Source organism: Lycium barbarum, chromosome 4, assembly GCF_019175385.1.
Source record: "Lycium barbarum isolate Lr01 chromosome 4, ASM1917538v2, whole genome shotgun sequence".
In the NCBI taxonomy this organism is placed as follows: Eukaryota; Viridiplantae; Streptophyta; class Magnoliopsida; order Solanales; family Solanaceae; genus Lycium; species Lycium barbarum.
In genome coordinates, this window is record NC_083340.1 from 864201 (window position 1) to 1008379 (window position 144179).

The 144179-nt window shown below is 34.8% G+C and overlaps 8 protein-coding genes and 1 non-coding gene across 18 annotated transcripts; 6 read left to right on the forward strand and 3 right to left on the reverse strand.

Moving 5' to 3' along the window:
- The first annotated feature begins 10537 nt into the window (after nucleotides 1-10537).
- LOC132634737 (short-chain dehydrogenase TIC 32 A, chloroplastic-like) lies at nucleotides 10538-15594 on the forward strand. Its single transcript, XM_060350767.1, has 8 exons — nucleotides 10538-11187; nucleotides 11773-12004; nucleotides 12125-12204; nucleotides 12773-12929; nucleotides 13972-14053; nucleotides 14220-14307; nucleotides 15006-15052; nucleotides 15167-15594. The coding sequence occupies exons 1-8, from the start codon at nucleotides 11064-11066 to the stop codon at nucleotides 15341-15343; spliced, it is 987 nt and encodes a 328-aa protein (XP_060206750.1). The 5' UTR covers nucleotides 10538-11063; the 3' UTR covers nucleotides 15344-15594.
- A 3053-nt stretch (nucleotides 15595-18647) lies between these two features.
- LOC132634736 (probable trehalase) lies at nucleotides 18648-23888 on the reverse strand. Of its 2 annotated transcripts, none has more exons than XM_060350766.1 (12): nucleotides 23328-23888; nucleotides 22703-22979; nucleotides 22024-22143; nucleotides 21488-21537; nucleotides 21170-21270; nucleotides 20964-21073; nucleotides 20793-20865; nucleotides 20540-20707; nucleotides 20359-20446; nucleotides 19836-19935; nucleotides 19513-19726; nucleotides 18648-19134 (listed from the first exon to the last, which is right to left on the reverse strand). In XM_060350766.1, exons 1-12 carry the CDS (start codon nucleotides 23623-23625, stop codon nucleotides 19051-19053), a joined length of 1683 nt encoding a protein of 560 aa, XP_060206749.1. In that variant the 5' UTR covers nucleotides 23626-23888; the 3' UTR covers nucleotides 18648-19050. The 2 variants fall into 2 exon arrangements, with proteins under 2 accessions (XP_060206749.1, XP_060206748.1); XM_060350765.1 differs by having other exon boundaries at nucleotides 21422-21537.
- A 13921-nt stretch (nucleotides 23889-37809) lies between these two features.
- On the forward strand, nucleotides 37810-42603 carry LOC132634738 (probable trehalase). Of its 3 annotated transcripts, none has more exons than XM_060350768.1 (11): nucleotides 37813-38375; nucleotides 38952-39071; nucleotides 40174-40289; nucleotides 40477-40577; nucleotides 40668-40777; nucleotides 40853-40925; nucleotides 40995-41174; nucleotides 41267-41354; nucleotides 41443-41542; nucleotides 41639-41852; nucleotides 42291-42603. In XM_060350768.1, the coding sequence occupies exons 1-11, from the start codon at nucleotides 37846-37848 to the stop codon at nucleotides 42375-42377; spliced, it is 1719 nt and encodes a 572-aa protein (XP_060206751.1). In that variant the 5' UTR covers nucleotides 37813-37845; the 3' UTR covers nucleotides 42378-42603. The 3 variants fall into 3 exon arrangements, with proteins under 3 accessions (XP_060206753.1, XP_060206751.1, XP_060206752.1); XM_060350769.1 differs by having other exon boundaries at nucleotides 37814-38375; nucleotides 41007-41174; XM_060350770.1 differs by lacking the exon at nucleotides 42291-42603 and having other exon boundaries at nucleotides 37810-38375; nucleotides 41448-41542; nucleotides 41639-41778.
- Nucleotides 42604-44938: 2335 nt separating this feature from the next.
- Nucleotides 44939-45009, forward strand: TRNAG-CCC (transfer RNA glycine (anticodon CCC)). The gene has a single exon. It is a non-coding gene; the product is annotated as a tRNA-Gly (tRNA).
- Nucleotides 45010-45610: 601 nt separating this feature from the next.
- Nucleotides 45611-55323, reverse strand: LOC132634739 (ABC transporter F family member 3). Of its 2 annotated transcripts, none has more exons than XM_060350772.1 (18): nucleotides 54974-55323; nucleotides 52163-52381; nucleotides 51591-51783; nucleotides 50781-50989; nucleotides 50499-50654; nucleotides 49473-49601; nucleotides 49262-49363; nucleotides 49008-49154; nucleotides 48818-48880; nucleotides 48630-48676; nucleotides 48406-48465; nucleotides 48222-48304; nucleotides 47820-47914; nucleotides 47397-47483; nucleotides 47081-47168; nucleotides 46851-46936; nucleotides 46181-46243; nucleotides 45611-46079 (listed from the first exon to the last, which is right to left on the reverse strand). In XM_060350772.1, the coding sequence occupies exons 1-18, from the start codon at nucleotides 55178-55180 to the stop codon at nucleotides 45951-45953; spliced, it is 2163 nt and encodes a 720-aa protein (XP_060206755.1). In that variant the 5' UTR covers nucleotides 55181-55323; the 3' UTR covers nucleotides 45611-45950. The 2 variants fall into 2 exon arrangements, with proteins under 2 accessions (XP_060206755.1, XP_060206756.1); XM_060350773.1 differs by lacking the exon at nucleotides 54974-55323 and adding an exon at nucleotides 53717-53777.
- A 12443-nt stretch (nucleotides 55324-67766) lies between these two features.
- On the forward strand, nucleotides 67767-74809 carry LOC132634741 (phosphatidylinositol N-acetylglucosaminyltransferase subunit A). Of its 5 annotated transcripts, none has more exons than XM_060350778.1 (11): nucleotides 67768-68183; nucleotides 68491-68521; nucleotides 68595-68728; nucleotides 69438-70010; nucleotides 70118-70272; nucleotides 71885-71975; nucleotides 72086-72202; nucleotides 73068-73171; nucleotides 73712-73802; nucleotides 73903-74071; nucleotides 74230-74809. In XM_060350778.1, the coding sequence occupies exons 3-10, from the start codon at nucleotides 68609-68611 to the stop codon at nucleotides 73996-73998; spliced, it is 1347 nt and encodes a 448-aa protein (XP_060206761.1). In that variant the 5' UTR covers nucleotides 67768-68183; nucleotides 68491-68521; nucleotides 68595-68608; the 3' UTR covers nucleotides 73999-74071; nucleotides 74230-74809. The 5 variants fall into 5 exon arrangements, with proteins under 5 accessions (XP_060206762.1, XP_060206761.1, XP_060206760.1 ...); XM_060350775.1 differs by having other exon boundaries at nucleotides 67769-68187; XM_060350777.1 differs by lacking the exon at nucleotides 68491-68521.
- A 480-nt stretch (nucleotides 74810-75289) lies between these two features.
- Nucleotides 75290-86899, forward strand: LOC132634740 (glutamine-dependent NAD(+) synthetase). Its single transcript, XM_060350774.1, has 13 exons — nucleotides 75290-75762; nucleotides 77241-77546; nucleotides 77692-77915; nucleotides 78086-78189; nucleotides 78674-78808; nucleotides 79093-79261; nucleotides 80160-80295; nucleotides 83936-84074; nucleotides 84236-84412; nucleotides 84686-84853; nucleotides 85459-85554; nucleotides 85663-85791; nucleotides 86475-86899. Exons 1-13 carry the CDS (start codon nucleotides 75296-75298, stop codon nucleotides 86691-86693), a joined length of 2469 nt encoding a protein of 822 aa, XP_060206757.1. The 5' UTR covers nucleotides 75290-75295; the 3' UTR covers nucleotides 86694-86899.
- A 1110-nt stretch (nucleotides 86900-88009) lies between these two features.
- On the reverse strand, nucleotides 88010-93096 carry LOC132634742 (luminal-binding protein). Its single transcript, XM_060350781.1, has 8 exons — nucleotides 92940-93096; nucleotides 90810-91077; nucleotides 90520-90734; nucleotides 90184-90426; nucleotides 89335-89814; nucleotides 89075-89229; nucleotides 88883-88965; nucleotides 88010-88796 (listed from the first exon to the last, which is right to left on the reverse strand). Exons 1-8 carry the CDS (start codon nucleotides 92983-92985, stop codon nucleotides 88298-88300), a joined length of 1989 nt encoding a protein of 662 aa, XP_060206764.1. The 5' UTR covers nucleotides 92986-93096; the 3' UTR covers nucleotides 88010-88297.
- An 11983-nt stretch (nucleotides 93097-105079) lies between these two features.
- LOC132634743 (beta-amylase 1, chloroplastic-like) lies at nucleotides 105080-111344 on the forward strand. 2 transcript variants are annotated; one of them, XM_060350783.1, is made up of 6 exons: nucleotides 105080-105469; nucleotides 106505-106736; nucleotides 109853-110063; nucleotides 110140-110256; nucleotides 110348-110902; nucleotides 110971-111159. In XM_060350783.1, the coding sequence occupies exons 1-6, from the start codon at nucleotides 105187-105189 to the stop codon at nucleotides 110989-110991; spliced, it is 1419 nt and encodes a 472-aa protein (XP_060206766.1). In that variant the 5' UTR covers nucleotides 105080-105186; the 3' UTR covers nucleotides 110992-111159. The 2 variants fall into 2 exon arrangements, with proteins under 2 accessions (XP_060206766.1, XP_060206765.1); XM_060350782.1 differs by having other exon boundaries at nucleotides 105081-105469; nucleotides 110348-111344.
- The last annotated feature ends 32835 nt before the right edge of the window (nucleotides 111345-144179 follow it).

Consider the following 144179-nt stretch of genomic DNA (forward strand, 5'->3'; position numbering starts at 1 on the left):
TGGGACGTTTTTCTCAAGCATAGTAATAAAATCATGAAAACTTCCCTACTACTTAATTTACTGGTGAAATAGTTAAAAAGGAAGAAAAAAAAAGTAGAAACAGATTAGACTATTCAGGAAAGAGTCATCATATAACTTTCTGGTAGTCAATTTGGACAATAATGTGACAAAATAATTAAAAGGAATACTATTTAATTTATAAAATGAATTCAAATTTATATCTTCAAAAATTCAAACAAAAAAAAAAAAAATCAAATTTGCTTTAAAACTTGGCCCTCATATGGAACTCAAGATAAAGTGAATAACTTCTTTTTAGGTTCTTATCTATTTATTTGCTTTTTCCCATATTTTTTTTGGCTGACTTTCTTCGAAAGAAGAAAATACTAATCTTTCTTTTCAGTGACGGAGTCAGAAATTTGATGAAGGATGTGCAAATTTTCTTCTAACTTGTGTTAAGAGTGTGCAAAATTAAATATATATGCATAATAACTAACATTTAACCTATGTATACTGAATAATTTTAAAGCAAATTATATTCATGTTTCTTTTACATGGGAAATTGGTCATAGGATTATATTCATGCCAACCAAACAGGCTAACACTAAGTCTTGTCATAGAGAAAATAATTTCGTGACAGCTCAATCCACTAACCAATTTTTCTTATAACCAAACAGCTATTCCATGATATATACCCACGAGAATATGCGTGGGGGTGGGGGTGTAAATCATGGTTTAGTTAAATCAAATCATTGTTTTTTTATAGTTGATACTTTGGTTTGACACAAACATCCGGTCATTAATGATGTCTTTTTTGTTTTCCATCTGATATCAATTACCCGCTTTGAGACTCCGACTAATTCGAATTTCAGCAGTATGAGGCCCTTAAAGGAAGAAGCGCTTCCTATAAAAAACAAAAAAATTCCTTGACTCAAACGCGAGACCTTTAACAATAGGGTGGAGGAACTATGTTCTTCCCACTACAACTTCTGGTCATAATAATGCTATCAATATAATGGCAGATCTAACCATAAGTTCGCTAATTAGACAGAAAGTATTTTAGAGGCGAACCTAATAGATATATGTGTGCCTCAAAAACAAGTAAGGACAGAGCTTAAGTGTGTGTGTATATATATCAGAACCAATTCTTTCAACTTAGAATTGATCATAACATTAAGGATATGTGTCGCCGATAAATTGAGCATTCGACTTACCAAGCGTTTCGATATTTCAAATGAACAATTTCAAAAACTAGTGATTCTAACAACGTATTGCAGAGTTGATCGTTTGGACAAATGACAGCACTTTCCTAAGAGCGAGCACTGATTAAAGCCAGTTTGGTTAAGAAATAAGAATAGTTTAGTGTTCCAAAGACAGTGGAGTTAGTTGCCTCCTTACTCCTTTTTTTAAAACATCAGTCGCATGAACTGACAGAAGTTTAATAATTAAGCTAATTAATCTTTGTGCTAATTCATAGTAGTTATAACATTAATTGTACAGCTTAGTGGATAGCAATACGTCAGCGATTATCTCAGCAGATACATGCATAATTTTATGTTAGTGGTGGGACATTGAATAATTCACTTGATGAATATAATATAACCATTCACTTTAACCAACAAGAAAAAAGCCTAATTTCTTGGAGATCAGCATTAAAAGATAAAACACTTGTTTGTTTATTGTTTGTTTAGGCGCTAAATGATATAAACAATAAAGAACTTAATATTGTAGTATTATCTACCCAATTAGCAGTAAGCACCTAAAGAATTGGAGAGTTGGGTTTGGTGATCTCTGAGCATTAGGCTGATTTTTGAGATTTAGCTATTTAGTGACTTTATGACTAGATAAACCAAATTGCTTTTCTTTCTTTTTCATTCTCATTTCTTTAATTAATATTTCCTTCTTCTTTGTTGTTTTTTGTGCTTGCTTAACTGTTGATTTATATTGATTTGGGCAATTAGCAGGAATGCCCCTTATTAGGGTTGGTCTTTAACTTTTGCCCTTCCCCTAAAATATCCTAAGGTTCTAGGTTCGAACTTCAGCTCAAGCATAAAAAAAAATTTAAAAAAAATCGCAAGGTAAGACTTTTGTAAAAGTCTGCCTTATGTTGCATAGGTTGCCTTAAGGCATAACTAAAGTTCTGCCGGATTCAGCAGAGGTTGCCTTACAAGGCAGGCTTTTAGTTATGCCTTAAGGCAACCTCTGTCGCATAAGGCAGACTTTCCCAAAGCTTTGACTTGAGATTTTTATTTTTATTTTTTTTACTGAGCGGGAGTTTTGAACCCTAAACCTCAGGGTATTTTCGGCCACTTTTTGAAGTGAAGGGAAAAAAATTAAAGACCACCAATTTGAGGGGCAAAAATTAAGGATCACCCCAAAATAAGGGCAATCCGCGCAAAAAAAAAATAATATTTATATTGCCAAATTGGATTAAGGGATTTTTAGCACTTCTGGTCCTAGGTTATTGGCATATTTTGCTTTTGATCTTTGTGATATATGACTATCATTTTTAACTATTAAAAAAAACGTGTAATTTTGGTCCCTTCATATAAAAATATGTTATATTTTGTTTTATAGAAGTATATTACGGTCAAATATGAAGTAATAGTGCAAATTTAACATAACACGTGAATAGTTAAGTAGTGGAACGATTAATACTTCAGGTAAGTTTGTACAAATTTACAATAAAGGGATCAAAAGTGCATAATTCCACTAATTGTAGGTCTAATATGCTTAGATATATACCATAGGGACTACAATAAGAATTTACCACAATAGAGGGACCAAAATGCTGTTAATCCTAGATTAATTTTTGAAAAATCAATATTATCATTGGAAATATATCGTAGTTGGTTTAGGATTTTTGGGCTTTTTGTTCCTTTTGTTTTTATCTTGTTGAGGTTAGATTACAAGAAATAGCAGTTAATTAAAACTAGCATTTTCCTAGAAAGTTGACAAATGATAATTAAGTATAATAGAGGCTTAATTCATAAGAAAATCATGAAACATTGTCGTTTAACAATTATTTGCATAACTAAAAGGGCATAATTTATCATCATGGAAAGGTGGTTGTGGATGGAATAGAAGATTAGTCAAATCATAGGATGATTAATATATTTGAAAAAAGATAGAAAGATTCCAAAAACTAAAAACCTTAATTTAAAAAAAATTAAAAAATAAAAACCTAATTTCAAGGAAGGGTCCAAAGTAAGATCTGGGGTTCCCACAGGAAAAGAGTGGCAATGATTGAAGTATGGTTGTATTCAATTGATCCATTTTGTGTTGCTTTCATTTTAAAATCCAACTTTTTTTAGTTTCAGATTTGGAGATTTATAAAAGTTAGTGGAAAAACCCATTACCGTTGTGCATTAGCATATGGTTTAATAATTTATAGATTTATTAATCCTAAATTTCTGTCCTCAATGCATGCCGCGGTCAACTATATGAGGCTCTTTGAAATTTAATTTGCATATTGAAGTTGAGGTTGAATCATACATCTTGTTTTTAATAAATGGAAACTTAGAGAAATAAAGTTGAAGCAGTGCATGTTAAGCAGAGAATCCAAAAGAAAAAGGGAAAAGGAACAAAAAAGAACTATGGTTAACTAAAGAAAAAAATAAGACAAGAAAGAACTATAGGTAGAAGAGGATTCAGTAAGAACCTACCAACTTCAAATTTGGATCCGCTTTTAATTATAACCGCTTAAATCTCATAGCAATGTTTAAGATGACTACACTTATAAAAATGTTTATTTCTAACTTAAGTTTTTGCTCAAGTAAACTGTATCATATAAATTGAAACAAATGGAAAGCGAATCTCGAATGTAGGTTACGGGTCATGGAAACTTTAATATTTTTTGTCCAAACCTTATATACAGAGGCGAATCTAAGATTTAAAGGTGGTGGGTGTCACAATTTTCTTCAATGTACATCTTGTTAGGAATGTGTATTTGGGTCGGGTCCATCTCTTTTTTGTTTATTCGGGTCAACTTAATAGGTTTTTTTTTTATTTGCAAATATGAAAATTACATCTCAAAAATCAAGAAACGAACATAATTAGCATCTTAAATAAGGAATCACACTCATTAACAACATAAGTAAAATCAACATTTTCACCAAAGGACTTGCATCTCTTATGTATATTAAAAAATGAATTTTCACAAGTAAAATAACATCTTCAATAAGGGAATTACACCAATCAAAATAAGGAAAATAATAGAAAAACTCTTCGATAGGTAAATACACCCCATAAGTAAATGTAAAATTAGATAAACTACAAGTTCTCAAAAATAAATCATAAATTTCATATTTTCTCTAAGCAGTGCTTAAGAAATTTCCATTACAATTTAAGTAGTAACGTGATTTAAATTGAATTTAACAATTATAGAATAGCATAATTTTTTATAATACACTCCCTCCGTCCATTTTTATTTGTCCATTATACTAAAAATATATATCCACTTTTACTTGTAAGTTATATAGTTTGAAAAACCAAGACATAATTTACCATTTTATAATTATTTTACCCTTATTATCAAGTACTCCAATTCATTTCTCATTTTATTTATTACTTATTAAGAGTGTTTCAAGTCAAATATAGACAAGTAAACAAGGACGAAGGGAGTAATAAACAAAAAAAATTATTAAAAAAATAATAATTTTGATCTCAATCCAACATTCCCATTGAGACCCAAGTTTTTCGATTTAAATACTTACAGATTTGAGATTAAGAGAAATGCTTAATATAAGGAATTTTGAAGTTTCTATTTGTGTGTTCTCGCTAGAGATCACAGATAAAATAATAGAAAAGAGGAAAGGCCATATGAATAATAAAAAGATAAATAGAAAATTGGGAGAGCCGAAAAGGGAATTACCAGTACAAAGGAAGTAAAAAGCACAAAGAAAAACGGGAGTCGGAAAATGTTCAAGATAGATTCAAACTTGTGTCTACCAGCTGTGACACCTTTGTCCAATTTACGATTGGGGTTGGCAGGATCAAATATTTAACCTAATTTAAATAAATTACAACATAAGTATATAAAAAATTTATTAATCTAGGGGGTGCCATGCCACCCCAACCCTAAAGGATGAATCCGCTCGTGCTTATATATACCATAATATATCTATTAAATATCTCCAAACTTTTGACTTTAAATTCTATTATTATAATATTAATTAGAATACATTATAGAGACTCATAAATTTTAAATCATGCATTCATCTCAGAATGGAGTATTTATTATTGGGAAATGACTCAATAATACTATTTAAGACAATATATTATAGAATATAAGGATACTTTTTCTTATTTACAAAAAATAACAACTTAATTACAAAACATATCAGATCTGAAATAAAATAAAAGCTCACCCTACCTTCCTCTTTTCTCTATTCTCTCGAAACAGAGCATCCGCCCCACCCTTGCCATCCCCTTCTCTCCGTTCTACTCAACCATTGCTTCAGATCTGCTATGTTGATGGATTCATGGCTATTTTGGGGATGTTTCATGATGGTTACAGGATGGAGATGTGGTGCGGAAACTGAGAAAATGGGGCATTCTAATGTGATAAATGGTGGCAGCTGACGATGGCGGGGCGAAATTCTTTTGCCGTAGAACTTCCGCCGGCCCCCAATCCATGATTCTAACTGTGTTTCAAGATTTATTTATGAAACCCTGCTAAGTAAATTTGGATGCAAATCGTCACTGCAAATGACCTGAGAATTGCAAATAATCACTGCTAGCCACAAGTTTCGCCTCTGAAATCTCCATTAACAACTTTGCAAGAAAACAAAAAGTGCAAGCACATTATGAATCTTCAAAAATAGATACCAGTAAAAGTAAACTCCTACAATGACATTTGGTATTAAATTTGCATTAATCTTTTATGAAAGCTGTTGCACTGCTATTGTAGCTGCATTAAATTTCATCCGAGATTCCAAGCGAGATTCAAATTGTATGAAAGTTGTATACAATGTTATTCTAGTTATATTAAACTTACAAATACCAAATATGAACTTTATCCAAATTTTATACAATTACATTATTTCATACCTTGAAGAGGAGCCTTGGCGTAACTAGTAAAGTTGCTACCATGTGACCAGGAGGTCACGAGTTCGAGCCGTGGAAACAACCTCTTGCAGAAATGCAAGGTAAGACTGCGTACAATAGACCCTTGTGGTCCGGCCCTTCCCCGGACCTCGCGCATAGCGGGAGCTTAGTGCACCGGGATGCCCTTTTTTTTTTTTTTTATACAATTTTCATAAACAAAAAATATGAGACTTTTAAGCCTTGAGCGAGATATACATATTTCATACAGTTTTCATACACAAAATATTGAGTCAAATTTGTAAGCCTTGAGCGAGATATACATATTTTATATACAAAATATTGAGCGAAATTTTTAAGTTTTGAGCGAAAATTTTCATATATATTTTATAAAAAATCTATTAATATATCCTGTAAACTAAAAAATAATATCATATTTTATGAATATACCCTATGTATATATACGTCATTCCCCTTTTATTACTGTGGGAACATTCTAAAAGAAAGCGTGCATAATTACTCAACCCATTGGATTCCTCAATATTTTCTTCTTCCTGTCCCAATTAAGCAGTACATTGCATGGCTTTCAATGCAAGTCAAAGGGGAATGAGGCATTAAAATAGACTCATCAAGCCCAATGCTTATTTCAAACACTATTAATGTAGAAACTAATTAAGCATTGTTTAGCTCCTATATGTAAACACAGGAAACCAGAAGCATGCATCATTTTCAAAGTCTAGGAATTAAGCCCCAATTATTTTTTTCTTTCAAAATAAATAATTACATAATTATATTTATTGTTTATACACATCTATGAATTGGTCCACATAATTTGTTAGCCGGGGGCAATGGTCCTAGCTGAACTAATAATGCTCTTTGAAAGGCAAATTTTTCAAGAATCTCATTTTAATTACATTATATAGAGCATTTCCTCCGGAAACAGCCTCCCTACCTAAGGTAGAGGTAAGGTCTGCATACACTCTACCCTCCTCAGACCCCACGCTGTGAGATTCACTGGGTATGTTGTATATAGAGCATTTCCCTATGTTGGAATCGAAGTTGCCAGTCAAAACTTTCCCCATGTGCTCTTATTAGAAAATTCATGCGATTTCATTGTATCTATGAACTTGGTTCTCGAAAAGCATTCAAACTAGCTCCCAATTGAAAAACCAATTGAAAATTAACCACTCTTTTTTTTTAATTAATGCTCTTTTTACTTTTTTGGGGGGTGGTGGCCGGTGGGGTGCGGGGTTAACTCAGTGTGAAGTGTGTCTTTCATTGTTTTGACTGAATTCTGATTGTTGTACCCTTTCTTGAAGGCAATAAGCTCACATTTAGCGTATGAGCAGTAGTTCTTGCAACAACTCAATAACCGAGTGTACAAAATAAAATTTACTATAAACTTCGGAACAAGTTAGAAAAGAAAATGAATATTGGTCCTAAATCTCAGAAGCTAACTCATTAGACGGGGATTGTCCAATACTCCTGTCGTTTCAGAATACTTGTCATTTTTTGCTTCACGAGAGTCAAATTACATAAATTTTGATCAACATTTTAAGCTGTATATTTTTTCCACCATATTGATATGAAAATATTGTAATTTATAGTACTTTTCAACAAAACGTGACAAGTATTTTAGCAATGAGGGATTAACTTACAAAGACACCATTTACCATCCTAGACTGATGTGGAACTTCCAACATCCCCGCATGCTCATACTTGACACTGGAGTGTGGACATAAAAGTTAGCTCACACAACTAGAATTGTCTAAGATGATATAAAGAGATAATTACACTATCCCACATCGATATGGGACATTCAACACAAGTGTCACTTAATTTTAAGAGAGTCTTCTTTTGTTTGACCATCCAATATTTGAAACCTATTTATTTAATTAATTTGAATTTGCGTTACCTGGTCATAAAGATAAAAAACACTTCCTACGTGAAGTGTTTTCTACATTTCAGAATTCAAAATCCGAAACTTCTAATTGAATATTGAGGAATCTCATATATCCTACACTTGTTAGTGTTAAAAGTAAAGATAAGTTAACAAGACGTGTTGTATTATGAGATTAACAATCAAACAAAATTGTGGTCATACGTGATAAATGGCAGTAGCAAAGATCCTTACGGAATGAAAAACCTGGATATGTGCAAACAACAAAAAGGGCATTGTATTTAATTGCTGACTTAAAAAATTGTATTTTTAAACTATAAAAGTTTATTATTTAGACGTTACGGTCCCCGCAGGAAGGCACGGGGACTGAAGAAGTGCTACAAAAAGCTGATTTTTCGTGGCTTCTTTTCCTTTTAAAAAACATTAAAAATAAAAAAATAAAACTTCTAAAAGGCCCTACCAATCTTTTTATTTTTTCAGCTAAAGTTGCAAACTCACAAAGGACAATGCCAAACTTGAACTTAAATAATCATTTAATTCTCTTTCTCCCTCCTTAATCTTCTTTTTAGGTGTTTTAAGTTTAATAATTAATCAAGCTTTATCATAACTAAAAGCTCATTATACATTTGGATCGTAGCGTTTTCTTGCTAGATTACAACCATAATGTATTCATCATATTGGGATCGTTATATTCATGATTGGAAGGTGATGACTATTCTAGTTAACATAAAGTAATAAGTACTTCACCTCCTTAATTTATGAAAATACTCAAGTTGCTAATAAGAATTAATGTATTTTCTTCAATCTCTTTTATACGAAACTGAATGTAAATGATATTTCTTCAATTATAACTTATTCAAATATTATTAATTGTTTAATATCAGAATATATTCCGATTCCTCTTATACTGACGAATAACTAGTGAAAAAAAAGGGATGATGCTTTGATGCAAATGAAATGTGGAATGATAGATCAATTAGATCATTATTTAGGAGTTGAACAATTTTTTCTTCGATCATTTAGGGCATTTTTCAAATATCTTTAGCTACAAAATTTATCATTTACAACATCATTTATAAAATTATAAACATATGAATTTTATCAGAGACTTCACGAAATAAATAGCCTAGCTCACGCCATTATAAAATAGTTTCATCAAAAAACGACTTTTGGAATTTCATCATTTATTTTGTGACATAGGAAACAATTTTTATGTAATTTTCTAAAGTATATAAACTTTGTTAAGTCTGAGAAACCAATAATTGAGTCCACAACAAAAATTTGAATGTTGTGATCATTATTCTTTTCTGAGAATGAAGATAAAACTGATACTGTAATGAAAAATCAATAAATAAAATAAAGTTGAAAGGGAGAATGATTGACCAGTAATTTTACTATCCTCACAGAAGAAAAGTGAGGGATTCGAGGCCGTAGATTGACTCATCTCAACCCTCACGTGCGATTCCTCTTTGACGATAAGATTAGATTATTATTAATTAATTATGCAATTATATTACTCCATCGATTAATTAATACTCTGTAGTATAGTAGTAGGAGTAATTTATTTCTCGTAGAAGTCTCTACAGTTCATCTTGACACCTGTGCCACCTCCTTAATTAACTTTCCCCTTCTCCTTTAATAATCGCCGACTGTTGGCACTGGCCAATCAAAGTTTATTTCTTTTATTTTCATAGAAAAATTTAATAACGGAATCCTTTATGATTGTTCTTTGCTTTAATGATAGTACTACAAACATTAATCAAAAGGGATTTGACTAAAAGTGCAGATAGATGCTAGCTCTAAGATTTTTTTTTAATATGGTTGTAAATTCGGATCCTAGAAAATCAAATATATTACTGTCTTTAATAAATTTTCCTCCAATATATTTCTATTGCCTGACATATTATTAAGGTAGTTCAATTAAAAGAAGTATTTTTTTGATTAATAACAAATTTGCTATGTCAAATATAGATAATATCTATTTGCATTTTATATTTATATTAAATCGTAATTTGTTGGATCCCCCTTTTTACAAGTTCCATTATTCAACTTGTTAATATCAAACATAATTTTATGTGCAAACACATATTATGTATTTTATTGATTCAATGTAAACAATTGGGTGTGAATAACTTATTAAAGCAAGTGATTGAATTTGAACCTAAAACTAGGACAAGGGTGAATGTATTATTTGGACAACAGTGTGATCAAGAGTATCATTTAATCTTAATGTTTATAGTAAATACTTAATTACTTACGCCAAATATGTATACTAAACTAATAATATTAATGTTAAAAGTTAAAAATTAGAGTGAAAAAACATACAATTTAATCACGATTAAGTGGTAAATGTATATATGAAAGACGCAACTGTATAGACATGCACAAATGTCATGCAATTTGGTACTATTAAAGTACTTCCTAATTATAGGTTTAATTTTTTAAATTTGCTTCTAAATTACGGTAATATTTTGACCACTAACTATATGTGGTTCAACTCGTAAACTGTAAAATCATGTTGGGGGTAAAGTTAGTTAAGATTCTTAAGAATATATAATTAAGAGTACAATTAAAAAATTAATGGCAATCAGTGACAAAGATGTAATCCTCTCTCAGCGTCTTAAAATGATTCCCTTAATCCCTACCATCCCCTCATTATAAAATTCCCACTTCCTTCTCCTCCTTTTTCCACACTAATCCATTACACTATACACACATTTCTTGCTGCCATAGCCACAAACAATCTCCATAACTTTTCTCTCTTTCTCTCTCTTAGTGTCTCTACATTCTGTCCTTTTTTTTTTCTTCTTGTCAGTCTCTAAATCAGAGTAGAAAATCGCAGGCCTATAGTTCTAATAGTGTTGCCTTTTTGCGTTTCTGAATCACTGCAAAGTGCATATACTGCTGCTTATCAACAACAGTCAACAAACTACTGTTTTTTCTTTTTGGTTTTCCCAATTTACGGCCTATGGACCACTAGTACTGCAGAAAGTTGTTTCTATGAAAACAATTTGTGGAAGGAAGGAAATCAAGTATAGTGTACTCCTACTATAGTTACTAGTAACCAACCAATCACTGTATTTATTATCTGGAGAGTGAAAAATTATCAACATAAAGAAAAATGCTTGAGACGGTTAAGTACCTGCTTGGTTCTGCCGGCCCTAGCGGTTACGGTTCCAAATCCACCGCCGAGAAAGTCACCGAACAATCAACTGATCTTCGCTCCATCACCGCTATTATCACCGGTAAGGATATTTATTAGTTGTACTATTCAAATTCAAGCATTTGTAGGAAAAAATAAAATGATTAATGAAATTTCTTACCTCCTCCTCATCATCATCATCATCATCATCATCATCGTTATTATCATCACCGAACAATCTCCCCAACCTTTGCTCCGTCACCGCTATAAACACCGGTGAGCTATAAGGTTATATTAGTACTATATTCGAAATTCAAGCCTTTATTTTTATTTTTGATAATCATGCGTACTTCGATTAATTTCAAGTGTCACCTCTAGCCAGTAACAAGTATCACGTAATTTCGTCCACTAAAATTAAAAGCCCGTTTGGATAAGCTTATTTTAAGTACTTTTAAATTAAAATATTTTTTTAGTAATTTTGTTATGCTTGAATAAGATAAAAAAAATATTTTTAAACCAAAATGAAAAAATAAACTCAACTTATGCCTTTTATACTCATGAGCCATAAGTTATAAGCGTATGCAAATAGGACAGACGATGTTTTTGTCTCTGTTTGGATTTGAACTTGAAATCTCATGATATCATCGTGGTCGTTATCATTATCTCTGAGCATGCGTGATTTATGCAGGTGCTACGTCAGGTATTGGAGCGGAGACAGCGAGAGTTCTAGCCAAACGCGGTGCTAAGTTGATTTTACCAGCTCGTAGCATAAAAGCAGCTGAAGAAACCAAAGTTCGAATTCTTTCTGAATCACCAGAAGCAGAGATTATCGTTATGGCTCTCGATCTTAGTTCTCTCAGTTCCGTACGAAAGTTCGTTACCGAATTTGAATATCTTAATTTTCCTCTCAATCTTCTCATGTAAGCTTCATTCGCCATAGCTCTTTAATTCCAATCAGTTATAGGGGTATATGTTTTTTTTTTTTTTTTTTTTTTTATTTATGAATTTTTGAGGTTCACGTTTTATCTGTTTGATTGCAGAAATAACGCCGGGAAATTCGCTCACCAGCACGCCATTTCTGAGGACGGAATTGAGATGACTTTTGCTACTAATTACCTAGGTAAATTTTCAGATAAACTACTAGAATGTTACTCCTTCCTTATCAAACTATCTGTGTTTTTTTTTTTTAATTTTGCGCACCCTTGAGCAATATTAATCAGTGAGGGTATTTGATACTTAACTTTATTTTTATTTATGTCTAAACTATAACCTAGCGCTATTAAACGTTTTCTTTTTTTTATATGGCATGTTAAATAATGATAAAATTATCAAGGATAAAATAAAGAAAAAATAAGTAATTGTGCGTTGAACTTCTAACACGACAATTCGAGACAATAATAGTAACCACGACAGATAATTTGAGACGTCCCAATTTATGTTGCACAGTTCAAATTTTGAAAGTCAATCATTCTTTGACCGAAATTTCTTTTTATGGCGTAATATTTTAAGTTGTTAATTATTGTGATTTGTAGTATTTTTTACGTAGTTTCTAGATATATAAATTGGAACATAAGGAGTATATGTTTCATTTACATGCATGTGCAGATTATTAATTTTTTGGATGCAAATTATATTATTATCTGTTTTTGTTTTTTCTAATTTTATAATTTGTGTGGGCAAAACTACAGGCCATTTCCTTTTAACGAAGCTTTTACTGAAGAAGATGATTGAAACGGCTGAAAAAACCGGTGTTCAAGGAAGAATAGTGAATGTATCGTCAAGCATCCATGGCTGGTTTTCCGGCGATGCAATTCAGTACCTCAGACTCATTACTAAAGACAAAAGGTGAATTTATTTCTCATCTCTTTTGGAAGTTTTTTGAAAAATGGGGAAGTACAGTAGTTACACTTTCGTAGGACTTCGTACTGAATAAATGCATTAATTGTCGAAGATAATACTAGGATTTCTAGTATATATTCCTACGTTCGCTGTTTTCTTGAAAATGATACTCCTCTCTTTCAAAAAGATTATTCTCCTTTCCTTTTTAATCTATCCCAAAAAGATTATCACCTTTCTATATTTAGAAATAATTTAACTTTATGAGATGATTTACAGTCACATAAATATCTAAGGCTTGTTTTGGACCACACATTTCAAAAGTCTTTCTTTATTTGTTAAATTTTGTGCCAAGTTAAAAGAGGATAATCTTTTTGGGACGAAGAAATTATATACATTGAACTGGGAATTCATCAAAATTGCAAGTTTTAGCCTCGTTTGGTATGGTATATCAGAATAATAATGAATAAGGTGTATTAGCAAGTAATGTTGAGATTTTTTTTTTTAATAATTATTTGGTTTGTCGTATGAAATGAATAGCAAGTATTAGAATAGAAATAGTACTCATATTATTAGTTATACTCCATATAGGCTTAATTGCTATGTATAAGAATAATACTAGGGTGTATAACTAATAGGTTGAAAACACTACTCCTATCAATCAAGGGATTAATAATATTAAAATTAGTATGTTTATTATTTTTCTCTAATACATCCTATCAAAAGATTCTCGACTGCAGTATCCTGTGTATTCAGGTTTTTAATGATAATATCAGCAAGCTCACGTAAAAGAAATTGTTTGAAATTTAGGTGTTATTTTTTATATTGAATCGTTCAAGCTTAAAACAATTTGATAAAAAATAACAATGATTTATATTAAGTCAACTTCAACTTTATAAGATGATAGGAAAAAGCTACAGTTACAGTAACTGCAAAAGATTAGATAATACATAATTCGGCCACAAATGTCAGTAACCTTTGGGAAAAATAAATTTATTAGTTTGACTTTATTAGTGTATGATAGAAAGTAATTTGTCTTGATCTTGGACAGTCAATACGATGCGACACGTGCATATGCTCTCTCGAAGCTGGCTAATGTTTTGCATACCAAGGAGCTGGCTCAGATATTAAAAGTAAGTCCAAGATTTCTCTCTCCTTTTTTTATTTTTTATTTTTGAAATAATTTTATTTATTGCTTTTAGGAAAAAGCGAAATTTGTTGCCTTGCTTCTGAATATTTGATTGTGTTGAGATACTAGAAATTAATATTAGGTGTCTTTTTGTCTATTAAATGTTGCAGAAAATGGGGGCAAATGTGACAGTCAATTGTGTTCATCCTGGGATTGTGAGAACTAGACTCACAAGAGAACGCGAAGGCCTTGTCACTGGTATTTTTTTTTTTTCACCAACTTTGAAGTTGATTTGATTTTTTATTTATTTAATTAGATTAGATCCAAGATTGTTTATACTTTATAGTAGTAAAATTGGTTCGGTAGTCTAGTGAAATTTTTTCAAAGCTTCCTTTTGAATATCATAGACACAAGTACCATTTGGTTTAAAACATTTAAATTCTTGAGAAATCAAAATTGAATATCTTACAAAATCAAAAACAATTAATTCAAGTTTTACCAAAAAAAGAAGCCAGGAGGTATCCAAAAATTATTTCTTAAGAATCCAAATAATATATGCTCTTTTTTTTCTTTTAGCGTTGTTGTCTAATGTCTACTTTTCAAAAATTAAAACTAGCACCAAATCAAATGTGACCTATTTATTCAGACCTCGAGGTAGGGATAAGGTCTGCATACACTCTATTTTCTCCGGACTCCACATGTGGAATACACTGAATATGTTGTTGTATTTAGATATTTAAGATAGGTACATAGGAATATAAACAAGATTTTTGAATCTTGAAGTCTTAAATTAAAAATGTACGTGATACACTAGAATACATTTCGAATCATCTTAAACAAACCATGCATATAGAATGTCAAAATTAGAGAGACTAAGCACATGGACGGATGGTCTCTCGTACTCGTTTACATAAAACTAATATCCCATAACTCATGATATGTTTTTGCTAATGCAGATCTGGTATTCTTTTTGACCTCAAAGCTCTTGAAGACTATTCCCCAGGTTAGTATTTTGCTGTAGTGTGACTAATAATTCAAAGAGACATTGATTTTTAGATTATAAAAAATAATAATAACGTCGAATTTTACTTATATGCCTCGTTCATCAAAATTTCAGGCAGCTGCTACAACTTGCTATGTTGCAACTCATCCAAGACTTGAAGATGTGAGTGGAAAATATTTTGCAGACTGTAATGAAGTTTCTTCTTCAAAGTTGGGTTCCAATTTAACAGAAGCAGCACGCATATGGTCAGCCTCAGAGATTATGGTCGCTAAATATTCAAATGCAAATTAAGAAGTAGCCAGTAACGATAATATAGTGTAGGACTTATGGCATTATGAGAGATATATAAGTGAGTTCATGTATAAAGAAAACGTTTTTGCAGTAATATAGTACGTAGAATATATATATATACACACAAAAATCTGGGAGTATGTTCGTATACATAGTAAGCTAGATATGTGATATGTACATTGGTTTATTTTGTTCGTACGTCTATGTAAGTTTGTGGAGATTTATGCGAGACTTACCAATATTGAAAATAATTTCTTATTGGCAGCTCATTTTACATATAAATTGATGAATAAATTTGTTATACTAAAATGTGTAGATTTGTGGAAGTCCATTTGCATTGTAAAATAGTTGGGCAAACTATAAACAAGCACAATTTGCAAAATTGACAAAAGATATGGATTTTCTTAATTGTTTTCTGAGTAGGAAAGGAAATTCAAGAAACATGGAATCAATAACATGGGTTTGTTAGTATCCATGTGATTGATTATTATTAATTTTATTTTTTTGGGGGTATCTTTGAGGGTTTAACGAGGGACCAACTAACATGTATCAGGTGTAAGGCAAGCGTGTGTAGAAGCTGAAAAATATAAAATAATCAAATTAAATGACAGCAATTTCAGTAAAAACAATTAATTAAAGTGATCTTATTTGTGTGTCTGTGTTGTCAATTACAATCCGTGGATTTTGATGTAAAGTTGAATAGTTCCAATCAAGGTGTCTAAAAGGCAAAATTTAAGCCACATTCAACTAATAAGAGACAAATCATTTTCAATCAACGTCTCTAAAAGGCAAAATTTAAGCTGCAGTCATCTAGAAGCAATCATTATGTGTTTTGCCGAGGGTATTTAATTATATCATGTGTTTACGTTAAATCAAATAATTTAACTATAAAAGTTAAAGTAAATATATATATATATATATATATATATATATATATATATATATATATATATATTACTTAATAATAATAGTTATAGGATAGATTTGTATATAAAAGAAACATGCCTTGTCTTCATTCGTTTAACGTAAACACGAATGTAAGTTTTACCTGAAACCGAATGATCCATGTATCCTAGAAGAATCATACTGAACCACACAGGCACTTGTATAGAGGAAGATCAAAAGAAATTTAGGTTTACATAAGCTAGGGGTAAGTGGTAACTCACACCACACAAAGTCACAAAGCAAAAGATGAAAAGAGTACTGTTTAATATTTGCATGGTACATAAAACGTACTCAATCGAATAATAATATATGGATTAGTTAGAATAAGTTCAACTTTGATGATGCATTAAATTAATTGGAAATAAATAAAAAGAGTTTGTTGAGTATATAAAAAATTAACAAATCTTTTCCATATATACTCAATTCGTTTCAATTTATGTGACACTTTCCTTTTAGTTTGTTTAAAGAAAACGACTCACTTCCAAATTCAAGACAATTATCTTTAAGCTTCACATTTTACCCATAATGAAAAGCTTCTATAACAATATAAATTTTATGACATGTTGAAGACTTCAAGTTTTAAAAATTTATAGCCACACAAATACTACGTTATATTTTAGACCACAAATTTTAAAAGTCTTCATTTTTCTTCCACTTTGTACCTATTCAAATTATGTCACATAAATTGGACCGCAAAGAGTTGATGAGTTAGCCTCTTTTCAAGTATGGACGTTTGCAAATGGTGGACCTAATTTTACCTCCCTTTAACCTAACAAGTTGATAAAACCAGCTTCTCCTCCACTTAAATTGCCCTTACCTGTATATATTTTTGCATTATGATGTTTTGATTCCACCATCTATTGTCTCAAGTTTGTATGGTGGATCATATTGCACCTACCAATTAATTTATTTGAATTGGGGAAAAAGGTAAATTTTGTTTGATATGATGTTTTCTTCTGAGTGTTGGAAAATGTATGGACTTTATTAATCTTATGTTAAAGTTTCCAGAAAATGTTTTTCCATATTTTCAGAAAATGTTTTCCAATTTTCTCATGTTCGTTTGGTCAAAAATTTTGAAAAATATTTTCCTCAAAATTAGAAAAAATGACTTCCCTAATAAAAGTAGGAAAAACAAGTTCACAAATTTATTCCACCAACCACCAAACCCCAACCACTCCCAACCGCCCACCCACGCCACCCCACCCCAGCCCAAAATTTATTTTTTTTTGGAAATTTTTTTTTGACATTATTTTTGATTTTTTGCACCCCACCCAAATCCCCCACCCCACAAAAAAATTATTTTTTTTGAAAACAAAAATTTTGAATTTTTGTTTGCACCCCCACCCCACCCCAAGCCCTACCAGTCCCCCACTCCCGCACCCCTACCCCCACCCCCACCCCCCTACCCGCGCAAAAAAATTAATATTTTTTTTAAAAAAAGTTGACATTTTTTTTGTGCACCCCAACCCCCACGCCACCCCGCATCCTACCCCCACCCTCCCCCCCCCCCCCCCAAAAAAAATTTTTGAACAAAAGTTGACATTTATTTTGGTTTTTTGCACCCCACCCCACCCCGCACCCCTACTCCCCCCCTCCCCCAAAAAAAAATTTTTGAAAAAAAAAGTTGACATTTTTTCTGGTTTTTTGCACCTCCACCCCACCCCCGCACCCTACCCCCCGCGCAAAACAAAAATTGAAAAAAAAGTTGACATTTGTTTTGGTTTTTTGCACCCCACCCCGCACCCTACCCCCCTCTCCCAAATATTTTTTTTGAAAAAAAAGTTGACATTTGTTTTGGTTTTTTGCATCCCCCCCCCCCCCCCCCCCTCCAAAAAAAAGTTGACAATTATAAAAATTGAATGTTTGCGTGGTTAAAAATTAAAACTTTTGAAGGGGGTGATAGGGTATTGGGGGGTGGGGAGTGGGGGTGGGTGGTGAATTTTTTTTTTTGGGGGTAGGGGGTGTCTGGGGGTGGGGGTGCAAAAAATAAAAAAAATAAAAAATTCAGGGGGGAGGCATAGGGGTGGGTGGGAGTGGGGTGTGGGGGTGGGGGTGCAAAAAACAAAACAAAAAAATCAAAAGAATTTTTTTTTTGGAGGGTGGGGGGGGGGGGGGGGGCGGTGTGGGGGCATAGGTGGGTGGGTGAGAGTGGTGAGGCTTGGATGAGTATTTTCCGGAAAACATTTTTTATTAATTAAACGAACATGAGAAAATAAGTAAAAAATTCACTTATTTTCCACTACCCAAACGAACATGAGAAAATAAGTGGAAATTCACTTATTTTCTAGGAAAGCATTTTCCTCCATACCAAACACACCCATAGAGAGAGAAAGAACAAAATTGAAAAGAGAAAAAGGGCTATCAGAATAACTTATGGTTATTTATTGAATCATATAAATCATCTTATTTTCACTTGATAATGAAGTTGCTTGCAAGCATAAAATCAATGGTGATAATCTCTCTTATTTTCCTTCACCATCTGGATCACTGGATATGGTACAAAAAACTAATGAAATGCTATGAACATAAAATTATTTGTGAACCAATGCAGTTGAGTCCTATAGGAAAAGGGAAAAGAAACAAAACACAAGAAGGTCCTCCAAAAATGCATTGCCGAGTGTGTGTTGGATCCTTCAAAGGTAATGCATTATTGCCGAGTGTGTTGAATCCTTCAAAGGTAATGCATTTTTGGAGGACCTTACAAGAGTACGGCGACATGTTTGAAGAGTCCGAGCAACATAGTTTCTTTGGTTGGTCACTCACTAGCAGTCAATCTTCAAGTCTTCAGGCCAACCAAATTCCTCCAAAAGTGCAAGTACAACACCATTCGCCCATCCAAAACCCGTCTGCTTTCAGAAAAAGGTATTAATCAAAACTCAAAAAGATAGGAAAAAAGAAAGGAATTTAGTGTGCTCAACATGTCTACATTAAAATTTTCTGGATCTGCTTTCCATTGTATGATTCGAAGAACATTTAAAACCTTGTATCATATCGATAACATGACATATGAGTGAAACAAAAGCTCTCGATTATGCAAATATTTATGTATAACACTTGGAATTAGTAACTTTTACTACTGATATTTTCTCCTTGAACTAACATTGTATATACGAAAATTGGTATAGTTCGTTTATGAAATGAGATCTTGTTTTTCCAATGAGGTTTATCAAACTATGTAATAACAAATAAATTGCAAGAAAATCAGCAGAATATCCTGCACATACTTGGGGTTTATATTCTCCACCACCTCCGTATGCTCCACATTTTGTGACATCATATTTTTCATGCATTGCACCGGTTTTCCTGTAAGTCACATAGTTCGTTCGTAACCAGCGCACAGCAATGTCTTTAGCTAAGGCTCTTGCCTCTTCTAGTCCGGATCTTGCGAGACCTTCGATAATTATGTGTTCAAGGGGAGGCCAACCATTCGGAAAATCCCTGTCGTAAACAAATGTGAGAGATCAAAGATTAAAATGCATGGCAGTGTCATGATTCATGAATCTCCTCTTTATTTCAATAAGAGTTAAAACAAGCTTCAATAATTTACCATTGCTGTCCTGTATTAGACAAGGTCATTGCAATCCCTGCAGGTTGAAGCAAGCCCGAGCTCTGGAGACTTCGAACTACTTTCTGAGTTGTGATATTATCTTCAAGCAGAAACAACATCATTATATGCTCAAGTATTGATATCTATATCCATAAGTATCACTTAAAAAGTTCTACTAAGTTTGGGAGCAAAACAAAAACGACACATTGGCTTATCTCTTGAAAAACTAATATGACAAGACGACATCATCGATAGTCGAAACAAGTCCCGGGTCAAAAGCTTAGCAGTTCCAAGAAGGCAAATAACTCTATTAGTCCGACCCAAGGAACAATGCTCAGCTTCGGATGTGTTTAAGTTCAGTTTTTTCTTCTCTCTGAATGTTATAGGTATTAACTTCGTAAAGGTTTTCATTCAGATGGGTGGATCTCAGTTTGACATGCAAAGTCCTACAATTTCACAGCTTAAATCCACCGAGAACGGAAGAGAACAGAGGAAACAAACATTAGAAATAGAGGATACTGACCTGAAATTAGATTTTCAGTCCACAAAGGAACAAAGTTAGAGGCAAATGACTTCTTGTTCTGGTGCAAATCTTCCCATATATAAATATCCTAAAATCACCAAACAGGCGAAACAAAACTTAGACTGCTATTAGTTTTTGAAGGTGAAAAGACATTCGCAAGAATTCATGCAAGATATACCACCTCGGATGTGTTGCTGTCAGTAAGCCAGTAATCAAGCCATTGCCCCATCTCTGCATTCCAAAAGATACAGTTCATGGCCTTTTGTCTATTTTGAGAAGCTTCTGTAAATAGTGCAACCGTGCTACTCTCTCCAACAAGATTTGCAAGAAAGGCTATGTCAAGTTCCATCTATTATACAAATTTAATAGGCCAGGTTATATGCAAGGTGTCTCACTTATAAGGACTAATTACCTTCAGAGATTATACAAATTACCTTCAGAAGGAATGCATTCAAATCAACTGGTAAAATTGATGTTGTACTAGTTGTTGTGAGATCAGATTCGTTCCTGCAATAGAAGATAAAACCATCACGCTTTGTATTATCAAACTATAATGAGAAATAAATAAACAGTAACGCTGCTTTGTAACTTATAACATGTGTTACCTCATCCATCTTGAACTGAAATCCCATCCACTTTCAGCAGCTGATGCCAGCTCGCGGTATAATTCTCTTTTTTCACATATATTTGGGAGTTTGGAAGCTGTTTCACTGTCCTATATCAAATGAAAAAACAAAAAGAATTTATTTTTTTACACTTGTAAGAAGTTCATGACATGCACATTTCTGGAATATGAGTTGCGGAGCCTTACAATAGTTGACGATTCTGGCCGGGGTTTATTCCACATAGCATAGTAACGACTCAAACTGTGGTTTGATCCCTGAGCATCTTGAATAGTTACTTTATGTATTCCTAGAACCAAAAAAAAAGTGGACAATGACAGATAAGTAAAGTCTTCCATTGAAAAGCGCTACAAGAACTATAACAAAGCTTAAATATACTAAATTAACAAGAAAAGGCAACAGACTATTCAATAGGAATTGGAAGGAAAACCAAGATATACCAGAATTCCAAAAGTGATACTCCTTGAGTAAAGCAGGAAGAGATGTTCTAGCAAAATCTAAATCACCTGTTCGATTGTATATGTCGACAATCATCCCGGCCAGGACAGGAGGCTGACTGAACAAGTGGAACGCAAGATACATTCAGAATTTTTGCACAGCATGAAAAGAGAAAATAGATAAACTGGATTTCTCATATAACCATAATTTATAAACAGTCAGTCAGACCTACTAATTTTTTCTAGCCAATAACCAACACCCCACCCCCTCCCCTCGTAAAACAATAGCAAAGTATAGTATTGAGAGGATAAATCACAGTAAAATAAGACCAAAATACAAGAGGACATCCTGATTTTTCCAAAGAAAAAAATAGCTAAGCTTTTATGTGCAACCTTTTATGTGCATGATTCAAACAAGGACAAATCTAGAAGTTAAGCTTACTTGCATGTTCAATTGGTAGTATTAAGTATTAACAGAAAATAGCATCACCGAAGTTGGTTTGAAATGGCCTAGAAGTTGAAACTTTTGCATAAAAACAATATATAAAAGTTAAAGCATCTTAAGAGTTGTAAATTTTATGAATCAATATGTAAAGAATGCTTGCCTTCTATTACTGTAGTATGCTCTTGCACCATTAAGAACATAACCAAATTCATCAATCAGAGAAATCAGATTATTTACAATCCCTTTTGCAGTTTCACACATCTTGCTTGCTAACAAGCCCCTGCATCACAAATATGTTTAACGTATAAGATTTTCTCATAGCAAAATAGAACTATTAAAAGGACAAAGAGTGCACAAACTCAAGAAGTATCACTGTATGCCAACATTGCAACATCATGACTTCTTAGAAAACACCTACCGATAAGACTAGATTGTTGTTCAGCTAGTTAATTAAAGTACAGAGCAAAGAAAAGATTTCTTATTGTCAAAAAGGTAGGCCTCAAGGATATACTTATATTTACAGAATGCAAAGTTATGTTCAGAAACCTCAATACTTAAAAATCTAACAAAAGATTGGAACTTTTCAAAGGACATAATAGTATATAATGTTCATTATACTAATTCCTTTGTGTCGGCTTCATCAATGTTCAAATTTAGCAATATGATCTCTTTACAAAGCAAAACAATTGGATCTTGTGAAAAATGTAGTTTCACTTTTTTCTTCACTTCAATTTACCAATTATTCATGAAAAAACAAGCATAAGCATCAATGAAGAAATAACATATACCAAAATATGATTAACAGCATTAAACACAAGGAAGCAAGAAAATAGACTAACCTTATTACCCAATAAGAATCCCAGTAATAAACCTCATTAAACCGCGATCCCGGTATAATAACTGGATTTTTCAATGGAAGCAAAGTATACAACTCTGGTTTTTCCAATACATTATCAGACACTTTCCTACTTAAATTCTTCCAAAGTGAATGCACCTCCAATGCCCAAGCCCTCACTTCAGTATTCTTCACCTTTCGTAAAAAACCATCAGGCTCAGCCACATAATCCACAGGCTCAACATAAATCAAATCCTCATCAGCACCACCCAAATAATTACCTATAAAACCATCCAAATCATTTACTAATAATGAACCATTCACAGTTCTTGGAAGCTTATTAAAAACTTCAACTGTTTGGATAAAATAGGATAGTTAGATAATAAGCAAAAACAAAAATGAGGGGGAAAAAAAAAAGTAACGACACGATTACACCACCAAATCGATCGTTACATAAAATGAGACTTTTCGTCGGTACATAACAATAGATTTAATGGTACGATACAATAAAATTTAAGTAACAAGCATTGTATTTAAACTAACAACACAATAGGTAACAACAACAACAACAACAAAATCCACAGGCTCAACATAAACCAAATACTCATCTGGATTACCCAAATATTTACCTATAAACCCATCCAAATCATTTGCTGATATTGAACCATTCAAGATTCTTGGAAGCTTATTAAAAGCTTCAACTGTTACTGAAAGATTCTTTCTCAGTGACATATCAACAAAAAGTTTGGGGTCAAACCCTTTATGGCCATAAACTTGAAGAGCAGCTTCTTGAACTTTTTCAAGAAAAATCACTAAAGGGGTTGTTGGAATTACATGACCCTTTTTACAATTTTCAGCTTTAATCATATTCATGGCTGTGAATAACACAAACAAAGTAAAAATCATAAAAATTGTAGCTTTATCCATGTTGAGGGGTTCAATATTGATGCCATAGCTAATTTATATAGATTAATTGAAGGAAAAAAATTGGTTCTTTAATGAGAACAAAAATACTAGGCCGGCAATGGGAATTTTACAGGTAAAATTGTAGTGTGTAAAAAATCTTAACTTTCGATTGGTACTATGTAAAACTCAGAACTGAAATAAAGATTTCTTGATTTTGTTCAATCTGTACACTTTGGTTTTTTTTTTTTTTTTTTTTTTTTTTTTTTAGCTTTTGTTTTGTATCAGTATTAGTGTTCTTATTCCAAATAGGATTTAACTTTGAAATAAAAAGTTTAACCTAAAGAATAATCTAATTAACGGTTACTAATTACATTATATTAAAATTCTAACTATTTATTTATTCTAACTATTTAGAAGAGCCGGTTGCGCTCCTTTTTCGCCGTCCAACCGGCTCCTTTTTCGTCGTCCCTTCCAAGTTAAAAAAAAAAATTATGGGCTCCATATATATTAAAAAATAACAACTAATATTAAAAAAAAAAATTGGGCTCCATATTAAACATCAACCAGTATTAAAATAAAAAATAAAAAAGTGGAACCCACCAGATCCAAACTCACGGGAAAAAAAAAATGGACCTCATATTAACAAAATCAAGCAATATTAAAAAAAAAAAAAAACAGAGAGAAGAAAAAAAGTGGAACCCACCAGATCCAAACTCACGGGAAAAAAAAATGGACTCCATATTAACAAAATCAAGCAATATTAAAAAAAAAACAGAGAGAAGAAAAAGAGTGGAACCCACCAGATCCAAACTCACGGGAAAAAAAAAGTGAACCCCATATTAACAAAATCAAACAATATTAAAAAAAAAAGTGAATCCCATATTAAAAAAAACAAACAATGTTAAAAAAAAAAGTGCTTAGAAAATCAAACAATTAAATCAATAATGATGGATTCATTGTCATATGCGTATCAACCCATTAGTGGGAGCAAATGAAATTATTGTACAGCAACATACTTAAAATACTTATATATTAAAATAAGATAGAATTTAATTACTTTTTGATTTTTTCCTTACTCTAATAAATGTGAAAAGAAATTAATGTCATAAAAGAAAAAATACTATTAAATGGAGATCAAATAATTAATAAGGTAAATTAGTGAAATTCTAATTCTAATTGACGTTTCCTTAAAAAAATCGTGTAAAAAACAACATGACAGGTAAAATGAGTTAAATAAAAAATATTTATTAAAAATTGAAAAATAGAAGTTCTGCATGGACCCATATTAAACATCAACCAGTATTAAAAAAAAAAAAAAAAAAAAAAGTAGAACCCACCACATCCAAACTCACGGGGAAAAAAAAGTGGACCCCATATTAACAAAATCAAGCAAGAGTTTAAAAAAAAAAAAGGTGAATCCCATATTAAAAAAACAAACAATGTTAAAAAAAAGTGCTTAGAAAATCAAACAATTAAATCAATAATAATGGATTCATTGCCACATGCGTATCAACCCATTAGTGGGAGCAAATGAAATTATTGTACAACAACATACGTAAAATACTTATATATTAAAATAACATAGAATTTAGTTACTTTTTCATTTTTCCCTTACTTTAATAAATGTGAAAAGAGATTAATGTCGTAAAAGAAAAAATAATATTAAATGGAGATCAAATAATTAATAACGTAAATTAATGAAATTGTAATTATAATGAACGTTTCCTTAAAAAACCGTGTAAAAAATAACATGACGAGTAAAATGAGTTAAACAAAAAATATTTACTAAAAATTAAAAAATAGAAGTTCTTCATTTAAATAGAAAATCAAATTTCTACTTTGTTTCATTTTAAACATGTAAAATTAATACAATAATTTGAATTAGAATTATCCAAATCAAAATTTGATAAAAAAAAATTATATGTATTACTTTACTATGACTACTATATAGAAGAGCCAGTTTATAGAGGCAAGATCGTCGTCCGTGTTCGGTCCTACATTTTTATTTAAGGGCAAAAAAATCTTTTGTGGTCCCACCCACTTTTTTATTTAAGGGTAAAAAAATAACGTTTTATATTTTATATTACCAACTCTTCTAAAAGGTAGATAGAAATACTTTATTATATTTCTATTTTTCTACTATATAGAAGTATCGGTTTACCCATGCTTCGTCGTCAGTCACTCTTAAAAAAAAAAAAAAAAACTGGACCCCACCCTCTCCAAACTCATGAAAAAAATAGTGGATCCCATATTAAAAATAAAAAAAAGGCAACGTCAAAAAAAAAAAAAAAACATGCACCTCATATATTAAAAAATCAAACAATATTTATGTAATTCCTAAAGTATCCTCATCAAGTCAATAATAGTGGATTCATTGCCACATGCATATTAACCCATTAGTGTGAGCAAATGAAATTATTGTAAGCAAAAAACATGGACCCCATATTATTACTTTTCTTCAAAATATTTAATTGCTGTATTTGCTATTCCGCCATGTCATTTATTTGTTATGTTTACTAAAATAAATATACTTAAAATTTATATATTTAAAAAATAAGATGCAATTTAATTACTTTTTTATTTTCATTCTTACTCTAATAAATGTGAAAAGAGATTAATATCAAATGAAGATCAAATAATGAATAAGGTAAATTAGTCAAATTATAATTCTAATTCACGTTTCCTTAAAAAACCATGCAAAAGACAACATGACAAGTAAAATGAGCTAAACCGAGAATATTTACCAAAGATTAAAAAATAGCATTTCTTCGTTTAAATAGAAAATCAATTTCTACTCTGTTTCGTTTTAAACATGTAAAATTAATTTAATAATTTGAATTAGAATTATGCAAGTCAAAATTTGATAAAAAAATAATAAGTATTTTACACCTTTAAATTAATCGAATTAAAATTGAAAGTATCAACTGATGCTTAAATATTGCTATTATTTTATCTCAAAGAGAGGAAAATAGTTTTCTTTTAAACGATTCTTTTTTTTTTCTTTTTTTTGGTAATCAAACTTTCCATTAATCACCAAGTGCAGAATTACAAGACCATAGCTAGCTACATCACAGCTCAGCTATCTGATGAAGTACAAGTACACAACTATCGAAATTCCGACTATGTTTCATGCACCACTAGGCTATTCAAAAGGAAAATCTATGAAAATAGTGTTGCATTACTGGTGTAGCTCGTACATAGCATGAGTACGCAATTTCTTTTTGCAATGTTCTCATAGGCAGTTGATTTTCCTTCAAAACGCCTGGCATTTCTTTCAATCCAGGTAGAATAGACACACTCAGCCAATATGATTTTTAAGGACTTGGCATGCAGTGATTTCCCTTTAGCATTAGCGATAGTCCAGTTGATATAGCGGTCTCATGTTGGAGCATTCATCTGTGGCCTTTGCAACCATACTAGCAACTTTCCCCATAAGTTCCTGGTATACGGGCATTGCACAAACAAATATTCCTGATTTTCATCATGTGTCAAACATAGCACACATTTTGGGTCAGCTTGTATTCCCCACTTGAGCAGTCTATCTGCAGTCAACAATCTTCCATGGAAGTGCAACCACATAATGAATTTAGCTTTTGGTCTTGCATTGTTGTTGAATAGCATGGATTTCCAGTGCACTCTTGGTAGGTTAGGCAGCAACTGTAGGTAGATAGTTCTTATCATGCTATGTTTAGTACTTTGAGTATGTTGAACCTGTTGAAGAGTATGTTGAGCCTGTATTATTTGTCTCACCATCCATGACGCCTGTTGAGGTATATCAAAGTCCCCCAAGTGTCTCCCTTTTATGTAGTATGTATGTATCCATCTAATCCAAAGCTTGTCTTGTTTGTGAGCTAAATCCCAACAAGTCTTTGCTAATGCAGCCACATTCCATAACTTGAGATTGATCAGGTTTAGTCCACCAATAGACATGGGCAAACATACTTTATCCCAAGCAACAAAGTGCCTTTTTAGTGATGACATTTGTTCCTGACCATATGTAGCTTCGGCAATAGACATCAATTACTTTCAGCACATGGGCAGGAATAGGGAGGAGTTGAGCCCAATACGCTTGTATGCCAAAGATCACTGATTGTACTAGTTGAGTTCTACCAGCGTAGGATAGTTTCTTAGCAGTCCAAGAGGCAATTCTACTAGTAATTTTTGTGATCAAGGGTTGCCATTGCAAGATGGAAAGTTTTTTGGTAGAAAGAGGGATGCCTAGGTATTTGAAAGGTAACTCCCCCAGCCCATATCCCAACTGTGACACAGTTTTATCTCTGTCAGTATGTTTGACACCCCCAAAATAGATGGAACTTTTATTTAAATTGGGCTGCAATCCAGAGGCTTCAGAAAAGATAAGGAAACATTTATGGAGAGCTGAGACAGAATCTAGATCACCCCTACTGAACAAGAGTAGGTCATCTGCAAAACTCAAATGAGTAATGCCTAGTTTAGCACATCTAGGGTGGTATTTAAACTTTTTGACTTGTTTTAGTTCACTTAGGCATCTACTAAGGTATTCCATGGAAATGACAAATAGGAAGGGGGAAATTGGGTCACCTTGTCTCAAGCCTTTTGCAGCATTAAAAGGTTCAGAGGTGGATCTGGGAAACCAAGTTCAATCATAACTTGCTCTAAATAAGGCCACTCCACTGAGTCATACGCCTTTTGAAGGTCAATTTTGATCATGGCTCTGGCAGAGGTGTTTTTCCTAGAGTAGGCTTTGACTAATTCATGAGCAAGGATAATATTATCCGCAATTTTCCTCCCCGGTATAAATCCTGCTTGGGCTTCACAAATAAGACTAGGCACTACCACTTGTAATCTAACAGCAAGAACTTTAGCAATCAGTTTGTAAAGAATAGTACAACAAGCTATTGGTCTAAAGTCCTTTACAGTAGTGGGGTTTGGGATTTTAGGTAGGAGAGTTAGAGTTGTGCAATTAATGCCTTTGAACATTCTACTCGTATGAAAAAACTCCTTTACTGCATCTACCACATCAGCTTTCACAACTGCCCAGGAATGTTTAAAAAAGAGAGAGTTGTAACCGTCAATACCCGGTGCCTTTTCATCACCAATGGAAGCCAAACCAATATAGATTTCCTCATCAGTGACTGGTGAACACAGGAGCAGTTTTTGCTGGTGGCTCAGGATAGGTTCATTCCTCATTATGAGTTTATTAACAGCTGACAAACTGTCCGCAGCACTGCCCATTAGGCTCTTATAGAATTGGAGGATTTCAGCAGATATGGCATTGCTATCAGTCAACCTGACCCCAGCTAGTGACTTAATCTATTTGATTTGCTTCCTATGTGTTCTTTCTTTGGCAACAGCAGCAAAGTATTTTGTATTTGAGTCCCCAAGTTTGATCTAACTAGCTTTGGATTTTTGCTTGAAAGCACTCTCTTCAATCAGCGACCATCTTTCCAATTTTAGTTGGACTTCTTTCTCCTTATTCAATAGAGCTTCAGTGCATTGCCAGTTGATTGACTTTTGTACATCTTGCAGTTCCATTCGAGCCTGTTCAATATGCTTAGTGAGTCCCTTAAAATGATCAGTATTCAGCTTCTTTAGAACAGGTTCGAGGGCCTTCAGTTTTTCCCAGATATCCTCCATTTTTCCACTTCTGAATTTTCGGTCCCATACATGTTTAACCAGTTGTAAGAATTGGTCATGAGTGGTCCATATGTTGAAAAACCTGAAAGGTGTCTGAGTGGGGTATTGATCTGCCTGTAATCGTAGGAGCATGGGTGCGTGATCTGAGATGTATGGAAGATCATATTCAATGGTCACCTGCCCCCACTGCATCATCCAGTCCCCATTTCCAAATATTCTATCAATTCTACTATAAATCCTGTCGGTTCCATGTTGTTTGTTGGTCAATGTGTAATATTCACCCCTCCAGTTGAGTTGTTGGTCCATGTGTAATATTCACCCCTCCAGTTGAGTTCATTAAGCTGTAGGTTTGTGATACAGTCTGAAAAATCTTGTATTTCATTTTAGGTAATAGTGTTACCTCCTTCCCTATCCCAGATGTGCAACACTGCATTAAAATCACCCCCTATGATCCATGGTTCATTGACACCAGTGGCACACTCCGCTAGACTTTCCCATAAAAGTTTTCTCTGATCAGCTGTGTTATACCCATAGATTATGGTCATCAGGCAGTTGACTTGGTTGGTTGTCCCGCTAACCCTACAATGTATAAACTGAGCACTCTGTTTGGTAATAGTGATATTGTACCATGCAGGGTCCCAGATCACCCAGATCCTGCCATTGCTTGCTTCATTATAATTGTTTAGCATGTCCCAATTATGTGCCACATTACTAAGGATATGATTAGTTTTGTGCTCTTTTACTCGTGTTTCAATTACACCAGCTAATGTGATCCTTTTATTCCTTAGGTTCTGCTTTAGTTCCTTCTGTTTGTACCTTTTATTCACACCCCTAACATTCCAAATTAGCCAATTCATTGCGAATAAGTTCCACCCCTATCAAGGGGTAAGTTCCGGGCACCAGTACTCACTGCATAACCCTGTTTGTCACTCTTTCTTGGGGAAGATACTAATGCTGGAAAATTCTGAGGAGTGAGCTTTGGTGCTATCGCTGTGATATGAAGTGAATTGTTTTGAACTGCCACTCATCTGCCGTTGATTATAACACTGGTAGTAGTCTGTTGTTGGGCCAAGGGAGGTGGTTTGTTACTTGGGCCAGCTAGCTCATTGATCGGAAGATCACTAGTTTTATGTGGCAACGTTTGGACTGAAGCCACAGCTGGTTCGATGACACCTTTGAATTTCCATTCCTGAGGGATTCTCCTGTTCACTCTTCTTCTGTTTGGAATATCTATAGGGGGGACTTGAGGTTTTGGTTGGGGATGGCATTTGTGTCCTACAACCAAACACTTGTCACAATACTCTGGTTTCCAGTCATATGTAACCTCTTGCTGGAATTTTTTGCCCTTGGGATCAATCACCGGAATTTCAATAGGAATTTGTTTAGTAACATTAACTTCCACAAGCATCCTAGCGTACGAAACTCTGGTTTGAGTGGTAGTGCATTCATCTGCAAACAAAGGCTTCCATATAGCACTTGCTATTCTGCTTAATGATTTTGTTCCCCAACAAGACATAGGCAATCTAAGGAATTTGACCCATAGTGGGATTTCTGTGGGAAACTGTTGTGAGAAATCAAAGTTAGGGGTCCATGGGTGTAAAATTATAGGTTTGTTGTTGATGGTGAAGGGACCCGAATAGAAAATTTCATTTCTATCATCAATGGTTTGAAATCTGATAAGGTAGTAGCCCTCTTCATGGTAGTGAAGATCGGGTGTAACAACATTTGCCCAATTCAACTTTATATACCTTTTCAACGCATTGTATCCCGGAATTTCTCCTATGACATAAGCAATAAGTGCTCTACTCCATTTATCCATCTCCGCCTCGACCTTTTGTTGCTCTAATTGCACCATCATCTGACCATTTACTATCATTGGGGGTATGTATTCCAGTGCCATACCATTCACCGCAAGTCTGTTTTTCTAGAATAAGTTCGTCCATGGTTGTGGTGCCTTTATGCAGGGTTGTGGGGGCTCAGTCGCTTGTTCTGGAGCAATCTCAGCAACCCTAACTTTTGGATCTGTGCTCCCCTTCGTATTTTGTTGCACTAGTGGTGTTATTTCACAGAACACCGGAGACCCACTTGCCTGACCACCATCGGATAAGCTAGGGGGTGTCAATAGCAGCCGTTTGGAGACACCATTAATCAAGGTAGTGCTCTCCCCTCCACCAGTGGTAGGTGTAGTGTTGAGCCCCACCGTTGTAGCTGGAGATAGATGCTCCGGTGGAATCGCCGTGGTGGTAGGACCATCCGCCTCAAAACCCTCCGATCTTTTTATTTTCTGTCTATTATTGCTACTTTCGTTGATCCAGTCTTTCTGAGGGCGACCGCGCCCACGTTTTTTTCCGATATGTTTGCCACCCTTCCCCATGTTTGCCACCAGCGGCGCAGGTTTACTTACCTTGTGCCGACAGCATGAGAGAGAGTTTTTCAATAATATACGGGTAATTATTTTTAGTACTAACGATTCTTCTCTTTTAAAAAGTATTAAGAAATTTTTGTAGCAAACATGAATATAATAAAGTTTTAGATACGAAGCACAAACTACAATGTTATATTAATCGTATTTTGAACGCAGTGTGTGTATATATATATATATATTATCACTATCTAAACACAACTACATATACATAGATATACTATAATCCGAAGTGTTGGGCTCATGCGCAGCACGAGCATAGGCCATCTAGTATTAAAAAAAAAGTCTACCATGGTTGTCGTCTTGTCTATTGATTAATGGAAGATGACAAAAAAAAAAAGAGAAACACGATGTAAGTCTTTTTATAATGGTTTGTATTTCAAAAAGTGTACTTTGGTTTTAGTTGTTTTTTTTACGGAAAAGGGCCAAATATACGCCTGTACTGTCGAAAAAGGGCGAAATATACCCTTCGTTATATTTTGGGTCTAAATATACCTTGTCATTATACTTTGAGTTCACAGTTAAAATTGATGACCCCAATCCTACATGGCATTAATATTTTAATAAAATAAATATTATGTGGCATGCCACCTCACTTACAAACCCAATTTTACCCCTCCCCTCACTATCTTCTTCCACCACACCTCCCCTCTACTGCTACTGTCCTTTTGCCCATCACCATTAATTAAATATGGGAAACTTACATAAATGACTACATTTTGAGGGTTAAAAATTTGGCATAGCTACACTTTAGCTAATTACATTTCGTAGCTACAGTAGATTGTATTCAAAATTTGGCTGAATCAAATTTTGTTGTATTCAAGTTCAGATTTCGCTGTATTCAAGTTAGGTTTCGATGTATTCAAGGCAGATGTATTCAACTAAGTGGTATTCAAGTCAAATATATCAACTTAACTGTATGCATTTGTAGGTACTTTTTCACTGTATTCATGAATGACTATCTGTGTTCATAAACGGGTTCGCTGTATTCATGAACACAATGAGCAAAAACTGAATACCTAAAAATATAGATACATCAAAATTAACAAATACACCCTTAAAAAAATGAATACAATCTAAAAATTTAACAAAAAAAGCTCAAAAAAGTGAATACAATCACCATATTGAATACAACAACATCAACCACTAGTTCCGGTCAAATCTGCCGACGATTTCCGGCTAAGTCTGCCGGAAATTTCACAATAACAACAACAAAATTACTCTATTGAGGATTCAGCAAGAGGCAAAATAATGTAGGAATCTGACAAAGCAGCGCGAATTGCTTTGCCATATTGGAACAGACTTCAGGGGTAATTTATCTAAGTGCGCCCTTCGTCATTTTCATTGAAGTTCAGATCTGTCATTTATAATCCATAAGATCTGTCATTTATAATCCATACTTGGTGCAAATGTTAGAAACTCAAAAGTGCAAAAACGTAGTAATAACTAGATCGGATATGGTGAGGAGACGCCGGAAAACGACGGATTTAGAATGACGGAAGACGACCGGATTTGTTGGAGGATAGAGAGAGATGAACGGATCTGGATATCGGAGTTGATGGCGGAGTTGTTGGGTTTGACCAGAGAATAACGACAGCAGCAATGGAGCTCTGGCGATGATTCTGTGGTGGTCGGCGGCAGCGGAGAGAAGAAGCATCTCAAAGCTACCCTAAAATTTTCAATCAAGATATAAAATAATAAAAATAGAGTATTGTACTTTAAATATATATGTAACTATTAGTTGTATTTAACATATTACTCTTAACTATAGAATGTAATTAATCTAAACTATAGCTACTAGATATAAATATATACTAGAGTTAGTTATGAAATGTAGTTATCCCATTAAATATACCAAGGACTGAAGAAGACCTTCCATTCTTAAGTCATTGAAAATTCAAATGAACAACATTAATGCCAAAGTCTTGGCTTTGAATCAATTGGATTTTGACTTGTTGTCCCTCTATCAATTTATAATGCATTTGGCATCTCTTTCATTGCGATTGTTAATTATTTTTTCGGCATGATGAATGATGTGTAGAGTGGAAAAGATTCAATCTTTTTCAGTTCTTGAATAGCCAAAAGCTCAATTTTACACTTCCTGTTAACATACAGGTGTTAAAAACTTAAAAACTCTCTGACCCATAAGAACCCCACATAAAGGGTACTCAAGATCACAAAAAACTCACCTTTGTGTTAATAAATTAGAACCCACGGCATAATTTTATCTCAATATGTTCTTAAATGGCAGTATTATTAAACTAATTGGCTTGGTTATATGAATACTCGATATCCATTATGTTTCATTTGGACCCCAAAGTTGACCCAACTGCAACCTTAAATTTCCATATGTTTTTGTTGCCATCAAAATCAAGCAAAATAGAAACAACCCAAAAAGGTAAAAATTACTAGAAATGTGAAAAACCCACCATCTATAGGGCAAACGATTCAATCTTTTTCAGTTCTTGAATAGCCAAAAGCACAAAACTACACTTCCTGTGAATACAGATGTGTGAAAACTTAAAACCCCACATCCAAATTTTCACTTTAACTGCCAATAATTACAAAAAAGTGGTACTCAAGATCTCAAAAAACTCACCTTTGAGCTGCTAAAATTTAACCCACAACATATGTTTTATCTCAATCTATTCATAGAGAGCCAATTTTTTTCGATTGATTTTATTAAGGACAAAGCTTGACACGATTATAAAAAAAGATCTTAATATTAGTATACTAATGACTTCCTTTTATTATACTATTTTTAACGGTAATATGGACTTTTGATTTGATTAATCTGATTGTCATTCTTTAGTATTTAATTAATAGTGGTGGCATAAGGACGACAGTAGTAGACGGGAGGTGTGGTGGAAGAAAGACAGGAAGGGGAGGGATAAAATTGGGGTTTGTAAGTGAAGTGCCACATAATATTTATTTTATTAAAATATTAATGTCATGTAGGATTGGGTCAAGTGTCAACGTTAACTGTGGAGGGGTATATCTGAACTTAAAGTATAACGACAGGGGTATATTTGGACCCAAAGTATAACGAAAAATATATTTAATCCTTTTTTGATAGTCCAGGGGTATATTTGACCCTTTTCCCTTTTTTTTTTTTTTAAGCTTTTGTTTTGTATCAGTATTAGTATTCTTATTCCTAGGATTTAATTTTGATGCACTGAAATAAAATAATTAACCTAAAGGTTACTAATTAAACTAGATTAAAATATTAAAAGGAACAATTCTATAATGGTGTCGATTGATTAGTGGAAAATAACAGAAGAAAGGAGAAGCACGATGTAAGTGTTTTATAATGGTTGTCGATTGATTAGTGGAAGATGATAAAAGAAAGGAGAAGCACAATGTAAGTGTTTAACAAGGGCTATCGATTGATTAGTGAAAAATTCTACCATGGTTGTCGATTGATTAGTGGAAGATGATAAAAGAAAGGAAAAGCACGAGAAAGCAAAGCTGAATTAATAAGGAAGGGATCCTTTTGTGGTGGTTGCTAAAGAAGGATTTATTGTAAATGAATTACTTACATTAAAGGGTATTTTTAATTTTATTTTTAAATAATTTAATCTCTACATTTTTAATACATATTTTTCTTTCACATGTTTCCGGGGGTCTTTCGAAAACAACCGCCCTACCTTTCAAGGTAAAGGTTAGGTCTGCGTACACTCTATCCTCCCCAAACCCCACATGATGGGATTATACTGAGCTTGTTGTTGTAGTATTTTTCTTTCATATTTTGTCACGCATACAATAATATATTTATTCCTGCTTAATTTAATAGCTCTAATCACACAACACTAGTCATGTCATGATTTTATTTAATAGCACCAACCAACACTATATTATTTTAGGCGAAATTTTATGTTTGTGATTAATTGCTCGAAAGTCGCAACAAAAGACAATCAATATATAGATGTAAGCTTGCACTTTCTTCCTCCCAAAGTGCTTATTGGAACTAATAATGTAATACCTTATATGGGATTATCCTGGGTATTCTGTTGTTGTTGTATACTATACATGTAGCTATCTTGGGATAGTTCACAAACAGCAGTATTTGTAGCCTCTATTTAAAGAATAGTCGACATTATAAACATAAAAAAAAAAAAAAAAGTTTAACTACCTCAAAATCAACTTTAGACTCGAATGTTTGCATCTTTTAATTGTTCATTTAGTTAGAGCAATCACTTTCTTAGAGAATCACAGTATACCTATATAGTATGGTGACAGACTCAAATACCAACAAGTAGATGCTATTACCTTGGCATCGAGTATTATTTTTGACATAAGACATAATTATATAAAAATTAGCGGAAAACCAATTTTCTTAGCATTACATCGAGCTTTTGATGCCAGAGTTTGTCTTCTTTTTGTTGGGACTAGTTTACCCAAGGTTTTGATTAATGATCATAGCGATATTTAAATAATTTTGTAGTTTAATGCTATAGATTGTGATTTTTTTCCTTGGTTTCGATGAATGATCATCGAGATACTAAAAAAGTTCTGTAGTTTAATGTTATTGATTGTGATGTTTTTAGGAATCTTGATAAATTTAAAGTATGATTGCTATTAGGTACACCCGAACCAATGCTATGAGATTAGAGTCGCCTCCAAACATGTAGTAAACCTTGTGAATCATATTTGCACAATGATAAACATTTCTCCGCACAATTTATTAGTGCTTACGTCAATTCAATAAATACATGTCACATATTTTTATATACACTTTTAGCACTCTCTCACCTTAATTTATGACTTAATTATAATAAATTAGTAGATTTTGATTTTAATGCTTGGTGCGAGTTATATAAAGGGTAAAAACTTACTCGTATCTGTTGTATACGTTAAACCAATAAATGAATGACATTTGTTAAACTTACACAACTATCACTTAGTTACTAATGAATGTACGCTTTCACTTTATTAAATTACTTAATTACGATAAATTACATTAGTTTGGTGTAAGTGGCGGACCGCAGACAAAAAATATTTATGCATATACCCATTGTGCACATGCCACATGCACATGCACATGCCCAACGATTAAAGCTGAATTGACTTCCATGAATAGCAGCACAGATAGTTGGCTATGGTATTAGTTAGGGGTGTACGACTGTACGTGGAATTGGATTGGTTCGAATTTTTTAAATATCAAATCAAATTAATTACGTCTGATTTTTAAATTTATACATCAAATCAAACCAATAAAATTTGAGGTTTTTAATCTTGGGTTTTTTCTTGAAAAGTCTCCATGCAAAACATATAACTTTTACTTCATATATTTTTTTAGTCGTAATAAGACATACAAAACATATAACTTTTACTTTATATATTTTTTTAGTCCTAGTAAGACATAACTATATGATTAAGGTGTTTCTTAATAAAAATAACACAAAATGTGAGATGAGTGATGATATTATATTAAAATATTCAACAAAAATGATAATAAAATCGGTTAAAATAAATATTGTTAATTAATAAGTCATAAAGAAAATGATCATAATCTAAAAATACTAAGTCATACTAAAATAAGTACGGCTAATAAGTATTAATTACATGACAAAGAAAAAAATTAAGTTATGTATTTTTACTCTCTATACCAATTATGCAAAAATAAAGAATATATATCCAATATTTTTGTCATTTCTAGTGTTAGAATTGAATTTCTTTTATTAGCATTAGTGTTGAGTTGGTTTTGATTTGGACTTTATTTGGGTTACTAACATCCATGGGATATAAAACTTATTGACATTTAAAATTCTAAGTTCAAGCTTGAAATAATATGATAAAAGATAAAAAAACTAAAAAAATATTTTAATTTTTTTTTTTTTTTAGTTTTATTTTTCAAAAGGGGAAATGGGGGAGGGGGTTACAACGTGGGGATTCAAACTCTCACCAACAAGATGAAAGTTCATGTAGTCAACCAACTAAGCTACTAGATCTCTATTAAAAAATATTTATAAATTACATTACAAATAAATATTTTTATGTATAAATTATTTTAAAAACTGAATACATATAATATCGGTTAGTTTGCTTCGATTTGTTTTTTTTTTTAGCTAAAATCAAATCAAACCAATTATAATCTTGATTTTTAATACCAAAGTAGGTCAAATCAAACTACTAATGGATTTTTTTTTAATTTAACCCGATTTATCGGTTTGGTGCGGTTTATCCATTTACTTTGTAGACCCATGAATATGATTGAAGCTGAAACTTGCACATACACTGAAAAAGGTCCTGTAATTGCCACAACCCCTTTAGTGAGTTTTCTTGAAAGAGTTCAAGAATCTGCTCTTCAAGCTTATGGCCAAAAAGGGTTTGATGCTAAACATTTTGTTGATATGTCACTTAGAAAGAATCTTTCAGTGACAGTTGAAGCTTTTGATAAGCTTCCAAGAACTGTGAATGGTTCAATACTAGCAAATGATTTGGATGGTTTTATAGTTAACTATTTAAGGAAAGTTGATGAGGATTTGGTTTATGTTGAGCCTGTGGATTATGTAGCTGAGCCTGAAGGTTTTTTGCCAAAGGTGAAGAATCCTGAAGTGAGGAAATGGGCATTGGAGGTGCATTCACTTTGGAAGAATTTAAGTAGAAAAGTGTCTGATAATGTATTGGAAAAGCCAGAGTTGTATACTTTGCTTCCATTGAAAAATCCAGTCATTATAGCGGGATCGCGTTTTAGAGAGGTTTATTACTGGGATTCTTACTGGATAATAAGGTTAGTCTTTTTTCTTGTTTCCTTGTGTTAAATGCTGTTAATAATTGTTGTTTTTGCTTGTTTCTTCATGATGTGAATTGGCATAAGTTGAAGTAAAAAGAAGACAGCGAGTGGAAATTAATTTTTTTTCCAGTTTATAAGATAATCTACATTGTGAAACTAATAGAAGTTCAGCTCATATTTTTCACAATATCCATTTACTTTACTTTATAAAGAAGTGATGAATTAACTGAATGAACATTATCTAATTGTTCTGAACACAACTCTGCATAATTATCCCCGAGTTTCGAAGGTTGTGGTTGGTCCTAAGGGTTAGCTCTGGATGGATTTTCGGTCATAAAAAAAAAAAACGAAAAAAGTATATTCTTAAGGACTACATTTAGACAGAAATATGCAATCCTTTGTTGTTCTATAATTAAGTTAACTAGCTGGAATCTAATTTCATTGACAACTGTTCTATATGAAGTGATGATGTTGCTCGCATATTGTGATACTTCTTGGAGTTCCTGCCCTTATCGTCCTTTTTATAGTTCTCTTTTGAGAAAATCTTATACGTTAGACAATTTTTTTATGCAGGGGCTTGTTAGTAAGCAAGATGTATGAAACTGCAAAAGGGATTGTTACTAATCTGATTTCTTTGATAGATCAATATGGTTATGTTCTTAATGGCGCACGAGCATACTACACTAACAGAAGGCAAGCATCTTTTCACCTCCTGATATTTAAAACTTACCGTGTTTAAGATGCTTTAACTTGTATATATTGTCTATATGTGTTTAACTTAGTTTTTGAGACATCTCAAACCAACTTACAATGATTTTTTTCTTGTAATACTACCAATAGAGATGCTAGTCAACTTAATTTCACACTCATAAAATGTGATGGAGGGAGTAATTGTATTATCATTCACTACTTAGCTCATTTTCTCTGGAAAATAAGGATGTCCACTTGTACTTTGGTTTTATTTTATTGCGCTTTGTTTCCTCCCTAGTATTTATCTTTTTCTTTTGGTGGTTGAGGTCGGGGTGCGATGACATTGTTAGGTAAATGCAACTGTATTGGATTAATAGAGTATAAGTTATCTATATACAACAAAAACAACTGCGCCTCAATCCTCAATCCCAAACAAGTTGGGGTCCACTATATGAATCCTCACTTCTTCATTTAAGCTCAAGTCATATCACTATCAATACGAATAAAATAAATGTGAAAAATAAGTAATATCTTAGAAGTCTGCATTAATTCCAAGGATTGTAGGTCTTCCGGGACAAATTCCTTTCATGTGATTGTTAGGTCTACCCCATCCCCGTTTAACACCTTCACTCACCATAGTTTCACACGTACGGATCGATGCGGCTCTAATCTTGTATAATAGCACATTCATCTTAGCATTCACATCTTTGCAACACTCATCTTATGGATATATTAGACTTTAGCAACCTAACCTTCATTACCATATAACATTGCCAGTTTTATAGCTAGAATGTAAGTTATAGGTGAAAAAGTTCAGTTTTGTTACTCACTCTTATCATGCTGTGCAGTAGCGGATCTAGAAATTTCATTGAGGGGGTTTGAAATCACTGAACCAACTCTTACTCTTGTGTTCAGGATGTTCAAAATCTATATATGTACATAAAAAATACAAAAATACCTTATATATACATTGTAATTTTTTGCCGAGGTGAACACCCTCACTTGTGTGTAGATCCGCCCGAACACCCTCATTTGTGTGTAGATCCGCCCCTGATGCTGTGCACATGCTTACTGTATCTTGTGTACTTGTGTTTCACATGTCCAGTCAGCCTCCTGTCCTGGCAGGGATGATCGTTGACATATACAATCAAACGGGTGATTTAGACTTGGTTAGAGGATCTCTTCCTGCTTTGCTCAAGGAGTATCACTTTTGGAGTTCAGGTATACCATCTTATTTTTTGGTTTCCTATTGAATAGGTGGTTGTTTTTCTTGCAATGTGTTGGCTATGTTAAGTATGTTTTTGGGTTTTGTTGTACAGGTCTTCCGACTTAAAATGCTTTTTATGGTAAGTCTACACAGAAGACTTCACTCACCTTTAATTCTCTATTTTTTTTAATTTTGTTCAAGGAATACATAGAGTGACTATTCAAGATGCTCAGGGATCAAACCACAGCTTGAGTCGGTACTATGCTATGTGGAATACACCCCGGCCAGAAGCGTCAACTATTGTAAGGCTCCGCTACTCATATTCCTGACTTGGGTTTATCTTGACCTTTGTACAAGTGCAAATGCAGTTTTTTTTTCTTCATTTGATATAGGATAAGAAAACAGCTACCAAACTCCCAAATATCTGTGAAAAAAGAGAATTTTATCGCGACCTGGCGTCAGCTGCTGAAAGTGGATGGGATTTCAGTTCAAGATGGATGAGGTGGCACATTATTCATTTATTTCTCATTATAGTTTGATAATGCAGAGAATGAACTGTTTTTATCTTGTATTGCAGGAACGAATCTGATCTCACAACAACTAGTACAACATCAATTTTACCAGTTGACCTGAATGTATTCCTTCTGAAGGTAATTTTGTAGAATCTCAGAATATTAGGCCTTATAAGTGTGATGTTTCATATAACATGGGCTTTAAAGTTTGTGTCACAGATGGAAATTGACATAGTATTTCTAGCAAATATTATTGGAGAAAGTAGTGTGGTTGCACAATTTACAGAAGCTTCTCAAAATAGACAAAAGGCCATTAACTGTATCTTTTGGCACGCGGAGATGGGGCAATGGCTTGATTACTGGCTTGGCAGCAGTAACACATCCGAGGTGGTACATCATGCATGAATTCTTGCGCATGTCTTCTCGCCTTGAAAAACTAAAGTATTCTCAAGTTTTGTTTTGCGTGTTTGTGATTTTAGGATATTTATAAATGGGAAGATTTACACCAGAACAAGAAGTCATTTGCCTCTAACTTTGTCCCTTTGTGGACTGAATTATTTCGTTCAGGTCTGTATATTTCAAAGTGATATTTATGGATATAGATATCACTACTCGAGCATATAATGATATTATTTCTGCTTTGATATAATTTAAGATAAGATCACAACTCAAAAAGTAGTTCAAAGTCTCCGGAGCTCGGGCCTTCTTCAACCTGCAGGGATTGCAATGACCTTGTCTAATACCGGACAACAATGGTACATTATACATAGCTTGTTTTAACTCTTATTGAAATAATACATTAAACTACAGTGCCTTTTAATTTCTGTTATCTCATTATGATTTTACAACAGGGATTTTCCAAATGGTTGGCCACCCCTTCAACACATAATCATTGAAGGTCTCGCAAGGTCGGGGCTAGAAGAGGCAAGAGCCTTAGCTAAAGACATTGCTGTCCGGTGGATAAGAACGAATTATGTAGCTTACAAGAAAACGGGTGCAATGTACGAAAAATATGATGTGACAAAATGTGGAGCAGCCGGAGGTGGTGGCTTTTATGTAGCTCAAGTAAGTACAGGATCGGATTTTTTGGCATTTTTTTATTTTCCTGCAATTTGTTTGATAATGAATACAACAACAGCTACTGCATCTCAATTTCAAACAATTTTGGATCGGCGTTATGAATCACCATGAATTATGTCATTTACATTAACAAATCTACTAAATATTTATAAATATTTGACTGTGAACCAAGTTATTATTGTATATTAACTTGAGATTGTTGTGGGAACCTATACGCTTCAAATTCTGGATACATAATATTTGTATGGTCAAGAGCTTTTTCTTCACTCGTATGTTATATTATAGCTATGATACAAGGTTTTAGGTGTACTTTGAATCATACTATAAAAAGCAGTGTCCTATGGACATCTAAAATGTTTTGAAATAAATATATTGAAGGACACTAAATACAAAATTTAAACCAATCTTTGTGTTTAAATGCAGACTGGTTTTGGATGGGCAAATGGTGTTGTTCTGGCACTTCTGGAGGAATTTGGATGGCCTGAAGACTTGAAGATTGATTGCTACTGAGCAATAGAAGAGTAACCAAAACAAATCTGATTAGCTTCAAAATAAAAAAAATAAAAACTTGTTTGCTTTTTGTCATTTTTACTATAGAAACCAGTAGGGGTAAGGCCTGCGTACACTCTTCCTCCCCCCAACACCCCACTTCGTGGGATTTCACTGGGTATGATGTTGTTGTTATTATTGTAAACCAACAATATCAATGGTTCACAAATCATTTAGGTTTTTGTCTCATACGTGATTGGACGACGAGGGAGATGAAAGAGTTTTAAGTTCTATGCACATGTAAAAGATATTTATACTATTAAGTCATTTGTTAAGTAACTATATTTAAACCTGATCTGGTAAAGATGGTAACTAATTTGCTGTCACAGGTTAAAATTTACTGATATTGTAGAAAAATCTTTACGCCATCAATATATCCTTAAAGAAATGTTATTACTACTTATTATTTATGCTCGATGATCTCTTTCCTATTTCACTGTGCTTAGTGCTCCTTTATGTCTGAACTATTTAAATAATATGACAATTTTAATATCAAACTGTATTAAAAGGGAATTTAAATTAAAAGATATGAAGGACGTACATTGGGTAACTTCAGAAAACAAAATTATACAAAGCAAATACTTTTCATATGCTTGATCCTGAAACTTTTGACTGCAGATGCATGGACCTATGTCATTTTAGGTTAAGTGTGAACTCTGCAGAGTGGAAAATAGAGTGGGAAAAAACAAGAAGGGCTATGCAAACAGCGCCTTTGTCCTTTTACTCAAGTCCTCGAGATTGTAACTGTTAACCAGAAAATCAGGTTTATTTTATGGGCGGCTGTGAACAAAGTCACAAATAGAAAATACAAAAGAAAAAAAGAAGTTATTTATAGCTTATAAGGTGTTGGATGTTGTTAATGGCGTGAGGCCTTGTAGGAAAAAATGTGTGAGCTTAGACTAAGACAAATAATATCACAGGGAGAGAACCGAAGAAGCGGGTAAATAGCCACTTTTAACGCATGCTATCAAATATAAGTCATTATTGTAAAAGTTATAGTAGGAACATCTAACCATTCTTTTGACACGTAGTCTTGTATAAAAATACCCCCAACCAAATCAACGAACAACTCCAGTAAAAGGTGCCGGAATTCGCACGATTGACAAGTGGAACTTAAGGAGAGAGGAGTTTCAAACCCCATGAACGGAACAACTCCAGTAAACGGTGCTAGAATTCAAAGGAGTGACAAGTGGAACTCAAGAAACGTTTATGGGATTCAACAACTTTTATAAGTTCTTCCGTATTTTAAGTAGAGATATTTTTGTCCAAATTTTATTTCTCGTATTAAATTGTCCCTACTTTAAATCGTGGCTAAAAACTCATAGGATGCCCGAAAATTGATCATTCCACCTAATTTTTACGATAATATCACAACATGTTAAGAATATTTTATGTCAGTTTAACCCAACAATTTATTGGCCATGCCAACAGTAAAAAAACATAGTCACTGAAAATCTGGAAACAAGGCCCCTGGTTTACTGCCAAAAAAATGTCTAGTTAGGCAGCAACATGTAGATTTCAACAAAATATATATGACAGTCATGTAAGAAACTGATGAAACTGAGACATGTTTTTTTCTAGTAACTCCCATGGAAGTTCTAAAAGAAACTACTAGAAATTCTCAATATCCCTCAAAGCAACAAAATCAAAAGCAATTTACAAAAATGGAAGCTTCAACTTCATCCAACAATGGCAAAGCCAGAGTTTTTTCTATACCAAGAAAAAAGACTTTGAAAAATAAAAGAGCAAAGTTGTATATCATTCGCCAATGTCTCTACATGCTACTTTGCGGGAGGGAACGTGTCGATTAGAATTCCCGGTAATAGTCCTCGGAGGGACTTCCCAAATGACCATACCGAGGAATTTTACCGTACTCCGTGCAACCATGGTTGTTGATCGTGCAGAGTCTATCCAAAGGTTCAAGCCAGATTGTAGGAAGCAGATGCATTTTATATCCTTGTATTTACTCTATTTTGTTAGGCTGAATTTCTAATGTAGGGAATAGGGAGAATGTTAATCTTAGAATTATGATCGACTCCACCAAGTGTGAACTGTGGAATTTTACAATAGTTACCAGTGTATATTTTGTAGCTCATTTTGCATCAAACCCCATTACTTTCTGAGTTGAAGACGTGACTAATATGTAAATCGTCAATATTTTCAGTGGCAATGTATTGTACTGTATTGTTTTGATAATATAACGTTCAGATAGATTGTATTGTTTCATAGCGTTTTCTAGTGCTACAGATCAGCAGTTTGAACAATAAGCTTTTATAATGTTTATAAAGGAAAAAATAGGATACGAGGTAGCGTTTAAAATTATCCTCACGTTAAAAACCCATACGGAGTCCACGGCAAAAACAAGAATTTTTCCTAACAGCAGAGAAATATTAATCCAAAAGTTTAAAGGAGACACAACTGCTCCATTTAGTATGCTAGGCAAATTTGAATCTTTTTACCCAAAAAAAAAAAAAAGAGGTAGATTATATAATTATCGTCTATATCATATATAACACAAACAGGCGCATCTGGTGTAGTGGTATCATAGTACCCTCCCACGGTACTGACCAGGGTTCGATTCCCTGGATGCGCATTCTTTTGTTCTTTTTTTTTTTTCCCGGTTTTGCAATTTCCTTAATTCGATTTCACTTTTTATGAGTCGAGAAGAAAGTAAGCACATCTAATTGGATCATTTTAGCCGATGTACCATTATACCCTATAAGTAGCCCAATAACCTTTCCTCGGTATATAAGTTTTCTTCGTCCTGAAAGTCCTCGTTTAAGGAGAAACTAAACGCAACAATATATTAGTAAAAATTCATATGACCGATCTCGCCTTGATTAAAGTGAGTTGGTGGAGATGGACAGATAGTCGTCATTGTTTTAATAGTCCTCATCGTTGCTCTGTGTGACAACATATTAGAATCTCAGACTGATGTGACATATCACGCGCCCTTACATCCTCTCTTTTTTCTGTCCTTAGAACTTCATTTTAATTTTTTTGCAAGCTGAGGCCCGTGTATCGTACATATTTACAAATTACAAGGATATTCTAAAATCATTTAATTTAGTTTGTCAAAATATTGTCAGTCTTGCTCTTTTGTACTCTATTCAGACATTTGCTTTTACGATTTAGAAGCCATGCATATAGGACTTAACCTACTCAAAAGGGAACGAGTCATTGAAAATGTGCTATTATGAGAAATCTTATTAACTTATAGCTTCACATGAAATTCTAGTACATATGTTTTCAAAACGTTAAGAATTAGATAGTCTTTCATTTTGCTGAAAGAAAATCTCCAGATATGAAAATAAAAAGTTATGTCTTTGGTTTTATAAAATGAAAAATATAACATAAAAGACCCACATTGACAACTACGATCACTTCATCAAGACAACAAAATTGGGATTGTTTGAAAAACTTAAACGCATCACTGCTTTTCTGCATCCATCTGTTGCATGCATATACAGTAGGGGTTGTATGCCATGCAGTAACTAATAATAGTTCGTCCATTTCAGAAAACAGCAACCTTTGTTATAACTGTTTTGCTTGCAGTAGTTTCTTGTAATCGTGGAATGTCCCCTCGAAAGGCGTCACCCTGCCCTCAGAGACGGCCCAGAGCTGATCAACACTACCAGATGTTAAATGTTCATCATGACTGACCTGTAAATAACATGATGTAGCAGCAGCATTAAAGACCAGCAAAAACAAAATACAGTTATGTTTCAATTTAGCCAAAAACATTGACAGAAGTTTCATAGTACCATCAGTACGCCTCCTTGGAACAAGACCAGACCTTGTATCAGGGCCTCCACAGCGTCCAGATCCTACATAGAGCTCGATTAAAAATTTGCATTTATCGGTAATCTACCAACATCAAGCAAGACATATGTTCCCACTCGGACAAAGTGTCAATAGCAGATAATGCAATCACATATGCCAAAACTTTGGTTAAACATCATACCGACTACTAACGAAATGCAAGCAAAAAAAACAAAAAACTTCGGCCATGAGAGTTTCCCTTTTTTCCCATAATTTTTTTTGCACTTTTTTTAGAAATCAGCGTTGTATTTGGAATTTGGAAAACAGCTAAAACCTTGTTTTCACTTTTTTCACTTTCAGTACATTCAAACAACCAAATATTTTTTTGCAAAAACTATAACCAAACACAACTCCAACTTCAAAATTCCAAATGAAGTAAAAATATTTTGGTTTTGATGCCAACGCATACTAAGCATCCTTCCTAAAGCCCACACATATTAGCTACGAATATGGCTTGTTTGTGTGCCAGAGGCACCAGAGGCAAGAAGCTTCCACTTTTTACTACCAACAAAAATATCTTCAGAACGAATGAAAAGACGTCAAAATCACAGATGTACAAAAAAAGATGGGTAATAAATAATAAGAAACTTAAATAAGTAAAATATAACTTACCAAATGATTTGATGGCTCATCAAGAAGCAATATGTGAGGCTTCTTGAAAGTTATCTTTGCAAATGCAACTCTGCTTTTTTGGCCACCTGAGATTCCATAGATCAATTCATAATGTGGAGAATAAGTTATTATCGTACCACAACTCTCGACTCAAATGACAGCACATAACAGAAGCCGGAACTGAATCATTGTGATCCGAACCAGAAAAAACAAGTAGAATGCTAACATACCAGACAAAGTGTACATGGGCTGAAGAGCAAGATTCCCAGTGATACCAAATGAACCTAGATGACCACGTAACTTTTGTTCAGGCACTCCCTACAGGAAACCAGAGCCAGGTTATGCATTAAAAGAGATAATTTGCAGATCCACTTTTTGCAATATCAGATTTAAGAGAGGAATAAAGCCAGTAAATATCTTATTCAGGAGTTCGGACACAAATAAACTCGGAAAAATCAACTGCTAGATCCGCCTTCTTTATAAGAACCTATTACGCACATATTTTAGAATTTACAAGAGAATTCATCATCGGTTAGGAGAACTTACTGGAAAGCAACGCATCATGTATAAGAGGGGATTTGAGGTCAGATCCAGCCCATCAACATGATGCTGACTAAATACAGCAATGCGGACCTAAACAAAAAGAGAAGTGCATTTAGAATGCATTAACACCAAGTAATTGAAAGGAGCAAAATGAGACATTTGCCTGCACGAGAATGGTTATAAGCTCAAAAGATAACCAACAGCATTTGTTTATACAGAATTGCTGATCTAGACTTTTAGTAAATAAAAGGTGACAGGAATTGTAATGAGAGCATGCTAGAATACAGCTGAAACGCAAATTGATCAGACAATATGGTACACTGACAAAAGTTGGTGAAAGATATGATGTTAACGGTAGAACTAGTAGATGTTGGAAGTGATTAAAAAAACATCACAATCTCCATGTCTTTGGCAAATAAAAGTTACCTTAGCAGAGCGGAAAACAGTCCCTGAGGTTGGTTGAAGCTCCCCAGAAATAAGCTTCAGTATTGTTGACTTTCCAATACCATTAGGGCCAACCACTGGAAAATATATATGGTGAGACAAGGCCCATGATGTATAGAACAGTATAAATGGTTTTTTAAAAAAAAAAAACAATTATAAAGATACGCATGCCAGAACCACATGCTACCTAATTCACAGATAGAGATATCCAATTTTACTTCCCAACAGAAAAAATCAATGTCACATCGAAAGAGACATATTACTGATCTGATCAGAGGATATGTACAGAGGTTTGCATCACTTAAGAAAACTAAAGGTCAAAATACTTGATTGTTTTTCTTTTCACGAGTAAACTACTTGATTGTTAGGCAATAAAGGTCTTACTTGCTACTCTGCTATCCAAATCTATTCCAAAATTCAAATTTCTGAACAATAATGGGCCCCCAGGATATCCAAAGGATGCATCACTGCAATTGTTACAACAAGGTAAGAAGTTAATTAGCTGAGATTTGCCATCTGACAAGAGATTCAAAAGAATGTCGTAGACACAGAATAAGAGATGCTTAACCTGAAGCTTATGATAGGAGCACCAGGTCTATCATCAGGAGAAGGGAACTCAAACTTGTAGCTGCATACAACATATGCAAAACAACCATGAGTTCATACAATTAAAAAAATGTAACACAACAGAGATCGGAGTTTTATAGATTCAGGTGATAACATGTTAAACCATCAGAGAGTTATAATAATAGAGAGATATAGGAGCAATGTGTTGAAGGAATGAAAACGTACTCAGGATCATTGATGACTTCATCGACACGACCAATTCGTTCCAGTGCCTGTTAAATTCAAGGAAAACCATTCAGTTCTTGTTCATGGAATCGGATCGGGCAACTGATTACATCACTTGAGCAAACAACCATTACCACTGAAAACTGACAATATATAACGGAGCAGCTTATGGTAAAATGAAAGAATACCTTAATTCTAGATTGAACAAGAGATGCACGCTTTGCATTGTACCGGAACTTATCAATAAAGGTCTGCAAAACATTAAAGCCGAAAAATGTATCAAAGTAGTAAACAGCTTAACAAGAAATCAGCAAGTAAGGTCGCAATTAATCTGTTTGCAATAGTCTACCAATAAAAATTAATCTAATTGAGAAAGACCTGCATGTGGGCCCTTGTACGTTCATTTGACTCGAATGCCTTCTGTTGATTCTTAACTTGTTCTTCTCTTGTCCTTTCGAATGTATCATAGTCTCCTTTATAGGTACTCAATTTCTGATTTTGTAGATGGATAATATCTGTGACTACCTGAAGAAAGAAGCAAAGATAATCTTATGAGATGTCAGAACAAACAAAAACATCTAACCATACTGAACCCAACTACTGTTTTAGGTAGAAGAGAAGAAAGCACGTACAGTGTTCAAGAACTCTCTAGCATGAGAGACAACTATAAATGTCTTGGGCCACTTCACCAAGTAAGTTTCCAGCCATAAGACAGCATGCAGATCGAGATGATTCTGCAAGGAAAGGAACACATAGGTTCTATGATATTCTGAATGCAAAAGAAAACATAAGTTCATTGTTTGAATAGATGTACATCTACATCCTCAAGAAGAAATAACACACCGTGGGTTCATCAAGCAACAATAGATCAGGTTCAATGAACAATGCCCGAGCAAGAGCTATTCTCATTCTCCATCCTCCAGAAAATGTTTTAGTCGCTCTCTTTTGCATGTCCGGATCGAAGCTCAAACCCTGGAAGTAATAGCTACTAATGAGAACTGGACTATTCATTAAAACTGGTGTGAGCACAAATGACCAATAGGCAAAACATCATTAAAAAAAATTAAGGTGGAGAATCATCCTGCTTGAAGCATGTCAAAACTACAGCAGAATCAAACCCAGCCTCTTAAATAAGAGAGTTCTAACTTTGACTGACAAAGATAGATTGACTTCTAGCATCTTCCACTTTTCACAACTTCCAGTTTAAGATGTTAGTACACAGATCCATAGCTTAAGACGTATAAAAAGTCTAATGCCGAAGATATGGAAGCCTGAATCTCTGCAAATATAAGAAGACATTACATCTATTCTGGTAATAGAAGCATAAAACAACAAGACAACATTACATTATCAGAGAAAAAATAATCTTAACAGACAACTTAAACTCTAAGGAGAGGCCAAAACAGCAAGATAGTTCAGAAAACATGAAGTTAGGACACAAGCTACGACAAGTTAAACTATAAGTAGAGGCCAAAACAGCATACTTTTTTGCTATGTCCAAAAGATATTCCTTAGACAAAGTAAGCGGAAGCATAATTGTAGTAACAAGGAAAGAAAACCAACAGGTATCTCAGGTTACATTTATTTATTAGTTCTCGATCGTGCTCATACATTATAAGTAACATATGAAGTTTGTCTTGTTACAACAACAACAACAACATACCCAGTTTGTCTTGTTACCATCTCAAAAAAAAACATATGCAGTTTGTCTCTGATATAGAGAATAGGTGTACAATATGATAAATCAAATGCAAACTCTGCTTTAATTAAACACAGTGCATAAAGTGAACAGACTTTCTCAAACAGTTATTAAGGGACTGACGCGAGCCAAAACATGGAAATCCAATTACTGGGCAAATTCAAACTAACCGAAAGAATAGTCGCTGCACGTGCTTCAGCCGTGTAAGCATCAATGAAATCAAGTCTTTTGTATATCTCTTCGAGCCTTTTCGCAAGGGCATTTTTGTCCATCTCCCCATTCGACTTATCACTCTTTCCAGCTTCGCCTTCTAGGTCCATTACTCTCTAGAAAACCATGAAAATATTAAAGAATGGAATATACTTCATCCGGTGAGAACAAAATACAAAGGAATATTAAAACATAAACAGTATAATATGACATAAAAGCTTATCCTTCGAACTGTTTCTAACCTGTACTTCAAGCAGACGACTCTCTTCTTCCAGAAGTTGGGTTCTCTCCATATCAGTGTTAAGAATACATTGCAGAACTGAGGTATCATCACCAACCACTTCTTGCTCAACATGCAATATCTGGCAGTTCCTGGGAATACCATCAATAGCGTGCATAGCCATGTGTCTTAGGAGAGTTGTTTTTCCCGTACCGTTTCTTCCAATAAGTCCTGCACCCAGATTAGAGATTCAGGTAAGGCTGTTGATGCATAAAACTTGACTGTCAATCATAAACAAAAAGAGTAAGTGAACATTCTTAGCAACTTAACTTTCCAACTTTTCACATTTCAAACTATCATTTTCAACATTCTTTTAGATAAGTGCTACTTTGGAAGGCTAAAAGCATCTCAAATACCGTCCTCACTCAGCTATCAGGTTGTCCGGGAATAGCTTCTCCAGACATTGAAGAAAGGAGTGTAGGATCAATTTACATAGTAATCGAATTATTTATCTATACTAACATGCTCAAAGATGTCATGATTTAACTCTGCAAATCAGAGTGGGTCATTCTTATTGGCAAGGAGGAGTAATAGCATGCAGATGAGTGCTATCAATTTAATTAGTAATCGAATTATTTCTATATACTTAATGTTCAAAGATGTCATGATTTAACTCTGAAAATTAGAGTGGGTCATTCTTACTTGCAAGGAGGGAGTAATACCATATAGATGAGAAACAGACTACTTGTTACTAAAAGTTCTAAGAAAACGCAAAAAATCACACTACATAGGAATGAATTCTGATATATTTTTGTCATAACATCAAGTATACCATAGTGTCTTCCAAAAGAAAGCGTGACGGAACCATCGACAATAAGTTCACGACCACCAACAGATATATTGAAATTCTCCATACGGATATCCTTAACAGTTGGTCCATCACCCTGACCATCATGATTCACACACACTAAAGGCATACCAGCTTTCACTTCTTCCACTTCTTTCAAGTGTGCTTGGTATTCTGCCTGCAGAATCAAGCCATACAAATTAGAAAAACGAACGAGTAAGCCAGCCACTTTTCTCTTCTTTTTTTTTTTCTTTCCTTCTTTCATCCACATGGCAGGGAGGAGAGGGTTACATGTTTTTAGCCAGTAGGGGAGGGATTACATTTATTCTGTGTCAGAACTTTACGAGGACAATCGTTATCCAACAAAAGGAGTGTTGCAAAATGTCACAAACATACACACCCCATTAGGATAATAAATAGAAACTCAGTGAAGTGTCAAGTCAAATCAGCAACATTCGTAGACAATAAAGTTCGCTTCCTCAACATATTTAACAACCAATATTTGTGTCAAAAAGGTTCCTTCTGATTATTGACAAGATTATTTTTTGTCCCCTCACCTCTCTCATGCGTTCATCTTTCCTCTTCCTCCTTTCGATCTTAATCTTATCACGTTCTGTGAGCAAAGGACCATCAACTGGTTCTGGCTTTTTATTCTTTGGAGCTTCCTCTTCATCCATTCCATCAAACATTCTCAGCGGCATTTTTAAGCTTCTCACTGTTGGTTGGGGTTTAACCAATCCATGCTTCTCTAACTTCTCGGACAACTTGCTACAAACCTGTCACGATTCGAAAATTCATAAATCTAGCTAATAATTGCTTCATGCATATACTATCAATACAAACAATAATCTTCAAATTTTTTATTCATTGAAACCCCAGAATATTGAACCAATCTGTACGTAAAACAATTTAGAATCCACTAAAAGTGATAAAATTCAACATTTACGTGTACGGGTTTAGCTTAGGTTGGTTGTGGTCGAAATTCTTTTTTTGTTTGATCACTTTATAGCGGCAAAGTTTTACTCAAGTTTCCAGTATAAACATTAAAGCTTTAATCCCTCTGTCCCATTTTATGAGGCACACTTTCTTTCAAAGAATGGTACTTCTCTATATTCAGAAACGATTTAACTCTAAACTTCTCATTTTCCACTCTCAAATTTGAGATAATTTATAGCCACACAAAATGTCTATGGCTTATTTTAGTCCACAAGTTTCAAAAGCCTTACTTTCTTTCTTAAATTACATCCCCAGTCAATAAGTTTTATTCATTAAACTAGTAACAATATTGTATGGGGTGAAACCCGAACCAGACAGTGATGCGTGGAAGGTAGAGACAAATCAGACGTGACTCATCAAAGGTGTACCTCGGTCTGCTCAGGGAGGTCATCCGTGTCCGAGGAAGGTCCGGGTTTATAGTGCAGATTCGGCAGGACCCGGGGGCATGCGACAACGCTCGGGGGACCCGGGGGCATCCAACTATGCTAGGGGGAGTGTCCGGTCAGGATAAGTCCCAAGAACCGCCAACCCCGAGGAATCAGGGATTCTCTCCTGAAGAATCTCAACCATATGGAAGACGTGCAGAAACTGATCAACGAAGTGGGGCGATAAGCTTGGAGTAATGTTGCTTAAGGTTAGGTTATGAAAACATCCCTTCCCTTCATTTGTAAACAATCAAATTCTCAATCACAGAATACGGCTATACTTTTTACTCCATTGTCATATTTTTGCTCTCAAGCTCTCTTTCAGTCATTGTAACCCGGAGGCGTTGCCAGTCAACAACCCCGGAGCTACTTCAATATGCATTACTTACTTTGCTTTATTCAATTACTTTGTTCATTGTTGCTTGCGTATTATTTGAAATTACTTTCCATACAGTAAGTTAGCACTGTTTATTTCATTATTTGGTCCACCTTAACCTGCTCCTTAAGCCACTATACAAGTTCAATTGTTACTCTGAATCACGTATTTAGGGGTAAACAAGTACAAGTACAAGTACATATTGCAGAATCAAAATAAATTTCGAATCAATTCAGCATAATAAGTTTCGAGCTAAAATATCAAAATGAACAGAAGCAATAACAAAATTGAGCATAAAATGGAGCTATTAATACCTTACGACATTCGTCGAAGTCAGTAACACAACCGCAATCGACGAGCAATATATTTTGAATAATTCAATATAACAAATTTCGAGCTAAAGTATCAAATTCAACAGAAGCAATAACGAAACTGAGCATAAAACGGAACTATAAATACCGCACAACATTCAGAAAAGTCAGTACTGTAACTGGAATATCAAAACTAGTAATAGTATAACTACATATTTAAAAATCAATTCAATATAATAAATTCCGAGAGGAAAATATCAAAATTAACAGAAGCAATAACGAAAATGAGCATCAAATGGAGCTATTAATACTACACAACATTCAGAGAAGTCAGTAAGGCCACCAGAATCGACGAGTAATAATTTTCGAATCAATTCAGTATAATAAATTTTGAGCTAAAATATCAAAATTAACATAAGAAATAACGAAATTGAGCATAAAATGACATCAGTAACGCAACCGGAATCGACAATAACTTTTATTCATCAAAACTGGTAGCAGTAATAGTATAAGCACATATTTCAGAATCAATTCAGTATAGAAATTCGCGCTAAAATAATTAAAATTAACAGAAGCAATAACTAAATTAAGCATGAAATGGAAATATTAATAACGAAATTAAGCATGAAATGGAACTATTAATACCTTACGACATTCGTCAAAGTCAGTAACACAACCGGAATCAACGAGCAATAAATTTCAAAATCAATTCAATATACTAATAAATTTCAAGCTAAAATATCAAAATTAACAGAAGCAATAACGAAAATATCAAAATCAGCAGAAGCGATAGCGAAAATATCAAAATCAACATAAGCAATAACAAAACTGAGCATAAATTGAAACTTTTAATACCTTACAACATTCGTCAAAGTCAGTAACGCAACAGGAATCAACGATTAATAAATTTTGAATCAGTTCAGTATAATAAATTTCGAATCAATTCAGTATAACAAATTTCGAGCTTAAATGTCAAATTTAGCAGAAGCAATAACGAAACTGAGCATATTCATCAAACCTAGTAGGACTAATAGTATAAGCACATATTTCATAATCAATTCAATATATTAATAAATTTCGAGCTAAAATAGCATAAGCAACAACGAAAGTGAGCATGAAATGGAGAGCTATTAATACCTCATCAAAGTCATTACAAATAATAGTATAAGCACATATATTTCAGAATCTATTGAATATAGAGTAATAAATTTCGAGCTAAACTATCAAAATTAAGCAACAAAACGGGATTAATTATAATACCTTACGACATTCGTCGAAGTCAGTAACGCAACCAGAATCAACGAGTAACTCTCCAAGTGCATCAAAAGCACCTTCACCGTCAAGTCCAAAATCGAAGTCTTCATCAGCAACAACATTGATAATATAGTCAATAATAGGCTGATCTACATCTTGAATAACTCGTCCACCTAGGATTTCGTGTACAGCGTTACTCGCTACCTCCGTCATCGGAGAAGATGAACGGGTCGGGTTGTGGGCCGGGTTAGCGGGTACACTGTGAGGCGGCTCCGGTTTCTGTAGATAGTTCTATTGCTCTTTGTGAGAAATAGAGAAGCCTGTCGAAACCTGAAAGGCAGGGCTAAGAGGAAATTACACAAATATCTTCATTGTTTACAATTTTTGGTGTCAATTGCACTTGTGACCCTATTTTGTGCTGGTGTTTAATTTTTGGCCCTGAAGGATTTAAGTTTAAATTTTCACATTATAACCATCGAATATAGCCGCGCTTCCCAGGGTTGTTAAAAATCAAAATATAAATATTTTTCATTATAATTTATTTATTTATTTTTACCTTTTAGTCAATTTTATCTCTCTAAATTCCTTAATCATAATACTATCTATTGTTCTTGGGTATAATTGCTTTCTCAAAGTTGGTTATTTTTTTCTTATATTGTCCAGCCTCACTTCGTTTATTCTGGACACGGAAGTATAGATTTTTTCACAACATACACCATATTCTTTCATTTTTTTGCGCGGATTGCCCTTCTTTTGGGTGGATCTTAAAATTTTGCCCCTCATATTTATAGTCTTTAAATTATGCCCCTTATATTGCTGGTCTTTAATTTTTGCCCTTCGCGTTGCAACCCTGAGCGTTCACGCAGAAATCATGAGGTTCTGGGTTCGAACCCCCGCTCAAGCATAAATTAAAAAAAATTGCAAGGCAAGGTTTGGGTCGCGTGTATGCCGGTGGGGGCATAGCGAAATTTAAACTCTGTCTTGCGAATTTTTTAAAAATTTTTGACTGAGTGGGGATTCGAACCTGGAACACATGGGTTTTAGCCGAAGGGCAAAATTTAAAGATCACCCCAAAAGAAGGGGAATTGCCCATATTCTTTCTCAAGAACTTTATCGGCCAATATAAAGTTTTGATTGGAGTGCGGTATCTTTCTTGATCTATGAAAATAGAATTAAATAATTAAGTAAGAAAGTATATTTTTAGTGAATATGAAGTATTATTAAGGGGAACGATAGTTTTAGTCCTTGAATTATAGCTATATTCCACTTTTGATCCTTAAGTTATTCGAATGAGCATATTTAACCTTCAATTAATATAAATATGGAATTTTAATTTCTCAAACTAACGAAAGTTAAAAACCTAACGGAATCGATATTCCTATTATTTTGAAAATTAAAAAGCAAAACAAAAGAGAAGGTTAGCAAAGGCCAAGCAGCCATTGCCAAGCATTGAATAAAAGGTCATCACTGACAACTCATTCTTTTCAAATGATGCTCATGCTCATAATCAAATTGCTTCAGAAAAGTTTCTTTCCCCACCTCTTTCTATTAATTTCCTTCTGTTTCGATTTTCTTATTTATTATTCTTTCTTGATAAGTTAGATCCACCAAAAAAAACACAAATAAGAATAATTTTAATATGCAAGGATTAAGAAGCTTGGATCTTTCGTTGCTTTTCGATTATTTCAATTAAACAGAAGCTGATAAATGAATCTAGTTCCCACTGAGCTCTTCTCATCGCCTAAAAATTTCTACTTAGATTGAAAATAGTGTAAACTTACTAAACTTCTCCTCATTTTTATTTTTGTTCTCTTTTTTATTTAATTATTTTTTAACATTGATTCTATTGAGGTTTTTTTAACTTCCGTTAGTTTTAGGGATCAAAATCACACGTTTATATTAATTAAAGGTTAAATATGCTCAGTCTAATTACACAAAGACCAAAAGTGGAATATAGTTATAACTCAGGGACTAAAACCGTTATTTCCTCTATTATTAACTATCATTTTGGTGCCTGATGTGCTGTAAAATTACGGGATATTGGATGCTAATTCCTTAAGTTTTGTGACTCTTCAAACACTTTTGGTGTTACTTTTCATGTATTTATGTTGTTTTGTAGGATAAGATGCTCGGAGAGCATAACGGAGCAAAAATAGCTGAAATGCAGCACATGTGAGTAGCATGTTGTGCATGCAAGCAACACTTGTTGCAGCATGTGCTGACATAGATATAAGCAATTGAAGATAGTTAGTGCAGCACCTGCGACATCCAGGGGCGAATCTACTGAGGTCCGTGGGGATGCCACGCCACCCGCAAGCTTCGGTGAAAACGCTATGTATAGATGTATACATACGTATCAGATTGTATAAATTGATATACTGCCACCCCCTGTAACAAATGGCTTAATAGTGCCCGTGGCAAAGGGCAATTGTTGCCCCTTTGGTGACCAGGGATCGAGCCTCACTAAGAGCCATTTAATCAATTTTTTAGCTTGTTGCAGTAAATAGACGGCATAGCACACGTGCATTGTAAATCTACAAATTGACTCCACAAATTTAGGAGCCCTTTTATATCAGTTGCCTCTTTCATTTTTTTTTCTTTTTTCATTTCCTTAATTCCTCTTGAATTTTCTTTTTACATTTCCTTAATTCCTCTTGACTTGCTTTTAAGGTAATAATACATATTGCTAAATCAGTTGCTTTTATATTTAAACAAATTGGAAAGACCTAATTTGTGCGGCAAGTTGTTGTTATTATTATGTATTTTCGTTCTATCATTTTGTCTAATATAAATGGAAAAGACTAATAACCCGACTCGAAGCCCAACGTAATCGACCAAAAATTTATTCTAGTTGGATTAAAAACAAAAATGGCACCCGAAGCCTCCAAATCTTGGATCCGCCTCTGGCGACATCACTGGGAGTAGCATGTTGTGCTTGCGAGCAGCACTTGCTGCAGCATGTGCTGCACCATAGCTGCTTGCACAACATGCTATAGTTATGCACAACATGCGACACCAGATGCGAGTAGCATGTTGTGCACGCAGGGTATTTTTGTCCACAATTTGTTCCCGTTTTGGCAATTCTATAAATAAAATGCTAGGGTTTGTAAAACTCATCTTTGGCAGTTTTTTACAAGTTATTGGAGGCTAGGGTTTACACCACACTTTGAAGTTGAAGATTTGGTTTAGCACTTTCTTGAACCTTTACTTCATTTCTTGCTTTGTAATAAATATCTAAGTGTGTAGTATTTCATTTCTATACTTGAACCTTGTTTATGGAAGTATACATTGTTAAAGTTTGGATTGAAATTCTTGTTTTGCTTATGTATTGAATGATGTTTATTTCTAATGAAGTGGGTCTTTGTTTCTTTAATTAATCTCGTTTTGAATTATTCTTAAGGGAGTAGCTTACCCTAAGACTCGCCTATTTACTTTGATTGAGTTCGGAAGAGGAAATCTAGGTTGGGAAAGATTAATTAACAAGAATTTGGGTCACTAAACCCATCCAATAACTTGAGCTCGGAAGAGGATAGTTACTTGAGGTTAAATTGATTGTGCCTAATATCACACTCTAAGGCTTGGAAAAGCTTAGAGTGAAATTCATTGATTTGGTTGGAAGACTTTCAATGAGATTTTAGAAATCATTAGCTATTAACATAAACCCGATCTTAGTTGTAAAATCGTGAAATACATTGGATCGTTACTTGAGCGTAATTCCCTTTGTATCCATACTTGTGGCCATTGATCATTTTACCTTCTTTCTAGTTAGTTTTATCTTTGTTAGTTTTTAAATTAAAAATCAAATATTGAAAAAGTGTTTGGCTTGGCTTAGTTTGTGATAATTCCTTACTTGTTTAAATCGCCTAGTATATTGTTCCCTGGGACAAGTTGTTGACACCCAATTTTGTCCCGCCTCTCTCCTCCGAAATACCTATTTGCACTTCTAATATTTTTTGGCAAATTAAAAAAATATATATTTATATTTTACTATAATTATTAGCTTTATTAAAATCGGCGTTTCATTATTCCATTGCATTCACCACTATTATTATCATCATTATTATTATTATTATTATTATTATTATTATTATTATTATTATTATTATTATCATTATTATTTTAATTCACAATTTTTTATCTATTTTGGCATTTTACCAGCTTATGCACACGCATCACATTTATCTTCGCGTAATTTAATAATTGCATTTACTTACTGTTGAATTTCAAATATATTATCGCCCGACTATTACGGCGTCATTTTATTTTCATATAAATATTAGTAAACACATACTTTATATTAGGGGATATTTTAGCACACTTAGTATATAATTAATTAAAATGGATCTTCTATTTAAATTTAGAAGCCAAATTATTTCTTTCATTCAGCCCATATTTTAATTCATCTACCCAACCAGCCCACATTTTTATTTATCCCAATCCACATTTTAATACCCAGCCCAACATTTTTCACCCCCAGCCCACATTTAAAATCGACCCAGTCCAAAAATGGACCCGACCCGTTTCTTAAATGAAGAAAACAGGTAGGGTTCCCTCTCCCTTTTCTTTTTCCATCCGCCGCCTCCCTCTTTCTCTCCTTCTCTCTCTCTTCTCCCCTTTGCCGCCGCTCCCTCCTCTTTTTCATCATCATCTCCTTCGCCCCACCACCGCCGCCTACGCCCCGCTCCCACTTCCCTCTGTTCCCCACTTTTCCCTGTTCCCCGCTCCTCTCTCTCTCCCTTTCTTCTACATAAAAACCTAAAAAAAAAAAACCTATAAATAGTTGAGAGTGGAAAACGTGTGAGGGGGGGATTTTTTGAAGGAGAAATCCCTTGGAGGAGTTCTTGAACTCCAAAATCCCCTACAAAACAGGTTTTAGAACCCCAAAATTGCCTTGCAAAAACAAGTTCTTGAATCGCCTCAAAATCTCCATAAAAATCAGTTTCTTTAGCAAATCAGAATTTTATTTTAATCGGGTCAAAATACTAGATCTCAATTTATATTCGTTTGCCTTGTTGTTGCTGTGAATCTGAGTATATCGCGAATTCGAGTCTCGCAACATCGAATTTGAAGTGTTTCGAGTGTGAATCGAAGACCCGTACCCACTTCACTGCACTCAAAAAAGGTAATCTTCCTCCCTTTTATTTATTTTAGCATTTATTAGCTATTTTCTGCTTATATGTGCTAGATTGTTTAGTGTAGTAGTGTTAATTGCTAGATTAGTCGTTGCTTGCATATGTTAATTACTATTCTTGCCTAGCGTGTTTGTTAGTCGCTAGTTTTAAGCCCACTTGAACCCAGTTTAGTTATATTCGACCATGTTTAAATCTTGTTAATTATGTTTATGAGTGTTGGCTTCCTGTTTAATTCCCTCTAAGTTAGTTTTAGTCCGTGTTTGTTGGCTTAGTCTTTATTACGTGGAACTAGACACTGCTTGTGTTAACTCAGTTTTAAAATTATGTCTAGCTGCAGTTTGTCCTGTTTAAATTTAGCTTGTGCTAAAGATAAGTTTGTGTAGTCCGAATTGCATGTGTGTGTTCGATACAGGAATAGGCCTGTCTGCTGGTGTTTTTACCAAAACATGATTAGTTGAATCAAATGTTCAGTTAAAGCAAGATCCAAGTTATCTAGATTAGGTCTGATAGCTTTTAAAGCATTTATTATGGATATGCAGATGAAGATGTTTGAATTTGGTTATGTGTCAATATGGTAAACTGTTGAGCTTGGATATGGAGTTTGTTAATTCGAGAACTTAGTATGTATACATGAACTATAATAGATATAGTAAAATAAGTTGGACCTCTGTATGTGAACTCGGCATTCCTTCTTTGTGATTGTTAAATAGATGTTGAGTGAGCTTACCCAATCATCAGCAGGCCTGTTTGGTTTTAAGGCTGTTCATGCTTAATTCTAATAGTTCTTTGAAACTTGCCTTGGCTTACTGCTTGGACAACTGAATGAATAATTCGAATGTGAGATTGGTCGATTACTGTTTGCTTATGAGTTCCAACTGTTTCTTTTTTTGGTAGTCGCTATTTCACTAAGTGTATGTTAGTTTAAGTAAGGCATTGTCCTGTCTCCTGTCGCCATTTAACTTAATCAGCGTCGAAATTCAAATCTGGCCAAGTTGCTGGCATATGAAGTAACTCAAATATGATTCAGTCTATGATTCATTGACAAGTTACTCAATTGGTTAAGATATATAAAGAATTTCACATGCCTGCTATGATATCGATAATGACATTCTGGATGGTTCAGTTTGGTTTATAGTGTGCTATTTCATTCAATCTTTTTGTTTGCTTATATGGCTTATTGTTAACATGATACCAGTTCGTTACTTGGAATTCTTTACCAAACCTGCATTAGTTCATTTATCGCATTGACATTTAAAAATGATTGTTCATTTTCCCAAAAAAGAATTGAAATGTCATCTTGATAAGTTGTGATCTTCTTTGCTTTGCAATGTGATTTATATGATTAAAACTAATTAACCATGAGTATGTTAAGTCTAAATTTTAATCCAATTGTGTCTGTTAAAATTATGGTCAGTCATATGTGATAAAATGCGGGGTCTAAACATATATAGTTGTACTGTATGCCCAGTTCTGGTCATAACCAGTAGGTTTATGGTCCTTTGTTGTCCGGATATTATAACGAAGGTTCCTACACTGATGTCTAGCTGCTGTGATCCTGTTGTTCCTATTAACATGGTTTTCAAACTTGTCCAGTCTGGTTTTGAAATTAATGATGATCTTGTTTAATCTCTTTTCTTGCTGTTTGCTTGGAAATCTTCAATACACTAATTATAAGCAATTACTGATTAATTAAGAGTGGTTAACAGATTGCTTCTATGTTCCATATGAATGTGCATATATGGAATATACTAGATATACCTAGTATGTATATGAGTTATTAATCTGTCTCCTGCTTGCAGGATTTTGTAATTAAAAGAAGGAAGTTTCAATTTGCTGAGTTTGTTGTTTTCCTCACTGTGATTTAGCATTCACCTACCTTGAATGAAATGTATTTGCTGTGGTTTTCATGCATAATGTTGCCTTCTTGTGTTTGTATAAAATTAGTTAAGTGCTCTCTCTCTTCCTGGGTATGTTATAAAGGCCTAAAATGAACTGAAAACTAGGAGACAAATTGGTGAAATAGAATGTCTGAATCAGTAGGGAATAATGGATGACTGGTTAAAATACAAGTAGTTGAGTCAGGATCATAAGCTGTTTCTTGTATTCTGGTAGTTTGAATGTGATCATTAAGTAAGCTGAGTAGGTTCTGTTGCATTCATCTTGAAGATGAGTAAATGTTTGCCATTGTTTGGGTTGTGTGAAGTTCCCATCTTGAACATGTATGATAAATGTGCACGACAAAACTGTCCCTTGATATGATCTCCTTGTATCTTTATTTCTTTTTATTGTTATCTTATTGTTTGAAATACACAGGTTGAGAATAAAAAATGTTGAAATCTTTCCTTCACACTCGCAAATATGTTAATAGGGGATTTCATGAATACCATACTAATTTTTGTCCATGATAAGACTAAAACTATTATGTTCCGTGTCTTTTGTTGATTGATTAAAATGAGGGAACTTGTCTAGCCTTTATCTAGGGTAATGTTGGCTTGATTTAGTTCGTTTGTCTCTGACCATCTATCCAAGGTTATAAACAAAGGTGGTTTTGAATTGTGGAGGTTTGGACTGTGTGTGTTGGAGTTCATAAATCTAAAAAATGAGTTTTAATATTCTAAAGGGTGTTGTAGTGTGATATGGTGCCTAAACTACTGTGATTCTGTATCTTTACCATTTTTAAGCTAAGGACAGTGTACAAGTTCCTTTCTATATTCCAGTCGTTTCCCTTATGTTATGGTCAAACTTTTGTTAAAAAGATTCCAACTAAACAATGAGTTAGAACTAGGGCAGTTTGGCTCACTCCTTGCTTGGATAATGGAAAAAATGAGTATGCTAGTTTAATTAGGGCAGTTTGGTTCCCCTGTTTAGTCATATATCTGTGCTTGTCATTCTTCTTTCACCTCTTACTCATCCTGGCCAAGTCGAATTTGGGTTTGCCACACTTTTGTTTCATAACTGATCGGTCCAGCAAGTAAAGAAATACATTTGAACATGTTTGAGTTACCCTCTTAGTATTCTTATTTATTTAGTTGTTAAGGCCTTTTCTTTCTCACTGTCTCTATTTCATTTTTAGATATACATGGCATATACATACCTGCTGATCTACTTTTTTTTTTTCATTTTGTATGTTTGACCTTATTCCTCGATTAAATACTAACTCCTTTCCTTTCATTTTTCGCATGACCCCTGCACACGAGTCTGAGGGACTCGTTCTTCTTCCATATTCGGTGTTGGGCTAAAAGCCCAACGAAATCTTCTTCGTGTCCAACAGCCGCAACAGTCAATATAAAGAATTTGCTGGGCCGAAGCCCGACAGCAAATGGGTCCAGCAGTTCCCAAAATGGGCTGACCCATTCGATATTTATTTACCCCTTTTTATTTTATTTTTGCATTTAACTTGTATTATGCAACTAACCCTTTATCTTGCTTTATTTTCTTAAATTAGATGAACCTTAGCAAACTAGTGGGGTTTAGTTTTAGTAATGGGTAGTTAGCTTAAGAGGAGCTAACAATTAATTCCATAAGTTTCACTCCTTTCTTTTTCATATTAAAACCATTTACAATGTCTAATATTTATTTTATTTAAAAAATTGATTTGCAAAAATAGAATGATTATATATATTTTAAGTGAAGGGAATCATATTTTATTCTTATTATCTAAACATTTCAAAACGTCATTAATATGCAAATATAAACTCAAGTATTATTTTATAAATAACTCTTCAAATTTGAATCGATCATGTCTATTTTTAGCCGAGCATAATTAAATAAATCAGTAAAAAAAAGAGAAAGAAATTCATCATCTTTGCATTCTATCTTTAAAACAAGTCTGGGTTTCTTACACTATTATACGGATATAATGTCATATTGGCTAGGTTTTCTCTTAAAAGCTTCTACTCATATACAAATCATTATATTTGCAAGTCTCATTTTTACAATAAAATTATTATTTTAAACTCAACAACATTTATAAGTTTTAATTTTAAGTGGACTACTATGTATTTCTTCAAGATAGTTTAAATAGCATCGTTATGTTTTCCTTTAGAACCCCAATGACATTTATAACTTATTTTTTTAAGATTTAAGCATTATATTTAATCTTAATTAATTAACCTAAGTTTGGTCGGATAACCGTAAGTTAACGGATTCTAAAGGATGCCTAACCCCTTCCCTTTAGGATAATATAGAGCTCTTACCTAAAATCACATTGGTTAAGCAGACTATTAACGGAGGTTTAGTTTTAACTTTACCTTAGTTAACATCTAGGTGTCCTAATTCACCGTTAAATTAATTAGGTGGCGACTCCTTAAAATAAAATAAATAGGAATCACCAATATGTCATACTCCTAAAATCAACCCGGTTAAAATGGGGGTGTGACAGGATCGACCCCGACTCATAGTTGGGTAAATTATATTGTGACGACCGTGTACACTTTCTCTCTGAGGAGTGAATTTGAACGTTATCAGTGCCTTGTTTTTCCATTTACCAAACTTGGATGACATTCCTACATATCTTACATACAAAACGATATTACGACAACAACATACCCAGTAGAATCCCACAATGTGGGGGTCTGGAGAGGCTAGAGTGTACGCAAACCTACAAAACGATATTAACATGATTAAATAATTCCATTTATAAAACGACGAACTATGTATTATATTTTCATATAAGAAACTGAATTAGAAACCAACATAATATACATTAATATATGTAGCAAAGTAATATTTTTATGATATGACATTAATTTCAAAAATAATAAATATAAAACAATCAAAATAAGTTTAGTTCTATATTTTTATAAAAGCTTTGTATCATCCTTCTTCTCCTCTTCTTTTGTGAGTACGTATATAATTTTTTAATTTCCAGAATAATGAATGAGATGAAAGGATAAACGAGAGCAAATTATTATTTTCAAATACTAAATAGAAATTGAGAAAATATCATTTTTAAAATATTGAAAACAAACGCTCACACAAATTCAAATGGGTGTTCATATATGTGTATGTATAACTTTTCATCAAAAATTTCACAAATTTAACAAAAAATGATCTCATACATATTCACGAATAAAAATATTTTCTAATCATAACTTTATGAGAAGAAGCGAGAAATATAATAAATAAATACCTATAATTTTCCGATCTTTGTGAGTGTCGTATTTTTTGAAACAATTCCTGCAATTCATTTCTCAAAATTAGAGGTACAAATAAACTTCAATCATTCGTCACCAAAAGAATAAATTCTTTTTCACTATATATGTCTAGTATTGCTTTCAAAAGAAACGTTGTATTCAACATTACAAGACTAAATTCTGCCTAATTGAAGCTTTCAAGTGATGGAAAATAGGCATGCATATGCAGTGGAAGCAAACAACCAAGATCATATTCTTACATGTAAACTAGACAAACATAATCAAATACGAGATTGTAACACTAACCTTTTGAAGCTGTTACACAAATCTTCAACAGCGTCCGTACTCTCCAGGTCTACGAGCTTCTACTGTGTATCCTGAACTTTTATGAACGAAATACTTGAGTGGCAAGTATTGCAGCTAGAGAATGAATATCACTTAGGGTTGAATGGCTTTCTTTATATACACTCGTTTTTAGGGTAAACCCTAGCAAAAAACGTGTAGCCCTTTCCTGACCCATCAAGGATATTATTTTTCCTTTTATTTTCTTTGTTCTAGAATATTCAGGCACAGCAGGGACCGCAGATTTAATAACGAGGCTTCCTATTGCGGTATTAATTCGGGATATGAGTGAATTAATCCTACCATAATAAATTACAATTTATTCCACTAGAAAACTGTAATTACACTCCTCTGTTTTATTTCTAAATCATTTATTAAAAACTTATTTAACTCCCCATGTTAAGATTACAGATACCAATCAAATAAATTAAATTACTGACAATTTAATTCATCATCTAATTTAATCCTTTATACATCCGCTTAACTTATTTCATGTGACAGATACAAAATCCACCTACAGGGTTTTGACATGAAAACTTATAAGCATCCATAAAGGGGTATCATCAATCTCAAGGTCGAGACATGGATTCTATCAACCAATTGTTATTTCACAAATGTACTTTGTCATTATCCAATTTACCAGGAATACATTAACTCGCAGTTGAGTCGTACCTTTAAATAAATCAAAATAATGAACGAAGCACATTAATCATAACAACCATATCAAGATTAAGAGTATAAGTACATTTAATGAGCTAGAGAAGTTGTTTTATATATTCAGTACAAAAACACTTATCTCTACTTGGTCCGTTCAATACATACAAAATGTACTAGCATAAGAAGTTGGAACAAAAACCATTCCCATAATCAAGATAGATTATATTTTAATCTTATGCTGCAATCATTAAAATACTTTGCCCAGTTTCATCTTTGATTGTGAACATTAACTTTATAACTTATAAGAACCGACAATTTAATCTTCTGTGCATGAGCTAAAACTCCATACATCAAATCGTCTACTATATAAGTAAGGGGCACACATATGAACGAATGATCTATTCAAAATAAGACTTTATTGAATTGAATAAATAAATAAAAAATGTTCCAAAAGGAATAAAACATAATACTATAATCAAACCGCATGGTTAATAGTATCCTAACATCAAGAAAGACAATTAAGACAGAAAACCTTATCATCTCTTTCTTCAACGTACCTAGGGGAGAGCGTTCGGTATTCGGTTCGGTATTTTCAAAGTTTGGGTTCTGTAATTCGATAATCGATAATTGAAAGTAGATACCAAATACCGAACTTTCAAACTTGGGTTCGGTAATTCAGTAATCGGTAAATCAAACTTCGGTTCGATACGGTATTCGGTAATAACATATTGAAGTCGAAGATTGGCCAAGCTCATTCGCCCATATACGCAAAGGCATATATAAATAATGAATTTTAATTTATGATTATTTATTCGATGCATATTCAAACATGTTGTTGTTCTAATTATCCTCTCTGTGTTTGTCATCTAATCGTTTTCATCACGTGACTATTTTAGCCTAAGGAGGCATGAAGTATCACGCCCACATAAGACTTTTTGTCCACGCGACATTTTTAAGAGTTTGATTGTCTCTTTTGGTCATATTTTCTTGGACCACTTAAGAAAACTTGGTTGGAACTCTACTATTTAGGCTTATCAAGTTTTTTATGCGGTGATGATTAATGGAGTTTCAACTAATATTTTTATAGATTTAGTTCGAAAAGAGAAGAAATAGATTTGTCGTTTGTATTTCGTATATATATTAATGTATGTACAGTGGTATACGTGACATATATTGATTATATTTGTCATACACTGGATATATAATGATATCATCACAAGAGAAGAGTTGTCTGAACAAAGACTTGCTCTTCACCATCGGAAGTTTAATAATATCATTACAAATTTACAATTCTAGATCCAAATCATTTCACCACAAGAGAAGAACTGTCCGAACAAAAATTTGCTCTTTTTCCTAGGATTTAAATAATATCATTACAAATTTACAATTCTAGCTCCAATTTCTCTAGAAAAAAGAGGGCCACATTGTGATTTGGGCTCCAAAATAGAAAAATATTACGTCTTTGACACTATTGTACCCCATAACAAATAACTTTCTGGCAAAATATAAATTTATGTTTTTGCCTCGTAATATCCTACTTATAAGTTATGTCCGCGAGAATTTTGCTTCTAAATTTTTTATGTGGTATTGATAAAGGACTAAAATTACACACCAGTTTATTTGACCAGCCCATTTGAAGGCCAAAAATTAAAGACCAACCCATTTGAAGGCCAAATCGTGCAATTTCATAAAACACATCTAACAACGTCGATTATGGAGCAATGGAACTTGGGCGACACTATAATCTTTATTCTCGTGCTCCTTCAGCAATAATATAACCAATTTGCTTGAATTTTGTGGGCAAAAAGAAACTGAGCTTTAAATTTTATTGAAAAAGAGCAACTTCAATTGAGTTAGCTTGTTAGATCTGTGTTCTGGCAATTTGTCGATGAAATCAGAGATGATCCAGCTGTCCAACATTAATTTGAACATGAAGGATTAGAGAGTAACGTGGGTAATACCTTACAGACTTTTGTAGTTTAATTATATGCTACTCTATTTTTTTGCAGAAGCTTGTTTGAATGGTTGTTACCTGTTGTATGGTATTGTATTGTGTTGTGTTGTGTTGTTAGTTTAAATATAATGTTTGTTTTGATTGTTACTTAAATTTTACTGTATCGTATCATTAAATCCATTTTTGTGTAACGACAAAAAATCCCATTTTATGTAACGGTCAGTATGGTGTGATCGCGTCGTTTCTTCATTGTATCTTTTACCCTACATTTTTTTTTTATAGTATTACCTACTTTTCTTGTAGGTTACCCTGACGTGAAGGATTAGAGAGTAACGTGAGTTGTGTCGAAATGGACTGAGTTTTTTTTTCCCCTTAGATTGTTGTGTAAATAGTTTCCTCTGCTGCAGGAGTGTCTGTTATCATGGGTGAACCTGGAAAACATAGAATATTAATGGTCTCAGATTTTTTCTACCCTAATTTTGGTGGTGTGGAGAACCACATATACTATCTATCACAATGCCTGATTAAGGAAGGCCACAAGGTTAGTAAGCACTGTCTCCTCTCTTAAAGTGGTTTTGATTGAATATGATTGATAAGAGATTATTTTGTTGTTGCTACCTGGAAGGGACTTATTTTTTAGCTAGAAAAGAAAGAAAATAAGTGGGTTTCTTACTTATTTTCTTGAGTTCGGTACGTAAGCAAAACATATTATCCCAAAAGCAACAACAACTACACCTCAGTCCCAAACAAATTGGGGTGAGCTTGCTTACGTTACCGATCCCAAGCTCGGATAAAGGAGGAGGGTTGCAGTAGGCTGGTAGCCAGCGTAAAACTTGCAAATTCATGATGAATTCTCATAATACAAAAACTGTGAATGGTGGGGGTGGGGGTAGGGGTGTGGGGTGGTGGGGATGGGGCTGCTGGGGTGGGGGTGAAGATTAGGTGTTTTGGAGGGTGGGGAGAATACAATCAATGTGGAACTTGTTTCCCTACTTCCATTAGGGAAGTCATTTTCCTCAATTTTTAAGGAGCTTGTTTTCCAAAAATTTTGACCTACCGAACATGGGAATATTGGAAAACATTTTACATTTTCTCTACCTCCCAAGGTAGGGGTAAGGCCTGCGTACATTGAACCCTCCCCAGACCTCATTTTGTGGGATTTCACTGGGTATGTTGTTGTTGTAGAACACACCCGTAATCAGATACCTTTAATGAATTCATTTATTGTTGTTCCTTTCTATACATTTCAGGTGGTTGTTATGACTCATGCTTATCAGAATCGTTCTGGAGTAAGATATATGACAAATGGCCTGAAAGTTTATTATGTCCCATGGAAGCCATTTCTCATGCAAAACACATTGCCAACCTTCTTTGGAACACTTTCAATTACAAGGACAATTCTGATAAGGGAAAAGATATCGCTGGTACATGGACATCAAGCCTTCTCAACCTTATGTCATGAAGCTCTTATGCATGCTCGCACCATGGGTTACAAAGTTGTATTCACGGATCATTCTCTCTATGGTTTTTCGGATGTTGGAAGTATTCACATGAATAAGGTGCTACAATTTACTCTAGCCGATGTGACTCAGGCTATATGTGTTTCTCACACGAGCAAAGAGAATACAGTTTTAAGGTCTGGTCTGCCGCCTGAAAAGGTTTATGTTATTCCAAATGCTGTGGACACAGCCATGTTTACACCTGCTCCAGAGCGACTCAGCAGGCATGAAATTGTTATTGTTGTGATAAGTAGGTTAGTTTATCGGAAAGGAGCAGATTTACTCGTTGAAGTAATCCCTGAAGTATGCCGTTTGCATCCCAATGTAAGTGTTCTTTATCATCATGGTCTTCGTTACAAAACTAGTAAGTGGATTTTGACCTTGTTTATGAATTCTGAACTTCGGCAAGTCATTTGGCTCTATTTGCTAAGGTTCGCTTCATTGTTGGAGGAGATGGACCCAAACGAGTGCGTCTGGAAGAAATGAGGGAAAAGCACTCACTTCAAGACCGAGTTGATATGTTGGGTGCTGTCCCTCATAATAAAGTACGGTCTGTACTAATAACTGGCCATATATTTTTGAACAGGTGTGAGACCTTCAAGTGTTATTGTGTACAGCCTACAACTTATATCGTTTTATTCTTTGAAATTCCTTTATTTGGCATCTGCCTTAGTTTTCTCTTAAGCAATGCTGTCTAGTCTTCTGGATTAGTTTTGACAGAAAAAAGATTATGCAATCGTGAACTACATTTTTCATCTTATTACCTCAAACCCGCATTCATATTGCTGCTTGATTAATCATTTCAATTTCCTTTTCTTAAATTCTTGAAAACTTCTCTGTTTTTACACAGTAAATGATGCTAGTGCTTATTTACATACACTAAAGTTTCAGTTAATTCACTGAATTGTGATAATTGTTTGTAATGCAAAGTTTCCCTTATTTGATACACAAAATATGATGCTTCGTTCTTTTATCGGGTAATTGTGTCTACTGAGGTGGAGATGGATGAATAGAATTCAATATTTCTTGCCTCTGCTAGAATTTTTTTCATAAGGTAAGGTTTATTATTGAGGTATCAAGATGGTACTAAAAGGATACAAAAGACCTGCAAGGGATGGCCATGCAGTATGTTACATCTTCCTACCAAGTAAATCTAGAAAATCCATAAAATTGCTAAGGCTATCCACCATCAACATTTACTGCAGAAATATTAATTTTGGAGGCACTTATCATTGATTCTGGAGATATAATTCTTAGGGTTTTCAAAATATATCTTGTTTCTCTCTAGCCAAATGGTCCAGAAAATAAATATAGGGATGGTTCTCCAGATCTGCTTTAAGCCTCTAGCAATTCTCTGGTGTTGCCAGCACTCTGTCAAATCTCTCACCTTCAGTGGGATTACCCAATAGATTCCACAGATATTCAAGAACAGGTCCCAGCATTGTTTAGTAATTTTGCAGTGAAGGAGGAGGTGATCTGCTAGGATTTGAACCCTGGTCTCCCATGATCCATCCCAACTTCATTGACCGCTGGGCCACACCTTGGGTGCACCGGTCTCTGATAATCTTCTGAAATGTGGTGCTTATCGCTCTGTACCTGTTTGTTGAATGTAAAATCATGTATGCGAAGAAAACCAATTAGCTTTACAAAGATGAATGCCATAGGCCAATAGGAAAGGGTTTTTTCCGTACTTCCCGTGTCCATATGATTGATGGAATTGACAATTTTGGTGAAACCAGTGGAGAATTCAAACATCTTGAAGTGAAAGGAGTTCCGTTGGAGAATTCATTACGGAAGTGTTATTCTCATTAAGATCACGTACTCTATTCTGCATCCTCACTGGTCTCCTTTTTTTTCTCAACAAAAAGAAGTTGCAAGGTGCTACATTGAGTATGTGATCTTAATAAGATAAAAGAATCAACTAGTGACATAATCATGGTTATTTTTTCTTCTTCACATAGTTGATTTTTATATTCAATGTGAGGTTGAAGTGTCGAAACCATGAATGATACACGGCTCATTAGATAAATCAAAAATAAAAAAGAAAGCATTGAATTGCTACCTTACCTCATTCTTCTTCTGCGAAAGCACTAGCAAAAATATCATCTGGGCATATTTAAACACGCTTGCAACCAGTTTTCGACCTTCCCCATTTCTAATCCTCATTTACGTTCCTGTTTCTTGCATTACTGTGCCAGTTCTTTAACAGAAGCATTTTGCATAGCTATATTGGAAGCTGCAAGTTGTGGATTACTAACAGTCAGTACACGTGTAGGAGGTGTTCCAGAGGCATGATTCATTTCTCTTTGCTTGACTAGTTAATAATTTAAGATCTCCTTGCCTCTACTTTGTAAGTTGTTCGTTGTTATACTTATCATGTTTTTGTACTTCTTGTCCAGGTTCTTCCAGATGACATGGTTGTTCTGGCTGCGCCAGATCCTACAACTATGGTTCACGCAATCACAAGGGCTATACATATGCTTCCTCAGATCGATCCACAAGATATGCACAATCGTGTAAGTACCACATTTCCTTTTGCTTATCCTTTTTCTTCGTATTTTCTTTTTGAGCGAGGTAGCAAGAGCTGTTTAGTTTCTACTTTCTTGAGATGTATCAATAGTCTTGTATCTTAGGTGAGATCTAAAGGAAATTGGGGTTAAGACCAATTTATCATGGAAGCCTTCGAATTCATCTCTTGACCAAAGAGAAAAATATTTCCAATTCAACTTCCCCCTCCCTCGTGCTCCCCTAGAACCATTTCGACAGCCTCTTTTCCCCCTCCCCCAAGAAAGAAATTGATAAATGAAATGATTTGGGAAAAGGGCTAAAAATATCCTCCATTACAAATTTGGGTCAAAAATACCCCTCCTGTCATTAAAGTTTTCGAATATACCCCTGTCTTAACAGAAATCCCCAACATAACCCAAATTCATTTTTAAACCTACTCTATTTAAACCCGACCCAACTAAATAAAAAACCCATATAGGTTACCCGCTCCTGTGCCTAGTGGCTCCAGATGTAGTACTCGGGAACAAATTGGTCGCATATGGGTTTTTTATGAACTTGGGTCGGTTTAAATGGAGCGGTTTTATAAATGAAATCGGGTTATGTTGGGGACTTCCATTAAGACGGGTATATTTGAAAAGTTTAATGACGGGAGGGGTATTTTTGACCCAAATTTGTGATGGAGAATATTTTTAGCCCTTTTCCCAAAGTAGAGGGGCATTTTTGACCCTTTAAAAGTTAGAAATTCAAATACTTATCCGAAAGACGGAAAATAAGACGATCATATTATTTAAACTATAGAGTCAAAGAGTGTTTCTACAGGTTTGTTATCTAAAGGTGGTCATATTATTTACTGACATTGGTTTCTACTACCAGATGAAAAAACTTTATAGTTGGCCTGATGTAGCCAGGAGGACAGAAATTGTTTACAACCGTGCTTTGAAATGCTCCAATCCACCTTTGCTAGATCGATTGTCAAGGTATGCTACTACTCTGAAGAGAAAAAAAAAATGGTTTGTCAAGGTATGTCATTACCCTAGAGAAATAAGTTGAGAACAGCTAAAATAAAAAGTTGTATGTTACTTTTCTTTTAGTAGTGAAAGAGCCTCTTGTTGTTATTGTATAGAATCTTAAAGTTTGGGCCTAATTTGTGGTTCAAGTAAAGATCAGATAATTGAGTTGCAACGTAAAGTTTTCTGGATTCTTTAATCCTCCTTTTGATGTCTTAGATTGTGCATGCTAGGGTGCACTAGGTTTACATGATTGTTTGGTTCTTTGGTATCTTCAGACTTGGGATGCATGCATCCTAGATTCAATTCTCGACCATGTAAGTCTTGAGGCAGTTGAACGTTCATTTCGGGCTGTCATCTTTATTGTTTCTTAAGCAGTGATTGGCCATATAGAGTTTGCACATGAATAATTTGTTGTTGTTGTTGTTTTTTTTTTTTTTTTTTTTTTTTTTTTTTTTTTTTACAGTTAATTAAACTTCCAAGTTAATTTTCCTTACAATCTCTTGCTAGGTACCTTACTTGTGGCACTTGGGCAGGGAAACTGTTTTGCATAGTTATGATAGTAAATTTTTTGCTCTGGCGTCTCTTGCAACTATGGCAGGTACGTCCCTCACTCAAATGTGCTGGAAAATTCATTTGGTTTCCTATTGCCATCCCTTTTTCTTTATAAACCTATTGTAATTCTTTTTAAAATCTATAAGCCTGACAAGGACGTTGAGGTGGTACCTGATTTTCAACTTCCGAAGTCTCAACATGAGGAGACACCATTTGATACCAAGATGGAAAAAAGCTTATGATTTCCGCTGTTTTACCCATTGGTGTAGCTCAGGGTCACTTATTATTCAAACACAATGTGGAATTCGGAATTGGGTAAAGTGTTTTACATAGTACATCTTTCTTGAACTATTTTTCTTATCAATCCTTTCGTCTTACTAATTGACCCTTCGCATCACTAAATATACTGAAGCTTGAATTTTAAATCTGCGTTTCATATACTTTTCATTTTCTGTGTGGACGAACGACGACAGGTTGCATAGGAGAAAGTGGTTCAGAGTGGTTTTGGTCTGGGGTTTTATTGCACCAAGAAGGATTTTTGGAGATTTAAGAACTTATGGTATGATGAAGTGGTTCTTCTTATTTGTTCTTATATGGTTAGCAGCCAGGACTTCCCTAAGCAAGAGTGGATCAATCTCATTAATATGCCAGTGTTAATAGGAGCCACTGGGATGATGCCACCGGCCACGGCTGTGAACTGTACACAACCTGGATTATTGTAGGGTTCTTGTCAGGCTGCGTTGTTTGTCGATATAGGCCTGATTTGTGGGCTGTGGCACTGCCATAACTTTTTTTTTTTTCCTTTCTGGTGCACTTGTGCCGGTTTGGTATTTTGTGGGAGATGTTTTTGTATATGTGCTTGGGCTTGGAGAACATAGGGTTGCCCAGTTTATTTAATTGTTTTGTGAAGAACCAAGAATTTACTTGTACTATTTTTTTTTTTTTTTTTTTTGTGATTTTGTGTAAATCATGCTACTTCCTTTTATTCCAGAAGAGTTTTTAGTCAACTCTCAAACTCGTTCATAAATTGAGATTCCTTGATATCTCACTGTTTCTACTTATTCTGTCAACAACAATCCACTTTTGATCGAAATGATCATATATATGCTGCGAAACTGAGCTTCATTCGTCTCAAAATACCAACAAGAGAAAAATCACCTTGCTTTCGAAATAAATAGGACGTCAGTCAAGTTGAAGAATGAAACAATAATCTATACAAATAAAATTTGAATTCAACATGCAGTATGTGATTTTTTTTTTAATCCGCCTGAATTATGTTTAGAGTTACTTCTAATTGTGACTTTGTCAGGCATGCGAGAAAGAATTCTTTTCATTTTATTTATTTGGATAGTATGTGTAAAGTTCATCCGATTCCACCATTATTTTAAAAAAAAAAATCTCATCGAAATCCTTTTTTTTTTTCTTTTCTTTTGTCCATATTTATTTTCTTCTTTTTTAAAGAATCTTTTATCCATTTTGCAAGTTGCAACACCCAAAAATTCGAATAAAAAATCAACAAATATTATATCACTCGTGAGTATGCTTACAACTTGTTTGACGTGTCAAAAATTTCAAAGAGTCAAATATCTCCCAAGACTTGGAATTTCCACTCACAAACCCTTCAAACGGTGCGTCAATTCCAATCAAATTTCCAAATGTTTTTCTTCCATCAATTCATATTTCAAACTCACAAATATCTATAAATACCAACAACTAATAAACTCACATTTCATCATTATACAAAAAATCAATTCCCAATCCTCAAAACAAAAATCAAATCTAACCTCTAAATTTGTTTATATACAGTTAAAGATGAGGCTATTGAAAGTGGCTACGTGTAATTTGAACCAATGGGCAATGGATTTCGACTGTAATTTGAAAAACATAAAGGAATCTATTTCCGAAGCTAAAGGTTCGGGTGCTATGATCAGGCTTGGACCCGAACTTGAAATTACTGGATATGGTTGTGAAGATCATTTCTTGGAACTCGATACTGTTGCTCATGCGTAAGTTTTTTTTTTTTGGAAAACTTACCCTTCGGCAATCTAGTTTACCAAGCATAGCCGCAGTACACATTGCCTATGCACTTCGCCTGTATAGTATGCATAGTATATGTATATTTAATATACTTTGTACAGCGTAAGTGTTTACATATTTTGTAAATTAGATGACCGAATGGTATTTGGCTGTAATTTTTCCTTTTTTTTTCTTTGCCTAGTGTTTTCTAAATTCTCATTATTATACATACCTGAATTAGATAATTAAGATATGTATCATCTCTAAAAATGCAAACTTTAAGATGAGTTAGAGCACACAATTTTTAGATTAGACTGCAGATATCCTGTTTGTGTTTGAGTCTCACTGAACAGAATACTTTCACCTCAATGAGGACTCAGCCTGTTTGGCCAGGCTTTCAAAATCAGCAAAAAAAAAGTAAAAACTTTTTGTCAGAAGTCTTTTTGAAAAGCATTGTTAGAGGATAGCAGTTTGTGTTTGGCTAATTAACTTGAAAAACACTTTTGTAATATTAGAGGAACAATTTGTGCTTGGCGGAAGGTTCCAAAAGTGCTTACGGGGAAAAGCTATTTCTTTCAGCTTCTAAAAAAACAACCTCTGCTACTACTTAAAAGCACTTATTTTTTTCTTAAAAACTTCGCCAAACACCTCAACTTGCTAAAATAAGCACCTTTTTAAAAAATAAGCTTAAGGGGTCACTTATGTAACAATTTAGATGGCGTAGATGAGGTGATTCACACCATTCAACAATATGATCTACTTCATATACGTATAAATCTCACTAAGAGCTCTGCGTAATGAAAAATGCGCAGCAAATAAATGGAGCGTCGAATTAATTTTGGCACAATATAGAATGTGGACATCTTTTGCTCTTGCCTTCTTTTTTCCAGTTGAGAACTGCAGACATTAGCTTTAAAAATGCAACAAATTGGCCACTATCTATGTACGTGAGCGATCAAGCTTGTTACTGTATGTTACACACATACCAAGTCTTCCACTTTTGTGTGCCAGGTTTATCTTCTGTAAAAATGACATGCTTTGGGTGCATAAGAATTTTTCTAGCAGTTTTTAGAGAAACAGACTCTTCCATAACAAGTACACACATCAATCTAGCTGTTAGATACTGACTAAAATGGACATGACTTGCTTTGGCCTTTTGGAGATAGATGAAGGATGTGTTATGCCAAGATATCTGTCTTCTCTCTCCTTTTAATCTTAATTACTTTGCACATGTAATATGCTAGTGTTTCGTTTGACATGGAATTCTTTTTGTTTTGCCTTCCCTGATAACAAGCGCAACAATACAATTATGGTGGTATCATCAGTGTTTCTCATTATCGAAATACTTGTTGATGTTTAAAATGAAACACTTACTGATAAGTTGGCGTCAGAAAAAGTAGAGAATAGCTTGCTTCCCTGAGAACATTTGAGCTCTTTTCTCTTTCTTAATGTTTTCGCAAACTTGCAGGTGGGAATGCTTAAAAGAACTACTGTTAGGAGATTGGACTGATGGCATATTATGTAGCTTTGGTATGCCTGTTATCAAAGATTCAGAACGTTACAACTGTCAAGTGTTGTGCCTAAACAGAAAAATAATCATGATAAGGCCAAAGATGTGGCTAGCAAATGATGGAAACTATCGAGAACTCCGATGGTTTACGGCGTGGAAACAAAAAGATCATCTTGAGGAATTCCATCTCCCAAGTGAAATTTCAGATGCTCTGTCTCAGACAACAGTACCTTTTGGTTATGGCTATGTCCAGTTTCTAGACACGTATGTTACTGTGCTCCCAGTCTTTGTTACAAGTCCATAATTTGTGTTTTTAATTATCCTTTTGCTTTTCTGCTTCTCTTTCTTGTGTGTCATCTTTACCTACCATTTTATACTGTTTTAAGCTTCAGTTTAATTTTGCTTTCAGAGCTGTTGCAGTTGAAGTTTGTGAGGAACTTTTTACTCCTCTACCTCCTCACGCTGAGCTTGCATTGAATGGTGTTGAAGTGTTTATGAATGCAAGTGGAAGTCATCATCAATTACGAAAGCTTGATCTTCGCAATCGTGCTTTTATAAGTGCTACACATACTCGAGGGGGAGTTTACATGTATAGTAATCACCAGGGATGCGATGGTGGTCGTCTCTATTATGGTAGCAAGCCTGCTTTTGTCCTCACAATAATTTACCATATTAGTAATCTATATAACCTGTATTTCTTAGCTCAGGTGATATGAAGATAATACTGTTTATTTACTAATTTTGGTAACCTTTTTAGCAGTTTTATTATGACCGTGTATTCATCATTCATTTACCTTTGACAGATGGATGTTCTTGTGTTGTTGTAAACGGAGATATGGTAGCACAAGGTTCACAATTTTCCTTGAAGGATGTTGAAATGGTTTTTGCTCAAATTGATCTAGATGCGGTATGCTAGAAATTTGAACTCAATATCTAAAATGTTGCTATATCATCAACTTGTTCCTCTTTTGCGAGTTGGTGGGTGGATGCCTAAGTCTTTTGCAGTTACCGAACTAATGCCATGAAATTGGTTCCAATTATGTGTAAATCTTAATCCGACTTAACATCGGAATCTGCATGTATCTATTGCTCATTCGTGCTTTTTTTTGCTGATTCCATATTGTTCGTAGCTCAACTAATTTTAGGAAAACCGTTACATTTTGATATGCCTGCAAAGCAAGATCCAGATCTTGATATGTAGAGTTTGTTTTTGAAAGAAATAACACGATTCAGTAATAGGAACTTCAGCATATTTTGCATTTTGTGGACGCTTCATTGCTGTATGTATAATTGCGTGAAATCTTTTGCTGCTGAAATATCTGATGTGTGTTAGCTATCTGTTTAGTTAAATGACAATGGTTCTTACTTCACGTTTTCCCCTTTTGTACCAGGTTGCGAGTCTCAGATCATCTGTCAGTAGTTTTCAAGAGCAAGCAAGTTGTAAAGCTAAAGTTTCTAAAGTATTTGTGCCTTACAAGCTTTGCCAACCTTTTGACCTCCAAATGTTACTTTCAAGTCCACTCAAGGTAAGTTCGTATGTAAGGTCTGGTTTTTTTTTTTTTGAAATTGTGTGTAAGGCCTGGTTTTTAAAACCGTCTGGGCAGAGCGGGGCGGGTCTCTTATCACATGACTCTATTCAGTTGCCAGGCTTTCAATCTGAAGTCTATTCCACAACCTTGGCCAAAATAAAAAATGGGTTCATCCCATCTAATGAAAAGGACTTGGTTAAGCCATTTGTTTTGAATGTAATATCTGGTGGATTCTTCAGTTGCTTGTTTAAGTTTGCTTAGTGAATTGCTTTTTGTTTCAGATTAGATACCACTCTCCCGAGGAGGAAATAGCACTTGGACCTGCTTGTTGGCTTTGGGATTATCTAAGAAGAAGTGGTGCATCTGGTTTTCTGCTTCCACTTTCTGGGGGTGCTGATAGTTCCTCTGTTGCTGCTATAGTTGGTTCAATGTGCCAGCTTGTTGTAAAAGGTTTATTAAACTCCCTGCCCTTCTAAACATCTATATTGTCGCCTTCTAGCTGTTTTCCTGTGCTTGTAGCTAGTCTTTGACATTCGTATTGTTGTCATAGTACATAGTTTCAGAGTGCAGGATGAAAATGCAGTCGTTATGTTCCCCTATCCCCTTTAGCTGGTTGAACCTTTTGCTAGTTTCCTACGTGAACCAACAGCCTCCAGTGGAAAAATGATAGATAATTGAAGGGGAGCCTTGGCGTAACTGGTAAAGTTGCTGCCATGTGACCAGGAGGTCACGGGTTCGAGCCGTGGAAACAGCCTCTTGCAGAAATGCAAGGTAAGGCTGCGTACAATAGACCCTTGTGGTCCGGCCCTTCCCCGGACCTCGCGCATAGCGGGAGCTTAGTGCACCGGGCTGCCCTTAATTGTTCTGCTGTTTGATTACTCAAATTATTACCTGGATCTAAATCTGGTAATTTTTTTCTCTAAAAAATGAGAGCGTGGAGCTCTGCGTTGTTAAAATGCACGAGTTTCTGAAGAATGATCATTCACTTATAGAATCTTGGGATCTAAACTTTTCTTGGCGTAGCTGAACTGTAAATGCTATAGTATGGCCAAATTTAGGAGGATCCTTGATTTGTCGTATTCGTGGTCATGGTTCTGGTTCTGGTTCTGCTATAGATCAGCTATTTTCCAAGTTCTAGCGCTGGCAAGCATTTTGTGTACGATCGTATTATTTGTACATGTACTATGTCTTCATTTATGTTATGCTGACTGATAAATTGCATTGCTGCCCGTAGTGTCTATCTCATCAAAAAAGTTTAAAGTAAATAGCATGACCAGCATGTCTGAAGATAAGCAGACTATTGAGCTTTGTTTTCTTTCCAGTTTAATTATCAGTGATGTCAATGCAGAAATTGCAAATGGCGACAAGCAGATAAAAGCTGATGCCATTCGAATTGGCCATTACACTGATGGTCAGTTTCCAACGGATAGCAAAGAATTTGCTAAACGCATTTTTTACACTGTTTTTATGGGATCTGAAAATAGGTAAGAATATTAGAAAAGTCCCATTATTTTGTTCTTTTCAGGTTTTCTGTTCTGATCTATATGTATTAGCTGGTTCCTTTTTTTTTTTTTTGAGACTTGTAACAGTTAATCTATATATCCACAGGTGTACTACATCAAAATATGTAGTCCCCCTCCAAAAGGTTACATTTCCAGCATTGATCTCTACAGTTGTCTATTCTTACAAGAGATCTAACACATCAAAAATATCTTCTGTCTGATCTAGAATTTCCTGTTTACACCAAAAATAAAAAAGAGCTAGGCAGTTCATCTTTAACTTCTGTAAATTATTCTGCTTGTTCTCAAAACATCTCTGGTTCCTCTCTTTCCAGACAGCCCACCATATACATGATGGGACAATCTTCCATCTCTCCTCTTTTCTTGTTACATTCCCATCCCTGTTCCAGCATTTAACACTCCTTCTATGCTCCCAGGCTTCACCCATCTGATCTTCCTCAGGTTGATAAACATCCTCCATAGCTGGTCTGCCCATTTGCAGTGCAAGAAAAGATGACTGATTGTCTCATTATGATCCCCACACAAAAAACATCTCGAACATAAGTGAAAACCTCTTTTGTTCAAGTTTTCATGAGTCAACACTGCCTCTTTTGCCAATAGCCAGTTAAAACAGTTCACTTTATAAGGTACCTTTGTCTTCCATATCATCTTCCATGGCCATCCTTCTTCTTGAAAACTTGATACATTCAGGTCTTTGTATGCTGAGTTAACAGTAAAAATTCCTGTGCTATCCTTCTTCCATTCCAGAATATCCCTTTCCCCTGTTAAGTTGTTGAATGCTGCCATTGTATTGTGAAATTCTGCTACCATCTCCATTTCCCAATCATTCAAGTGTCTTCTCAGATCCAGATCCCACCCTTGTCCAGTCCACATCTCAGCAACAGTAGCATGTTGCCTTTTGGCTAAGGATGAACAAGACAGGGAATTTCACCTTTAGAGCTGTGTCACCCAACCATATATCATTCCAAAAGGATACCTTTTGACCATTACCAGCTTTACATCTAATTCTTGCAAGCATTATTTGCCAGTGATTCCTGATTGCCCTCCACACAGTGCATCCATATGGAGTATTAACCATGTTTGTCATCCACTTATCCTCCAAACCATATTTAGCAGTAATGACTTCCTTCCATATCATGTTTTCCTCTGTAGCAAATTTCCATAGCCATTTCATCATCAAACTTTGGTTTTGCAATTTCAGATCTTTGATACCCAATCCCCCTGTCTTCTTGCTCACAGTCAGTTCCTCCCACTTGACTAAGTGAAATTTCTTCTTATCTTCATTGCCCTGCCACAGAAAGTTCCTTCTAAGGATATCAATTCTCTTGATTACATTGACAGGTATTGGGAATATGGACATCATATAAGATGGTAAGGCATCTAGCACACTATTGACCATGGTCACTCTTCCCCCAAGAGAAAGATATTGGCTTTTCCAGTTTGTCAGCTTCTTCTCACATTTTTCTAGAACTCCATTCCATATTCCTTTTGACTTGCTCTTGGCTCCCAAAGGCATGCCCAAATATGTAGTTGGAAGCTCCCCTAATTTACCTCCTAATTTATCTGCCAAGCTCTCCACCTCTGCAACCTCATTAATTGGATAAATGAAGCTTTTATCCCAATTAATGTGTAATCCTGAAACTGCTTCAAAGATGATGAAGATAGTTCTTAGGATTAAAATGTTCTCTTCCACTGCTTCACAAAAGACAAGATTATCATCTGCATATTGCAGATGAGTAATCTCTAAGTTTCCTGCACCCACTTGAAATCCCCTTATCCAGCCATTCACCTTAGCTGTCTGAAACATATTGCTCATGCCCTCCATTGCCAGGATAAATAAGAAAGGGGACAAAGGATCACCCTGTCTCAATCCCCTTTGAGAAGGAAAAAAACCACAAGGAGTTCTGTTGACCAAAACTGAGAACTTAACAGAACTAATGCAATGTTTTATCCATTTGATCCATCTAGTTCCAAACCCCATTCTCTCCAACATATTGATTAGAAAGCTCCAGTTCAGATGATCATATGCTTTTTGAATGTCTAACTTGCATAGAATACCAGGTTTCTTACTCCTCTGTCTAGACTCCACACACTCATTAGCTATAAGAACTGCATCCATGATCTGTCTTCCTTTAATAAATGCCATTTGTTGCTTGTCCACCAGTTTATGTATTACCTTTTTCAACCTCTCTGCCAGTAGTTTAGCAATGATCTTATAGACTCCCCCAATCAAGCTAATAGGCCTGAAATCATTGAGCTCTATTGCTCCAGCTTTCTTTGGAATCAAAGCCACAAAAGTGGCATTCAAACTTTTTTCAAAATAACCTTCAAAGTAAAAGTTCTGTATAGCAGCTACAAGCTCTATCCTTATGATATCCCAACACTGATTGAAAAAAGCCATAGAGTATCCATCAGGACCTGGAGCTTTGTCCCCTGCACATGCCCTGATGGAGTCCAGTATCTCTTGAGGTTCAAAAGGGGCCATAAGAGTTGCATTATCTTCAGCATCCACTCTAGGAGAATTCCTCATCTCAAATTGTGGTCTCCAATTTTCTGTCTCTGAATACAGCTTCTCATAATATGATACAATTTCTTCCTTCACTTCTCCAGGATCCTCCAGTATTTCTCCATTTACTCTTAACTTGTCTATAGTGTTTGCCCTTCTGTGTGCATTTGCTGTTCTGTGAAAGAAACTTGTGTTTCTGTCTCCCTCTTTCAACCAAATTGCCCTTGATCTCTGTCTCCAAGCAATCTCTTCATGCATAGCAATGTCTTCAAATTCCATGGTTAGGGCCAGTCTAGAAGTTATCTCCTCCTCTTTTAGGATTCTATGATCTTGTATCTCTTCCAGTTCAGCAAGCTGAGCCAATACCACTTGTTTCTGCATTCCCAAATTCCCTTGTGCTGTTTTGCTCCACTCTTTCAATTTTCCTTTTAAAGCTTTCAACTTTGCTACCAGTATAAAATCTGGCTTTCCACTGTAATTGAAAGATTCCCACCATGTCTTCACTCTCTCATTAAAACCTTCTGTCTTTAGCCACCAATTCTCAAATTTAAAATAAGAATTGGTTTTCTCCCATTCTCCACTTTGAAGTAACAAAGGTGAATGGTCAGATGTCACCCTATGTAATATGGACTGCCTGATGTTCCTGAAGCTAGCATCCCATTCTTCTGATATCAGGAATCTATCAATTCTTGCTGCAATATTGTGTCTATCTCCTTTCTTCCAAGTAAACTTCCCTCCTGGTTCCTTAATTGGTATGGAATTGAATCTCCAAGTAATAATTAACTCCTTTATAGTTGCTTCGCTAATGTTCAGTTGGCAAATGTTTTTTTTTTTTTGCCTGGCTTTACTTTTATATGGTGGAGCATATTAGAGCGAGAATGATCATCTCCGACAGAAGCAGATGATCGAATATAAGATTTCAGGCCTTTGATATTGATTATAGATGTCTTCTTCAATGGAGAACCCCTAGGGGCTTCTTTTTTCTTCCGGAGAACGCTTAACACTTGTTCTTCCCAGTAATCTATGTTTGAAAAAAAGATATATTTGAATTGATTATTGAGCCAAACTAGTGTTGTTGATAGTGTATGCATGTGACAGTTCAGAAGCCACAACAACTCGGGCAAAGGTGTTGGCTGATGAGATAGGATCATGGCATCTTAATGTGAGCATCGATGGAGTGGTCTCTTCACTTATCTCTCTGTTTCAAACACTCACTGGAAAGCGTCCACGCTACAAGGTAGACTAGTTTGAAATAAATTTTACCATTATGTAATTATTTTCTTTTATGTATTCAATTTATGTGGGAACTGATTCCTTTAACCTCATGTTGTTTGGCAACTAATTGGACTAAGAGGAACCTCACAGTGCAATTTGACCTGATTCTTTGTTTTTTTGCAGGTAGATGGGGGATCAAACATTGAAAATTTAGGGTTACAAAACATTCAAGCTCGGGTCCGGATGGTCCTGGCATTCATGTTAGCATCTCTGCTTCCATGGGTCCATAACAAACCTGGTTTTTATCTGGTTTTGGGTAGCTCCAATGTGGATGAAGGATTACGTGGTTACTTAACAAAGGTAGAAGAAACTTATGTTATTTTGAATATTTTGTCACTATTAACAGCATTTATCCTACAATACGATTTGTCAACTAATGATTTTTGGGGTATCTACTGCTGTAGTGCTGTTTTAATTGAATTGCGGCTGTCTGCACTCTCCTTCTATTTGCTTTTCTATGTTCAGAGCATGTCGATAAACAGATAATAACAAATTGGCCGCATGGTTTTCCTTGAACCTTTGTTCTCTGTTTTCTCTAACACATATCCTGGTGATAATTGTGTATGTTTGCAGTATGATTGTAGTTCAGCAGATATAAATCCAATTGGTAGTATCAGTAAGATGGATCTTCGAACATTTCTGAAATGGGCTGCCGTTCATCTTGGTTACTCATCCCTAGCAGAGATTGAAGCTGCACCACCCACTGCTGAATTGGAGCCTATACGCTCGAATTACAGTCAGGTATCAGATTCAGTGTACTGCCAATTTTCAGTATATGATGCTTTCTATTAATGCAGGTGACCATTGTTTCCTGTTTCTAGTATTTTCTTGTGCTTCATTTTGGAGAGTTCTCATGTACTTATGGTTGGACGAAGGGGGTCTTTGCTTTTCTAAGTGGCATCTTGCCATCACTTCTCAGATTTCCTGGGCTCACCTCTTTCTCAAGTTCATCTCAACTAAACAGAACACTCCCTCTGTCCCAATTTTTGTGACTGGTGTTCGGATTTCGTGAGTCAAACGAGTTATTCTTTGACCATAACTTTTTCATATGCCTTCTAAATATTTTAAAGTATTAATTATTGTGACTTGTATTTTTTACGTAGTTTCAAAATATGTAAATTTTATTTCAAAGCATTTAAAGATTCTATGTTCAAACACACTGTCAAAATTAAGAAGTTTGAATATTGAAAAGCGAAAAGTGTCACATAAATTGGGATAGAGTGAGTAATAGATTCTATAAAGTTTCTCAATGGAAGTGCTTGACTTCTCTTTTAACTAAATATGTAAATATGAAGAAGTGATCAAGTGGAATTAAAAGTTTTTACATTACAATATTTGTGGAACAGTTGGATGAAGTGGATATGGGTATGACCTATGAGGAACTTTCAGTGTATGGAAGGTTGCGCAAGATTTTCCGCTGTGGACCCCTATCAATGTTCAAGGTTTGTCCTGTTCATTCTGTATGACATTATGGAATCAGACTTGCTGTAGGCTCATTTCATTCACAGATTTTCGTAGTCCTTGACTAGTACTGAATGATCATATTGCAGAATCTGTGTTACAAATGGGGTACAAAGTTGACGCCTGCAGAGGTGGCTGACAAAGTGAAATACTTCTTTAAGTACTATTCCATCAACAGACACAAGATGACTGTACTGACGCCTTCATATCATGCCGAGGTACTTCGCTTCTATGTTGCATGGATCCTTTACTGCCTTGAAGTCTCTATGTCTGGTTTTGTTAGAATAGTCCCACATTAGAGATGGGGTAATTGGTCTCTTATATGGACTTGAGCAATCCTCTCCTTCTGACTTAGCTTTCGGGTTGAGTTAGGTCCAATATTCATTCCTTCAGATAGGTACTTCACCGATACCTCAAACATATGTAAGAAGTCTACAAATGCCCTTATGGGAATACTAATACATGCCCGTATCTGATACCTATTCGTTCCCATATCCATGTAACATTAAATCCAGTATCGATACCTACTCGTTCCCATATCCATGTAGAAAGGATTAAAGCATCGTAATGCTTTTGTTCTGTGCTGTTCATTAGAGAAGCATCATCATCATCTACATCTCAATCCCAAGCAAGTTGAATTCAGCTATATGAGTCCTCGCTGATAATATCACTCCATTTAAGTTCATCTTAGACCGTCATTACACAATCAAAACAGTAAGTACTGGATATTCTTATATTTTCGACCGGCATATAAGAATCCTCATTGATTGTATCTCTCCATTTATTCTAGACCGATACTATATAAGTAAAATAAAAATAAATAGCATATAATGTTAATAAATCTCTAACACCACTCTTTCACTAGAGAAGCATATAACATTTTCTCTCTTGGGTCTTGCAGAGTTATTCGCCAGAGGACAATAGGTTTGATCTGCGCCAGTTCCTGTACAATGTCCGATGGCCTTATCAATTTCGCAAGATTGACGAACTTGTGAATGAGCTTAATGGTGATACAGTTGCTCTTACAAAATCGACTGATGGAGAAAAGGTTAACGTTACGGCTGATGGTGGGATGGGTGTTGTGGCCGCAGGCTCGGGTGATCCAAGAGCTGGCTTCTAATTCTAACTTCATGGTTTTAGCTCATAATGCAGCTGAAAGTAGATATTGGATTTTCAATGCCTTCTAAGTATTCAGTCTTCAGATAAACTAATTTATGTCGAATTTGCTCTTTACTTTCCTGTATTTAACCAAATCAGTTCAACACTTATCAATAATGAAAACACCATCATTTGCGATCTGTTGTATAAAACAAGATTTTTTTCTCATGATTGATTTAAATATATTTTTAGATCAATTCTGTAATTTTTCTTTAAGTTTGTCAGACTATGATGGGAACTTAAGTTTTTATTCACTCAGAGCAAAGAATAACTATATGCTGGTGGGATTTGACTCAGACTTCGACAAGTCATCTATCATTTTTGTTACTAAAACTCAAATCTTTAATATAGTGCAACAACAATTGTATTTACATTTATGATTTTACATTATTAATATGGACAATGTCAGATTTCATTTAGTTATGAACTTCCTTTCGACGATTTTAGGTACTATAATAACAAGTGATGCTAATGGTTGTTTCCTGTGATTCATTAATGTAGTATTGTATTATACTATATTAATGAACACGATGTTTGGATAGACTGTATCATTTGTTGTGGTTTAATAATATTTGTATTGCTTGATTTGACTGTATGATATTGTATAATAACTTGTAAGTCTACTAAAATACCCTTAGCTCTTAATTAGAAATTAGTTTATATATATTAATAAAACTCAAGTAGAGAATAAAATAAGAACTTTAAAAAATAAGTAGATAGTGAGTGAGGGTGGTGGAGGGGTGGGTGGGATGAGGGTGGGGGTAGTGGTGGTGAGGGGTAATGGGTGGTTGTGGGATGAGGATGGGTGTAGTGGGTGGTAGGGTGGGGTTGGGTGGTGGTGAGGGGTAGTGGGTGGTGGAGGGGTGACATCCGTGGTTGTGGGATAAGGGTGGGGGTGGGGTGGATGGTGGGAGTGGGGGTGAGTGGTAGCGTGGGGGTGGGGTGGGGTGGGGTGGATGGTAGGGGATAATGAGGAAATGAAATATGTAACCACGGAAAAATCATCAAATTCGTGGTTACAAAAATTTGGACTTTTCATGGTTATATAACCATGAGAGAAACCACAGGTTTACAACACCATACCATATAATTTTAAAAACAATAGAAACAAACATGATTTCATACAAAACTATACATTAATGAACCATGAGAAACCACCATCCAAACAGGGGGTAACAGATGTTTTCAACTTATGCAACTTTGGTATTAGTAGTTCCAAGTATTGGCACTTGTAATCAACAGAAACCGCCGTCCACTTTACCTTGGTTAAAATAGGACTGAAATTAAAATGCTATCCATAGATAAAATACATAAACATGCACTTACAAGAAAATGTCTAAAGAGTTCTATTTAACAGATCGAAGCGACATACAAGTAGAGTTCTCAAAGAAAGGAAACATCCTTTCAGGAAAATCTTCACCTAAAAAAACTAAGCGAAGAAGGGTGATTTTTCAGAATGGCTTTAACAATTGACAAAAACTTTGAACTAACCCTCGCTCCAAACTATTCTATATCCTCATTTCTTGCATCTTTTCAGCAGTGTCAATGGAGATTTTTTAGAATAGCTTACAGCTCATCATGGCCGTCTTCTTCTTCTTCCGATGAAGCGCCACCTGGGGCACCACCTGATCGTTGATAAACAGCTGTGATGATTGGGTTGCAGACTGCCTCGACTTCTTTAAGCTTCTCATCATAATCCTCTTTCTCTGCGCTCTGGTTGTCATCTAGCCATTCGAGGGCTTCTTTCGTTGCCGTCTCAATCTTCTCCTTCTCATCAGCTTCCAACTTGTCAGCTAGCTTGTCCTTGTCGTTGATTTGGTTCTTCATGTTGTACACATAGGTTTCGAGGCCGTTACGGGCATCGATCCTCTCCTTTACCTTCTTGTCTTCCTCGGCAAACTCTTCTGCTTCACGAACCATACGCTCAATCTCTTCTTGGCTTAGGCGGCCCTTGTCGTTTGTAATGGTAATCTTCTCTGCTTTTCCAGTTCCCTTGTCTTCTGCTTTGACATTCAAAATACCATTGGCATCTACTTCAAATGTCACCTCAATTTGTGGGGTTCCCCTGTTCAAACAATATCAAGATTCCAATTCAGATCCCAATAGGAGTCCAAAAAGTTGTGTGCAATTAAGAGAAGAAATATAACCGACCTTGGAGCTGGGGGAATTCCAGTGAGATCAAACTTTCCAAGATTCCTACAGTCCTTGGTAAGACTCCTTTCACCTTCAAAAACCTGTCATCAAAATGTGGGGAGAAAACCAGTGAGAATCAGAGCATAAATTAATGAACAGTTCTGGAACAGTGAGCTAATAGGATTACACAAACATGAAGCAAAGCAATACCTGAATGGAGACGGTCGTCTGTTGGTCTTGGTAAGTGGTGAAGACCTGGGACTTCTTGGTTGGGATAACAGTGTTTCTAGGGATCAATTTGGTCATGACACCACCAACAGTTTCAATACCAAGGGTGAGAGGAGCGACATCCAGGAGAAGAATATCTGCACATAAGAAACATGCCACAATCAATCACTAAAAGCTGCAAACTCAACCATTATCAAAACCAATAAGCAAATTATGGCAAGAAAACTGATTAGATCATGTACCTTTAGTTTCGTCTCCACCCTCTCCGCTAAGGATACCACCTTGAACAGCAGCACCATAAGCCACTGCCTCATCTGGGTTTACACCCTTGCTGGGCTCCTTCCCGTCAAAATAGTCTTTTAGGAGCTGTTGCACTTTTGGAATTCTGGTGCTTCCACCAACAAGAACTATCTCATCAATCTGGTTCTTTTCTAGCCCAGCATCGTCCATTGCCTTCTTCACAGGTGCCATTGTTTTTCTGAAGAGATCATTGTTCAACTCCTCAAAGCGAGCACGGGTCAATGGTTCAGAGAAATCAGTACCATCAAATAATGATTCAATCTCAACACGGACTTGGTGCTGGCTACTAAGGGCTCTCTTGGCACGCTCAGCTTCTCTCCTTAGCTTGCCAAGAGCTCTGTTGTCCTTGCTGATGTCCTTTCCATGCTTCTTCTTGATCAACTTGATGAAGTATTCCATAATCCTTTGATCAAAGTCCTCACCTGCAAGAAATATGGAACGTTTAAAACAAACTCTAAGAACAGTCATCTCATCAGATGACAGTTCTGAAGCTTCCTCATTGACTTGAAGAATGACCACCTATTCCAATTTACAATCAGCAGTGTCAAAACCCAAAACTATGCCTCAGCTTATCATGAAAGATCCTCCAAAAAATCAAAACCACTAATGTGCAATCAATAAAAAAATCATTTAGCATGTCATTCATTAATATCAAGTTGTGAGAAGAGAAGCCCATTAAAAGCTACAATCACGACACCCTAATAGCATTATGGTTAGCAGAAGTTTTTGGTCATAAAATTGTAGTGTAGTATATCTCAAATTTCAATTGTTTCTATACCATAGATCCTTACCTCCAAGATGGGTGTCACCGTTGGTTGAAAGAACCTCAAACACACCATTATCAATGGTCAGAATACTGACATCAAATGTCCCACCACCAAGGTCAAAGACGAGAATGTTCTTCTCACCACCTTTCTTGTCCAGTCCATAGGCAATGGCTGCAGCTGTTGGCTCATTAATGATTCTAGCAACGTTTAATCCAGCAATAACACCGGCATCCTTTGTAGCCTGCCTTTGTGCATCATTGAAATATGCTGCAGAGACAAAAAATAGTTAACTCTCAATCATCACGGAAAGGAAAAATGAAAACCAAAAAATTGAACAGCTAGGACTTCATAACAACATACCAGGAACGGTAACCACAGCATCCTTAATTTTCTTCCCAAGGAATGCTTCAGCTGTCTCCTTCATCTTTGTCAAAATCATGGCACTGATTTCCTCAGGACTAAATACCTTAGTTTCTCCATCCTGGATTTTGACTTGTATGTAGGGCTTTCCATCCTTGTTTACAATCTTGTATGGGACCAGCTTCATATCCCTCTGTACTTCCTTGTCTTCAAACCTGAAAAGCATCTCTAAGCATGACAAATACGCAATCATAACAAAACATATGAAACTAATAGAGATTGGCCATTACTTTCTTCCAATAAGCCTTTTAACATCAAAGATGGTCCTTTCGGCGTTGACAGGGGCCTGGTTCTTCGCAGCCTCACCAATCAACCTCTCAGTATCAGTGAATGCAACCCATGATGGTGTAATACGGTTTCCTTGGTCATTAGCTATAATCTCGACATGACCATTTTTGTAAACCCCAACACAGGAATAGGTTGTCCCAAGGTCAATTCCAATAACTGTTCCAAGTTTGGTAGCCTCCTCTTTTGCATTGGAAAGTGCAGAAAGACATCCTGTTTCAAGGAAAAGAGTAAGATAACAAATGACACTCACCAGATTCTGTAAATTCTTTATGAAACGCATTACATAACACAGCAGCAGAAGGTGTGTGCATGTATGTGTGTGTGTATCTGCACTATCAATCACTCAAGCAATCAACTAATACATATCAATCCCAAACTAGTCCGGCATAGCTATATAAATCATTTGCACCTAATCTACTCTACTCAAGTCAATGTACATACTTAAAAAGGGCCATAGAACATAGATAAGCTAACAACATAAACTAGCAACTTTTAGCATTTTTTTAAGAATGGTAACAGTGAACTTTTAGCGTATTTAAAGGTTCACTCAGCTAAATTAAAAAGTTACAAGTATCCATAGGCAATAACAATCCTTATAAATGTGCAACATCCAGAACCACAGGCCATATGCATCCCAAGTCGGTAGCATTCTAGCAAGTATAAATTCGAAACACCAATATTGATAAGCTTGTTGCTCCAAAATCAGGAAAAATACATATGTGAAGTTCAGGATATGTGCAATGTCACCGTGACAGTGACCTTGTTTCCCTATTTCTGGAGTTGAAATCTAATCTAGGGTAGAAACTAGATTAAGATACATGGATCAAAGCACATGTGTGAGTGAACCGACTACCTTTGGCATGGACAGGTAATACACACACTGGGACGAATTTATAGGCTAAAATATGGGGCACCTGAACCCGTGGTCTCTCTGCAAAACTAGGTGTTTTATGTATATATTTAAAAATTAGTATAATATTATCTGTTGGCACCCATGCTACAAGAAGGCTAAATGGTGCACTTGGTTGAATGTTGAATACTTTTCCTTCTTTTTAGTGGTGCACCCATGTTCTAGAAATCCTAGATACGCCTCTGACACACACCATGATCTAACATACTAGATCAGCATCTGATAAGATGATGTAATTCTACAACTTTTTATTACTCAAAATTGCGAACAGGAGCAAATCGCAGTGAAAATACGATGAATGTTTGTGAATATTTACAGATAGTATAGCACCTAAACACTAATTTCATTCCAGATTATTTCCACTTGACAAAAACCACAAACATCTGAAATTCTCAATGTAACTTTCAATCAAACATTAAACTGTCTCCGTCCTACACTCCAAAGTGAATCCTCGATTTCCATTCCAATACTAAACAATTTGTCCATTAAACTTAATCGAGGAAAAACAAACAAGCGATATCATCAATCACACAAAACACCATACAAATCCTCAAACAGATGTGACATTGCATGAGTACTATAACCAGATCTACAACTAACACATCAAGCATGCAAATCTACAAACACATACAAGAGTCAATTTGACTAATTTTCAAAGCTAAAATGTATAGATCAACTCAATATTTTTAAAATTAAAATTTTAGATATTCAAAAAGTATAAATAAAGTACACTATAAGATGTAATTCTTCTCATATTAATATGATGAAAGACATACATTTAAATTTATCGGTCAAAGTTCACATAGTTTAAAATCTCGAAGAAGGACTAATTTTCAAAGCTAAAATGTATACATCAACTCAATATTTTAATTAAAATTTTAGATATTCAATAACAATACCTAAAGTACTATAAGATGCAATTCTTCTCAAAACAATATACTGAAAAAATACATTTTAAAATTATTCGTCAAAGTTCACTTAGATTGGAACGTAAATATTTTCAAAAATGGACATAGATCGTAATTTTCCTACATTTATATACACAAAAACTAACAGATCTTCGATCTGCTACATTTTCACCACTACATCAAACATAAACAAATCAAATCTCACAAAAAAAAAAAAAAACAGATCTAAAAGCGAATAGAAATGCGATTTTTACCAAATAAAACGATCGCTAACACGACGAGAGAATTGCCTCGCCTCATAGCTTCCTTAACGTACAATACACTATGCTCTATGTACAACACAATGTGATCCGTTATAGATTCTTTTAAGTTATTTGTTTCAGTTGTGAAGGAAAGAAAATGAAGAGCTTTATATACTGTTGAGAAAACTGAAGAGAATTGAGTGAGATTTGGGCTTTCGATCAATACCCGAAAGTTTCGGGTTCAACAAGTGACATTGTACATGTCATTTTGATGACGTGGACCAATAGGAAGAGGAGTGTGAACTTGTTGCGCCAATGACGGTTGATCTTGTGTTGGGATGATCAACGCCGTTGATTTCATTTTTTTGAAACGTGTTGGGATGAGATTGTTTTGATGGAATGGATTTAGGCTTTTTGAGAAAGGGATTTCAAGTAGGCCTTAGGATCTCATCATGGAGAGAAATAAGTTGAGAAAATGTTCAAAATGGTGGCGTTTAATATGTAGGCTTTGGTTTTATTTGGATTTTAATATATAAATCAAATGGAAATATTTTAAAGAGTGATCAGTTTGATATTAAATTATATATGTAAAGATTATTGTTATTTTTGCTATCAAAATAAACGAAGGCTCTCGACATGTGCATTGTACGTTAATTGTCAAACGATAAAACAAATGTATTGCTCTCAATAGCATAACCCATATTAAAACCCCTAATCTTACCTTGAAAGAAGCATAATTTTTTTTTTCTTGTTTGCGATTGATTTATTTGGTTAATCATGATCAGAAAGGAATTTTTACTGAGAAAGTGTCTTTTCGTAATTGCGCTTGCTTCAAGAAAAACTAGAAGAATCTAGACTTTTGTTTTTATAAATGTTGTGCGCGTTGTTTATTTGATGGTAAAAGGATCGTTAGTTATAACGCTTGGGGCCAAAGTGGTTACTTTTGAAATGCATTGAGGATCATTTCCATTATGTCTCATATTAGTAAATCTTCTAAAAATGCAAACTTTTCGAGATTTATAAAACACAAAAATCTAACCTTCACATTGAAAATTTGTAAGTAGTTCCCCCCGCCATTAATTTTGAATTTATCAGCTAGTTCTTGGTGAGAAGATTAACATTTATGGAAAGTTAGAATCGATTGCCACAAAATAACTTCAATGTAGTTATTTTTCATATATTACTAGCTTATGTTTTTATTGCCGTCAACTCAGGCAATAAAGTTTACTAGTTCGTATGGTAAGTTCAACTAGACTCCAAGTTCATGACTTATTGCTTTTTATTTTAATATTTTCTATATGATACGATAACGAAATCTTATATATATTGCAAGTTCAAATAGTACATACATACAAAAAAAAATACTTCATATTCACTAACTTATGCACTTGCTACCTTCAGCTCAACAACTTTTTTGGTGGTACTGATAACTAATGTATATGATAAATTCTAATTAGTGTTGTCATACTCTATAACAACCTCCAAAAATCCTACATATGAAAAATAAAGAGAAATGTTGATATACAAGGAAACAATTACACCTTAATGACATATTTTAAAGTTGTGCGAGCATAAGCTAAAACATAAAGTATTTAATAGCTTAAGTTGTTACATATAATATTGAAGTCGTTATAAACAGGGGCGACCTTATCATTCAAGTGAATTTAGGCGAATTCAATATCGTTGAAGGGTGTTGGGCAAATCTTAATGAATATGTTGAGTACCAGAGGAGAATGGGGTGTGTGTAACATTTCATATAGACGATATATGAGGAAACAAGTCTTAGACCCATAGTAATGCGATTTAAGCCCTACGAGCTTAGACTCCATACAAATAATATCGTTAGTGGATTGAGCTATTACATTAGCATTGCCATCATAAACAAACATCAATTATTTACCGAATCTCCGAATATATTATGCGAAGTAAATTAAAGTTGATGTCAATTTTTTATATATTAAATTCAAAACAGTCAACTCGTTCTCGTCAAAATTTGCGAGAAAACAAAATGATTTTGTTTTGAAAACTTAATTGGACCAATTTTTCTTGGAGATAATATTTTTAGATGATCACTCAATAAGTCACTCAACTATGACTAGTTCACTCAGAAAATCATTCAACTTTGTTTTCTAACCATAAAGTCACTTAACTATTGGTGTTTCACCTACAACGTCACCCAACTTATTTAAGAGCCTGTTTGGATAGGCTTAAAATAAGCTGCTTTTTTTAAGCTAAGCCAAACGGGCCTAATTATTTTTTTTTGGCTTATTTTAAGCACAAAATGGCTTATAAGCTGGCCAGCCAAACACTCAAAAAAACTGAAAACAGCTTATAAGTTGTTTCAGCAACTTATAAGCTAAGCCAAACGGGCTCTAAGTGATTTTTTCATTAAATTTTATTGACAGAATTTTTTTATTTAAATCCAAAATTATGATAATTGTGCCGGACCAATGATACGAGCTTTCGGAATCCAATGGAATCTCCTCTTCCTTTTCCTTTAGGATAGGATCCTCCTTAGTCCTTTTTACATAACATTCTCGGTAAACTCCACCTAAACTGAGATTCATCAGTTCGATCATTTAGTTTGTGTCCTCAGTTCTATAGCCTTCAAGAAAGGATCAAGCCCCTATTCCTATCGGTTGAGTAGCTCAAGCTCCAACAAGTGTATCCGATCTTGTAAAAAATATAAAAGTACCCATTTTAACCATTTTAGTGACTCAACCCACTTGACCCAGCCATTAAAAATATATTGACCGAGACCTTTTATTTTACCATCATTCCCTTCTAAATCATCCTACAAAATTATGATTTCAGAATCGTAGCAAACAGATTAAGTTTAATTTTGCATTTACATGTTATTTTGTCTGTTTTCTATCCAATTAGCAGATTGTATGAAGTCACAATCTTGTACATGTACATCTGGCCATACTAATGCAGACCACTTGTATGGCTGCAACAGTCAAGTTTCTTTTTTTTGAACAGAAAATTGAGTTAAAAAAGATGTATGTAACTTAACAGAATTCATCCCCGTAACTTGGACATCAATTGTAAGTGCATATTCAATTTATGCACAATTATGACAATCCATACCAGGTGCATTTTATGTGCCAATAAGCCTGTATTGATTGAGGCTCCAGAAAACGAACTTTCTAGTAACTATATTTGACAGAACATCCATAGCTGATAGGATATAACTTAGGAGGAGCAAATTCTGATTTTCATCAACGGCAATTGAAAGATTAATACTTGTAAAATAATACTGTATAAATTGAAAATATGGCATTTAAATTTCTGCTTACAATTTTGTAGGATGATTTAGGAGGGAATGAGGGTAAAATAAAAGGTCTTGGTCGATATATTTTTAGTGGGGCGGGTCAAGTGGGGCGAGTCAATGAAATGTTAAAATGAGTATTTTTTATTTCTTACAATTTTGGCTTTAAATAAAAATCTCATGTCAATAAAATATAATTAAAAATCTCTTAAAAAGGTTGGGTGACTTTGTAGGTGAAACACCAATAGCTGAGTAACTTTTTAATCATCATATATATATATAAAAGCAGGACAAAGGCCCGCTGACGTGGCAAGCCCACAGACCAGGAATTCTATTTATCTATTTTGCTGTTTTTTTTTTGCCTTTTCCCCCTCTTTTTTCATTTATTATCTATTTCCCAATCCGTTTCTTTTCCCACCCCAACAGTCGCGTCTAGTCTTTGTTCGTTCTCAATAGTCACTTTAAGCACAGAACAGTTGCTTCTTCTATTTATCCCCGTCCTCACAAAGGCACATCATTTGAGATCAACTGCCTAATCTGCTGGGGAGGCAATTGCGGAGGATCAGATAAATCATATATATATATAAAAGCAGGCCAAAGGCCCGCTGACATGGCAAGCCCACAGACCAGGAATTCTATTATCTATTTTGCTGTTTTTTTTGCCTTTTCCCCCTCTTTTTTTCATTTATTATCTATTTCCCAATCCGTTTCTTTTCCCACCCCAACAGTCGCGTCTAGTCTTTGTTCGTTCTCAATAGTCACTTTAAGCACAGAACAGTTGCTTCTTCTATTTATCCCCGTCCTCACAAAGGCACATCATTTGAGATCAACTGCCTAATCTGCTGGGGAGGCAATTGCGGAGGATCAGATAAATAACTTGGGACCTTTTGAGACCAATTGCCTGACCGTCACGGTCATTGTCGAGAAACTCGAATGCTGTCACCAAGTAGTTCTCTTCCAACAGGACATTCTTGACGCAATTGCAGAGGGACGATTGGTCTCCTATCTCTAACTGTACATCCATATTTTGTTTCAAATTTGATCAATACAATGACATCGGTGGAGGAAATTTGGCAGAGCCACGTAGAAGGTACGATGCAACAAACTGTACAACGTGCATTGAGGGGAGAAGGGCGTTTCGCACACCTCTTTCGGTTTGATCCACTTTTTCGTAAGCATTATGTTCTTCATTTTGCCAAATAGTTTTAAAAGCTCTTCATTATCCCTATTTCTTTATTCAGGTTTGAAATTGCTAATGTGAGTAAACTCACACGCGGAGATAGAATCGACAAAATGTACATTTTGCATCGTCAATTTGCTAAAAGATGACCCTCTAATTCTCTAATCCTAAGAAAGAGAAGGGTAAAGGAGCCATTATGTCATATATGACAGTAAATAATATTTTCGTGAAAAGTTAGTAGAAAGTTGGCAAATGAATTCTCAAAGCACCAAATAAATTTGAGAACGGGATGTATTACTACTCACACCTTTATGAACTTACCAGTTACGATTTCTGCTGTTGCGCAAAAATTGAGGCTAAGTTTTATGTGTCGATCTTTGTGGCAATGTGTTCACCTTTTTCTTCTAAGTCATGGATTAGATGATGATCATATTTTGTTTTGGGATTTAAATGAAATTGGTTATGATTCCCATTTTTATGTCTAAAGAAAGTGATATTTTGAGTGGGGGAGGGTGCTGGGAGCGAAGTTTGTAATCATGAAAAACACAATCGTTAGAGAGTTATAATTTACTATCATTCGGATTTAAACGAAAATAGTCTTGAATTTGATAGTATAGAAAGTTTTGGAATCAAAAGGAGCCTCAACTATGGAAGATGCCACATAAATTTTACTATTACCTAAATTTTATATATATAAATTTTGTCGAAGCTTCTTGATTAGTTGAAATATTTAAGGACAAAAGAGCTATTTAGCAATCTACAAGCTCTTAAAGAAAGACATTGCAGAATGGAGGTTTATTCCCTTTTTGTATCACTCCCTCCATTATATAATAAATGGTGTTTTTAGCTTATGCATACCCCTTAAGAAATTGCTTACTCTAAAAAAATTTTGAGTGTTTTTACTAACTTACTCCTAATTAATGCTTAGAAAAAAAGAAGTTATTTAATGATTCTTGATTATAAATAAGGGTAAGTTTGGAAGAATAAGATCAATTTCTTCTTGAAATCCTAAAACACCACTTATTATGGAATAGAGGGAGTATGAATTTATTATTTTTTCATGGCCGCGCGAAGCGCGGTCATATTAACTAGTTAGAAAATAAAGTTAGTGACTTTCTGAGTGAACTAATCATAATTGAGTGACTTTTGAGTTAACTAGGCATAGTTGAGTGATCATCTGAGTATTATCTCATTTTTCTTGAATTCTAAGTAAACAAACCACACCCCGCCCCACCTGGTCCCGTCAGAAAATATGGCAAATTGTTAAAGAAAAAAAAAGGATTTTGGGTAATAGGATATTTTTTTTTTGGTCAGATTTCTAAGAATAAAACAAGCCTTTCTGGTCTCTCTAGTATTTTTCTATTTCTAGACTCTGTATTTTAGGCCTCCACTAAATAATAATAAAATAATTGGCCCACACTAAATTCGTAACCTAGAAATCTAGAATAAACGTTTACTGGTTCCAACCAGTACGCGCATGAAATAATTATAATTTTATTGCTCTAAAAAGAAAGGAAGCGTGGGAAAACAATTGTGGGGGCAAAAGTTTTTGAAATTTGAAACTTGCGGTTATCCTACTGTAATTATTTATCTATTTCAGTTGTATATACTAAATCGTGTAAATTTATTATAGTTAAAAAATTTAATAAGATAAGAATAAATGCTAATTAATCATATGATTAAATATTAAAGTACTATCTAACACCATATTATGCTTTTGTGGACCTAGTGTAAAGACCGGATACAATACACACTAAGCACAAATTTTGTAAAACTGGATAATATTGAAGTTAATGTTATAAATATTATTATTTATTATGGATGTCTATCTTTAGCAGAAATTTTAGGGTTTGTGACTTTCGCACGAAGTTAATTTTCTTCTATAAATAGAGATGTTTTCTTCATTATATATAGCCCTGAATAAAGAAATAAATATATCTCCTCTATTCTCTCTTTGTCTAAAATATTGTTCTTGCTTGCTTTATTATTTTATAACACGTTATCGTGCTTCGTTATCAGCACGAGACTCTAGCCATCATCTCGAAAATAGGTGATATTCTTCCTAATTTTTATCTCGCATATGATTCACCTGGTATGTTTTTGATCTTTACTACTTCACCGTGTTAAGTTTACATGTTATGATTTTATCTGGCAGTCTCAAAATTCCTTTGTTTATACGGACACTATATGATGATAACAATTAATCGGTTAACCTGCTAAACTTACTGTTTTCTTAAGTTTCCAGTGAATGATTAATTAAACTTATGCTATAATATGCCAAACTTTTATAGTGCAATAAATTTGGTATGCTTCTTGTCAGACTAATATAGAATGGCGTTTAAATATGTGAATAATGTTTCATAGATGTTCACTCCAACTATTTATTTATAGACTAGTGAAGTTAAGATCTACGTTATTAATAGTTTCATCTACAAAATGCTTTTCATTCGTTTTTGATCAATCAAGTATGCTAATAGGTACTACCACATGTATGTAGATTGAATGTACTTCCTTTGATTTTACGCATTTATTTAAAATCATGGTCTATCTAACGTGAAAACAAGGATGACAATTATGTGATCCATATATTTATCACTGTGTGGATACTTAGGATATATTGCTCAATGCCTATATTCTCAATGCCTTAATACTCTTAGTGGTCGTTTGGTTTAAGGTATAACATGGGTTATACCGGTACTAATTTTTATACCACGTTTGGTATAAGGTATAGATTTATCCCGGGATTATTTTATACCTTGTACCAAACGTGGTATAAAAATTAGTGCTGGAATAACTCAACTTATACCTTCATAACCCACTTATACTGGTACTATTTTATACCATCTTTCAGATGGTATAAAATAATACCAACAGATGGTATAAATTAGTCCCGGGATTGTAATCCCGGGACTATTTTGACCTCAAACCAAACGACCACTTAGTTATCAGCAATGAACCCGCGGCTTTGGTTAATTAAAATTTCTGTCTAATATTTTATAATTAGTTGGTATAATAAAGATTAAGGATCGGTGGTTCTGTTAATCGTATATGGTATCGTCTCTAAGAGATTAACGAAGGAAACTGTTGGTACTCAGAAGCACTGAAACTCTGGTAGAGTTCACAACAAATATATAACCACCAGAAGTGAGAATATTTTTATGACCTTATTGTGATTATAAAGGAAGATATATTAGAGAAATATTATCTATATTTATGCCTCGATCTGCAGTATTCTTCTCTTAGTGGAGAAAAACAATTCAAGTGTGATGTAATTAAGGTATGTTTACCGTTTTTCATGAGATCCGGTTTTAGTAAACTTTGACAAACAATTGTGGTGTCTATCTCAGGTAAAGTGATTTGAGCCTTTGCTCATTATTGTTGGTGTAATATTTTTTTTATTCACTTCTAAGGTTACGTGCTATGTTTATATATTAGTATGTCATGGTTAAGTTGATACTTTTCTTAGAGTGACCACCAGAAGTGGCAAGTCTAAAGTATCAATAAATTTATCTATATTCATGATCACCAGAAGTGATGATTTATACATAGGCCTATATATCGTGGTTTATATTGGAAATATGTTAGAGAAAAATCTCTACATTATATGCATACCTCGATTTGCTCCCGAAGTAGCAATATTTTAAAAAAGGTTCTAAGCGACCATAATTTTTCATGGTAAGACACGTTCATATGATTATGTTCTATTCTTGAAGAATGAGAACTTTTGATAAATATTACAAATACAGATCCAATCCCTGAAGTGATCAATGTGATGATATTTAGTAAAGAATATAAATACATACCTGTGTTTTTGTTGTGAAAATACCACGCCTCACCTCCAGAAGAGATATAGTAATTGAGAAGAAATATTCTAATACTCTATACTTTACTCCCAAAGTAGTAAACACTGAAACTTACTCTTGAAGTAGTAAACTCAGACATTTGCTCCCGAAGTAGCAAACTCAGAAATCTGCTCCCGAAGTAGCAAATTTTGAACTCTACTATTGTTTATCTCATGACACCAATAGCGTTTAATTAAAATTCTTTTATGATACCAGCAGTATCTAAAATATATTTGATAGAACAAAATCAACTAAGGGCTCCAGAAGAGCTAACTATTTATCTAGAAGATTATGACATCACTAGTGTCCAAACAATATTTGATTATGGAGAATAAATTAAATACTCCTGAAGAACTTGTATACCATTACGTTATTCGTTCGAGATTGCATTATATGAAGTTGTTATGATCGAAATAAGAGTCGTAGTAAATTCGAAGTTTACTAAAATTGTAATACAATATAAGAATGATGAAGTCACATGTCACGGTAACCAGAAGTTTATCGATGCGAAAAAGAATTCATGTCATAGTAAATCAGAAGTTTACTAAAATAAATAGCACATGGCGTGATAAACCTGAAGTCTACTAGTATAGATAATTTTATCAGATGGCATGAGCAATTTGGTCATCCTGATTCAAATATGATATGCAAATTGAGTATTCATATTAAAGAACTAGAAGATTCTTCAAGAATTTATTTTTGTTGCTTGTTCTCATGATAAGTTGATTATACTGGCAAATGTTGAGATTGAATTTCCCAAATTCTGAAAAAATATAAAAGGTGAATATGGACCCGTTCACCTGTTATGTGATGTCTTAAATAGATGCATCGATAAGACAGTCACATGTGCGTTTATTGTCAACCCGCAGTTTGACATATGCAGAGTTACTTGCTCAAAATAATTGAGTTAAGAGCACAATTTTCAAATTATGTAATCAAGATAATTCATCTTGTTAATGTTGGTTGACATATGCAGAGTTACTTGCTCAAAATAATTAAGTTGAGAGCACAATTTTCAGATAATGTAATCAAGATAATTCATCTTGTTAATGCTGGTTTATATCAAAGCTGGTTTAGCGTTGAATGCCTCTGATAAATAGCTAAACCATTGCTTATGAGAACAAAGCTTCATGTGCAGGTCTGAGATATGATATATTGTATACAACATCACTTGTATGCTTCAGACCAATAAATTATGATAAATTCCCCCCTCACAATTGGTTCAGGGTTAGGAACCAGATATTTTCATCTAACAGTTTTTATGTGTGGTATACGATTAATTAATCTACCATGATGCACAAAGATGGATTCCCCCAAAGAAGATGGGATATATGTTAGTTTTTCTAACATAAGGGGGAGAGAATAAGCAGCTAAAGAATATGTTATGAATTATCATTAGTATGATCCTCATTCAAAAGATAATTCAACTCAAATGCTAGAAGCATTTGCTGACCTAAAATTAATTTCTAATTTCAGCTGCAAAATGCTCCTATTAAATTCATGTCTCTGAAGGACAGAGTCTACAACATGCATGAAGCATGGTAGACTAATCGGTTCCAAACACAATAATCCTTGAAAAGGGAGAGGAGCAAATGATCAAAATGGTCATAATAAAGAGGCAATGTGCTCTTGAAGAGTATACAACATAACACTTCATGAAACCTCATGCGAGGTTTAGGTACCTAAAATAATGAAAGTGATGAGATCTCAATAAGTTATGTCACATTGCGAACCGACACAAATGATATATCGTCGACGATATCTTTGGTACAATATAGCGCAATATTGTAAAAGATTGTGAGGATCTAAATTCTACGTCTATTAAAGCATGCTAACGTAGAAATTATTATCAAGTGAAATGACGCATCTTGGTAAGCGTAAAGCTTATTGGACCTGCTGTCCAGACACCAGAAGATGTCACATCATTTAAATAGAAATAGATGTTGTCACAGCCTATATGAATTACTTGATAAAATTATATGAAAATTCCTGAAGAATTTTAAATGCCTGAAGCATATACAAATTGTAGAAATTTGTTCATAATTCTTATATGAATTAAGTTAAGCAAGGTGAACGCGATTATATCACCTTAATAAATATTTACTGACTAAGGACACAAATGACTCTATTTATCCTTATGTCTTTGTGAAAATCAAAATTTGTCATATTGTTGGTGCAAGTTGATTACTTGAGAATTATTGAAACTCTTGAAGAGTTTTCAAAAGAAATAGATTATCTGCTGAAAAAAGTTGAAATGAGAAACTTGCAGAATATTTGGGTCCTGAAGTGCCATATCTTTATGCAATTGATGCATTTATATATTTTGCTATGACTATGAGGGATTATAGTCATACGATGTTGTTCTACATGACAATCAAATCATATAAAGATAACATCTGTTTATAAAGCAAGTCAGGAATGCACTTGGAGTGATTTCAATAATATTATATACCAATGCAACTCTATCCAAAGACTGAAGATGCAGCAGTATACATAGCCCAACTAAAGAGATGATTCATAAAAGCACAAGACATGTTTCATCAAAGTTGTTCTTCACACACTAGCTCCAGAAAAATGGTGATACCAACATGCAAGAGATTTGTTCGAGCAATAATATGACTGATTTATTCACCAAGTCTCTATCAACTGCAACGTTCGAGAAGATGGTGCACAAGATTGAGATGTGAAAGATTCAAGTTTTTGGATTGAAGTTCTCATCAAGGGGAGTTAATACGCGTTGTACTCTTTTTCCCTTTCAAGGTTTTTGTCCCACTGGGTTTTTCCTTGTAAGGTTTTTAACGAGGCAACTAAATGGCGTATTATTAGAAATGTGTACTCTTTTTCCTTCACTAGAATTTTTTCCATTGGGTTTTTTCTAGTAAGGTTTTAACGAGGCACATTATCTACCAAATAGACATCTAAGGAGGAGTGTTATAAATATTATTTATTATTATGGATGTCTATCTTTAGGAGAAACTTTAGAGTTTGTGACTTTGACACCAAGTTAACTTTCTCCTATAAATAGAGATGTTCTCTTCATTGTATATAGCCCTGAACAAGAGAAATAAAGATATCTCCTCTCTTTTCTTTTTGTCTATAATATTGTTCTTGCTTGCTTTATTATTTTATAACAGTTAAAGCTTAATAGTACTTACTTATAACTTATCTTTCATAAATCTAAGGACTTAAATATATCACTAAAAATTGTCCATATATGATACATTAAATGAATTCACTGAATATTTGATAATGTAAAGTTTGAACCTATCAACAACTGCCTTCGCGCGGACATATAGCCTTCTCAAAGAGTTTATCTCAAAAACATTGAAAAACAGTTTCACACTTTATTAAATATATTTTGCAAAAATTGTGTTTCAACGAAGCTCCAAAAGAAAATTTGAATTATGGCAAGGGAAAGGGCGTAAATATATCCCTCAAAAATTAAGTCTACTAAAAAAAATAGGCATTCTTATATTTTTAAAGTCATATGATATTTTTAAATTAAAAAATAAGCTAAATATATTTTTTTTAAAATTCCCTCAGCGAAAAGTATACATTTTGCACCTTTTGTGTAACGAAAGAGGTATATACAACAATAATAATATACCCAGTGTAATTCCACAAGTAAAATCTGAAGAGGGTAAATCATACGCACACCTTATCCTTGCCTTTGGAGTAGAGAGTTTTTTGACAGACTCTCGACTCAGAATAAGATAAGAGTATATATATGTGCAGCGAAGTGAAAAACAAAAGAAAGTGGTTTTCTTGTTTTTTATTTTTTTTATTTTTAACAAATCAAAAAAAGAAAAAGAAAAAGAAAAAGTAGAAAGTTCAGGTGAGTAGTGATGAGCACAAGGTCACACTCACAGTAGCGGCAGTAGTTGCTTTTTCTTTGATTTGATTACGTAGCCTAAAATTGTACTTTTAAAAAACACGATTTCCAATCCCTAAAAAAGCTTTTCAACAATGGCGATCAGTTCGCCATCAGCTCCATCTTTCTCTATCTGCTGTAATAATAATGACTACTCAACAACTCCATCTCGTCGTTCATTCAATTTCTCGCCGATCCAAACAACTCGCCGATTATTCAATTTATCTTGCCAGCTCAACAACTCGTCGTCATCTAACGGCTTTGACGGTGACGGCGATCTCCGTCACGAGCTTCAACACGGCGTTTCAACTCACCAACGCCGTCGAGGTTCGCCCGTCTTCGTCACTCTTCCGGTTGACTCCCTCAGCTTTCCGGCAGGTACTGATGCCATTCACTACTAACAAATTACTGCTACTATTTTCCCACTAAAAAAAAAACCTATATAGGTAGTGTTTTCATACAGAAAAATTAGAAAGTTTCCCAGTTTTTCAGTGTTTTAATGAGAACCTGTTTCCCCAGTGAGCTGAATGTTATGGATTTTGTAACACAAATTTACCGCTGAATGTATCTCTGTTTCTAGTAGTGGATAATATCATAGGGTACAAAGACGATGGAAGAGTGAGATAAACATTTAGCTCAATCATATTATTAGGAAAACTCTACTCTTACATAATAACATTACAAGAGAGCTTAAGGTGGTAATAGAGTCTTCTAGAATGAGGTGTGTGGATGTGCCCGTGAGGAGGTTGGTTGTTACAGGAGTTAGGAGAGGTAGAGGTAGGTCGAAAAAAGAACTAGGGGGAGGTGATTAGGTAGTATATGGTACAACTTTAGCTTAATGAGGACATGACCTTAGATCGAAACGTGGGGGGGGGGGGGGGGTGATTAGGCTGGATATGGCACAAATTTAGCTTACTGAGGACATGATCCTAGATAGAAAAGTGTGGAGGTCAAAGATTAGGCTAGAAGGTTCGCAGGTAGCCAAGTGGTCTCCTTATTAGTAGTAGTTATTAATCGTGTAGCTTCTTTTCTTCAATGTGCATTACGATCTGGTGCCTCATTTGCTTTTTATATTGCTATTTTGTTGTCATATTTTTCTTGTTACCATGCTTCACATCCTCGTCTTTTCTTTCAAGGCGAGAGTCTATCAGAAAGAGCCTCTCTACCCCACAAAGGTAGGGGGTAAGGTCTACGTACATCCTACCCTCTCCAGACCCCACTTGTGAGACTACACTGGGTATGTTGTTGTTGTAGAGTCTTCTAGAATGACACCTATTAAATAGTTTCACACACATACTATGAACTTGCCTACATTGAAATCATCAAATTCATGCACCTAGATTTCCTTATAGTCATATGGATAATCGTAACAAATATATGAACCTAGACATTTGAGTTTACTATTTTCAACAGGTATGATGAAGAGGAAGAAGGCGATGGCGCAATCGTTTCGTGCTTTGACGGCGGCTGGTGTTGAGGGAGTTGTGATGGAGGTATGGTGGGGGCTAGTGGAGAAGGAATTGCCTAGGGTTTATAATTGGCAAGGGTATTTGGAGATTGTGGTGTTGGCTAAACGTTGTGGTTTGAAAGTTAGAGCGGTCATGGCATTTCATCAGTGTGGTACTGGGCCTGACGATCCCTTCTGGTTGGTACACCTTCTCAAATTCCTTCTTTTACACTTGTTTAAAAACCATTTCCGGTTAATATTTATTTTATTTTCTCGTCCAGACATGTTTTGTTTGTTTTGAAAACGAACATAACTCTCAAAACACAACAAAGTAACTTAAATGAGTAGAATGTCAATTAACCGGTACTATTTGACACGATTGACAACTTTGCGCTTGTCATTTATTGATTGAATCTGTGAGAAACATTTGCCTTTAATATGGTCTAATGCACATTTTCCATGCGCCTCTTTTGGTGTTCTAGTAAGCTTGCAATTTGACTCTTAATTGTGTGTGTGTGTTTTTTTTTTTTTGGTGTGTGTGTGTGTGTTCTAGCAAGCATTAGAGCTTGCTGGAGGGTGTCTACACTGGTATATGATGCTTATGGATTGTGTGGTTCAGAATGTTGGACACAATACTTAGGTATTTGTTTACTTTTCACCTTATATAGCTCAGACACCTTAGTTTTAGTGATGTAATATTGGAATGGAGTACAAAAGCTGCTTGGACTGTCTTCTAAGATTCAACTGAATGATTATCCTTAATATGGAACTGTTGGCATATTTATTAATTGGCGTACACATTCAGAATGCTCGGTATTGTTTGGAAGTATATTGTACCAGGCGACTTCTGTATATTCTGCCTAGTTTCATACTGTTACGTATTAACTTCCAAAAAGAATGTGCATACTATTACTTATTAAGAATAATAATGCACCGCGGAGTTTGGAATAAGATCACAGAAAAGTGTTTTTTGTTTTGACCAACAAATCTTGTAGGTTTACCTTAATAACTAATTCTATGAGCCTATGACAGTACTTAAATATTCCACAAACAAGTTAAAACATTCCATGGTTAGTTTTCTTTCAGGAGTAGAAACCTTTAAAAACTATTGTAGGGCAGAAGCTTCCTTTATGAGACTGGAGAAAATTATCAGACTAAATAAGAAAGCACAAATGATTTGGAACGCAGAGTAGCTTGTTAGGTACTTGAATCAATTTGTTTAGTTAGAAAAGAAACAGACTGGTTTTCATGTTTCAAAATTGATTGGCTTCATCAAAAGGAATAATAGAAATTGGCACAATTTGCATGGAGAAATGGACGAATAAGAACGTTTGAGAGTCTCATCCACATAGGTAATCATTTGAACAAAATTTCTCTTTTTGGTATGTACTTGGTATCAGATTTATTTAGTAATATGCATTCTAGTGTTCTCCATCTAACTTGTGCCATAATTCATCTGCTACCTGCTCTAGCAAAGTCGTCTGTGAAGTTGATATCGTGAAGTATTAATTCATATATGTATATATGGTACGATCTTGTAACTTGTCAATATGGAGAGATCAAATCTCTGTAATTATGTAATTTTATAAGGATATAATTAGATCTTTCCTTTTTTGATTTCTTTGTGAACGTTATTCAGACCTCAATATCTTGAGGGGAAAATCAAACCATTCAATTCATTCTTCCCAATAAATGTTGTTTGTCTTAAGGTTTTAGGGTACAAACTCAAATTCTTCATCATGGTAGTAGAGTGAAGTATTGGACCTAGTGGTAAGCCCATTCTCACATTCATAAGTCTCACATAAGTACGCCAAAATTGGGTTACATGTCGGGAGGGTGTGAGTTATATAATTGTCTCACATGGAACATGCGCAATTTTTTTATGTTACAGCCTATATGAGACAATTATATAATTTTGCACCCTTCTCGACATGTAACCTGATTTGGACGTTGGAGTTGAGGGATTTTATAAAGTTTTTGGCTACTTCACTTGCTGCCTTACAATTTTTGGGTTGGATAGTTGTCAGATTCTTTAGTATGGGACTATAGCAGCCAGGGTCCTAAGTCAAAAATCTCACGGTCATCAATAAGCAAAAATAGTACCACGCGCTTGGTCCATAGTAAAAGAGTCACGCCCGTAAATGAGGGGTCGTTTTGCAAACATAAATAAATAAATAAATAGAAGTGTCCGTCTCTTTAAATGAACCAACAATGTTATATGGCAGTGAACGTTGGGCCGCTAAAATCTAACATATTTCTAGCAACGGTTAGCATTGATTTCAGCTGGTTCTAGTCTGGCTATGTTTGTGGTAGCTAAGAGAATATGGAGACTAAGGGGTTGTTTGGTTCAAAGAAAGTTATACATGGATTAATAACGCAGGGATTAGTAATGTAGGGATTAGTAATACATGGATTAGTAATACAGGGATTATTTTTTGTTGGGTGTTTGGTTCATTGCACTAAAATTGGACACAAAAGATACCATTTGAATATTTATTTATTTTTAAAATTTAAGAAATAATTTGTTCCAATTATACCCTTGGATGCTTGGTCTTTATAGGTTTCTTGGAACAAAACAAGGGTATTTTATCCATGGATAAGTTATCCCATGGTGGTGGTGGGATAAGATAATACACCCTTTGGTGTATTGAGTAATCCATGTATTAGTTATACATGCCCCAAAATGCCAACCAAACATGGTATGAAATAATACCACATATAATACCATGACTATTTTAGCTAAGACTTCCTACCAAACGAGCTCTAAGTGTTTAGTTATGCAGAAGAGCTTTTTCCTTCTGATGGCCTTTTTGTGCAGTCACTGGACTATGTCTATCCAACAATAGATTCCGTATTACTGAATGCTCTCTCCTCTGTTTGTGAACCTTGATTGGAAATTGGAATTATAGTTTTTTAGCTTTCATGGTTTTGAGGTAGTTATCTGCCCTTCTTGTTTTTCATTTTTTGATTACGGTGGTGTTCGGGCCAGCTTGCGCGAGGCTCGAGTATTACACCGGGTACCTGCAATCTCCCACCAGCACAGGTAACGGGCGACTCTGCATGTCAAGTCTTAGGCAGGGAAGAATAAATCTAGTATTAATTTTTTCCTCCGCTGGGAGTTGAACATGAGACCTCATGGTTCTCCCCCCACTTCATTGCCCTCTAGGCTACCCCCTTGGGTGCTTGTTGAACTTTCTAAGCGTTGTGCTCTCCTGGTCTTGCTCTGCCCCTCTTCCTCTGCAGTTCCGCTGGAAATGATTGCTGCTAGTTAATAATTCACAATCTGATAATATCTCCTTTTTGCTGCTGCTTAGGATTCCTCTTCCTCAGTGGGTTTGTGAAGAAATGGATAAAGATCCAGATTTAGCATATTCAGACAGGTTTGGTAGACGGAATATGGAATATATATCCCTAGGGTGTGATGTTCTTCCCGTTCTGCATGGACGATCTCCAATCCAAGCATATGCTGAATTTATGAGGAGCTTCCGCGACACCTTCATACCATTTCTTGGTGGCGTCATAACTGTATGATGCTCACTTAATGCCTCACCAACTAATTTTGAATGGTATTATACCTATGCAATTTGAATTTATGTTGCAGGGGATCCAAGTTGGAATGGGCCCTGCTGGTGAGTTGAGATATCCTTCATGTCCTATACAGAAGCTGGCTTGGACTTGGCGCTCACGTGAACTTGGCGAATTCCAATGCTATGATAAGGTGTGAAAAAAATGATGTTATGTATCTCAATTGATTTTTCATGTCATCCGTATCCAACCAAAATTGTGATTGTCTTTTTTTAAATTGGCAGTATATGCTTGCATCTTTAAATGCTTGTGCTGGGGAGATAGGAATGCGTGAGTGGGCCAATGGCGGACCTATTGGTGCCAGTAATTTAATGCAAGATCCTGAAAGCACACAGTTTTTCAGAAGTGATGGGTCTTGGAACACGCCATATGGAGAGTTCTTCCTTGCATGGTACTCAGGGATGTTGCTACTTCATGGTGAGAGGATTTGTAGGGAAGCAGAGACCATATTCCGTGGTCTTGAAGTTAATTTGTCAGGGAAAGTGGCTGGGATTCACTGGCATTATGGTACACGATCTCACCCTTCAGAGCTAACAGCTGGCTACTACAATACATCAATTCGAGATGGTTTGCTGCCAATTGCACGCGTATTTGGTAGGTATGGTTTCACCATGTCCTGTACATGTTTCGAAATGCAAGATGCAGAAGAGCAGCAGATGAATCCTGTCAGTAGTCCCGAAGGTTTTGTAAAACAACTATTACTTGCCGCTAGGATATGTGACATTCCCCTGCAAGGTGAAAACTCTGCAAGTACCTTGGATGACGGATCGTTTCAACAGGTATTAAGGATGTCTAAGTTCTACTCAGATGGTCCAGGAACACCAACCTTTTCATTCAATTTTGTCAGGATGGACAAGAACTTGTTTGAATATCGGAATTGGGTTAGCTTTACTCGTTTTGTGAGACAAATGTCAGATGTCAAAAGTTTTCGAGCCAAGCTAGGATTCGGGGAAGGTGATATGCCGCTTTCGTCTTTATCAGCATCCGCCACTGCTGGAGCAGTTCTTGCTTATTAGGAAGAAACTTCAACCTGCAAGCGTGTTGCTAATGCTAATTGCGTATTCTCACCCTCAACAAGTCAAGGGTGTGTATATCTGCAGCATCTTCAGATCTATTATTATAAATTGCGTTGCAAAAGCTTTGTCTTTTTCACGTAATATTTTTGTCCTTAAACTGTAATGATTCGCTATCAGGTTGAAAATGAGTATTTCCTTGTATTAATGGTGCCTGCCTTCCAATTATTTTGAGAATGGTGGTCGGCCTCTCTATTTCAGCTCAGAGATGAAACTGTTGGGCAAGATAGATCAGTTCAGTCATAAAAATTAACTCCTTTTAGTATTCTAATCTAATAATATCTGTATTTGTGACAAGGATGGTATTTGACCAAATATAATTAAGTGCAAGGGAAAACAAGTCAAAAAAATACAAGTAGGTTGATGTTATGGACTGACAGGTTAGTCTGGTGGTGCCTTCGTATTATTATGAAATGGATAATGGCCTCTATTTCAGTTCTTAGGTCTATCTGTGGCAAGAGAGTTCTGTTAAAGGGTGTTAAATGAGCAGGTTTGGCCGAATTTGAACGGATCAAAATGAATGGTAATTTGCACAAATTACCCTTCTTTGAGGGTGGTCTTTAATTTTTGCCCCTCAAATTGTTGATCTTTAATTTTGGCTTTTCGCCTAAAATATCCTGAGGTTGTGGGTTTGATCTCGGCTTAGTCATAGAAACAAAAAAAAGTTCGCAAGACCAGGTTTCACGAAAAGTCTGCCTGATGCGGCAGACTTTGCCTTAACCTGTAGACTTTTAGTTATGCCTTAAATATTCAGCAAACTTTGTCTTATAAGACATACTTTTAATTATGTCTTAAAGCAACGTTAGTTATGCCTTAAGACAAATTTTGCCGCATAGATAGATTTTTTGTAAAACCTTGCCTTACGAAGTTATTATTTTTTCGATTGAGCAGGGTTTGAACCCAGAACCTCGGAATATTTTCGGCTACCTTTTTAGTCAAAGATAAAACGGCATATAGCTTGGCAAAGAGGTGGTTATAGGAATTCTTATTCATGTGAAATTGTTATAGCTTTAGGATTTCAACAATTGTATAACCAAAATAAGAAATAATTTGTGAACGTTCGGCCGTTTAGGGTAATTGATGGCTAACTAATTTAATGACAAATAAAAGGGCTCCTAAACCTAAAAGGATCGCAAAGTACTAAATAACTTTTTAATAATAAATAAATCAGCAACCAAAATTCTAGTTGATTTAATAGTCCTAAATATTAGGGAATATAGGGACTCATTCGAGTCTGTCCATGAATTTCTTTGGACATACAAAGCAAATTTCTTTTTGTTTTTTTGATGAAGTAGATTGTTACTGGTATTAATTGTGATGATAATTAATGTTTGTTTTTTATTTGGACTCCACTAATATAAAATTATACGGCATTATTATGTTTCCAAAAATAAAAATGGTCAAAGTGAAAAATCACTCCAAAAATAAGGTTTTCCAATGCCAGAGTTAAAAAGGATTCCAAAAATAGAAGTGAGTTTTTTTACTTTTCCAAAAAAACAAAATAGGTGAACTATTATAAAGATGATTAAATAATAATTTGAGAAAAATAGTAAATGACAATTTTATCTATTGTAGAGTCTTTTAATGGAGGGCAAAAAGTTCAAACAACATTTCTAAGACCCTTTGTGCTCTTAATATAGTACTAGTCTCTACGCATGTGTGTTGCACATTGTTCCCTATCAATTATCACCAAAAAGAAATGTTAGGTAATATTACTTGTTATTACATTATAATTGTTTTACGAGGTACAAAAATGTTATTGGACAATAATTTTAATAGTGAGGTAAAAGATGTTATTAGAAAATAATTTAACATTCTCAATTTTATACTTTTTTTTTGGTAAAAGGATTATCAATTTACATATTTTCTTCATCCAATTAAATATAAATATATATCTTACTCCTACAATAGAAAGACTATCAGATATTTGTTCAGAGGGAATCAAGTCCTTTTCCATCTAGAAGTATTTACGGAAATATGTGGTAATGTAAGGTTTTGGACTTTAATTAGGTATTGTCTATTGTAGTTGTAATAGGATTAAGTCTAAAAAGAAATTCTGTAACGTTCTTTAGGTATTAGGTTTAAGAGGTATGTTCAAAACAGGACTAGAGCTTATTAAAAGTATAAAAGTCGTTCAATATTAGAAAGAACATTTTGATCGATCAATATTTATATTCATGTTTTTAAAATAAATATAAATAGATTATTACTTTATAATTTCAACCATTTACGACTAGTCTTTGGGCCACCATTCACAGTCCAAATGAACATAGGACTAGTTCTCCGATTATGTCCAAAAACTCTTGGGCGTTATTTCCCAATCCTTGTCAATATAGGATGTACTGTCCCTTGTTATAAATGTCCTAGAATTGGTATTTTTCTTGTAAGCCTCACAATCGATTAGAAGCCTTTACATCCTCTTCCATCTATCACCCACTTCTGCTATGGCGAATTGGGCAGACTTGCTGCCGGAACTCATCACTATGATTGCAATACATGTTAAAGTGATGGAAGATTTCATTGCTTTTGGTGGTGTTTGTGCCTCTTGGCGAACTGCTGCCTCCAAGGAGACTTTTGAGGGGCTGTCACCCTAAGTTCCTTTACTTATGCTGCCTGAAAAAGAAGATGATGATTATCGAGAATTTTACTCTCTTTCCAAGGGGAAAGTCTCGCGGATATTGTACCTCCCAGAAGCTAGAGGGCGAGAGTGTTTTCTGTCACAGGGATGGCTGTTCACCATGTCATATTACGGAGAGTTTAACTTGTTGCATCCTTTCTCCCGTGCCCAAATTCAACTTCCTTTATATAAAGCCGTAGCTGCTTTACAGGGTTTAAAGACATCTCCTACAGGAGAGAGGCAGCACTGCATCGCCCAAGCTGTTTTATCTGCCAATCCTCCTCTTACATCAGATTATGTACTGGTGATTAGCTATGATACAATTGCTAATCATTTGGCTTTTTGGTGACCTGGAGATCTCAACTGGACTAAATTTGAGAATGAAGATAGATCGGGTGGAATTTTCGATATGATTTACTATAAGGGCCAATTTTATTGTGTTACTTACACTGGTGAAGTTTGTGTTTTTGATGTTCCAGGGCTAGTGTTTCTCAGCCAATTATAGAGTCACGTATGCTTGTATTGGGAGATGATATGTCTTTGTTTAAACGGTTTTACATGAACATGTACCTAGTTGAGGTACACGGGTTACTTTTACTTGTAGTGCGATTATGTCGAGATATAAAAGGAAAAGGACCTGAGACTTTTAAATTTGAAGTATATGAACTAGATGCAATCAAAGGTCAGTTGAAAGAGATTAACACGTTGGGAGATACAACAATTTTGCTTGGGCGTTAATGAAGCAATTTCCATTGACTCCTCTAAATTCACAGAAGTCAAGCCTAATCACATATATTTTACTGATGACTGGGTTGAGGAAAATTACGATTTAGAATGTGGTGGTGAAAAAGATATGGGGGCTTACAATCTTGAAGATGGAAATATTGAATCTTTTTATCCTGGATTGTCAACGTGTCGTACTTGCCCGCCAACTTGGGTTACACCATCATTCGGATAATAATGTGATTTCACTCTCCCCCATGTTGCGGCTCCCCACCATGCTGCGGCTGGCGCAAGATTGGACAGTTCATATTTTCATCGGCTAATTTAGCACCTCTAATTTAGTTCAGTTAAAATAACCCACAATCCAGTCCTTTTACTCTTCCAATACGAATGGTATTTCTTAGGCTTGTCTCTGAAGCATATTGATATGGAAAACAAACATAAGAACAATTTATACACTAATAGCGTGTGGAACTTTTATCTTTCAGTATAATTAACATGTTACATATTTTCGTTTCCAAGTTATCATTGTTTACTTGGGATGTGGCTATTTCCCGGACCCTCTGGGATGCTATGTGCACTGGACTGCCATTGATTATACTATAAACAGTAACATGCAAAGTTGTTTTAATAATTTTGTTAATATGCAACTTTTTCTACAAAGTACGAGAAAGACGGGAGAAAGGACTCATAAAAAAATACTACGACACTCGTATTGAATCCTTAAAAACATACAAGTCATTTCCCCGCATCCATCAATAAAGTTGAGTAGTAACATTAAACCAATGGTTTAAAGCCATGAATGTTTAATTAAATAAATAAAAAAATAAGTCATAATTACCCCAATAACCATTGGTCATTGAACTTAATTAAATAGAAATTAGGTTAAATTACATTATCAACTAAAAGTACAAGTTATTTTTCCAAATATGCCAATTTGTACCCCTAATCCTAAAATTTATTTGATGATGAATCCGACCTCATGATCAATATCCACGTGAAATACCACACCCGTATCCGAGCAACATAGCCGACGACTCAATTATTCTTTCAGAATATTTTGAAAATGGATGATGAGTTGATGACTACCATGTTTATCATGGTCCTGATTTTAATGATTCTGCATATTGAATTACAATGTTGGAAAATTCATTCATCTACAGTAGGAGTCCATGTGAATTGTGAATTGTGAATTGACATGGATCAATCAGTCAGTCCACTGTAACAAGGAAAATTAGGTGATGCACACATGACACAACATCCATAGGAAATAGTGCACACCAATACAAAAGCTAACTCGGCGTTTCGCCATAAAAACCAAATATTTTTCACCTTATTTGAAATTTTGAAGTTGGAATTAAAGATGGGCTTACGTTTGGTTATAGTTTTTGCAAAGAATATTTAGTTATTTGATTATATTAGAAATGAAAATATGATTTGTAGTGTTTTTCAAATACAACTTCAAGTTATATTTGGAATTGTCATGGCCAAACGTTTTCAAAATAAAATGAAATGATTTTCAGGAAAAAAAGAAATATTCTCTCTTTTATTTCAAGAGCTCAATTGGCTAAAATTAATCGCAGGCGAATTCAGAGTTTGAGGTCGTTATTCTGTCGCAAATCATTTAATTTATTGGGTTCCGAATTATTTGCTCTTCTGGTCTTATAATTGTAGGTAAAGTAAGAACAAACTTTACTCACTAATGAGCTATTGCTGTGTTACGTAATGAATTTAATAGGTCACAATATGTACAACCTGTAATTCAAAGTTTTGCTCAACTTTGTTCATGGACTGATACAGTGATCGTACGTGCTAACTGACACGATAATAACAATGCCATATCATCAGTTATGGATCTAAATTTTAGATGATTTGAATTCCGAGTTGAGACTTGAGAGCGTGTGTTCTGAAAATCATATTTAAATTCTATCCACCTCTATGTTTCACACATATATTTAAGGTTCGATCTTGAAGCACAAGGTTCTGCCGAATACGCGAACCCATGGTTGAATCCGCCACTAGATATCGTTAAAAAGTTTGACTTTCTTGCAATGCGACTATGCACAAAAATGAAAAAATGTTAACCGGATCTATAGTACAACGTTATATGCGTTCACGGGACCTTAATAACATTTGCCTAAACCTTATGTATTTACTAAATTTAAGAAATGCACCAAATATCTTATAAATATTTGAATGGGAATCCAGTTATTGTTGTTTATTAACTTGAGATCGTTGTAGCAACCTATAAACTTCTAATCTTAAATTCGCCTCTACCACCGAGTACAAATAAATTAGGACATGGATAGTTGGCTTTTATATTAAGGTGACAAATGAATTGAAGTGCATTTGTGATCCAAAAAGTAATCGTGTGAAGTTTGTACAAGGACAGACGCACTAGTTATGTACGTTACTTGTGAACTTCAAATGCAACTATTAAAGCTGCTGTCTTTCATCATTTTCTTTTTCTTTTTTCCAATGCAATTTTAAGTAACTCATCTTGGCAACAATTTGAAGTATTTTTTTATTATAGTTTGAGAAGTTGCAAGTGTGTGGTAATGAAGAAATGAGAGAAATTAAACAAACACAGCTGGAAATTTTCTCTTGTATATCTCTCTGCTTTATTGTATACACTGTTGTATCTATTTATACTACTAAACTAGGGACTGGAAATGTAAATTCTATACTGTACAAGGAATGTAAATAAATAAAATAAATCTGCAAATTATCCTAACTAACTTTGTCTCATTCAAGTGCCATATTATATTGTATGATAGAGTGTATCCTAATTATACTATGTGTCACATTGTTGGGCTGAAGAGAAAGTAATTCAGTTTGTGTGTACCGGAGTCCCAAGACAGGACCAAGATTAATATGAGCCCAATAATGTGTAAAATTCAGAAGGCCCAAATATGTTTTGTCCAAAAAATGTTGAGCGTGTGTCAACTTCGTGAACTAATGTGAATATGTTTTGTCTGTCTCTTTTAACTTAGAAGCTTGTTGACCAGATATGGAGGATATTTCATCAGCCCCCCTTAAGTTGGTGTCCGGTGATCGGATACCCAACTTGACAAGAAAATGACGATGAAGAGGACCGGCGAGAGCCTTGGTGAACAGATCTGCGATTTGGGAAGAGGAAGGTAGAAAAGAGAGAGAGATAAGGCCACCAAGGAGTTTTTCACGAACGAAGTGACAATCAAGCTCGATGTGCTTGGTTCGTTCGTGAAAGACGGGGTTTTTTCCAATATGTATGGAGGATCTGTTGTCGCAGTGTAGAGGAACAGGAAGAGAAGGCGAGACAGTGAGATCTGAGAGAAGACGAACGATCCAAGAGATCTCGGCTACTAAACGACGCATAGAGCGGTATTCAGATTCTGTTGAGGAAAGAGAAACGACTGGTTGTTTCTTGGATTTCCAAGACACTGGGGAGTCGCCGAGACTGATGTAGAAGCCGTTGACGGAGCGTCTAGTGTCGGAGCACGAGGCCCAATCGGCATCACATAACCCAAGGACTTGAAGAGAAGGAGAAGAATTCATGAAGAGGCCCAAGCTTGGATCTTTACGGAGATAGCGAAGGGTATGGAAGGCTGCCTGAAGGTGACCAGTGTGAGGGTGTTGCATATATTGGCTTAGAGTCTGGACTGCAAAAGCAAGATCCGGACGAGTGTGCGTGAGGAAGTTGAGTTGACCCAACAGACGACGGTAGAAAGTGGGGTTTGGTAGTGGGTCACCGGAAGTTATGGTGAGTTTGAGAGTAGGGTCCAAGGGAGTGGAAGCAGGGTGGGAAGGAAGATCAGGATATTCCAAAAGAAGATCCATGGCGAATTTCCGTTGAGTCACAAGCAATCCATCTGGTAAGTGCAACAATTCCATACCAAGAAAATAACTGGCAACACCTAAATCTTTGATTTTGAATTCATTGTTGAGAAAGACCTTAAGCTCACTGATTTCTTGTTGATTGTTCCCAGTTAAGAGTATATCTTCAACATATACTACGAGGATGGTGACAAGATTCCCAGAAGACTTGTAAAAAAGAGAATAGTCGTTCAAAGACGAAATGAAACCCCGAGTTCCCAAGGCTGAAGATAACCTTGCATACCACTGGCGCGATGCCTGTTTGAGCCCGTACAAGGATTTTCGTAAACGGACCACATGTGAGGGAGAAGGTGGTGTCATGCTAGGAGGGTAGCGCATGAATACTTCTTCATCTAAATCGCCGTGTAAAAAGGCGTTGTTCACGTCCAGTTGAAAAAGTGGCCAGGATGTTTTGACTGCAACTGCAAGGATGCACCGAATTGTGGTCATCTTAACAACAGGTGAGTATGTTTCTGTATAATCGATCCCTTCTCGTTGTATATCACCTCGCACAACTAAACGAGGTTTTAATCGTTCCAATTCACCATTTGACTTCAATTTTACCTTGTATACCCATTTGCAGGGTAAAGGTTTCTTACCTGGGGGCAGGAGTACCTCGTCCCATGTAGAATTAGAAATGAGAGCTCGGATTTCATCATCCATGGCAAGTTTCCAACCCGGATGGCACATGGCCTGTTGGTAAGTCACTGGTTCTGTGATATGCTCAATGGAATGTAAAATTTGTTGGTTTTCTGTGCTTAGGAGTGCAAAGGAAAAAGAATGCAGGGGTAAAGTAAATGGGTTAGGGGAAATGACTGAAAAAGCATTGTCACATATAAAATCAGACAAATGAGAGGGAAAAACAGATTTTCTGGTTGTTCTGCGTAAGCCTTGTACTGTAGATGACACATCCATTGTAGGAGCAGGAGTACTTGGTGAGTTAGAAGGAGAATGATGTAGTGAAGTATCAGGAGATTGGGCTGAAGAATAAGAGGGACTAGAAACTGGTAGAGAGGAAGAATTGCTGGGATCATCAGGTGACTGAGATGAATTAGAAAAATCAGTAGGTGAAGCAGGGGAATAAACAGTAGGATCAAGTGGAATGGAAACATTAGACTTAAAAGAACCAGGAAAGAGTTGTGACATAGGCACAGTGTGGGCAAAAGGAAAGATGTATTTATAAAACTTTACATCTTTGCTAACAATGACTTGTTTGGTAATAAGATTGAGCACTTTATACCCCTTTTTGCCAAATGGGTAACCCAGAAATACTCTAGGGATAGCCCTTGGAGATAGTTTGTCTCTATTTTTAGACAATGTTGACACAAAAACTAGGCAACCGAAGGTTTTTAAATGTGTGTAACTGGGGGGCTTGTGGAAGAGTTTCTCATATGGTGTGAGATGATTAAGAACAGTGGAAGGGAGAATGTTAATAATGTGTGTGGCTGTTAACAGGGCTTCCCCCCAGTAGCTTGGTTTTAAATGAGATTGATACATAAGTACCCTACATATCTCTAGAAGGTGCCTGTGTTTCCTCTCGGCTACCCCATTTTGTTGTGGGGTAGCAACACAGGATGTTTGGTGCACAATCCCTTGAGAAGAAAAAAAATCTGTAGGCAAAGTCCCAGACCCCAATTTATAGGCATTGTCTGATCTCACAACTTTAACTTTCTTTCCAAATTGTCTCTCAACATAGGCTAAAAAGAATTTCAAAATTGGGAAAGCATTTGATTTTGTAGACAAGAGATAAGTCCAAGTTGTTCTAGAGAAATCATCAACAATAGTAAGGAAGTATTTCTCCCCTTTATAGGTTGGAGTTTTGTAGGGTCCCCATGTGTCTATATGAATCATGTCAAAATAGTCATGTGAAGTAATGCTACTGGTAGGAAATGGTAGCTTGGATTGTCTAGCCATAGGACATACATCACAGGGAAAATCATGGTACTTGGACTGTTGCAAATTAATACCATGCATATTTTTCAATGAAGCATAAGGTAAATGACCTAATCTAAAATGCCAAAGTCTGTTAGAAGAAATGTTTGCTGAACTGAAATTCATTTCATTAATGGAATTAGGAGTGTTGACACCCAATTTTGTTCCGCCTCTCCTCCGAAATACCTATTTACACTTCTGGTATTTCGAGAAATTAAAAATATGTATGTAAGTTTTACTATAATTATTAGTCTTTTATTAACACCCACGTTTTATTTATTCTACTGCAGTTATTATTATTATTATTATTATTATTATTATTATTATTATTATTATTATTATTATTATTATTATTATTCTTAAATTATCATTTATTACTAATTGTCATTAATTATTATTATTCTTGTTATTTCCATTATCATTGTTATTATTATTATTATTATTATTAATTACTAATCATTATTATCAGCGTTATTTTGTTATCAATTATTAATCATCATTATCATCGTTATTTTATTATTAATCAATAATTGTTATTTATTATTATTATTATTATCATCATTATTATTTCTTATTATTATTATTATCATTATTATTTTATTTATTATCATTTTGTTATTATCAATAATTGTTATTTATTATTATTATTTTTATTATTATTAATTATTATCATCTTTATTATTATTATTATTAATTATTATCATTATTATTATTGTTATTTTTGTTATTAATTATCAATATTTGTTATCTACTATTATTATTATATCTATTATTATTTTTTTATCACAATTATCATCAGCATTATCATTATTACCATTATCATTATTGTTATCATTATTAGCAGTATTACTACCGCTATTTATTTGTTGCTATTATTTAGTATTATTGAAACTTGCATTTCTCAACGTTTCTACCAACTTCCGCATACACATCGCATTTATTTCGCACATTTTAATGATAGCGTTTGTTATTAAATATTGTTGCACGGTCATTGCGACATCATATAATTTTTATCCGGGTCTTTTATAATTACATATTTCCGTATTAGGTGATATTCTGGCACCCTTAGTACATCGTTAATCAAAATGTGTCTCTTATTCAAATTTAGAAGCCAAACTATTTCTTGCACTCAGTCCGTATTTTGATTTACCGGACCCCAAATCAAAGTCCGATTAACTCCTAATATTTTTGGACTAGACCATATCTTTTATCTCAATTTTTTTAGACCAGTCCATAATTTAATTCACTAGTCCACCCTTTAATACCCAGTCTAAAATTTGACCCGGTCCACAAATGGACCGGGTCCGATACATTTTCAGTCAAATAAGGGGAACCCTTTTTAGGGTTTCCCCTTCATTTTCCTCCATACACACCGCCGCACCCCTCCATCCTTTCTCCCTCCTCCTTTCCCTCTCCTCTCACCCACTCCACCACGAGCTCGTCTGTAGCAAACCCAGAACGACTAACACCACCGCTACTGCCCAGCTCCGGCGAACCGCTGTTAGTGGTTTGAAACCCCAGATCTACTTGGCATGGTCTTTTTGTGGTTGGATTTAAACCTTTTCGTCTTGCTCCGGTGTTCTTCAACATCGAAGCAATTTATTCTATTCGGAAAACGCCATCTCCGACTACCTCTTTAATTGGTTGCTCCACTTGCTATTTTTTAAGCTAGTGGCGACTGTTTTTGCCTTGTTTTGCTACTGTTTTCCACCCCTATTCGATTGTTGTTGCAGACGGACGATATTGCATGAGTTTGAATTTTCGGTGGAACTTTGTCTAGCTCGCTGCTCAAAGCATTTGCTACTGTATATCCATTCATTAACTGCTAATTTCAATCTTGGTTGAACTGTTTTTTTTTTCTTTATTATAGCTTTTGCCGTTTTTTTTTATTGTTAGTGATACTTCGTCACTAACGTCATTGCTTTGTCATTGCTGCAGTCATTGTCCGACAATTCTTGCTGCTACAAATTCAATACTGTTTTGCTCGTTTTGATTGTTTTGTTATCGTTTGGCTACAGCCCACTGTTACTGTTGTTGCTTTGAAATATCTTACATTATTTTTGCTAAATGTTATGTTGGTTTTTTTTTTGCGCCTGGAAATAGGATATGTGGCTGCGAAAGCATATGCCCAGACTCTTAATATGTAAAGTGTGCATATACTAATTTTTAGGGTACCGCTTTGCAGCTAGGAATAATGTTATGTCTATGCTGCCTGTATCGCCCTTACATTTTATCTAGTTTCTTTTAAAATTCTTTTGGTCATAGTATCGTTGAAACAAATAGCATAGTATTGTTGCTTTGCGTTCCAAAAGGTTTCTCTTTTAATAAGCTAAATTTTTGTTTAACAAAATAAAGAGTTGTTTGGATGAAGTCACATTCGTCTAACGGTTAATTGTTTGACGAAGTTTATTCATTAGGCGTATGTTAATTAGATGGATTGTGACTAACTTAGATGCATTGTGACTAACTGACTAAAGTTCATGAAACTTGGACGTAATATTTTTTTATTTTTTGGTAATTAAAATAATTTGATTTACCAAAGTAGTAATTACAAAGCAATATTCCACCTACGCAGAACTTGGACAAATGACCGATGAAGAAATTTCCGTCGATTTCCAAGGCCTTCCATGTACAAAGACGGGTTTTTATTTTAAGTTTATTCATTATTTCTTTAATTCATCCGATAGTTATTTATTTTCTTACTAACATTTTTATTAAGTCTCACGCAGGTATTCGGAGTTACTTTTTGAAGATGACACTCAAAAGAAGTTCAAATAGCTTCTTAAATTCTCTGTTTATATTTTTTACATTCTTAAATTATACAAGCATAAAATATAGTGAAACTTTACTTTTTAGGGTGCAGGTTGGTGGTATTTATTTATGATCTGCTTAAGTGATTGAAATTTTATGTGTTTTAGACAAATCAATATTAGACATTTATTTTTGTAGCTAATATTCCTATAGTTATCATGTTTTGCTAGAGTTTTAATTCAATAGCTTAGCACACTTAAGTGAATAAATAGGGTGATTTGCCTCAATATTTAGGCTTTATAATATACTTTCATAATTAATTGATTAGGCGTACATACTTAGCTAGTTAAATTAGTTAACTCACTTCGAGTGCAAAATAATTTCATGCCCATTTTTTTATACCTTTGTCACATACCCAAGCTTCTAAGTTGCACATAACTTTTTTTTAATAATTATTATAACACATATGTATAAAATACGTATTGCATGATTATTTATGTGAATATTCATATTATTCTTTAGTCTAAATTCTATTAATGTTTTGTAAATAATAAAGCCTTTTTACACATCCCTCGTATAGTTAAATTGGTCCAGCCGGGAACCACATTTGTGGATTCTGAAGGATGCCTAACACATTCCCTTCGGAATAATTTGAACCCTTACCTAGAATCTCACTTATTTTCGTAGATCATGTTAAGCTGCATATATTAATAATTTATAGGTACCCTAGTATACCTTAAATGCTAGGTGGCGACTCTGTACATAATTAATTATTTCAGAGCTCCATAAGTTGTGCTTTGTTTAGCCTTTGGTAAAAATGGGGTGCAACAAGGAGTACATTCATTTGAAAGAGTACTTGGTAAGCAAGGCAAAGACTCAACACTAGAAACTACAGGACTATTGGTAGAAAATGAACTAGATTTGCTATTTAAAGATACTGGGGGTTTGGAAAGACTGGATGTAGATGTAGATGTATCATTCTTCAGTAAATATAGACCTCCAACAGCTTCACCAAAAATCTGTCTCCTCTGCATTGTATGGCCCTGTATGAAACACCCCATTTTAGTGAAAAGAATTTCTAACTCAGTTTCCTGCACAAACTGACTCACAGAGAAGAGATTATGCTTAAAAGAAGGCACATAGAAAACATTATATAAAGTAATATGTTCTGTTAGACTAACATCTCCAACATATTTGACTGTGACCTTGTAAGAATTTGGTAAAGTGACAGAAATAGGACTGGGCAGTGATTTGAAATTGTGAAAAAATGTTTTGTCAAAACTCATGTGATGTGAGGCCCCTGTATCTATTATCCAGGGGCTTGATTGGAATTTTATGAGATAGGAAGTGTAGGCTGTAAAAAAAGTAGAAATACGAGCCATATTTGCACTGTGTTGTTCCTCTGTACCAATTCCATTCTGTACTGATCTGAACATATGAATGAGTTGTTCACATTGCTCCTTAGAAAAATCCTGAATATTAAAACCAGTAGGTTTCTTGTGCCCATTTATTCTAGCTCCCTGAACATCACTGATAATGGCATTTCTTTCTTGTAAAGTAGGAATTGGTCCTGAACTCATGTCCTCAACTGCAGTAGCTGCATTTGCTCTGGCATTATTGAAAGGCTTCTTTTGCTTGTTTGTGAACTTGAAATCCGAGGGGTACCCTATTAATATATAGCAGCCTTGTCTAGTATGATTTGTCTTCTTACAATAGGTGCAGAACAAGTTATTACCATAACTTGTATTATGAAAATTCCTGGGATTAGAGGACTGTTGGTAAAAGGGCTGTGGATTCTCCTTCTTAGAATTAAAGTTCCTAGCATCATTCCATTTGTTGACACTAAAAGCAGATGATTCAGGTGTAGAGAAGTTCCCAAAATGCACCTCCCTTTGTGATTCTTGATTTAGCAAGATTGAGTAAGCCTGACTTGTGTTGGGTAATGGTTCATCATTAGGATATTTGCCCTAATTGTTGAATATGCTTCATTCAAACCCATGAGAAATTGCATGAGTTTGATGTCCTCATTCATTTTGTGATTATGTTCTTTTGCTCCACACTTGCAATCACAGGTACAGTTCATAAATATGTTGAGAACTCTCTGTTGATCCCATAGCTTTTTAAATTTATTGAAATAGTTTGCAACATCACTTGTACCTTGTGCAATGTTGTTTAAGTCCCTCTGTATTTGAAATAATTTTGAACCATCTGGCTGACCATATCTCTCCTCCAATTCATTCCACAGATCTGAAGCTGTCTGTGAATACAATAGACTTTCTGAAATATCTTTCGTCAAAGAGTTCAACAACCATGCAATGACCATGTCATTGCATCTTCTCCACTGGTCAAAAAGAGGTGAGTTTTCATCTGGAATTTCAGATTTTTCATTTATAAAACACAATTTGTTTTTGGCTGATAGTGAAATCAACATTCCCCTTTTCCAGTTGCCATAACTTGATCCATCAAAACTCACATTCAACAAATTCATTCCGGGTGAATCTGAGGGGTTCAAATAATAGGGGTGATTGGGAGGAACAACATCAAATGTTGTTTTCTCAGCAGATCCACTCGAGATCTGACTGGACGAAGAGTTTTCTCCCATTTTGAAGTTGAAAAGAGAGAAAAAAGTTGAAGAACAGGTCTATATTTAGAGCTGCTCTGATACCATGAAGAAATGAGAGAAATTAAACAAACACAGTTGGAAATTTTCTCTTGTATATCTCTCTGCTTTATTGTATACACTGTTGTATCTATTTATACTACTAAACTAGGGACTGGAAATGTAAATTCTATACTGTACAAGGAATGTAAATAAATAAAATAAATCTGCAAATTATCCTAACTAACTTTGTCTCATTCAAGTGCCATATTATATTGTATGATAGAGTGTATCCTAATTATACTATGTGTCACATTGTTGGGCTGAAGAGAAAATAATTCAGTTTGTGTGTACCGGAGTCCCAAGACAGGACCAAGATTAATATGAACCCAATAATGTGTAAAATTCAGAAGGCCCAAATATGTTTTGTCCAAAAAATGTTGAGCGTGTGTCAACTTCGTGAACTAATGTGAATATGTTTTGTCTGTCTCTTTTAACTTAGAAGCTTGTTGACCAGATATGGAGGATATTTCATCAGGTAATATGAAGGCTCTTCTTTTTGTTCTCTTTCTCCTCTTCATTAACTCATGGCCAAGTAAATAACTTGACACCTTTTTTAAGAAACCAACATCTTTTTATTTTGTATAATGTTAGCTTAAGATGAATTTAAATGGAAAACTATGCGATTAGACAAAATTCATATAATCAGCCTTAATTTGTTTGGAACCGAGCTAGACATAGTAGTTATTGTTCTAACCTAATCAGCTTGGTTTTCTAACTTCAAAATTCAAATCGTTTTTGTTAATTATTATCAAGTTTTTTTGGTTTTCTGTAGGTATCAGCAATGGCATACAAGATGTGGCAAGGCCACATAGCCTACAGGTAGAGGTACTTTTTCAAGTGGATCAATTTTGATAGAATATTTGCACTTTGTGAATGCTTAATAAATACATGAACTCCGAGGAATTTACCAATAAGGGTGGTACTATTGAAGCAGTAAGTACGTACTCCTTTATCTTTAATCAATGTCTTATGTTCGAGTTCCGGATAAGGAGTCACCTTTGTTAGAGAACGCTTTACCTTCTAATTTGGAACTTCCCGGGATGAATTTGAATTCAATCGAGTCCCAATATTAATACCAAACAAGAATAACAATATACCCATTGTAATCCCACAAGTGGTACCTGAGAGAGTAGACCATACGTAGTCCTTCACCAGGATAGGGATAAGGTCTGCGTACGCTCTTACCCTTAGTAGCAATCGTTCGTCAGAATATTGAAACATTAATGAGAAAATGCCTCACTCCTCCACATTGATGACAATAATGTACTGTATATTTATACGCAACAATGTATCGCATCATAAAATCCAACATATTGTCAAATTATCGGCCAACCAACATCTAGATAGAGGAAATTGGAATTGTGAGAATCACGTAAATCCTCCATTTGATTCGAAAAAAAAATTAGCAACATATGATGGTTAACGTGTCTACTGCTAATATGAATTTGGATAAAGGATTATCTTAAGCTTTAGCTAGAATTAACATAATTAAATGAGGAAGTTATGTAACCCCTGTTTGGATGGTGGTTTCCCGTGGTTCATTAATGTATGGTTTTGTAGGAAACCATGTTTGTTTCCATTGTTTTTAAAATTATGTGGTATGGTGTTGTAAACCCGTGGTTCATTCCATGGTTATATAACCATGAAAAGTCCCAATTTTTGAAACCACGGATTTGGTGGTTTTTCCGTGGTTACGTATTTCATTTCTCCATTATACCATCCACCTCACCCCAACCCTACCCCGCCCTACCACTCACCCCCACCCCAACTACCCCACTCCTTTGCCACCCACCCCAACCACCACCCACTACCCCTCACCACCGCCCAACCCCACCCCACAACAACTCACCCCCACCCTCATCCCACACTACCCATGTTACATCCAGTATTTTTGAACGTCGGATTAATTGTAAGTTGAGGTGGGGCCCACACGTCAAGATTTTTTTGGGACATGTGACAAATTATATGAATGACATATGTGAAGTTAAACACAACTCAAGAAGGGCCCTTGGGCCAAATCAAAGTGGAAGTCCTCCAAACGAATATTTTTAAGAAAACGTTTTCGGGTGACCTGACTTTGGGGGGAAAACAACTGTATTATAAGTTTGGAATTTGGAAACATACCAAGAAATAGAAGTTGTAGATAATTGAATTAGCTTTCCAACCATAGGTCGTGGGTTCCCAAGTGATGTCGGTACAAGGAGATATGGACGTTTTAAGGTCGCAAGGTCAGTGGGTTAGGCCCAACTCGGGCCCAACCGGGTTAGGCCCATTACCCACACCCTTTTAAATGAAATTTCAGGTCTTTCTCCTCATTATTCATACAAAGAAGACCAGAAAGTTCTGGAGAGAGAGAGAAAAGAGTATTGGAAAGAAGAAAAATCAATTTTGATCAAAATCCGAGCCCCGAATCCCGAAGCCCATGAAGACAAAAGTGTTGTATGTCGCGTTGTCTTCAATTTGAGGTAAAAATCAACCAAGGAGGAGGGTGATAACGTGGTGGCTGAATTCTTAAGGTATGTATAAGGCTCCTTTTCATTGCTAACAAGTTTATTTAAAGTTTTAACGGATTAGAACGGGAAAAATAGCGATATAAATTCGTCCGTTGGTATTGTGAATTATGGAATGAGATTTGAAGAGAATTTTGGATGAAAATAAATGTAGTTAACTTGTTAATGAAATTGGAGGATGAAAATGTGTTATGGATATTTATGTCGAAAATTAGAGGTTTCGGATGAATTATGATTTTGGTGGAATTTTTGTATATTTTGTGCATATTTTGTAGAATGATATGAAATGCTTCCTAATTGTGTTGGAATGATCTTGATTAGCAAATGAATATGAAAACATTGATATTGGTTTGGAAGTGCGAAGTTAGATTGGAAGTTGTCGCACTATGTAGAAAAGAATACTATTCATGCTAGAATGCGTTTTAATTCGATTGTTGATGTTGTTGGTATTGTTGTTGATATGGTTGTTGACATTTGGAGCCGAGTTAAATCTCGGGGATGCCTTATGTATAGGGGAGATGCTGCCCAAATTTTTGTAGACAAGTATTGGTTAAAATTGGACTCTTAAGCCTTATGATTAATATTTGGTAAATGTGACCAAATGTAGATTTTGGACGAAACGGGGTTTGAATTTGGAGAGGCGTAAGGAGCGAATAAGGTATGTAAAGCTACCCCTATTATTCTTTTGGCATGTCCTAGGTGTACTAGGATCGGATTTGAATCTCGGGAAGCGTTCTATTCATCGGAATCCGCGTTCAAAAATGCCCCTTTATCATTCAATGGAATTGAATCCTTTAAGGATATTTTGGTTGAAAGAATTATGTAAACTTTTACAAATTGTCTAGAAAGTTATGGAATGTCCCTAGGACCTCTATAGGTGATTCCATAGGCATAATATACGTAATTCGAGCCCTTCGCTTCGGTTGTCCCGAGGTGGACCACTATTTCCGATTTTACCCTTTTGTATCTATGATTTGTCTTCGAGCGGTTCTAAAGGAAATATTTTAACTTCTCTTCTAACCACTAAATAAAAAAAAATTGTTTTAAATGCTCCCTTAAGTCTTATAAACTATTTTGGAGTATGGAAACGATCGTAGAAAGGTTATTTCTCTGTAATTCATTATGACATCCGAAATACACTCACTATGATTCTGTCCGATTTCATTATTTCGATTTGTCATCCGATAGGTCTTATTGAGTCTCTGGAAATATATGACATTCGTTTGAATTATTTTGATAAGCCCCATAATGTATTTTGAAACATGAAAATGATTACAAAAAGCTTATTTTGACATATGCTATTGGGATATCCGAAATGCATACACTATGATTACTGCTCCGCTTCTGTCATATGGTTTGTCATCTGAATTATGCTACTGGGTCTCCGTAAATGTGCTATATTTTATTTTGCATTAGTTTCTCACTACTCCATTCGTGGATGCCTCAATGTTTCCTTCACTGAGCCCGGGCCAGGATATGTTATCAAGCGTATTCCACTGCATTGTTCGCCGTGCCTCGATGTGAGGGGGCAGGTTTACTTGTACATGGGTTGTGGAGTATGCTGTGCCATGTACACACATTCTGATATGACATGATATGATTTGATATGGCCATCTGATATGATATGTTATGATACGGAGTTATTCCCTATTCTGGAGCATGATGTGTTGTGGCGCCAGTGTCGGGGTGGCGACCACGTTCTGTTCACCGTGTCTCTTGACGGGGGCCGGATATGATATGGCATATGTTTCTGCATACGTTCTTTATGTTTTGGAAATATGCATTTGATAATCTGGATATTACACTCATTTTCTGCAAGTTCTGTTTCGACTATGATTTTGTTTCTGTACTTCAGGCTTTACATATTTCGTACTGACCCCCTTTCTTCGGGGGTTGCGTTTTCATGCCGCGCAGGTACCGACGACAGGTTTGTTGATCCGTCCGTCTAGGATATCTTTTCTGCCATTTGGAGCGCTCTTTTATTCAGAGCCCATCTTTTGGTACAGTCTGTCACTACTGTATTTATATATTCTCGTTCATGGGTACGGCGGGGCCCTGTCCCGTCATATGATTATGTCGGTCTGTTTAGAGGTCTGTAGACATGTTTATGGGTTGGGGTCTTTCTGTACGGATGTGTGTATATGTTGTGTTTGGGCGATCCCATTCGCCGCGGCGGCCGGTCCGCATATGTGTAAATGTTGCTTTGTTGGCCCTGGGCGGTCATTGTTGGTATTATCTGTGCGCAGGGTTAATTTGGATAGTCTGTAAAACAAAGGAAACTCTGCCGAAATTTTCTGGAAATTATCTAAATTTGAAATATAGCCTTGCCGGCTTCTGCTATATACTTGAATGCGTTTGATAAAAATTTGAGATAGCATTTGATAGATGTGTTTGGGTGCCCAGATCGGGCACTAGTCACGGCCTACGGGGTTGGGTCGTGACAGAAGTGGTATCAGAGCGGTTCGTCCTCGGAGTGTCTACAGACCGTGTCTAGTAGAGTCTTGTTTATCGGTGTGTTGTGCACCACATCTATAAACAGGAGGCTACAGGACATTTAGGGTGTTACTTTTCTTTGAATCTTAGATCGTGCGATAGAGCCAGCTGTAGGAAATGAATTCCTTTTTTTTACTAACCCTTGATTGCAGCTGGAGAACGGTATCGACGTAAGACAACGACTGATGATATTGGAAGCTACACAGTACACAGGTAAGTAATGGTATGAAAGATGTATGCTGGGTAAGGTGTTTGAAATACGATTGAAACATAAAGTTGAAGATTGAAAAGAAAAATAAACAGGAAAGTGTAGCAGGTGCAGTTTGAGTTGGGCATGTGAGGTAAGCCTCGGCATCTTTATACTTTTATTTGAAATTGTTAGCCCCGTGTGGCTATGAGGCGATATGATATGATATGTATATACGTATATGTGTTGGCCCTGTGAGGCATGGTTGGTATTTCCTGTGTACAGGTTTTGGGATAGTAAGAAATACAGAGGAACCTCTGCCCAAATTTTTTTCTAGGAATATAAAGAGGAAAATGAGATATAAATTCTTAACATGTCTTGAGGGTCGATACCGATAGGGCAAACCCATTATGTTGGATTAAAGTTTAAGAGATACCCTCCATGGCATTCGTAAGAAGCATTATCCTTGTTTGGAAAATTTTATCTCAAGAAAGCATATACGAGTAGCAAGTTCGCAATTTATTTAAATGGACCAGAAATATGTTCCAACCCCATTTTGCTTTAGCACAACCCATGTGAAGGGCAAAAATATGTGGAAGGGCAAAAATGTCCAACGATTAAGTTTCCTCTAATTGGAAGGATATAAAGTGTATGACAAGCAGTTGGGAATTGTTTTGTAAGCAAAATGGTAGTAAATGTGTATGTGTGCATATGACACCCCATTCATGATTGTACCGACCGACAGGTGGACATCAGCAGTCAGTGTCACGAGGTATGAAAGATATTAACTGAACAGAATTTGAGAGACAAAGCGAAAGACATGGTACAGATATTACAAGTAAACTGACACTAGTTCTGTCGCCAGCTAAGGCCGGGACGTTCTAGCACAACGATGTTTGGAAATAGAAAGAAAACGAGTACGCAAAAGGAGGATAGTAATAGTAACGTTTGGGAAATTTTGAAGGAAAGAAAGAGACCTCTCCGACGTATTATAATACCCCATAAAGCTAGTTGAACATTCGAGGACGAATGTTCTAAAGGGGGGGAGGATGTTACATCCAGTATTTTTGAACGTCGGATTAATTGTAAGTTGAGGTGGGGCCCACACGTCAAGATTTTTTTGGGACATGTGACAAATTATATGAATGACATATGTGAAGTTAAACACAACTCAAGAAGGGCCCTTGGGCCAAATCAAAGTGGAAGTCCTCCAAACGAATATTTTTAAGAAAACGTTTTCGGGTGACCTGACTTTGGGGGGAAAACAACTGTATTATAAGTTTGGAATTTGGAAACATACCAAGAAATAGAAGTTGTAGATAATTGAATTAGCTTTCCAACCATAGGTCGTGGGTTCCCAAGTGATGTCGGTACAAGGAGATATGGACGTTTTAAGGTCGCAAGGTCAGTGGGTTAGGCCCAACTCGGGCCCAACCGGGTTAGGCCCATTACCCACACCCTTTTAAATGAAATTTCAGGTCTTTCTCCTCATTATTCATACAAAGAAGACCAGAAAGTTCTAGAGAGAGAGAGAAAAGAGTATTGGAAAGAAGAAAAATCAATTTTGATCAAAATCCGAGCCCCGAATCCCGAAGCCCATGAAGACAAAAGTGTTGTATGTCGCGTTGTCTTCAATTTGAGGTAAAAATCAACCAAGGAGGAGGGTGATAACGTGGTGGCTGAATTCTTAAGGTATGTATAAGGCTCCTTTTCATTGCTAACAAGTTTATTTAAAGTTTTAACGGATTAGAACGGGAAAAATAGCGATATAAATTCGTCCGTTGGTATTGTGAATTATGGAATGAGATTTGAAGAGAATTTTGGATGAAAATAAATGTAGTTAACTTGTTAATGAAATTGGAGGATGAAAATGTGTTATGGATATTTATGTCGAAAATTAGAGGTTTCGGATGAATTATGATTTTGGTGGAATTTTTGTATATTTTGTGCATATTTTGTAGAATGATATGAAATGCTTCCTAATTGTGTTGGAATGATCTTGATTAGCAAATGAATATGAAAACATTGATATTGGTTTGGAAGTGCGAAGTTAGATTGGAAGTTGTCGCACTATGTAGAAAAGAATACTATTCATGCTAGAATGCGTTTTAATTCGATTGTTGATGTTGTTGGTATTGTTGTTGATATGGTTGTTGACATTTGGAGCCGAGTTAAATCTCGGGGATGCCTTATGTATAGGGGAGATGCTGCCCAAATTTTTGTAGACAAGTATTGGTTAAAATTGGACTCTTAAGCCTTATGATTAATATTTGGTAAATGTGACCAAATGTAGATTTTGGACGAAACGGGGTTTGAATTTGGAGAGGCGTAAGGAGCGAATAAGGTATGTAAAGCTACCCCTATTATTCTTTTGGCATGTCCTAGGTGTACTAGGATCGGATTTGAATCTCGGGAAGCGTTCTATTCATCGGAATCCGCGTTCAAAAATGCCCCTTTATCATTCAATGGAATTGAATCCTTTAAGGATATTTTGGTTGAAAGAATTATGTAAACTTTTACAAATTGTCTAGAAAGTTATGGAATGTCCCTAGGACCTCTATAGGTGATTCCATAGGCATAATATACGTAATTCGAGCCCTTCGCTTCGGTTGTCCCGAGGTGGACCACTATTTCCGATTTTACCCTTTTGTATCTATGATTTGTCTTCGAGCGGTTCTAAAGGAAATATTTTAACTTCTCTTCTAACCACTAAATAAAAAAAAATTGTTTTAAATGCTCCCTTAAGTCTTATAAACTATTTTGGAGTATGGAAACGATCATAGAAAGGTTATTTCTCTGTAATTCATTATGACATCCGAAATACACTCACTATGATTCTGTCCGATTTCATTATTTCGATTTGTCATCCGATAGGTCTTATTGAGTCTCTGGAAATATATGACATTCGTTTGAATTATTTTGATAAGCCCCATAATGTATTTTGAAACATGAAAATGATTACAAAAAGCTTATTTTGACATATGCTATTGGGATATCCGAAATGCATACACTATGATTACTGCTCCGCTTCTGTCATATGGTTTGTCATCTGAATTATGCTACTGGGTCTCCGTAAATGTGCTATATTTTATTTTGCATTAGTTTCTCACTACTCCATTCGTGGATGCCTCAATGTTTCCTTCACTGAGCCCGGGCCAGGATATGTTATCAAGCGTATTCCACTGCATTGTTCGCCGTGCCTCGATGTGAGGGGGCAGGTTTACTTGTACATGGGTTGTGGAGTATGCTGTGCCATGTACACACATTCTGATATGACATGATATGATTTGATATGGCCATCTGATATGATATGTTATGATACGGAGTTATTCCCTATTCTGGAGCATGATGTGTTGTGGCGCCAGTGTCGGGGTGGCGACCACGTTCTGTTCACCGTGTCTCTTGACGGGGGCCGGATATGATATGGCATATGTTTCTGCATACGTTCTTTATGTTTTGGAAATATGCATTTGATAATCTGGATATTACACTCATTTTCTGCAAGTTCTGTTTCGACTATGATTTTGTTTCTGTACTTCAGGCTTTACATATTTCGTACTGACCCCCTTTCTTCGGGGGTTGCGTTTTCATGCCGCGCAGGTACCGACGACAGGTTTGTTGATCCGTCCGTCTAGGATATCTTTTCTGCCATTTGGAGCGCTCTTTTATTCAGAGCCCATCTTTTGGTACAGTCTGTCACTACTGTATTTATATATTCTCGTTCATGGGTACGGCGGGGCCCTGTCCCGTCATATGATTATGTCGGTCTGTTTAGAGGTCTGTAGACATGTTTATGGGTTGGGGTCTTTCTGTACGGATGTGTGTATATGTTGTGTTTGGGCGATCCCATTCGCCGCGGCGGCTGGTCCGCATATGTGTAAATGTTGCTTTGTTGGCCCTGGGCGGTCATTGTTGGTATTATCTGTGCGCAGGGTTAATTTGGATAGTCTGTAAAACAAAGGAAACTCTGCCGAAATTTTCTGGAAATTATCTAAATTTGAAATATAGCCTTGCCGGCTTCTGCTATATACTTGAATGCGTTTGATAAAAATTTGAGATAGCATTTGATAGATGTGTTTGGGTGCCCAGATCGGGCACTAGTCACGGCCTACGGGGTTGGGTCGTGACAACCCACCCCTCCACCACCCCTACCCACTACCCCTTACCACTACCCCTACCCACTACCCCTTACCACCACCCAACCCCACCCCCACAACCACTCACCCCCGCCTTAATACCCACTAACCCCACTCTCATCTCACAATCACCCACCTCACACCGCCCACCCCTCCACCACCCCTACCCACTACCCCTCACCACCACCCAACCCCACCCCCACAACCACTCACCCCCCCCCCCCCCCCTACTACCCACTACCTCCACTCTCATCTCACAATCACCCACCTCACACCACCCACCCCTCCCCCACCCATTACCTACTTATTTTTTAAAGTTCCTATTTTATTCTTTACCTAAGTTTTATTAATATATATAAATTATTTCTAATTAAGAGTTAAGGATATTTTAGTAAACTTACAAGTTATTATACAGTACCATACAGTCAAACCAAACAATACAAATGTTATTAAACCACAACAAACAATACAGTCTATCCAAACATTGTATTCATTAATACAGTACAATACAATACAACACCATACTGTACATTAATAAACCACGGGAAACAACCATCCAAACAGAGGGTAAGTAAGCAATCTTAAAATTGACATTGCTAATTTTTACCATAAGATTGATTGTATCAATTATAGCCAAATAATATTTACCATATTAGCATAACTCCTATTAAAAGACCTAAAAAAAGATCCTGCACAATATTAGCATAACCCCTATTAAATGAGAAAAAAAGATATCTATCATGAATGTATCCCCCTTTTTCTCAACTAATTCCTCAAAAACTGCTAATAACGGTTGACTAAAATAAAGATTCTTTTTTTCTTCCTAATCTCTTCCGTTCTTATTTTCTTTTTATACCATCAATTGTTTTTACCCTTCCTTTTTTAGCGTCTTTATTTCTTTTTTTAAAACTAAAATTTTTCTTAAAATTCGAATTTGGATATTATATATATTATTTTAACATATCACAAATTTGATTAGTAGTTTGTATTTTCTGTTCCAAAGATATATACTATAAATCATATATTAACAGTATATATCTAATATATTGTATATATTTAAATAGTATGTATAATAGATTTGTTTAGTTACATGAATTATATTGAATAAATGCTATCCATATATTTGATATAATATAGTATAAACAGTATATGATATATTAGTGGAATATTTACATTATATAAACACAATCGTTATCTAATATAGCTGACATATAAAAAAATACATTGATGGAAATTGACCCCATGATAAATGTGAATCCCTAATTATGTGGGACCCTATTAATATTTTATTTGATTAATAAACTTACAGAGTTTTATGTATATGTTAGAAATGATATAAAATTTGCTATTTATGTTAAGATGCAAAAGTTATGTTATTTGCTTAGCAACTTTTAATTATTGCTCTTAAACGTTATTTTCTCTAATTAAAAAGCTAAATAGAACATTTACAAAAAAGGGGGGCCAATAGGATACTTTTGAGAAATTAATCATGGATCATCATAACCTTCACAGATCACATTCAAATAAAAGTCCAACGCATGACAGAGATTGCTCTCTTCTTACGGAAAGTTATCCTTTTTCTTCTTCTAATCATATAAGATATCATGAAGATTCCGTGTTATGTAACTTAAATAATTATTTCTCATATTCAACATGTATTTTTATAGGATTTGTCTAATAACCTACTTAGCAAAAACACTTATCAAGTTTATCAAATTGTGTGGGTTTGTTCAAACTAAATAGCTTTGATTTGAATTTTATAAATGAGATAAAAAATTATAAAACAAGTACAAATAAAAGATTTCAAACGGGCTGTCGTATAATTTCGAACTCAAACCCATAAAGTTCAAATTCTGAATTCGCCTCTAGCACTCCGCAATTTTCATTTCTTTTTTGGGCAACCAATGGCCGACATGTGATATGAGCTCATTTTTCATCTTGACTAGCATTACTTCACATGCTTCTATTTATGTCCCGGAGTTTATTCAAAGATATAGTTTAAGAAAGAAAGATCAATTTTTTAAAATTTATAATATTAAACGTGGCACAATATTTCTATGGGGATATAAACGCATGCCATTAAGAAGAAAATGAAAATCTTAATATATTATTTTTAAATAGAGAAAAATGTCAATATTATTTAGAACGAACTAATAATGAAATAGTGTCACGTCGAATGAAATAGATGGAGTAATTTCCAAGCACTACTAATTTCTTTTATTAACCTCTTATTGTGGAGAGGCAAAATAGGATCTTGTGATAAATTTCACTAATATTCTCATATCAGAAAACAAAAAAAAATATTATGCATTTTTAAAAATTAAAGAAACAGCTCATAATAGAGAAAATACTCAAAATACCCCTCAACGTTTGATCAAAATTCCAACTACACACTTAACCTTTGCGGTGGTCCTATTACCCCCTGGACAATTTTTTTCAGTATTAAAATATTCATTTTTGCTGATGTGACAGTTCAATATGACAACTCCCAATTATTAACATGCGCTTGTCCACACGCGCCTGACCCACGTGCCACATCTTTAATTTCCCCCCATTTTTTATTAATTTCCCCCTTTCCTCCATCCATCTACTCTTCTTCAAAAAAAAAAAAAAAAAACTCTCAATTTTCCATACTCCATTTTCAGTATGAGGATCCGAAAACCCATACCCAATTCTCCTTCATCTTCATCAACATCATCATCATCTTCATTAGGAGTTGAAAAAAAAAATCACACCAACTTCCTCAAATCTGATCCAAACAAACCCAAATGTGAAAGGAAGCTTCCTAACACCAAGTAGAACAAAGTTCATCCATTAATTTGATCAAACAATCAAGAATTTAAAGAAACCCACTTGGCGTTCTTCATAGTTTTCTCCAAATTCCTAGCAGTGGAGTTTAATTTTTTTCCCCAAATCAACTCAAAGAATTAGTGCTTAAACAACTCCAACCAAGCAACAGGTAGCAACTTCCAATCAGATTTTCTTTAACAAGATTAGATTTTTCAATCTTGTTTTTTTTTCCAGATTTTTCGTTTTTTTTTCTTCAGATTTTTTTTTATTTGATTTGGAAAAACAGTGATTATAAGAATAATCACTATCCTAGCTCTAAATTTATCTATGTGAAGACAAAGCCTAAAAGCAAGAGACTTCAAAGATCTGCTAAGATTTGTGAGGAATTTGGGTCTTGAAATTGATTTTTTGTTTATTTTATGAGATCTTAGATGATCTTTTCTTTTAGTGGTATTAATTTGCTATATAGTACTTTTTAGTGGGGGGTATTATTTTTTATGTTTTATGAATTTATAATGGGTATTATTTTGACAAAAAAAATGGAGATGGGTATTAAATAAGGTGAAGAACAAGATGAAGTAGCCTAAAAATGGAGGGAGTTCAAAATTAATCTATGTGGCAGCTTAGTTGGCGCTCCAAAACACGTCAGATGCTGTTTTTAAAGGCTATAACGCTCCACTGAGCGGTACATTCACGCTCTTGTCCACATCAGCAAAAAAGGGGCATTTTGATAATGAAAAAATTTGTCCATGGGGGGTAATAGGATCAACGCAAAAATTAGGTGTGTAGTTGGGATTTTGGTCAAACGTTGAGGGTATTTTGAGTATTTACTCGCTCATAATACTTGTCATGAAATAATTGGTTTGATATTTCATGTAAAGTCCACATCATTGTACATGGCCCACGTTTATCTGCAGTCCAGAATATTACCTTCATTGAGGACCTTCTTCTTCAACTCTTTTCAACTGTTTCTCAATTAACACTTGAAAAGTACGTTGGCAAGTATTAATCACTTAATTAATCACATCTTAGCTCATTAATTCTCAATTAATTTCCTTTTCTATAACTCCCAAAATCACCATATATAAAATTGAATTGTACCTGAAATCCTTTAGATTAATTGGCAAGAAGAATTCACCGTCTTATCTTTATGCACGTTTTTTTCATCATGTATTATTGTTCTTCTACTTGCCTACTCGTAAATTTGATTGTTTATATTTTGACTTCAGTAGTAAAAAACAGTACTTTCTCTTTTCCATTTTCCCTCGTTGCGGATTGTTTGCGTATTTTCTTTTCTTTGGATTGCTTTTTTCTAGTCAAGTTAGAAATGCCTACCATTTGCAAATTTTTACACTGGTCAGTATAATTTTACATGTTGTAGCAGATAAATTAACAATCCAACTTTTCATACAAATTTATTGGATTGATATGAAACCTTTCAATTCTCATTAATTCTTGGAACAACTTAAAGATATTTGTTATTTATGGAGATAAATTATCACTTTATTTCATGCCCTTAAATTTCCGGTAACTTTTCATCTACAAATATTATTTATGTACATTTAGCCCTTTGCTTCAATTCTTGGTATTATATAGACCTTTGTATTATCAGTATGCATTATACTGATAATACAAATATCTATATAATTATTTGTCATGTCAGTACTTTTCATCATATGTATTATCAGTATGCATTTGCCATGTACTAACATTCACTTCAATAATGCCTCTCACAATTTTCTTATCATTCTGATCAATTTATTGTCTCTCACCATATTCTTTATATCCATTTTGATTTCCTTCTGTATCCTTCCTCAATATTTATGTGCATATACATATATAAGTAGATCTAGTTTTTATTCTACCAAACATATTCGTGATGAATTCATCGTTATCTTCTTATATGCACGTTTTATTCATTTTGTATTATTGTTGTTCTACTCACCTACTCGGTAAATTTGATTTTTTTGTATTTGACTTCAGTAGTAAGAAACAGTACTTTAACCAAAAAAAGAAAAGAAAAAAAGAAAAAGAAACAGTACTATTCTTTTTTCCATTTTCCCTCATTGTCGATTGTTTGCGCATTTCCCTTTCTTTGGGTTGCTTATTTCTAGTCAAGTTTATAAATACCTACCATTTGCTCTGTGACATTAATTATATCTGATATAAATTATTGACCATTTTGTCGTTGTCACGGATAGGTTTGTGTATACGGTAAAAACCGGATACGAGGCAAATCGGTGGAACGGGGAACCGGCGAAAGGAATGAGAATGTGTCGGATACTATTCGCTCTTGACCGAAGTAACGCTTGGGCCGGAGCTAAGCGAGGGCACCGACTGATCTGCCTTCTGCGTCATTGAAACGGCCAAGCCCGATGACCGGAGCATTCGTGGCCGTTGGTCCGTATAGCTATTGGTCCGAGTAGCCGTTGGTCCGTGTGGCTGTTACACGCGAGTCACGCGCCAGTAGCGTCCTGTCATGGTCAACTACCCACCATGCGTGTGTCAGACGACGCCGTCAGTCTAAACCCACCAAATCCGTGCAGAGCTGTCCTTATTACTATTATTTTATTAGTTCATATTGTATGAAACCCATGGAGGTCACACTATAAATAGGGCACATCCCCCTCCTTTGTAAGGGTTGACTCCTTTACTTTCGAAGAACATTTATAATAGAAGAGCTCATATATACAATCTCCCTATCAATATCTGATTCGGCCAAGGCCATTTGTTTCCATTTATATTGTGTTTCTTCCATCAAGTATTTCACATTGTTTATACGTTTATATTCATAGCAAATTGTCATCATTAGCCGTTTTGTTAAAGAACTCTCATATACATATTTTCTCTACCTAACACTCATCAAGACCCAAGCACATATCCTATACCTACTTACAAATTTGATTGATTATCCGAATTCGGGGTAAACAGTTTGCTACTAAGCTGCTTATCCAAATATTTAATGGAAGTTTTGTATCAAGTCAACCACAAGTAAATTTTTATTTTATTTCTAAAATGTTATACCTCATATTATTTTAGAAAAATACGCTTCTTAATATCTTCGATGTGATGATAGTTAGATAGATCAATGAGATGAGTCTTGATTTTCTAGTTGGACGACAATTTAATAGATTACTTTTATATACGTCCAAAAGATATAACTATACATATGTAACATCGGAAACAGAAATATTTTACAGAAGCCCTGAAAATATAAAATACTTTTTACGCAACATAAAAGATTTATGTCCAATGCACTTAGATTTAACAAGAACATGATTGAATCACCAAAATGTAATAGACGTGATAGTGAAGTAGAGGGTTGTTCACATATTATCAGGGTATGTCCATAATCTAGACAAATATGGCTAAAGGTCTTTTAACAAAATTAGCTTGATATTATGACTGCTAAGCCCAACGCTTAAATGGATTGACGATATTGTCGATTATAGCTAGCAATCATCGCAGCAAGTAACACTTAATATTTTCAATTATATGTGGCATATATGGAAAGAGTGCAATAGAAATCTGATTGGAAGTTAATGTCTATCCACTGAACTTATATACAATCATATTACCATTTGTGCTCGAGAACTTATCGACGCATTTCCTAGTCCAATTTTTAAAATAAGTAAGTAAGAATTGGGGTGGGTTTAGAGCGGCTTGGGTGGGTATTTTACTAAATATATTTTCTACCCACTAACCGAACACGAGAAAATAAGTGAGAAATTACTTATTTTTCACTATCCAACCGAACATAAGAAAATAAAAAAAAATTACTTATTTTCCAAGAACACATTTTTCAGGAAAACATTTTCGTTTTTACTGAACACACACTCTATCTTTCCTTCTTTCCACTTCCGGCTTCTCTCTGGTAAGTACTTTCTTTTTCTTCTCACTTCTTTTCAATCTATGGGTTTCTACTGCTTATTTTTTTTCTTTTCTTTTTAAATTTGACTATTTATTTACTTGTCATGTCCTTTTCGTTTTCACATTTTTCCTCTTTTGGGTTGTTTAAACAGGTATTCATTTTTTATTTTGGATATTAAGTTACTGACATAGTAATAGTGTAAAGAATTTTTACAATATCACAATTTAATCTGTGATGGCATGTTAATTATCATTTTAACTAGATAATTATTAATATTGATTGCAGAGATTTACCTATAATTATACTATAATGATTTGATTGTGTTTTAATATTGTTTTCTTTCGGGGGGGGGTTAGAAATGCCAGATGTGGCACAAATTGCAGAGAACAGATTATGAACTCATTAATAAACCAAAGGAAGATCAAGTAAGAAATGGGACAAATTGTACAGATAAGGCCTCAATGTTGTGGATACCACAGCTCCCAAATATGTTAGCTTCAGCTGAAATGCAGCAAACTATTTCTTTCACCTTACACAAAGAGATTTCAACTATGAAGACTTAATTAAGTGGGGATAATTATTGACGTTTTCCACCAAATCTAAAATGTAAATTCAATATGCTCTTTCTCTTTACTGTATTTTACTTCTTCAAATTTAATCGTGACAAACATACAAAACTGTCCTCAATAAGACTTTGAGGTGAGAATCTTTTCTTCGATCTCCCTTTTTTTCTACTTTTTGAGAAGTTTTGTCAAATCTGCAATTCTTAACTAATGTATTGTCTCAACTGCTTAGGTGAAAGATGTCTTCTCGTTACATTATTTTAATGTTTTTATATGTTTATTTCGTCAAATAATACTTCATGCTGTCTAATAAGCTGTCAAAGAGAACATAATATCTCAACTATCTTTATTTTTACTACGGAAGAGGGCCAAAATTAACCTCGAACTATTCGAAATAGAGCACATATACCTTCTGTTAGATTTTGGTACCAAATGAGCTGTTGCCGTCTAACAACGGGACCACAAATGCCCTCGCTTTTAATGGATTGCCACAAAAGCTGACTAGGCAGTCCTACTGGATAAAAAAAATGACATGGCAGTCCACCTAGGCAGTCCATGTGGGTAAAACCCCCGCCCCTTTAAATCAAACGGCTTCTTCTCTAGAGTACAACCCAAATTTCAGAAAAACGTTTTCTTCCCCACTGAATTTTCAAGTAGGTGTAATAATGTGACTAAAACTTGAAAATGAGGACATTTATAAGATTCACATGAACGATCTTACAATGCTGAACACTTCATTTAATACATCATCAGTATATCGTCTTTCTTCACTTAAAAAAGAAAAGAAATATTTTTGTTAAAATAAAGATGAAATGAATTAAATAAAGAAACTAAAAAAATGAATTCAACATTTTGAATAAATTTGAAAAAGTTAGAAAAAAAGATGAAAAATACCGGTGTACTACACGTGATATGTTGATGATATAAGCACCATCTTCTTCCCCAAAATTTTCATCCACTCCTTCTTAAACCCAGATTCATAGAAACTATGAAAAAATCTTACATCACAACTTTAAAAATTGCAGATTGAAAACTCACTTATAATAATATTGTTTGGTGTTGCTTCTTATTATTTTGAGAAGTATTATTACAGAAATTTTCAATCCATTGCCTTGTTGTTGTTCGAGATAAAACTTGTAAAAATTTCTACAACACTGTTCAAGATTTCCAACTGAATTCAATGAGGAAGAAAAAGGTTTTTCTTGAAATTAGGGTTCAAATTTGGAGAAGAAAGCCTCAATTTAAAAAGGGAGGCGGTCTTAGCCACGTGGACTGCCATGTCAGTATTTTTTAACCAGTCGGATCGCCTAGTCAACTTTCTTGACATTTGGGGTCCCTTGTTTTCTAACGAGGGCTTGTTTTCGAATAGTTCGAGGGTAATTTTGACCTTTTTTCATTTTTACTAAATTGTCCTCGGACTAAACCTAAGTAGATAAATACTAAAAATCGAGCTACTTTGCCACATGCATTTTGCCCAACTTCAGTTAGTTTGATTTTAATCTCTTAGGTTCACATATAACCAAGTTAAAGCATCCATAATTCAACCCCTTATATGAAATTTATTACCAAAATAGTATGGAAAAAGTTGTTTTTTGCGGTTGAATTCGTACGTCCGACTTGGTCCAAAATTCCAATTTCCCCCCCGCGGGGTATTATCACCAAATAAGTAGCAAATATAAATAAAGAGAGTAAGTTATCAATCAATCGATCAAGGACTACTAATGAATAACTATCAATTTCTAACTATGAATTACCTACAACTAGTAACAAACACATGCAAACACAGTCTTGCCTTGTTTGTAGTCTATGGATCAATTATCATAGAAGGCATAAACAGATAATGCACGAATATTTATTATGCTTTCAATAGTATCTTCATATCGTTTACGGCCC

Bases quoted from the DNA above. Each gene is read 5' to 3' on its own strand.
- LOC132634737 (XM_060350767.1), top strand. From the start codon at position 11,064: ATGCTTGAGACGGTTAAGTACCTGCTTGGTTCTGCCGGCCCTAGCGGT. The intron at 12,205-12,772 runs GTAAATTTTCAG...GCAAAACTACAG, and splicing joins TTTTGCTACTAATTACCTAG to GCCATTTCCTTTTAACGAAG. The intron at 15,053-15,166 runs GTTAGTATTTTG...TCAAAATTTCAG, and splicing joins TCTTGAAGACTATTCCCCAG to GCAGCTGCTACAACTTGCTA.
- LOC132634741 (XM_060350778.1), top strand. From the start codon at position 68,609: ATGGGTGAACCTGGAAAACATAGAATATTAATGGTCTCAGATTTTTTC. The intron at 70,273-71,884 runs GTGTGAGACCTT...TTACTGTGCCAG, and splicing joins GGCCATATATTTTTGAACAG to TTCTTTAACAGAAGCATTTT. The intron at 73,172-73,711 runs GTATGCTACTAC...ATCTCTTGCTAG, and splicing joins TTGCTAGATCGATTGTCAAG to GTACCTTACTTGTGGCACTT.
- LOC132634738 (XM_060350768.1), top strand. From the start codon at position 37,846: ATGAATATGATTGAAGCTGAAACTTGCACATACACTGAAAAAGGTCCT. The intron at 39,072-40,173 runs GCAAGCATCTTT...TCACATGTCCAG, and splicing joins GCATACTACACTAACAGAAG to TCAGCCTCCTGTCCTGGCAG. The intron at 40,926-40,994 runs GTAATTTTGTAG...TGGGCTTTAAAG, and splicing joins TGAATGTATTCCTTCTGAAG to TTTGTGTCACAGATGGAAAT.
- LOC132634742 (XM_060350781.1), bottom strand. From the start codon at position 92,985: ATGAGGCGAGGCAATTCTCTCGTCGTGTTAGCGATCGTTTTATTTG. The intron at 91,078-92,939 runs GTAAAAATCGCA...TCCTTGAAACAG, and splicing joins GTTAGCGATCGTTTTATTTG to GATGTCTTTCTGCACTTTCC. The intron at 88,797-88,882 runs GTCGGTTATATT...TTGTTTGAACAG, and splicing joins GGAATTCCCCCAGCTCCAAG to GGGAACCCCACAAATTGAGG.
- LOC132634740 (XM_060350774.1), top strand. From the start codon at position 75,296: ATGCTTACAACTTGTTTGACGTGTCAAAAATTTCAAAGAGTCAAATAT. The intron at 77,547-77,691 runs GTATGTTACTGT...TTTTGCTTTCAG, and splicing joins TATGTCCAGTTTCTAGACAC to AGCTGTTGCAGTTGAAGTTT. The intron at 84,075-84,235 runs GTAGACTAGTTT...GTTTTTTTGCAG, and splicing joins GAAAGCGTCCACGCTACAAG to GTAGATGGGGGATCAAACAT.
- LOC132634736 (XM_060350765.1), bottom strand. From the start codon at position 23,625: ATGGATAAAGCTACAATTTTTATGATTTTTACTTTGTTTGTGTTATTC. The intron at 22,980-23,327 runs GTAAATATTTGG...ATGGTTTTATAG, and splicing joins TGATTTGGATGGGTTTATAG to GTAATTATTTGGGTGGTGCT. The intron at 22,144-22,702 runs GTTAGTCTATTT...TTTGTGATGCAG, and splicing joins GATTCTTATTGGGTAATAAG to GGGCTTGTTAGCAAGCAAGA.
- LOC132634739 (XM_060350772.1), bottom strand. From the start codon at position 55,180: ATGACGGAGGTAGCGAGTAACGCTGTACACGAAATCCTAGGTGGACGA. The intron at 49,602-50,498 runs GTTAGTTTGAAT...TATTACTTCCAG, and splicing joins GTGCAGCGACTATTCTTTCG to GGTTTGAGCTTCGATCCGGA. The intron at 48,466-48,629 runs GTACGTTTTCAT...TGTTGTATGCAG, and splicing joins GAAGTCATCAATGATCCTGA to CTACAAGTTTGAGTTCCCTT.
- LOC132634743 (XM_060350782.1), top strand. From the start codon at position 105,187: ATGGCGATCAGTTCGCCATCAGCTCCATCTTTCTCTATCTGCTGTAAT. The intron at 105,470-106,504 runs GTACTGATGCCA...TATTTTCAACAG, and splicing joins CTCCCTCAGCTTTCCGGCAG to GTATGATGAAGAGGAAGAAG. The intron at 106,737-109,852 runs GTTGGTACACCT...GCTGCTGCTTAG, and splicing joins GGGCCTGACGATCCCTTCTG to GATTCCTCTTCCTCAGTGGG.